General features: G+C 40.3%; 2 protein-coding genes across 2 annotated transcripts; both read left to right on the top strand.

Annotated features, from left to right (window-relative positions):
- Positions 1–14603: 14603 nt before the first annotated feature.
- MBTPS2 (membrane bound transcription factor peptidase, site 2) lies at positions 14604–46800 on the top strand (the record flags this gene model as incomplete). Its single annotated transcript, XM_082486146.1, has 11 exons — positions 14604–14678; positions 19945–20093; positions 22430–22568; positions 26405–26508; positions 28892–29019; positions 32587–32705; positions 33830–34010; positions 37478–37572; positions 39106–39301; positions 45005–45080; positions 46426–46800. The coding sequence occupies 11 exons, from the start codon at positions 14604–14606 to the stop codon at positions 46646–46648; spliced, it is 1485 nt and encodes a 494-aa protein (XP_082342272.1). The 3' UTR covers positions 46649–46800.
- A 32949-nt stretch (positions 46801–79749) lies between these two features.
- SMS (spermine synthase) lies at positions 79750–130284 on the top strand. The gene is made up of 11 exons (XM_082498499.1): positions 79750–79887; positions 98081–98201; positions 107302–107395; positions 108170–108234; positions 110867–111042; positions 112892–113048; positions 113737–113824; positions 114878–114992; positions 115534–115613; positions 126638–126753; positions 129874–130284. The coding sequence occupies exons 1-11, from the start codon at positions 79833–79835 to the stop codon at positions 129914–129916; spliced, it is 1110 nt and encodes a 369-aa protein (XP_082354625.1). The 5' UTR covers positions 79750–79832; the 3' UTR covers positions 129917–130284.
- Positions 130285–133081: the final 2797 nt, after the last annotated feature.

Raw genomic sequence — 133081 nt, 5'->3', positions numbered from 1 at the left:
GTCCTATCACTACACGCCCTTGTAAAAAGTCCCTCTCCAGCTTTCTTGTAGGCCCCCTTCAGACACCAGAAGGCTGTTATAAGGTCTCCCCAGAGTCTTGTCTTCTCCAGGCTGAACAACACCAAGTCCCTCAGGCTGTCTTCACAGGAGAGGTACTCCAACCCTCTGATCATCGTTGTGGCCCTACTCTGGACCTTCTACGACAGGTCCTTGTCCTTCTTATGTTGAGGACTCCAGAGCTGGACACAGTACTCCAGGTAGGGTCTCACAAGAGCAGAGTAGAGGGGTAGAATTGCCTCCTTCAACCTGCTGGCCGCACTTCTTTTGATGCAGCCCAGGATGTGGTTGGCCTTCTGGGCTGCAGGTGCACATTGCCGGCTCATGTTGAGCTTCTCATTCACCAACACCCCCAGGTCCTTCTCCTCAGGGCTGCTCTCAATTTCAAGAGGATTTCCCTTGACTTTAACTTATTTGATCAATCACTCTTTTCATTTCATGTATCTCAAAGAGGAAGATGACCTCCAAGACCACTTCATTAAGACCGTGACTCACTCTCTGCTGCCCTCTTTCCCAAAAGTGTTGTCATCTGGAAGCAGCTGATAAAGCTGATGATTTGCTCTAGCGGCTTGCAGACTTCTTATAGCCACCCCCTTCCCAAGGAGCCATGACAAGATGGACACACAACTAGGCACGCAACAGGCAAATGCATTTGTGTTAGGTCAAGACTGACGGAGGTATGGAGAGGCATCACCTCCTTTCAAGGAGGACCCCTAGGCCTGTTTCCTCAGAGAGGCTGGGCATGGCTGTTGTCAAATATTTTGAGGCATGAGAAGACTATTGTGCTTGAAACATGGCAGAGCTCACAACAGGGCTCACGGACCTGCCTTTTGCCTAGAACGGAGGAGTTTGCTGTTACAGTCTAAGGTCCTGCCGGTGGTTGAGACCACATTAAAGCAAAGTTTGAGTCAGATAAGTGACTTTAGCCCCTTGTGAAGGTTCATATTTACAACAAAAGTACTAGAAGGCAATGGAAGAGGCGACATATTTTTCTAACACAGTCCTGTACATTAATTTATTTCAATTTATATTACAGTAGTTTTATTACAAACCAGCTCTGGAATACACAGTTCTTTCTTCCATGTGTCGTTAAATTAGCAAAGGTTGGCCACTGCTTGCATTTTATAATCCCATCATTTTGCAAATATGCCTAAGAAATACCAGCTCAATACTGTTTCCTTCAACAAATTTTCATAGCAGTGACAAGCAATCTAATAAATAGTCTTAGTGATGTGTAAACAGGAAAAGAATCTACCTCTGTCACACACCTAACACCCATAAACTATCACACTTAAACTGTATTAAATTGTTGGGATAAATGGAGTAAACCCAAATTTTAGCACTAATATCAGAAAATGTAGATCTGAGTAGATTTTAAAGGGAAAATTAGAGACTTTTACCATTATTTTTCAGAGTACCGTTACCTTTGAATAACCACTGGTATTCATACCCCATGACTTGCAGATTCATCGGCTCAATACGTGCAGCAGACGATTTAGTAAGTAAATAAAGAGGCATACGCGCATTTCAGATGATGGATTCAATGCCTGGCAAGTTAGGGCCAGGTACATTGCCACACACTGCATAGAATTATTATTTCTCGTGTACAGAGATCCAAAAGACATAGTTACAATGTATTTATTTGAAGTATGAAAATCCCTAAATAGTTTAAAATCTACTTTTGTCGCATTCCTAGTAGCTTGTCTAATTAACATGCTTCCTGGAACAGTCTATTAGTTTTGAAAACAAAGTTGACGGTTAACAGAAACGTGTATGTATCTTACTTCTTGACTAAGATATTTCACTGCATAATGTCAGAATTGTTTCTATAAGCTGTCACTACTTAATATGCTTTCTTTAATGTTTTGCTTTTTGAGAAACCTCATGAGCACAGATAGAACTTTCCTGAGGCTGCCAAAAGAAAAAGATTTTTTTCTATTATAGTCCAAAATGTTTCAGTGTAGTGAAAACAACACAATACAATTGAAAATGCGAGTCAACAAAACCGCAGTCACAACCTCAGCTCACTTGAAATAAGACTTCTTTAAAGTAAAAAGTTAAAAAATACATTCCTGGAGTTTTGCTTCAAATTACCAAGTAGTAGCTACATACTACCGATCTTTGGCATTGCAAAACTTTGCTTCCCTATCTAAATTTCAGCTCTATAAATTACAGTTTATTACCAGGTAAGAAGAGTGGTCCCGGGATATTAAGTATTTGGTTAATTAATTCCTATCACTACCTTCATTTGAATTGTTTGGTGAAGAATATGAAAACTAAAGTTGCAGTGCAAGATAAACTAATCTCTTCATTCTACACATCTAAGTTATTGATTAAGATTTAAAAATAAGAAACCTGCTATCACACAGATTTATCAGAGGACTAACACAGAGGATCCTGCTAAAAAAGCAACATCATCCATTTTCTAAATCACACAGAGTTTATTTGTACTTTTGGGCTCTTTTCCCTTAGTAAAGATGTGCCTACTCCATGTAACAATGGTTTGGCATATAGGCTTGATGAAAGACAGAGACTTTAGCAACGGTACCCTGTCATATGAGGTTAGACAGAAGTACAAAAATTTAAGATACAGTGGAGCTAGCAATTACCAGGCACCAGAGCCCATTCTTACTCTTGCTTTAAAGTGAAAATAATTTTGAATCCTAGATTGCAGAAAGAACATCAGACCTCAGCTGATTTGTCAAAATAAAAGTTATCTGAGGAAGTATCATCCGATTGCTTCTCCCAGTGTCCCCCGTCTATGTATTTTGTAGTATCAAGAAGAAAACAAGCACTTTCTCTTGAGTTTCTACTTGTACAGTTATGCCAAAAACAATAACATCAGGCTATTTAAATAATGAATGACATAAAATAGCAGGCAAAAATGTTTGCTATTATCTAGTGGACAGGAAATCAACAAACATATCTAAATTAGCTGATTTTGTTTCTGCGACATTTCTGAGCTGCTAAATATTAATTCAGCTCCTGCATGCTCTCTTTCTTTTCCATATAAAAGCATGGTGATTATTATCACAGACTGTTCCATCAAGAAATAATTAGCCTTGTATTAAGAAGATGGTCTCATTAGGGGCTGCCAGTGACCTTGTTCTAAATTTCAGAGTTCCAGCATCTTTTAATAGCGTTGTTAGCATCATCTAAGAATTTGTATTAAGTTCTAAAAACTGCCTTATGAATATAATGCACACAAGTGCTAGAACATCATAGATTTGACCACTGAATTATCCAAAAGCCATATTCTCTGTGGCTTTGTATTCTGTAAAATCTTTACTTACCAAAATGTTTTGAGTAACTGAAATGTGACAATGTACAAGCAACAAATTTGTTTCCACTTTTCTCCTGGGAAATTTTAGCCACTGTACCTGGCAAAACTGATACTAAAAGAAAGAGCAAGGATACCATCAGATTTTGAAGGGAATATGAATTTTAAATGACACGTTGATTTTGTAAACATTCTGTCTGCTATAATGATTCAGCATCATTTGGAAAAGAAACAAAACCCATGACATTGCACCATCAGATTTTGTTCTGGGGAAATAAGTTTGACAAAATAGGAACTGACTGAATCACCACTGAAATTCTGAACAGAAAGACTAATCATTTTCACAAATCAGGATAATCTGAAATTCAAACAGGCATCTATTCTCTTTGTCAATCCCATAACAGACTTCTTTTCATGAAGGCCATCCCAGTCAGTTGATTACATCTGTGGAACACTGTTAGCTCCTGTCTTCAATGGTCAAGTTAAGCCCTCACCTGATATTCAGTAAGGCATTTTGCCGCTGTATACATCTGATGCAAAGATATACAAGAAGTAGGTACTGATATACCAGAGGACTTGGGGACTTGGCACCACACAAAGCTATGTACTTATCTCTTGTAATAAAGCATGAAACAAAATTGCAGCTGTGCAGGTAATCAGCTCACACACAGCTACGATCCTGCTGTGAGAGCAATGTAGTAGACTTGAGTAGAGCAATCATCTGCAGTCTAACAAAGAGAACAAAGACTAATCTCTGATGATTCCTCAGCTAAATGGCACATTAACAGGAATAAAGACATGGTTCAGACATGAAAATTCTGCCTGGTAGAAAGATGGAACCAGACAAGGGATCTCAGGCAATGGGCTGGAGGAAGCAGAATATCAAGGACATTATAGAGAAATGAATGCCTTTAGATAAAAAATGACCAAATTCAAGGACAACAGCACCAACCTGCTGAATCATACATGATTGATCAGTTGCTATCTTTGGTTTTTATCTGCTGAACAGAAAATGAAAGATAAAGATTGATAAACTGTGGGTGTGAAGATTTATAGAGTTTGAATCAATATCAGGACACTTATCTTAGTTCTCATGAGTCATAAGGAAAAAAATCCTTAGCTTCTCATACCTCCAACGCTCTGAAAAATAAGACAATTAAGTATGAATGCTTTCCATGGAGAAGGTATGAACAAATCTACTAGTCATACCTATCTATCAAGTAGACAAACTTGATCTATATCAAACTTTACTTTTATTGAATCAGATCTGCTACAGGAACATTTTTCAATCATCTGTGGTCTCGTGTCATACAGATATTGTACCTGTTCAGAGAGAAATTCCCAAAAGAAATCAGTGTTGGCACAGGAAGACCGGTAAAGTCCTCCAGCTGCTAATTTCTAAATGATGTTTCCCAACACAATATCAAATCTAAAGTGCTAAAAATAGTATAAACAGTTTCTCTTAGGAAATTATACAAAGTGGTTTTCAAAATCTTCACATCTTACTTGACATCCATAGGAAGTAGCGTTGTGGAGTGGCAATATCTTCTTATCCAAGGATAATAACAAACCTGAAAAAAGAAACTATAAACATTAAGCTGCTTCATTCAATCACATCAGGCTGCGCAACACAGGGGTTAGCCCTTTGAAGCAGAGTTCAGTTCTTAAGATCTGGAGCTAAAAGCGGTGCTTGAAAATCATCTGTTTGTCCTGGAAATTACTTTCAAGAACTGCAGGCTGCTCCGCATTTCCTGTGCCCACCAACTATCGGTGAGGTGCTAGGACATAGTCTTTACTCTGACTACAGTATCCAGGAAGATGCTCACAGCTTTATTGCAGCCAACTCTCAAACTGATTATTTAATTTATTAGGAAAAAAGGAGACGTTCTTAGCTCAGGTTCCTAACATAAACTGATCTCTGTAAGGAAAACCCACTGTTTTGTCGTGGGTAGTTCACAGGTCCTCTGACTGACAAGGGGCAGAGGGGATTTGGAGTACTGGGACACCGGTCAAGATTACAGTTTATCAATTAACTGTGTGGAGGGCTATGTGATCACAAAGCAGCTCCTTACAGCCTGGCAAGGCAGAACAAAATAAGTGCCGGTTTAACTGAGTGCTATGCTGTATGATGAAGCAATTCAGGAGCAACTTCAACCATCTGTACAGTGCAGGTTGATGGTTATACTCATCAGTTCACAGAATCACAGAATCACAGAATGGTCAGGGTTGGAAGGGACCTCTGGAGATCATCTAGTCCAAACCCCCTGCCTGAGCAGGGTCACCTACAGCAGGTTGCACAGGACAGGCGTCCAGGTGGGTTTTGAATGTCTCTAGTGTGGGAGACTCCACAACCTCTCTGGGCAGCCTGTGCCAGTGCTATGCCACCCTCAAAGGAAGTTCCTCTTCATGTTAAGATGGAACTTCCCATGTTCAAGTTTGTGCCTGTTACGTCTTGTTCTATCACTGGGCACCACTGAAAAAAAGACTGTTATCATCTACCTGGCACCCTCCCTTTAAGTATTTATAAGTATTGATAAGATCCCCCCTCAGTCTTCTTTTCTCTAGACTAAAAAGACCCAGGTCCCTCAGCCTTTCCTCGTAAGAGAGATGCTCCAATCCCCTAATCATCTTTGTAGCCCTTTGCTGGACCCTCTCCAGCAGCTGTCTTTCTTGAACTGGGGAGCCCAGAACTGGACACAACACTCCAGACACGGCCTCACCAGGGCAGAATAGAGCGGGAGGATGACCTCCCTCGACCTGCTGGCCACACTCTTCTTGATGCACCCCAGGATGCCATTCGCCTTCTTGGCCACCAGGGCACACTGCTGGCTCATGGTCATTCTGTTGTCCACCAGGACTCCCAGGTCCCTTTCCACAGAGCTGCTCTCCAGGAGGTCATCCCCCAACCTGTAGTGATGCATGGGGTTATTCCTCCCCAGGTGCAGTACCCTACACTTGCCCTTGCTGAATTTCATTATGTCCCTCTCTGCCCAACTCTCCAGCCTGTCCAGGTCACGCTGTATTGCGGCACAGCCTTCCGGCATGTCAGCCACTCCTCCCAGTTTTGTGTCATCAGCAGATTTGCTGATGGTACACTCTATCCCTTCATCCAGGTCATTGATGAATATATTGAACAGGACTGGACCCAGTACTGACCTCTGAGGAACACCACTCGTTACTGACCTCCAACTAGACTTTGCACCACTAACCACAACCCTCTGAGCTCTGTCTGTCAGCCAGTTCTTAATCCACCCCACTGTCCATTCATCTAACCCACACTTCCTAAGCTTGCATGTGAGGATGATGTGGGGAACAGTGTCAAAAGCCTTGCTGAAATCAAGGTAGACAACATCCACTGCCCTACCCTCATCCACCCATCCAGTCACGCCATCATAGAATCACAGAATCACAGAATCACAGAATTATCAGAGTTGGAAGGGACCTCTAGAGATCATCTAGTCCAACTCCCCTGCTAAAGCAGGATTGCCTAGAGCACATTACTCAGGACTGCATCCAGGCGGGTCTTGAAAATCTCCAGGGAAGGGGACTCCACAACCTCCCTGGGCAGCCTATCAGATTAGTCAGCCGTGACTTTCCCTTGGTGAATCCATATTGACTACTTCTGATAACCTTATTTTCTTCCAGGTGCTTTGAGATGCCACCCAGAACAAGCTGTTCCATCATCTTTCCAGGGATGGAGGTAAGGCTGACCGGCCTGTAGTTTCCCAGGTCATCCTTCTTGCCCTTTTTGAAGAATGGAGTGACATTGGCTTTCTTCCAGTCCTCAGGCACCTCTTCTATTCTCCAGGACCTATCAAAGATGATAGTTCATCCTGTGCAAGACATTCCTATTATTCAGAACAGCTAAATATCATCTGCACATAGGTGAATATAAGTGCTACAGGCTTTAATAGTCTGCTAAACAATGAACCACAAACTACTTTGTCTTCTCCAAAGTGTTATCTCCCTTCAACTTAAGCAAAGTGCATTTCTTTCCCTAGGGTTCAAGGCTGCCCTACGGGTTTTGGGGTTCAAATTTGATAGGTCTAATGCTATCATGTGCATTTACTTCAGGTTACAGTGAGCATGAAACAATGTCTGTTAGACTGAAACTATTTTATTTTGCATTCTGCAGTAGAGTAGGGGATTGTGTACATGGAGATTCCACAGGTAATTTAAAGCAAAAAAAAAAAAAAAAAAAAAAAAGGCACAATAGCTGTTTGGCATCATTAGCTTCCTTTGTGTGCTCTCCTCCTTCACTTAGTGATCCTTTTTTTCTGCAGTTTAGGTAAACCCATTTTCAAGGACAGACTTTTAAAGTGGTAAAGAGATCCCAGCATAGGACCTAATGTTGAATAAATACTCTACAGTAGATATTCTATGCTTTTTTTCTCACATATAACTTCTAAATGGTTGCAGAGGATGCAAAGCCCAACAGGTGAGCACTCAAGACTCTCAGCTAAAATAAGTAGCTGAAGCCCCAAGCTAATATTCTTACAGAACTGGATTCTAGAATAGTATTCAAGCCACATCTCTCAAAGTTTGCCTTTTCCTTTTTCTTTAGAGTCTGACAAACATTTCTCCTTGGAGTGCAACAGCTTTGGAGGACCTTCTTTTAGGTGTAATTCCAGTTGTGATGTGGCTAACAGAATTACGACATATAGGTAAATGCAGAAAATTGATAGCAATTAAAAAAAACCTATGATTTGTTTTTCTATAGAACAGCACTAGTAATTAACAAATGGTGAAAAAGCATGTATAACTACTCTTCGTAGCAGATTAACCCAGTAAAGGCATGTTTCTGTGAACACTTGTTCTTTTGCTTTACTTACATTGTTCATATGAAGTGACTTAAGAACAAATCTCATTTGTTTTAAGAATCAAAATTCCCCCTTTCCAGCATGTATTTTTGGTAACCAGGTTAAATACAGCAAACAAATCCTGAACCTTACAAAATACTTTGACCTCATTTCTATTTAAATAAAGTAAGACTGTTTCCTACTGTAATTGGAACATAAAAACCTATCACGAAAATTGTGTAACAACCTGCTCTTTTCTTTTCTAGGCGCAGCAAGGATCAAAGTTGTTTGTTTTTTTTCTTTTCTTGTTTGGGTTTCAGTTTAAAAGACCACACATATCACATATCTGCATTTTTGCATAATATTAGTAAGGTAAATGAAAACATATTTGTCCTTCAAATATTTGCAACCAATGATATATATGTCTCTGTAGTGTGCCAGTCTCTGTATCTCACTTCCGTCTCAGATTTCTTCTTTACTCCGATCTTTTTATTCCCTCCAGAAGCAATCTCCTAACCTGCATAAGTGCTTAATGGACCATCTATTTCTTCTTTCATGCATCCTTGAATGAGGTTCAACAAGGCCAAGTGCCGGGTCCTGCACTTGGGTCACAACAACCCCATGCAGCGCTACAGGCTTGGGGAAGAGTGGCTGGAAAGCCGCCTGGTGGAAAAGGACCTGGGGGTGTTGGTCGACAGCTGAATATGAGCCAGCAGTGTGCCCAGGTGGCCAAGGAGACCAATAGCATCCTGGTTTGTATCAGAAATAGTGTGGCCAGCAGGACTAAGTAACTGATCATTCCCCTGTACTTGGTGCTGGTGAGGCTACACCTCAAATACTGCGTTCAGTTTTCGGCCCCTCACTACAAGAAAGACATTAAGGTGCTGGAGCGTGTCCAGAGAAGAGCAACAAAGCTAGTGAAAGGCCCAGAGAACAAGTCCTATGAGGAGTGCCTGAGGAAACTCACCTCTGTGCCCAGAAAGATCATAGAACAGATCCTCCTAGAAGGTATGCTAAAGCACATGGAGGACAGTGAGGTGATTCAAGACAGCCAGCATAGCTTCACCAAGGGCAAGTCCTGCCTGACCAACCTAGTGGCCTTCTGTGGTGTACTGACTACGTCAGTGGACAAGGGAAGAGCTACAGATGTCATCTCTCCAGACTTGTGTAAGGCCTTTGACACGGTCCCCCACAACATCCTTCTCTCTTAATTAGAAAGATTTGGATTTGATGGGTGGACTGTTCGGTGGATGAGGAATTGGCTGGATGGTTGCACCCAGAGGGTAGTAGTCAATAGCTAAATGTCCAGATGGAGATTGGTGACAAGTGGTGTCCCTCAGGGGTCTGTACTGGGACCAGTACTGTTTAATATCATCAATGACATAGATAATGAGATCGGGTGTACCCTCAGCAAGTTTGCAGATGACACCAAGGTGAATGGTGTGGTTTACATGCCTGAGGAATGGGATGCCATTCAGAGGGACCTGGACAAGCTTGAGGTGGGGCCCATGTGAACCTCATGAGGTTCAACGAGGCAAGTGCAAAGTCCTGCACCTGGGCCGGGACAACCCCCAGTTTCAATACAGTCTAGGGGATGAAGGGATTGAGAGCATCCCTGCCAAGAAGGACTTTGGGTTACTGGTGGATGAAAAGTTGGATATGAGTCAGCAATGTGCACTTGCAGCCCAGAAAGTCAACTGTATCCTGTCTGCATCAAAAGAAGCACGGCCAGCAGGTCAAGGGATGTGGTTCTCCCCATCTACTCTGCTCTCGTGAGGCCCTACCTGGAGTAGTGTCCAGTTGTGGAGCTCCCAGCATAAGAAGGACATGGACCTGTTAGAGCGGGTCCAGAGGAGAACCATGAAGATGATCAGAGGTCTGGAGTACCTCTCCTATGAGGACAGGCTGAGAGAGTTGGGCTTGTTCAGCCTGGAGAAGAGAAGGCTCTGGGGAGACCCTATTGTGGCCTTTCAGTACTTAAAGGAAGCTTATAAGAAAGAAGGGGACACACTTCTTAGCAGGGCATGTTGCGATAGAAGAAGAGATAATGGGTTTAAACTAAAAGAAGGCAGATTTAGACAAGATATTAGGAAGACATTTTTTACACTGAGGGTGGTGAAACACTGGCACAGGTTTCCCAGAGAGGTGGTAGATGCCCCGTCCCTGGAAACATTCCAGGTCAGGTTGGACGGAGCTCTGAGCAACCTGATCTAGTTGAAGATGCCCCTGCTCATTGCAGGGAGCTTGGACTAGGTGACTTTTAAAGGTCCCTTCCAGCCCAATTGGAATAGATTCTACGATGGGGTTGTTCATCCTGGAGAAAAGGTGGCTTAGGGGAGACCTTATCGCTCTCCTCAACTACCTGAAAGGAGGTTGTAGCAAGGTGGATGTCGGTCTCTTCTGCCAAGTAGCAAATGACAGGATGAGAAGAAATGGCCTCAAGTTGCACCAGGGGAGGTTTAGAGTGGATACTAGGAAAAATTTCTTCACCAAAAGGGTTGTCAAGCATTGGAACAGGCTGCCCAGGGAAGTGGTTGAGTCACCATCCCTGGAGGTATTTAAAACAGATGTGGTGCTTAGGTACATGGTTTAGTGGTGGAACTGGCAGTGTTAGGTTCATGGTTGGACTTGATGACCTTAAATGTCTTTTCCAACCTAAATGATTCTATGATTCTTGTCTGTACTTGAAATTCTCAGCTAGACTTGGGCACTCATTCTGGAAACATCCATGTACTCCATGAAAGCACCCCTTCATTTCAAATTACGCTGCAACATAAATGTTTGCAGAACCACATTTTATTCCAGCCTCCCTTTCTTCTGTTTAGCTCATCTCAACTCCCAGCCAACAAATACTCCTCAGAACATGTCTAAAAACCTATTAGGTCTCCTCAAGGCTCAAACACTTATCCAACCAAGTCATGTTCTGATTGTATTGCCTTCAAACTGGCAAAATTTACATGTCCATGCTAAAATCCACATCTTAGCTGGTTTTAGGTCTGAGCCTGCAACAAACTGTGAGCATGTACAATTTCCCTGAAGCCCTCCAAACCCTTTTAACATCGGAGCTTCTGAAATTGTTATTAAGACTGGTTTTACTTTTATTTTGCAATGCGTCTTCTATGGTAAGTAATCTAATAAGTCTTCTATGGTAAGTAATCTACTTCAATAATAGATCAAAGTTGAAGAGATTAATTATTAGATATGCTGATAATTAATTTTAAGATAAATATATTTACTATGTCTAGAAACAGATGCCTATAATATTAAGCCACTAACTGAATTTGACAATATCTTAATTAATGTATTATTAACACATTCTGCTTAGTATTTACTTGCCAAATTACATTTAATCAGTACTGTTATGCTTCTGAGATTATTCTTTTTCTGTTTAAAGTTTTTGCATAGACTTAGATCCTCTTGCATGACCACTGATATACATCCTTTTCTAACATTCTTTGATATTTGCCCCTTTGAGGTCCACCCATGCCCTCCCATTACCCTCACCTCAGCTGTGACTGCTAAAACTCTGATAATTACACTGTTTTGTAACAATGTACATATACTGTGCACTAACCTGATTACTGTATGGCATTTTGCTTTAGCTTAGTATGCAGCTATACAGAAAAATAAGCAGTGGTAAAAAGTATATTAATATCTGTATTACCTTCTGAACCATTTTAAAGTGGAAATCTTTAATCTTGAATACCATAGGTTTCAAAATGGAAAATGCAATCTCTCCCTGAAACACTTCACAGTCTGCAACAGTTTCATTCCATGAGAACAAGAATTAGCCTTGCCTTTCTGCCAGGGGCAAAATATCCGCTCCAGTTACGCAAGTAAAAACAGTGGGGCTGCCAGTTCACTCGGAATGTCTATCTTCTGCGTTCTAGAAAATTCTTATTTTTATTTGTTTTCTTGTGATAAACTTTGTAGCAATAAAATACAGACTGTGTATTTTAGTTGCATTCCTTTTTATTTGCTTTGCCAATTTCTATGCCAACTCTATAAAATTCATGTCTGTATTTTATACAGTATACTAAGTGAACACAGAAGAAAAATACAAAAGCTGTTTATCAACTGGATCATTTAAACACACACATTTTACTATGCTTGATTACAGTGAGGCTATGCTACTAGTAAAAGTACTCATGTTCTTAACTATTTGAATATGATTCCCCTCCATTGCTTCCAAAGACCACCACTAGAATTAATTTTGTATATTTAGACTAAATGCATGTTGATCTATGGAACAACTTGGGTTTTCCACCAATAAAGTGTAGAATTAACCATATTTGCATCATTTCTCAATGATTTGCAATTCAACTTGCTAGATATTGTGAAGAACTGCAGAAAAGCCATAGTCAGATCTGATTATTCTGGGACTCTGTTTCTTTTAGAAGCTGGGGACATCTCAAAGTTGTCTATGTCAGTGCACAAACTCAAATTTGATTGCATGCAGGGCTGGACGCATTTTCTGTAATGCTTCTGCTTCTATGTTGGAATGAAATTCTTTCCAAAATTCTCATAAGGCTTTGGTTAACATGAATAGCTCCCACTGAAGGGTAGGGGTTTAAGGACGATGAAAAATCTAAACATGGGGGAAAACCATCCCTGACTTGAGATGAAAGACAGAGAAATCCAGCAAACAGATAACCAGTGGAAGCAGGTATGCATTACCAGTTCTCACTTCCCTCTCTGCCCCCCCTGCAATGGTCAACAATGAGAGATTAGCCAGGGCTGTCTCCCCTTACTTGCTTGTTGATCTAAACACCTCCTGGGGTACAACCCCTTATTCCCATTTCCCCTCAGCAATGCCATGTTATCAGTGAAAAGAAAAGGAGCTGAAAAGAGCCAAGGAGTTCAGACTTGAGATGTTCTTCCTGCTGGTAGTGCAAGGAAAGCTTGCAGCATCCATCTTGGGAAGGACAGGATGAAGCAGCATATATGGAACAAAGAAAGAGCTGAAAAATCTGAAAACGTGACTGAAAAACAGCATTAAAACCACTTACATTCTAGCAAAGGCTGGGCTTGATGCATTTTTTTGGATTCAAAGCACATTCAAATACACTGATGTATTTATTTTAAAACACAACTTCTACAAAACTTTCTGGAAAAGACAGGTTGGTTTTACGAACTCTTCTCCTAACAGCAGTCCCAGCTCTTCCACAGAATAGTCTGTGAACCCACAAACTGACGTATCAGAGCTGAAGGACGAATGGAATAAGCATTTTCAAGAGGGAGATGTCCTTCTGAGTATTTCTCACAAATCAAGGCCAAGGAACAAATGTTCTACAGCACACAGGAAAAGGTGGACTGGCAGCCACAAACTGCAGATGTCTCTCTCACTGCTGCTGACTTGATTCAAACCACAGAGCTCTCCCACTGCTGCTGTCTTGATTCTTGATAAATCTTTTTAAATAACAAGAAAATGGAGGACACGATAGTGCACCTTTTTCACAAGTGGAAGGGAAGGGAGAGGGAGTTCAGTTTGCACAGTTTGCGTAGGCAAATAAATATATTCCTTTAACCTGTGCCAAATCTTGTACTTGTTGGCTTTCAGTGTTCGAGCTCTGAGTGAAAGTTTTTAAACTAGGAAAGGCCCTGAGAAATCGACTCTTAAGATTACTGACCTCGTGGCACATGCCACTTCCAGTACCAGTGAAAAACATGCCCAAGAGTGAGCGAGTCCAAGAGAGGCAAAAAATCAGAGAACTAGTATGATAGTGAATTGGGAGGGAACCACAGCGGCCTGGAGAGCGCTTGCCTGAAAGCCCTTCTTAGAATGAGCCTCATGAAACGATTTTGTTGTCATAAAGTCAACATGAAATTTCTGGATGAATGACACCAGTTAAAGAGAATCCTATTACTCCCTCATCACTGAAGCGCTTCCACGACCCGCTTTAATCCTACCACCGCAAATGAGTTTTACTCTCCAGCAATGCTTTCCCGACCATTTTCAGTGCAGCCTCCCCAGAGGACTCCAACTCTTCCACCCGCAGCGCCACGGGCACCCCCGGGGTCTGACGGGGAGCGGTCCCTCCGCTACCGGGGGGAGGGCTCGCCTGCGACTGCCTCTGCCATTCAAAAAGTGACATAAAAAGACCACGCGTGAACATCATTACCCTTCTTCACGACGTACGGACACATAAATAGCTGACACGAATTTAGCAGCAACAAGAGAAGGCCCAGCCCGGCCCTATCTCCCTATCCACCCCCCCCCCGCGCAGGCGCAGTCCACCCCGGGACACCCGGCCCACTGCGCACGCGCAGCGCGTGACCTGCTAACCACCCCCCCTTCCCCTGCGTCTTATGCTGTGACGTCACTCCGGCACCTGCCCTCGCTGGCCGCCGTGCCCGGAAGCGTCCGACCGGGCAGTATCGCTGATGTAGAAAGGTTCCGGGACAGGTTTAGTTCCGGGGGCTCCTCCGCATGAACCGCAGCCGCCGCCACCGTCTCGACCCCAGCAATGATCCCGATCCCGGTGGTGGTGTGCGTGCTGGGGGGCTGGTGCGCCATCTACCTGGCGGATACGCTGCTCAAGGTGAGGGCTGTGGACGCAGAGCCAAACGGGGAGCCCTTGGCCCCGCTTCACCCTTCGCACCCCGCCGGAATAAGGGCGCCGGCAAGCCCCATCCCCATCCCCCCCCCCGGGCGGGGTCTGCAGTCGCCACCGGCGAGCGGCTTCCTCGCCTCGCCCACCCTCCGAAACACCGGGGCCGGCCGCCAACCCTCTTCTCCTTCCCTCGCAGGCAGACGGGGGTGCCGTTCCCCTGCCCCGAGGCTGCAGGCCCGAGCTGGCGGCGCGCGGCCTTTCCGCAGTTGAAATGTAACGGCCGGCGTTAACGGCCATTCACATCTAACGGTGCGGCCGCTCGCCCCCGCCCCCGGGGTCGGCCGCTGCGGAGTTCGGGGCGGGGGGGTTGTGCCCGGCCCCCGCGTCTCGCTGTCCTCCCCCAGGCTGCCGAGGCCATCCTTCCCCCGAGGGCGAGCCGCCTCGTCCGAAACGCCGGGCCCTTCAGTCCTCCGAGGAGCCGCGGCGGCGGCGGCCGGAGAAGGGGTGTTCTGCTTCCGCCCCATGGCTGGGGTCGACAGCGCCGCCCAGCCGGCTGCAGGGGTTTCGGGTCTGCGTTCAAAGGACCGCAGCCGTGAAACTAGGGAAGCCAGCTTGTAGTCCGCTGTGGCACTTTAATGTGCTTTCTGGAGTTTAAAGTATTATAATCTTTAAAAAAAAAAACAACAAAAAAAAACCCAACCCAAAACCAAAACAACCCAACCTTAATTTATAAGTTTGGTTATAGAATATGTCTTTTAAAATGATGATTTTTCTAACATTTATGTAAAAACATAACTAACACACTTCCTTTTTTTTTTGACTGTCCTTAGTTTTACTGAAAAAAGAGACAAAGCTCTATGCAACTACTTTTTAAAGAAATAAACTTCTTTCTTCAGCGAGTATTCTAAGACTCATCTTCCTCCTCCTGATGGAGAAAGAGGAAGATTTGAAAGGAAAATACATCAACTAGACATCATTCATTGTACCTAGGGATGCACTTGTGCATTGCACAAGTCTCATTAAGTGGTTTTTTTTTTAAAGCTCGAGAGGTATGATTTTTGAGAGATGATTGCTATTTTGCACACATACTTTGAAATTTCACATATGCTAGTTAAATATGAGGAAAAAAAATGAAAAGTTTTATCTGTAATTCTCTTGCTTTTTGATGTTAGAGCCTAGGAGCTGCATCTGTTTCTGCCAAGTGCAGATAGGGCCTGCTGATTTCAAAGTAAAAAATGTTCATTTTGTCGCATAGGAACATAGGAAGAAATATAAGAAATTTTAGGTGATGAGAAAACTTGGAAAAATAAGTGGCTCCCCCTGCTGCTAATCGTTGGAAAGCGAATGTAGCTCAGTAAATGATGAGGGCTAGTAATCGCCAAATATTTATTTCTCTGTACCTAATGACAATAAAAATTACAGTAATTTATCTGAAGATTTCTCAACTTTTATTACATCAAGTCTATATTAGGTATTTGGAAACAAACGTGGCATTATTTTTAAACAAATTAGAATATTAGCCAAATACCAGAAAAACGTGCTCCTGACTGTAGCAAGACACACCAAAAACCACCAAAGGTCAGCCAACTGCCTGATTTTCTTTTGACAGTAACTTTGTGTCTGATGAAAAATCTTAGAGTGTGAAGCAAGAGCTGAATTCAGGCTGAAGTCACCTGTTGTGCCACGATGCCCATTTGTATCTCAGAGACTCTGAAGACCTTAAAATCATTTACTTTTGTAAGTAAGAACAGCCACTCCTTGTTATGACCTCTGGTAGAGCTTAGCAGCAGCACAGGAGGAAAAAAAGAAACCCCACAGTGTTTGGAGCCAACATAGTGCCTGATTTATGTTGAAAAAGAAGGGAGAATGCCTGGAATGCTATAGCAAGCAAGAGAGTCCAGGAGTTAAATTTGAACTTTGATCTTTTTACTAAAAGTTGACAAAGGTTATTAGTCGTCAGGAAGTATGTGGGAGCTGTTAGGTTTTAGTAAACTTACTGGTAGATCTCATCTGTGTACATCTCAATGATGAGTTTCACTGTGAGCACCACAGCCAAAATAGAATTTGGATTAGTTAACCAGTTTTATATTATTAGGAAACTCAGGGTTGCTTCTTTTATTGCTGGTACTGCAAATCTCCCACCACATTCAGAACCTGAGGCTGCTAGCAACCGGAGCAACAGGCAGTCCCTGCTTAGACCTCAAATCACTTAGAATTCAATTACACTGAAAGGACATACAGAGCGTGAGTGAAAAATAATACAGGAGTACTTTTCCATGCGTGATCCTGTTGATATTTTTGGCAAGAGAAGGATGTGTGCTTTAACTTGCAGTTGATGTTTGTTCTGTAAACTTGTTCGATGTGCAATGTCTCTTGCTCAGTTTATTCCCTTACTGGTTTTGTTCAGATTTCAAACATTTTGTTAGGTGGTCTGACTCTTAGAAAGTCTACAATATAGAAGGCATAACTGTGTATATAAATGCATTTTTGCACAAATAAATTCACATATTATAATATTGCTAGACATCTCACAAGATGCATTTGTGTTATCAAACTAAAAATATGCCAAATCAAGATGGGACTTGGAATTTTAAGTCCCTCTTTTTGCTCTTCATTGAACCACTGGCATGAAAGTTTCCATTGAAGCTTGGATCCTACAAAAGGGAATCACGCAGGCAGATCCCTAAATTCCTGTTCCCCAGCATCCTAAATCATCCCATTTCATTCTGCCTGAAGGATCAAGAATGAGCAAAGGGTAGAAGGTTGTCCCTCCTTCTGCTATGAGAAATAAAGGATGCATTGGGCGCATTCAGTCAAGGTTAGCCTTCAGCTTTTAAGGTCAAGGAAGCTGAAATGGTTCAGAGCTCTTGAACAGATTTTGTCAGCAAAGAAGAATGTTAAGGACTCCTGCTTGCTGGCAGATATTTATGGAGCTCCTGGAGTATTTAGCAGACGTTCATTATTTTGAAGGCTTGCATAAATAAAAAAGGTATTGTTTTTGTAGTAAAATTAATATAACAAAGATCACTTAGAACTCAACTTAAAGAAGCAGAGCCAGGGCCTGTGTGAAGGAAGCTTGAAACATAGGATACCAGCATACCTCATATCAGGGTGTGAGGGTGCACCTGGTAATGTGGTGATCCTGCTGGGCTCAGGACAGAAGGAGCAAAAGTTTGCATAGAGCTTTAATATATTTTGCAAATGTAGTTATGTATTGATCATTAATGCCATTTACACAACTTGTGAGGAAAATGCAAAAGCAAAATGAGTTTTGGTACCTTTTTTTTTTCTATATTTGACAAATGTATGGTCAGTAATCCCACATTTCTTGTTAAAAACTTCATATTTATTTATATCTTGCTAGTACAGTGGGGCTGTGATGTGGTTTGAATTAATTTGAAGGGATGAATTTCTGGCTTTTCTAGGGGAAAAGTAGGTTTTGCATGTGAAAGAACACATCTTTAAAGTGCCAAATCAATATATCCAAATAGCTTTATTATAATGATACGTGGTTGGTTTGGGGTTTTTTTGAACTCTGTGAATGAATTGGATGTATTTACTTAATTCTCAAAAGACAATCTCTCATGTCTGAGGTACTTAATATGATCTGTGGTTTTATTCTTAATTATCTAGTAGATTATGTGAGGTCTTCTTCTATGTTCTTTGGCTTATGTATTATTATTTGTAAAAGTGTAGGATCTTTGTGATCTCTACTGTTAAAGTTAGCAAATTCTGTCTTAGCAAATACTGATCTAGTTGTGGATGCTAAACTTAGTGGTGTCATAGGGAGTGACTAGTGTTGATTACATTACAATAGAAATTTCTGTAGGTGCCCTCAGCTGAGCAGAAAAGTAACTGAAATCAGTAGGGCAAAGAAGGAGGAAATGACACAGAAATATATAGGCAGAAAGGATAAATGGTGTAGTAGGTGATAAACGAACAATGGCCTGAATAAATGAGTCTCGTGTCCTAGGAAAATTGTTACTTGAAATAAATTTTTGATATTCAAGTTTTAATTAATTCAAGAAAATGAGAAAAGCTATGAATATAGTTGTGCAAGATGAGATCCTCATCCCCACCACCACAGCAGGACACGAGGAATGCAAGGAACTTGGCAAGTTCTAAATTTGTTTAACAAACCAGAGACGACAGCCAGAAACTTGTGAAGTTCCTCTTGCGGGGTAAGAGGGGAGCCTGTTGTAAACAATGCATTCCCAATGTCTTCAGTAGATGATGCTTCTCATAGGGAAACCCAGGAACAATGCTGCAGGTCAGACAGCTCTGAAGACTTGTCTGGATTATGTCAGAGACACTCCTGCCTTCAGGACTGCCCAAAGTCAGAAGGCTCAAAGCTATGGTGTGCTTTTCCTGAGCCGTGAGTTCCTCTCCACCTCCAAGGAAAGCATTCCCTCAATTGGGTTTCTGATACTAGCTTGTATGAAGAAGGCTGAGTAAAGCCTATTGAGAAGACAAGCACCAGATAATATAAAGTGGCAATTGCAAAGCTGTATCTGTTGGTCTATAATATCAGATAATACTGCAGTTAAGTATTAATCATATAGTTTATAGGTCACATTTCTCATGGAGAGAAATCTTTGGAAGTACTAGGAAGGCATTCTGGCATTATCTTTGAAATGCTGGGAAATTATCATAGTGAAATCACTGTTGCAATACAGGTTGATAATTTTAAATTCCTTCTGGCTTTTTGTCAGCATGATAAAATATTTCAGAGTCTTTTTAGGCATAGTCTCTGTGTTTGAAAAGTAGACCTAATTTTTACCCTTGCTAAAGGTTTTCCACAGTACTGGTCTGTATCTCACCAATATTAGAAACAGTTTTTTCAGCTGAGGCCAAAAGTAGTATTTTTCTTTAAAAATGTTTACTGGAATGTAATTGCACATTGAAAAAATACCATAAACAGTTCAGTCTTTAGCCTTCTAACCAGACAGTTAAAAACTACTGAAAGTGATTTAACACTAGGAAAGATGGTATAAGACCTTGTTTGTCAAATAACACTGGATTCTCGATCTCTCTCACAGTCCTAAAACTGTTGCAATTTACATCAAAGCAGTGGCATAACTTTTTCATATTACATGTCACACCTACCTCTATGTCAAAATATAAATAATGTGCAGGACATTTACCTGAAGTTGTACATCTCTTTCATATAAAGAGATGACGTTTACTGCTTGGTCACATAACGCAAAATCTTCCTAGAAGTTTTTGATTAAACTAATTTTCCATTGTTTTTCAGTCATCAAACTCTTTGAAGGCATCTTATGAAGACTGGCTGCTGACATACGGCTTGAGCATCTCTCCTTTCCACATCCGATGGCAAACAGCTGTCTTCAACCGCCAGTTCTACAACTGGGGGAGATGGAAACCCAGATTTCTGTATTTGTGGTATAAATTCAGGATTTTTTCTCTTCTGTCAAATACAGAGTTAACAACCACATCTGTGCCTTCCAGCCTTAAAAGTGCATTAGATAGATGTAGCTATTTCACTGGGCTAATGATAACACCAAACTAGCATGGTTGCGATAATTGTACTGTGGCAGTATAAGTCTTTCTCCTCTACTAAAAAATACATAGCTGTAATATAGGTTGCATATTGAGATGCTATAAAACTAGAAATCTCTTTTTACCTATGGTTTGAACCATACATAGTTCTTAAGAGTACAGCTATTGTACAGAGTACATGTAATACTGCATACAGAAGTAGGTCTGAAAGCAGCTTCTCATATCCTAGATCTGTCCGTCACCATACAGTGAGCCTCTCCTCAGATCACTAGAGTTTACAAAGTATTCAAAGACAGTTGTGTCCCTGTTCAATCATTGCCCAGACATTCAGCAACTATACATCTCAGAAGCACATTGCTCACCTTCTGTCTTTTATCTGCCAGCACCTTTCCCTGCTAAGATTGCACAGACTGTGGGAATAGTAAATAAACAGGATGGTTTGTATGCGTGCTCCTGGACTGGTTTAGAAAATTACCGCTCAGTTGCTTTCCTAGCATTCACAGAATCACAGAATTTTCAGAGTTGGAAGGGACCTCTAGAGATCATCTAGTCCAACTCCCCTGCCAAAGCAGGATTGCCTCGAGCACATTACTCAGGACTGCATCCAGGCGGGTCTTGAAAATCTCCAGGGAAGGGGACTCCACAACCTCCCTGGTCAGCCTGTGCCAGTGCTCTGTCACCCTCACCATAAAGAAGTTTTTCCGTGTATTTGAACGGAACTTCCTGTGTTCCAACTTGTGCCCATTGCCCCTTGTCCTGTCACTTGGAACCATTGAAAAGAGCCTGGCTCCATCCTCCTTCAACCCACCCTTTAGATACTTGTACGCCATAATAAGGTCTCCCCTCAGCCTTCTCTTCTCCAGGCTAAAGAGTCCCAGCTCTCTCAGCCTTTCCTCATAAGGCAGATGCTCCAAGCCCTTAATCATCTTAGTTGCCCTATGCTGGACTTGCTCCAGCAGTTCCCTGTCCCTCTTGAACTGGGGAGCCCAAAACTGGACACAGTATTCCAGTTGTGGCCTCACCAGTGCAGAGTAGAGGGGGAGAATGACCTCCCTCGACCTGCTGGCCACACTCTTCCCTATGCAGCCCAGGATTCCATTGGCCTTTTTGGCAACAAGGGCACATTGCTGGGCATTCCTTTATATATGCTCTGAAAATATAAAATGAGTAAGGTTTGAATTTCTTTTCATTTCCTGTATTGCAACACTCAGTGAGATAGTAATGAGATCTGCTTCATATTGGCTTCTCTCGTATGTAATGATTTTACTATTTCAATTTGAAATAATTCTATATCAATCGCACTTTTTAATGTGTATAATTTATTACAGTATAATGTTTCCACCAGTCTCTTTAATTAACATTACAAGTACACATTCCTTAAAATAAATATACTAATTCCCAGTGAGCTTCATTAAGGATGGTAAGAGAACAGTGAGAGGAAGAAGGACTGGTAGTGAATTGAAGCGTTTTAGCTAGAAAATAAACTTTATCACATCCTTCAACTATTGAACAGTGTAAAATAATAATAATAATGCTGAATAAAAATTCACCACGAGGTGGACTGACGTAAATTGAAATTATTTTCAACATTGATTTTAATGAAAAATAAATCAGTGAGAAGAACAATGTATTTTAAGTAATTGATTTTAATCTGGTTGTGAAATTGTACCTTTCATTTGTTCTTCTTTAAAAAAGGTTGAGTCTCCTTTACTGTTCATTAGCGCTTGGTATTGTTTGTGAGGAAGATGCAAACTTTATTGAAAAAGCTTGTATAAATAAATATGGATGCTACCCCATCATTTGATCTGTGTCTCTAAATATGTGATGGTGTGGTGCAACATGGTAAATTATGCTTTATTAGTTATGTTTTTATACTCATAGCTAATGGCAAGTTACATGTATTGGGTAACTGAATAAAATTTAGAATGTGTAAGAACAACATAAAAATATTTGAAGATTAATCAGGATGTGGCTTTATTAAGTAAGGGAAATATTGTATGTTATTAGTCAATGTTATTAGTATATGTTATTATTGTAATTAGTTTCCTTTAGCTAATATTTTTGTACTGGATTGTTGATACACGAATGGCAGTAGGATCAGATGAGTTTTGCCCTATGAGTTTGGTGTGCTAAATTGTGCTGAAGCAATTACATATCTGGAGAATATACTCTATCTTCTCGCAGCTATACATTGTTAAACTATTTGCTTCTCTTTGTAGGTTCAGCGTAGGAATGGTGTTTGGTATAGTTGCCATGTTTGTCTCTGTTATTCTTCTTGGAAAGACACTGATGCAAACACTGACACAGATGCTCACGGAGGCACCGAATGCCCCGAATGATCGTATGCTGCAAGTTGTGGTAAGTATTATCTCCTCAGGTCTTTATTTGAGAGTTGTGAACTGATCTTAACTGGCTTTTTGGTGGGGTATGTGATGCTTAAATCCTCCCATACAAGAATAACCTAACTCCTGATATTCATCTATATAAAAATGTGCTGGTTTGTTACCAGCCTTAAAAATGGGGAGTGGAAGAAGTAAAAGAGGGGAAGACAAATGAAGGCAAACATGTGGAAGAGTTTATATTAAAAATGCTCAGGAGGGAGAATTGGCTAGTCATTTTGAAAAGCCTTAAATTATCATGGTACTAGGAATACAAAACAGAGCTAAGAATTTGCCTCCTCTGATCTGTGCAATGTAGAGGCACTGGTGGCCTTAAAGTTTGCAGAGCAAATCCATAGTCCACAAGAAGAGATCAGTGCTATTTCATTTGTTACAAAACATCAGTGGAAAAGGAAAGAAGCATAAAGAGCTTTGTGTGATAGTGGAAGCAAAGATTCATTAGAGAGAAGATGGCATATCTTTTGATTGTTCAAGGACTTACGCCCTGCAGTGTTTAATTGAAAGTTCTGTTCTGGCAGTATCTAGTGAAAGGCCTAATAACAATGTATTTAATTGTTTCATAGATTTCTGATGCTGGACAATATATTGTATGGTTTCAGAAAGGAATGTATTTCACAGAATGGGAGAGATTGCAAATACTGTCGTTTTTATCTACGCGAGGCAGTAATGAAAGAACTGACGTTGCCCTTAAAACAATTTTAACCTCGAAGGATTCCTAGCCACCCTTATTCCCCCAAGAGCGCTATCTGGCCAGAATGTATGGTCATTTTCCAGAAACGCAGAAAGTCCTATGACTGCATGGCTTAGAGCAGGGGTGCCCAACCATTTTACTCCATTTAAGTACTCTGCTAGTCTAGTGAATGGAAGTTGGGAATCGTGTGCTGCCATGATAGGCCTTCCCATCAATGCTAAATTGACAGTATGCAGTCAATTAAAAAATTGTATGAGTGCAGGAAGCACGATCATTAGCATGTGTTGTAAACTCGGTGCCTTTGGGATGGTTTGGGTCTGTTTCACACATGCAGGGTGAATATAGCAAATGCAGTATGTGTTGGCAAAAGCAGGCAACGAGACCTGGAAGAAAACTGCTGGTACTGCCACTGCAGTCACCCGGTCCACAGCCTGCTCCTGAATTACCTCCAGAAGCAGACAGGAGTAGGCAGTCTGTGTGTCCAGTAGTGCACAAGTTGAGCATGAGACAGAAAATTTTTATTTAAGTGCCAACAGAATCTATCCTGATGTCTGTCTGTTACATTCTCCCTCACATGTTCATTTTCTAAGATCATCTTATGGACCTACCCACTTTTGTGACACCAGGGTAAAGTGGCCATTTACAATACATTGCTCCTTTGAGAAAATAACATAGAGGCAGCCAAAGTAAAGATGAGCCTTTGGAATTAATCTGGTGTGAATTGGAATTATGAAAGAAGAAATCTAAGATAATGTTCACAATTTCCAATTGGAATTGATTCCTCGGTGACTGCATACTGGCAATATCGCTGCATTCAAACCAAGGACAGACTGGCACTGAAAAAGGTGTAATGTCATGCGGGGGGGTAACTTTACTTCTCTTAAATTGACTTCTGGTTCTCTTTCTTTCCTACCTCATTCTTTAATTTCTGAATGGTCACAGTTGTATAATTGTGCCTTTAAAGAGTTTCAGTATTCTTTTTGAGGGGAATGTGCTAGCATAAGTTGACATGAAAAAGTGACCCACGTGTGGCAGCAAAAAGGTGAAGAACAAGTCAGGAGAACCTGCTCCTCCTTTAAATTGGTTATTTGTATTTGACTGCCTGAAGGAGAGTGAGTTATTAAAAAAACAAAACAAAACAAAAAAAAAACCAAACTTTTTTTTTTTTTAATTCAACTGTAGCCTGTGGCGTAAATCCGTTTAGCCTTTGGCTATGGAGAGAGGGAGATACAGTTCTGCTTATGTTTTATTGATTGAGATTTTTGTATGCTTCCTCTTTTGTTCAGTCATGCACTTGATGTAAAATACCTGTCTGTAGGTATCTGGGCTGTTTTTCTTTAGCTGCCCCCTTTTGTGTTGGTTGCCTGTTGACAAAAGTGGGAAAGAGGCAGACCGGTTACTAGCAAAGGATCTTCTTTTACTAAAGGCATTTCCAGAAGACCATAAAATATAAGATGACAATGCTTATTAACAAAATACTGCTATTGATTTCAGAATCCTTCATGAGAGTTAGCTTCCCTTGTAGGTGAATCTTAAACTAGCTGCTTTGACGTCAAGTCTGAAAGCATCCAATGCTGTGTTCTAAAGTGCTATAGTCAGGGTGGTATTAAGATGGCAAATCTTGCTATTGCTGTCTGTCCTCCCATGTGCCCAGAGCAGAGGGCCACTGGCAAGGCCAGTTAACTGGTGCATTAGTGCCACCAGCTGATACTGTTACACAAGCAATGGATGCTTAACAAATGAAGAGCAGCTGTCTTCATACAATGAGGTTCCATAGTCATGCCAGTTAAGACAAATATCTTGGTCATGATCACAGCTGGACAGAATTTGTGAAGTGATTCAGTTTAATATTCATGAAAACAGTCTTTTGAAGGATTTATTTTAGCTGAATTGTCTCACCAACCTATTGTAGAGTTCTGCCTGGGTAGGTGAATGCGTATAATCGAAGAATGTGCAGGACTGAATGCAGGTAGCATCAAATGGGATCGGTTCAATAGGATCTGCAGCCTTTTGTGTCCCACAAGGGTAGTTTTTAGAGAGTACTGTGGACAGGCCGGGAATTCTTGCCCATAGCCTCTCTTTTTCTGCCACTGGATTGCAATTCAGTTTGTTTTCACATCAGCTGTTAGTCACAGTACTGGAGTGTGCCCTGCCTCGAGCAGGGAGAGCTGTGGACCAGCCAGAACTGTCCCAGAGCAAGCAGCAGAAGTGGCCTTATCATCCTGCTGCAGCACGACCGCTGAGCAGGGACAACGGGAGCTGAGCAGGAGGGAAGTCCGTCAGGAGGAAAGAAGGGGTGGTTCCTTATTCCCTGGCTCATGACTGCTTCCAGCCCGTCTGGAAGGAGTGACTAGTCCAATGACGGACTGGGGGAGTGGTGGGAATCCACAGCCACAGAGGAATGCGAGGGGCCTGCATATTATGTGTTATATAAATTCAAATAGTATACTCATTTCAAGTGCCTTTTTTTTAAAGGTTAAATTGCCATATGTGGACTGCCAAAACTTGAACAACAGACAAAGTTACCCTTATTTTGACCTTGTAAATTTGGCATAGTCACGTGATTTGGATAGGGAGAGAGAAGAGAGACTGACAGTTCCAATTGTGGGCTTGGTTTTTGAACTTCTAGCGCTTATAGTGTTTTAAGTGCCATACAATTTTTTAAATTTTTTTTTTTTGAGGGGTGGATCTTCTCTATAGCTGCATAACTGGCTGCAGGAAATTGTAAACTAATGCTCACGGTTGCCAAGCCTGTCTCAGTTGAGTGGAAGTCTGTGTACATTTTTATAAACTTCTTGAGCTTAATATAGAGTAGGACACATTTGGTCAGGGCTGTGAGAATAAGTAGGGCAGGGAGAAAGCTTTTTCTCCTGGAGAGCTTTTCAACCTTTAACAGAAGAGTATATATTTAATAGATTTCAAAATACGTTGACCAAATTGGGAGAAGAGGTACAAACTGATAGAGCTGCGGGAGAGTGGGCCCCATTCTGTTGCGGGTCTGAAGAAGCTGAGTGAGAACAGCAAGTTTGGGGGCAAAATGACTTGTCTTTGTACCTCTTGATTTCCTCCTGTGTTTTGTTTTGTTGTCATGCCCACATCCACAGGTGCCTGGTGTAAATTTGCCTGTCAGCCAGCTGACCTATTTCTTCTCTGCAGTCCTCATCAGTGGTGTGATACATGAAGTCGGCCACGGGGTGGCAGCTATTCGGTAAACCGAATTACTTTTCTCTTAGTACGTGCCAACAAAGCCTAATATTCCAGAGCATTTACTTACAGGTGAATGTTGTTAGCACTGCTTCAGTTTATCTAGAGAGTCTGTTTATTCTGTATTTCATAGCTTCCTTCGATTTTAAGTTTGGAAGGGTGTACAATTAAGGATAGAGTTCTAATACAGTGTCTGTTTTACAGATCATGAGAAAGGACTTCTGCTTTGCAAATATACCACACTGCATCGGGTGTAAAATAATACTTCTTTTAAGGGCTCCTGTTTTTCAGACAGCAATTGCATTTCTGCAGCTGTGGCACTTGAAGAGGACCTATGCACTGTTGCACAATGCAACTCTAAAATAGATTTTAAGTTGATTTGTTTAAACATAGTTTGTGAAGTAGCATACAAACAGGCTGAAGGAGTAACTCAGTCAAATGTGATTTGCCACTTATGATCTCAGGGGTGTGTTAATTTTGGTCAAAGATTATATTTTTAATGTCACTTAACTATGATGATTACTTCACAAAAACGTTATTTGACATGGTTAGTCATTACTGTTAAATGACACTCTAGCATAAGAGGCTTAAGTGCTAGTTACTGTGACTGATATACAGGTGTCCTCTGCATTTATCCTGGACATCATCATTATCTAAGTTGTTTCTCTGATTTTCTTGAATGTAGGGAGTCATGACTGCATCTTGACCCATTGCTACCTTTTTCATAATCCCAAAAGTTCTCAATTAAAGGGGTGGTTTTGGACCCTCTGTGTTTCATATTTACTGATTGTCTTTCAGCTTTTTTCCCTAGTATTCACAGGGAATTTTCTGTGGAGGATGAAGCTCTTGCTCTTGCTCATCCCACCACAGGAAGAAGCAACAAACAGAATTTTCTATGTCTTACAGTGTCTTCACACGCTGCTGGCTAACTGTGCAGAAGCCAGGAGTAATTCTAGAGCTCTTTTAAAGCAGAATGAGTAATTTTTATACCTTAGTGGTGTGATATCTTCATTCAAGATCTGGAGCAAAGGCTCTGAATATTCAAGTTGGGGTTATGTTTTTGTCAAAAAATTGATTCCCAGCTGTTTCCAGGGGAAAAAATAGTTTGTCCAATGTATGTTACTGTTACTGCTCCTGTTTTCTGCTTGAATTTTTTTTTTTTTTCTTCCCCTTCGAGCACAGGTTGGGTATGTAGTGCTGTTATGGTGAATCCTCAGGGTTTAGGCTGTACTAAATATTATTCTGGCAAATCTCTTTGACTCCCCGAAATCTAATACACTTTCATAAAACTCAGTTCAAGATAGTATTGGCTGTGGACTACAAGAGCTTAAAATATTTGAGCCTTAGCTTAGTCAAGGCTTGTGCCAAAAAAAGCCTTTTTCTTTTTCTCTCTGTACCTCCTACCCAAGTCATGAAATCATGTATAGGCATTAGACTACCTATTACTAATAGGTAGCATGGGTAAGTCTGATGAGATAATTCCAGGGAATTACTGTATTACTTCATTCTGATTGATTTTGTATAATTCTGTGTCTTCTTTTATTGTATATGCACAATAAATGTGAGTAAATAAAATGCTATGCCCAGTGTACTGTCTCAGTAAAGATAAGGGATTATCTTATCCATGCCTGGTCTGTCACGGAACATGATTGTCTTGGAATAATAATTGGACTGTAATTGTCTCGGAACATGATTGTCATGCCTCTGTAAGTTCCTTACGAAATGTCTAGCTTCATAAAACCTTTACGTAATTATTCGAAAAAAGTGCCATTTAAAAGCAATTGTAAAACATCTGAAAAAAAATATATAGTGTCAGCTACTAATATATTTAAATAGCATTTGTGCTTTTAACCTCTTAACTTGTTTTCATTTTTTTCAGATGACATTTCCCTCATTTTCCTTAGTTTACAATTTACTCTAAATTTCATTTAGGAGAAACAGAAAAATGATAAATTCCAGAAATCTGTAAGTGTTTCTTTAAAAATGAAAGTGATTGCTTCTTCCAGATAATTTTTCATAGATTATTTTGAAACTGCATCCTACAGGCTGCCATTTTTTTACTGATAAGAAAAAATCCCCCAAATGTTAACTTGAAAGTAGGGGTTTTTTTTAAGTTTTTTATGTTACTATTACCAGGAGACAGAAAAGAAGTTGAACTTTTTACCAGGCTCATAAATGCGTGCTGCTTAAAAGTGGCAACTGCTACAGAAAGTATCTGTTAGTTTAATTATCTTTCAATTATTTGTATTATGAAAAGTAAGTTAGTTTTCTAATTATAATTTTAGTTATCCTTGTTGTCAAAAATATATGTGCTATGTGGAATCTCTCAGTTTTTCATTTGTTTGTTTGCAGTAACACCACTTCATTTTTCCTTTCTTCTTTTTAAGAGAACAAGTACGATTTAATGGATTTGGGATTTTTATCTTCATTATCTATCCTGGAGCATTTGTTGACCTCTTCACAACCCACTTGCAACTTATATCTCCAGTCCAGCAATTAAGGATATTTTGTGCAGGTAATAGTTTGTGCTTTTTTATTGGATCTTTGTTTAGCACAGTTACTTACATCATTTGTGAATCCTTGATGGAGGATTGAAGGTTTAAAATGAAGAAGTACAAAAGCGTCTGTTTACCTAAAGGTAATCCTTCTGTTTGGAACCTAAATTGTGTTTTCAGAAAATCATTTGATCATTCCTTCCATTGTGTGCTGTTTTCTGGAGGAGAGACATCAGTTTCTAGGAGTTTTAATGAGTACCAGTTTCTTGTCTTGAAAAATGTTATTATATCCTAGGTCTGATTCAGAATAATTGTGCGTAAGAAATTCCAGTTGCGTGGTTGGGGAAAAAATGCGGCTTCTGACCTTCCTCTCTCATTAGAAAAATCTCTTACACCAGCTCAGGTGCAGAATTTCCTTTGTTGTCTTTTTTTTTTTTTTTTTTTTTTTTGCATATTATATGACCTAAGTAGCAAATCCTTAGAGCACGGAAGCTGGAAAATACTCAGCGAGAGGACTGGTGGTATGCGAACATGACTTGCTGTCACAGGTGAACACCCTTGAGCAATTCACTACCATTTTCTGTACTAGGAGCAATCTATTATGTGATTTTTCAATAGTATTGTGAGTGATTTTCAGTGACATGTGAGTTAGGTTATTGTGCAGGTCACTGTGTTTTGATGTCACCATCAGGAGGAAATAAAGGCTGAAACACAAATGTCCAAAGAGAATCACAGCTTATGGCTCCAAATAACCTCTGAATGTTTTTGATTTGATGTTTTTTGAAGTCTCTGGCTATGGGGAAGTAGAGCTCTGTTGCTGTGGAAAGTTAGACCTGAACCACTTGTATTATTGATTTCTGGAGACAAAGGTGGTTCCCAAACCGCTGAAATAATGATAAAAAAGTTAGCGTCTTGGTTTAGTTCTTGATACTGACAACTTTCTATTGCAGGGGACAGTGGGATAGCAGCCAGCCTGTTGTAATGTTTAAATACTAACATTGTTTCTTGAATATTGTAACTAAAACAATATAAAGAGAGTTTTAGCTGGGCATACAGAAGTCTTTAGCAAAGCATATTTTCAAGCTTTCATAAATCAGGTAAATGATGGTAAATGTTAGGTATGTAAATATATCTACATTCCAAATACCCTAATGAGCCAAAGTCATTCACTGCAATAGGCTAACTTATGAAGCCCTGTTTGTTGCAAGATTGGTTAGCATCAATGGCTTGTTATCAGTTAGGTATAACAAATATATGCATTTTTTTACAGCTAATGACAGGTTCGTTTCAGAACTAGGATGTTTGATAATGATAAAATGTGGTATTCAGTAAACTTGACTCAGTTTTTGTAAATTGTCAGAGCAGTTGAATAAACCTATTCTCAGTGTTCTGAAGATCTGAGTTTAGAGAGACATGCTTTCAGATTTTTGTGTGGCAGCTAAGTAAAAGAGCTAGAGTGGAGAACGACATTGAATATTCCTTTTGTAGTCCACCTATAGTCAGGAGATTAGAATATATTTGTTGTACAGCAGATGGCATCATGAGTTCAAGAATAGTGAATGAGCATTCTTGTAAGACTTGTGATATTTTTAGCATTAATTCCATGCCTGGTAGATGAAAAATGCTTCTGTGCAGCACTTTCTTATAATTAGTTCCAACATTTGTATTATTTTTTGAGACCCTTTTTAATACGTTTTGTCTTGTCTTTAACAGAAAAAGGAATTAAACATTTTTAAAACGCTGTTTTAAGGGTTGTGCAAAGTTTCTCTTTTAAAATATAAACAGTTAAGTATCCAAGGATGAGGCTGTTTTAGCAAAATGAAATTGGTATACTCAGCAGTGTGCCTCTACAGGTTATTCTCATTTTGAGCCTGTTTATTTTTCTATGGATCACCTGGGATGAATTTGGAGCCTTTCTATTTTAGACTTTTCTCCTGTATTCCACACAGCAAACTGTGTAGATTATGTTATTAAGGCCCACATTTTCCTAGCTGTTTCCTTGTCACCCTCTAGCAGTTCCATCACCTCTTTTTTTTATTATTTTAAGGTCGGGTTTTTTTCCAGTTTAGTCTCTCTAGCAGCCATATTGTAACAAAGGAATTTTGTTTCTGTCTTAGTTTTTATTCTTTGTTAAGCTGAAAAAATAATTATTTTTAAGATAGAAAGGTTAAAACAATAAAGTTAAAATACTTAATACCTTTGTTGCACTTGTGTGTATATGTATATATGTCTGTGTGTAAGATAGAGAACTGAATGTAGAAATGTTTCATCGATCTGATTGCCTTTCAGTGAGATATGATTAAAAACTATAGAAAGAGAAATCACTTTAAGAAGCAGGTACTAGTGGAAATGGCAACAAACCCTCAGTTAAAGTACTCGACAAATACCTCTCATTTCTGGAACATTAGAAACATAGAAGACCAGGTGACATGTAAAGATAGCCAGGGGAAATAAAAGTCTGCCATGTGTTACGATTTCTGTGTTATATACACTACAAGAAAGATAAGTTTAATATGTTTTTAAATGTATTTACTTCAGTTCCTGTCCTGTAACTGCACTGTAAGTATAGAATTAAATCAAACCGCTCTTAACAAGATGAAGCACTGTAAGAAAATAAGGAGTCTTCAACATTGAAAAGTTTTCCTGCATTGGTCATACAAAATGTTTGTGCAAGAACACAGATTAAATGAGAAAATTTGTATAGTACTAGATGTTGAAGGAAGGCAAGTGTGTCTTATGATATTGGTTCATTTTTTCCTATGGAGAACAGTATACTATAAAGATTGCAGTTGCAAATATGTTGCCCAAAATAACATGTCAGGAAATGCTGATTGCACAACGTAGTTTCTTGATGTGGTTTTAGGTCCAGATTTTCTTGTAAATGAAGCCTTTTTTGAAATAATTTTCTAAACTTGTTTGGCACATATACATGTAATTATTTTTATTGATACAATGGAGATAACCATGAAAAATACTGAATTGCAAATAAATTTCAAAAATCCTGCTGACTAGGATAAACAGTACTTATTCATGTATAAGCCCATTTATTAAGGTTCTTAAATCTTAAAAAAAAGTTTATTGTGGTAGAAGCTGACATGTAATATATTTCATTCCACTAGTTTTGTAATATTTATGTTTGATGACAAGTCTGTAGATAGAAACTGTTGTTTAACAATTGATTCAGAAGCCCAGTTTTTATTTGGATACTCCGCCCAGTTTTTTCTTCTGGGTACGCTGCCTGCTACATACTTGGAAAAGTAGTGTTACATGATGAAATATCAGTATGCTAGAATAACACATTAAAAATGGACTTACCACTTCCCTGTCTTTTTGGGTAGTGTAATTCTCAGGTGCTCAGAGGCTTCTCTAAAAATCCCCTACAAAGTGACGTCATAGAAACTTAAGTTTTTAAAGTAATGTACGTATTCTGCTTTTGTACCTGTGTTCACAAATTAACTATTCATCCATTGTTACACTAATTATTTCAGGGAACTTAATTAGAAGGTAACCACAGGATCCTGCATTTCAAAAACACCTTTTTGTTATTAGTGTTTATTTAGAAACATGATTTTTTTCCTTCTTTTTAGGAGTGTGGCATAATTTTGTTCTCGGTGTTGCAAGTTTCATTGTTCTGTTTCTGCTGCCAGCCATTCTTTTCCCTTTCTATTATACGGGTGTTGGGGCACTTGTCACTGAGGTTGCAGAGGTAAGAAAAGATCTTTACTGTTTTCATATCACATGCTTTGTAACCTGTGTCTCCTATTATCAATCAAATTTGGTCAGTGCAGCACTCTGCACTTTTTGTCTGCTTAAAGTTTCCTTCTCAGTCTCATGTATTTTAGTATTAGTAAATAGAGGAACATGGCATGAATAATTATAGGCTATTCAGTGTACTATACAACTATTTAGACATTTCAGATGAGTTTGCAGGCTTATTTCAGGGGGGCGGGGGGATTAACTTCTATTCAATATTGGCACCAAGTAAATCTACTGGAAACTGCATTATCGTTCTAGTTATTGCTATCTGGTTTTAATGTTAAAGATTATTTTGAGCCAATTTCCTTGCTTGTTTGGTCAACTGGAAGCAAAGTAGAGATAGACTGCTGAGTTTCTGGAAGGGACTGATATTTTTCTGACTTAATCAAATACAGCACAGTTGTAAAACTGAAAGGAGCTGAAAGGATTCAGTCTTTCTTGGATCTAAAAGTGAACTGATATAACTCAGGAGGAGAGTGACATTTATTATGCTTTATACCTTCAAAAGTATAGGTATACCCTGCCTTGTTGAAAGATTCAGGGTATCAATTTAAACTTCTTGAACTTAAAATGGAAATGTTGTAGGAAAACCCACAACATATTTACTTGTATGAAAATAATTACTCAAATTTGGAGAGGTCCCCTGGAACACTTAAGACTTGCCTCCTCTCCTCTCCTCTCCTCTCCTCTCCTCTCCTCTCCTCTCCTCTCCTCTCCTCTCCTCTCCTCTCCTCTCCTCTCCTCTCCTCTCCTCTCCTCTCCTCTCCTCTCCTCTCCTCTCCTCTCCTCTCCTCTCCTCTCCTCTCCTCTCCTCTCCTCTCCTCTCCTCTCCTCTCCTCTCCTCTCCTCTCCTCTCCTCTCCTCTCCTCTCCTCTCCTCTCCTTTGTAGAGGATGTTGGCTTTGTAATGCTCTATCATAAATTGAAATAATCAGTTCTAGTGGAGCCTGAGATTTTCTGTTTCTCTGGAAATAGTGTCTTAACATAAAGATTTCATGGCCATTCGGCAGAACTGTAAACAAATCCTTTTAGTTTTAACTATAACAACATGACTGACTTCACCTTTGCTTCTCAGGATTCTCCTGCCAATGGACCAAAAGGTCTTTTTGTGGGAGACCTTGTGACTAACCTACAAGACTGTCCAGTCTATGGTGTGGAAGACTGGAATTCCTGTCTGGAAGACATTTCAGAGAAGTCACAGGTTGGTTACTGTATAAGTGCAGCCACCCTACAGCAATTAAGCTTTCCAGCTAGAGGTATGACTTTAAGTGCTCTCTTCATTATTTTCTGTTGTAATTTTATCATGTCTTAAAGACTATTTTGGATTTAGGATTTGTTGGTGAGGACAGATTTCTCATAAGTCGAGTCTGCTATCCTGTCTTAAGCAGTGACCAATATACCATTCATTTTTGTGAAATCTGTAAGTAAGGAAGAGGTAGATAGAAGACAGAAGAATTTCATTGGTCTTCCAATCATCTTATACAAATATCCTGTATGATCTGGATAATGAAATTTGCCTCTTCAGGATATTGGATAGCTTGGTTACTAGCAGTAATACAATTATTTTCTCTATTTTTAGTTCAGTTATATGGATCAACTCAGTGATCTTTTGCAGTTGTAAAATCCACACATTACCTTCCTGCTTTGATCAGCATGACATTACAAATTGCATTGCTTAACCCAATGATGTGCTTTATTATGGCCACTTCTTCTCATGTGCCTCACTGTATGGATTTTATGTTTCATTTGCTCCTTCAACCTCACAGTGTCATTGCTCATAAACTTAGTTTTGTCTGAATTGCACATATTGCTTCTAGAAGTCAGTCTAATTCCTTCTGTTTTCATTTATACATTAGAGTGCTTCTAGCTATAATGAGTTACCACTGAGAAACAAAAAAAATGTGAACTGAACTAAACTAGAACAATAACAAAAATTAAGTAGAACAAAAAAGAACAGTCAAGTTAAATTGGCTGAAGGTCTTGTCACACGCCCTAAAGCTCTCTAGAGTTTGTTTCATGCAAGCATCCATGGAGACTGAATTCCAAAGGTAAGGGGGCTACTGCTGAGCAAAACCTATATGATGCTATTCAGAGCTTTAGAATTGTCACTGCATTTTACTGTCATACTGGAAGTTAACAGGGGGTCGGGCAGCTCAACTACTCCTGTTTTTTGATGCATTATAGTTCTCTTGTGGGACTGAAAAAGCAATTTATTTATTTTTAGTATGTAAGGAAAGTAATCTTACAGCTGGAACTACGATAAATATTTAAACTGGAAATTAGAGGAGTATGGGTAAGATCCTGCTTTTAGAGACCTAACAGTTTGGATTATCCCTCTGAAGAGGAGGGCAACTTTGGCACATGCTTTCAGCTGTGCTGAAACAAATTCTTATATGCTGTAGGTATATATGCTTAGATTCTGCTGTTCAGAATGTGAGTTGCATTTCAGAGTCATGGATAATAAAACTGCATATTCTGCAACTGAACCAGTCCTATTTAGACTTAAATACTAGAGACTTAATACTAGAGACTCAATAGTGCTTCCAAGCTTGGTTGCTGTACTGTGTTAGCAGCCCATTGTCCCACTGCTGCATTCTAATCAGACCAGTCTGTCTGCATTTTCAGAGCCATAAGCCTCCAGGAGTGAGAAATATTCCTCTGAAATTAAATGAACTCTGTTTGGTCTCTAGCAGCTGTCATTTGTCAAAATCTTGACAGTTCACAACTTGACATAAATACAGAATATCAATAAAAATGTATCTAGCAAATGGACCCTATCTACTTGACCATAAAACAAATGGAGAGTAAAAAGTATTTTCAGTGTAGTTTATAAGGAAACTAATTTCATGGTCATTCACTATTCAAAAATATATGTGGTTCCTTAGCCTCAGAGTACTTGAAAAAAGGATTGTACGGTACAGTGCTTGCACCTGTAAGCCCCAGGTATAAAGCTCCATGTTAGTGGACTGCAGGTTATGCAGTAATAAATCAGCAACGAGTATCACAGGCTTGATCTACCTAAGGAAGGTATGGCAGTGTTGCTGTGACACAGATTCTTACAGTGACTATTCTTTTGTGGGTTTTTTTGAAGCTGCTGTTGCAGAGCAAGTTAAGTTTAATTTGTTTGAAGAACATCTGTACAAAGATTCTGTACCAGACTAGTTAAATCACGGTTTAAAACAACATTTATTCACTGCTGCAGCCTTCAAGGATTGGAAAGCTTTCAAAATCTGAATACTTGTAAAGACTTTCACATATTTAAGAGGACATTTTGAGCCTTGGTCATTTCCATAGCCAGCCAGTGAAACCAGTACAGTAGCAGGTATCAAATTTCTATACCAAACCTTAATGCAAGTTGGGGGCAATGGATAAAAGTATTTTGTAACTCGTAATGCTCAGAACATTGCAGTGGTAGATCCCCAGTATCTCAAGGAGATTTATCACAGAATCACAGAATTTTCAGAGTTGGAAGGGACCTCTAGAGATCGTCTAGTCCAACTCCTCTGCCAAAGCAGGATTGCCTAGAGCACATTACTCAGGACTGCATCCAGGCGGGTCTTGAAAATATCCAGAGAAGGGGACTTCACAACCTCCCTGGGCAGCCTGTGCCAGTGCTCTGTCACCCTCACCGTAAAGAAGTTTTTCCGTGTATTTGAACAGAACTTCCTGTGTTCTAACTTGTGCCCATTGCCCCTCGTCCTGTCACTGGGAACCATTGAGAAGAGCCTGGCTCCATCCTCCTTCAACCCACCCTTTAGATACTTGTACGCCATAATAAGGTCTCCCCTCAGCCTTCTCTTCTCCAGGCTAAAGAGTCCCAGCTCTCTCAGCCTTTCCTCATAAGGCAGATGCTCCAAGCCCTTAATCATCTTAGTTGCTCTTCGCTGGACTCTCTCCAGCAGTTCCCTGTCCCTCTTGAACTGGGGAGCCCAAAACTGGACACAGTATTCCAGTTGTGGCCTCACCAGTGCAGAGTAGAGGGGGAGAATGACCTCCCTCGACCTGCTGGCCACACTCTTCCCTATGCAGCCCAGGATTCCATTGGCCTTTTTGGCAACAAGGGCACATTGCTGGGCCATGGATAATTTACTGTCTACCACAACCCCCAGATCCTTCTCCTCAGAACTACTTCCCAGCAGGTCCGCCCCTAAGCTATACTGGTGCCTAGCATTCTTCCTCCCCAGGCGCAGGACCTTGCACTTGCTCTTGTTGAACCTCATCAGGTTCTTCTCTGCCCAGCTCTCCAGCCTGTCCAGTTCACGCTGGATGGCAGCACAGCCCTCTGGGGTGTCAGCCACCCCATCCAGTTCGGTATCATCAGCAAACTTGCTAAGGATACACTCTGTCCCCTCATCCAGGTCATTAATGAATATATTGAACAAGATTGGACCGAGTATTGACCCCTGGGGGACACCACTGGTTACAGGCCTCCAACTAGACTCTATGCCGCTGATCACAACCCTCTGAGTTCTGTCCCGCAGCCAACTTTCAATCCACCTCACTGTCACCTCAGATGAAAAAATCAGTGCATGATGTGACTGAAATCAGATGACATTCACACATACAAGTGGTGAAGCTTAGTTTTAGCTGTGACTGAACCACAGCTAGGCTCTGTGAATTACTATAATTCTTGAAGGCTATAGAATGATTGTTTTAATTTGTCCAGAGACTAATTTCTTCTCAGGAAGTTATTGATTATTTGCTCTATGCCTGTGTTCTTTAGTCTACAGAAGACTGGATGGCACAGTTGAGTGTTGTAGTAACAACAGCCTCACAGACATTTGCTTTTCGTATAGCAATAACTTGGACAGCCACCTGGTAAGTTACTCAAACTGCTAATTCTGTTTGGTAAACCTGAAATTATTTAACTTAAATTAGTAATATATGCCAACATTTATGCAGCATACTCAAGTGCTTAAGAATACCTACAGTTTGTAATAAAGGTGTATGTGTATGTTATTCTCCCCATTTACAGCTTAAAAACCCCAAAATATTAGTTATGATTTTCCCATGATCACCTGATCAATCAGGGAGCCTCTGGAAGAACCAGAAAAGATCAGTACCAACTGTGTAAACTTTTCTTCACATACCAGTTTGTTATTGTTCTGACCTCTAGTGTTAAATACCTAGAGAACTGGAAATGAGTCTGTTCCTCATCTGCTATGTTTACAGTTTCTACAATGGTAAACTTCCCACTCCAGGGTGATTTTGTGGTATTTAAACACTAAGAATTGAGCACAGATCAGCAGTTCATTTGAAAGATGACAGTGGCTGGTAACATCCTGTAGTTCAGCAAGATTTGATAAATCACTGCCCCACTGAGCTTTGACATTCTTAAGCTCATAGCTGCTACTTAGGAACAGAGAAGAAATAAAAACATCCAGAAGCCTGTGACCTTCAAGTGCCCTTAGATTGGCTCTGAGTTTCTGAACAATTATTTTAAATAGTCCTTGCAGTGCTATGCAGCAGTATTTGGAAAGTGTGCCCTCTCCCCCTCATTAGAATAGAAGGAGCTTGTATTGAGTTTAATGGAGAATGTCTTGACACTCGTGTCTATGGGGACTGTAACTATCAGGCTATGAAGAAAGAAAATCTCCTTTTTTTTTTTTTTTGGCTTTTTTCTTCCTTAGGCAAACAGTAGATGAAGAACATTGCTTATGTTTCAGAAAAAAATGAAAATTATCACTGAACTTTTACGAGAGACATGAGGGAGAGAAACAATTTTCTGTTCCTTTCTGCTATACTCTCTTTGGCCAGTGGGGAGCAAGAAAGATCTGGTCTTTCAGACTGCTGAGTGAGTGTTATAGGTAGGACTTGGGACACAGCACTGCATTAAGTCCTGTGTTCATCTTAGAACTAAGTCAGTTCATTTGGTTTCTTAGCTATCACACAACCGGTAGGTTTTTTGGTTTGTTTGCTGAACGTAAGGTTTTGTTCAGCCAAATGAGGTTTTAGATAATGAAGACTAAAGCTTCTTGAACAGGTAAGTCACTAGTATGTTGATGTAGGCACTGTTCATTAGAAATCACTGACTTATGGTTAGATGTCTTGATTTCTGTTGTGCATTTGTGTACCTCTTTAAAAATAGTTAGCTTTTATTTTGGTACATGTGCGCACCCGGTCTTCCACATTCTACCAAAATTGAATGACAGGCTGAATATGTATCAGGTAGAAGTTCTGCAGGATTTGACAAAAAAAAAAAAAACAATAAATCAGATTTCAGCTCTTCATGAGCTGGTAGTATATCAGTGAGGCACTTCCTTTGCTCTAAAAAGGAATATATAGTATCTTCTTTCTGATCTGTTGGAAAATACCTTTAAATTTGATAATAATTTTAAATGCCTTTTGCAGTATGCCTGTCTGCCAGCACGAAAAGTTATTGAGGCCAGCAAAGTTTGTCGAACCAATGTGGACTGCCAGAAGGACTTTGTTCCAAGCTTTTGTGTGACTCCTTCTTTAGAGAACCAAACAAGACTAATCAGGGTAAAACATCCACCCCATGTTGACATGCTGTATGTAGGACACCCCATGCATCTTCAGTACACAGGTTGGTATTATTTATTAAAACAGTTAAACAAAAAAGCTTTCTAATATGGTTTACTTTGCCTGGCTGCTTGAACAAGGTCTTGGAGCTCTTGTCAGTCAACTTGTTTAATGCAGAATCCATTTCTTGTTACAGCCAGTGGAGAGACATGGACTACTCAGGCCTAAAATGAAATGTGCACAGTGCAATGAGTTACGAAGGTAATAGAAACCATATGTGATATTAGACAGTTGGTTTTTTCAGAAAAGTATGAAAGGGCTATTTCTGTAACAGATCTCACTCAGGTTAGTCATGGCAGCCAGGCGCCTGCATTGTCCTAACACATAAACTTCTCAAAATGCTATTGTAAAATCTCTAGGGCATCTTGCTCTAACACGTTGCCTGGAATATTAGCACAACTGTTTAAATCACACCTAATATCCAAGTATCTGTGACAGGTTCCTATGACTGCTGAGCCACAAGTACAGTTACAACATAGGATTTTTCCTGATTTTTTTTTTTTTTGAGTGCCCTAAATTAAATAACATACAACAGATTAGTTCCTTACTTTGAAATGGACTATGGCTCTCCTTTATGCAAGCTTATATGCTTAAGCCAGGTACACCAGTGAAAAATAATTCTGCTCTTGGAGCAAATATGAAAAAAATGAACAAACTCATCTAAATTCCTACTTAGTGGCTTGAGTGGCATGGTGAAAATGAACTTCAGATGGGCTTAAAAAAGTATGAAGTGTAAAACTCCTGTCCCTTCCTGTACGGAACTTGTCTGTTCCTCAGAGATGGATATACTCCATAGGGGGAGATTCTACTTTAGGCATCATGAAGTACTTCCTTAGCAAGGCATTGTACTTGTCTGAATAAGCACTGGAATTAGGTACAAAAGAGCTTTGGAAAGGGTGATGAAATCTGGTAGTGTAATCCATTAGCATTCTTGCATAAATGTATTTTTAGTTAAACTGTCAGTCTTCATCTTTCTGTGCTGGTCATATTTTAGTACTCCGTGGCAAATTATTTATTTCTACTGGTTTACACTATACCCTCATTTAAGCCAAAAATATGATCACTTCACATCTTATTTCTGCCCTCTTGCCATTTAGGAGGAAAAATGTTGTTCACCTGTGTGATACCAATACACAGTTCTATATTTGATGACATCTATTCCAAATGCAGCGACAAATTTTAAGAATAGAGTTTGATAATTATTTTAAGTTCCCTTTCTTGGTCTCTAACAATAGAAACTGTAGGTACTGTAGAACAATTGGTATTGTTCTCTTTTCCAATATGTTGGAGCAATGGAGTTTTAGTCAGTGTTTCCTACTGAATGCTAATTCTGCAAAAAATCGGAAGCCGTCAGTCAGTCAGAAGTTGGAAAAGAATGTTACTGCGTCTAAGGAGGTAGTTTTACTTTAAGAAGTTACTGTGTGAAAATACAATTTACAGGTATATAATTCTAAAGTGATTTACTGTACCCTGGGAGTTGCACATTGAATGTGCTAATTTGAAAGCTAAAAGCTTGACTTTATTACAAACTTTGCTGCAAATGCAAACTATGCTCCTCTTGGAAAAACATCAGAGCTAAAATAGAGGATCCTGGCTTAGGCAGCAGGTAGTCTACTGTACCATTGTAGAGTTCTGTGCGTTCCAATGAAACAACTTCTAAATATTTCTAACTTAACTTTGCACTGTACAATACTGGCTTGGGGCCAACAGGTTTGATTTTTTTTCCAAATGTGACTGATCAGAATGTGTTAACTGTTTGGGGTTTGTTTTTTTTTTTACAGTCCTCTACTGTGTGACTTTTGAAATAGGAATACATTTCAGTGAAATGCCTTATTCTTTACTATGATCTTTCTGCCTGCAGGAAACATTACTTTTAGAGTAGTGCCACATTTAACACACAACCTGATATGGGAGTTGTAGTAGTGTGTACTATAGCTTTATTTTCTCTAGTAATGTCACTAAAGCAAATCTGAAAAACATTCTAAGATTATGCATGTATTATTTTCTACTTAGGCTTGTACTGTTGTCATGATAGTCTTGGTTTATGGAGAAGCAGTAATTATTTCATACTTTTATTTGAAGCTAGCTTCCAGATACAATTTTTTAAAAAATGTCTATCTATATTAGGTGTTCACAAGAAAAAGGCCATACAGCGTACTTCTTTGAAATGTGTCTATTTCCTCAAAGTAAAATATACTAGCAAAAATATCTTCTGTTGATATGGACACTATATATCGCTCTTGTTTTCAGTATAAAAAAAAAACCTTAATGAATCATACTCCTAAATGAACTTACAGTGCTGGAGATTTGGCCAAAACTAAATCAGAAGGAATGATTAGGAATGCATGTTGTTTAGGATGGACACATTGATTAATCCTTTTAATTAGCATTCTCTCTGTAAAGAGTATCTAATGTAATCCAATATAAATTCATACTGTGGGTTTAATTCATGTGCTATTACTCAAGACTTTTAGACTTTTCTTATTGCAGGCCAGTTATGCTCTAGAGACTATCCCTGTGTTGGACAGAGGATAAGTACGGTTGAAATGGAGGGCCCTTTCATTATTGCCAGGGAACTTTGCAGTGTTTCTTTTTTATTTTGTAAGCGTTTTTTTATTCCTTCATGTCATTTCTGGTATGGCAAAATCTTGGCTTCCTTCTCTGGCCCACGTTGGTTGGGAAGAATCTGGTGACTAACATTCACATTTGGAATTCACACTGCTTGAAGGAAGATCATATCCCTGAACGTTACTCTATCTGCATCGCCCATCAGTGATCAAAAACTGTAAGATTTCCTTCATGAAAAGAAGATGGAACTTACCAAAGCCACTTCCTAGCTTCGGGGACTTTTTTGGGCAACAACAGCTATAATCCCAGATTAAGGTCTGTCTGTTTCTGGTTTGTCAGAATTTCCATGCTTGTTTGCCCTTATTGATGAGGATGATCCTTCTTTGCTTTCAACCCATGTTTAAAGAGTTACACATATAGTTCTGTGTGGTCTCCAGAAGAACTATCTTATGCCGTACTGTCTCTTTCCTCCATAACGTACACGCCCTTTCCCCCATGAAGAGGTTTTGAATAGCTTTTTGGTGAACCTAGTCTCCAAATCACTTCTAATTAAAATTGTGTCTATTGTGCATTCTTCTCAATATTTGCCAACACCATCTAGCATTAGCCAACAAAAAAAATGTTAATTCCAGGTCAAAGAATTGTTTAATTAGAGTGGGAAAGCAATGACTGTTTTCTCTCATCCAGCCTCATTGCTGTTCATCTTTTCCCAGCAGTGTCCTTGAAGGCAAGCCTGGACAACATAATTTCTGTAATTCTTTGCTTTTTCCTTGAAGGACAGATTTGCCTGCTGCCATTAGGTTTGATCCATTACAGCCACTAAGTTCATTGCCTGATATTATAGTGTCTAGAGCTCAGTCCAGCAGCTTCCTGAAGAGTTTCTTTGTGTTTTGGAGATTGCTTCAGCAGTAAGGTTTGGAGTTTAGATCCATGTCTAGTGGCTGTCGGGGACAGCGGACAGTTTGTTGTAACAAAGAGGGAAGGAGAATAGTAATCCATTCTGAATGTAGGTGCAACTTCAGGTTCAGGGTGGTGACTTGTTAGTGGCCACTAGGGGTTTGTCAAGGGGCAGTCAAGCTTTGAAATTACACTATATTGAAGTGTGTGTTTTGAAACCTTTGAATATGCTGGCTGCCTCAGCCATTTTGCTATTTTGGCTCATGAACAAGGGGTCTGATCAGATGTTCTGATACCAGCCTTCAGCTTGATGAGTTGTTTGCTCTGGATATCACTTGACTTGGATGCCTCTGACTTTCCAAGCTGGGTGGTATCCAAGACTTCTGTCTGTTGTGTTCTTCACTCAGTAGTCCAACAGACTTACTTATTTTCTCTCAGTTCCCCTAAATCAAAGGTCTGTCTTAAGCTAAGGTAAGAGAGAACATGATTTTCAAGTCGTCTTGGCACAGCTGTGGCAGTTTTGGTATTGGAAAGTTCTCTGCTTGTTGCCACACCAAAACTGTTCCTTCTTTGGGACTCCTTGCTATCAAAATATCTCCACTTCGTCGTGTGCTTGCTGGTTGTACTAATTATCCCTTCTGACTCATCAGGAAGGTGTCTATTAACAGAAGAAAATGTGTTTATGTGACTGAGTGGACCAGTTCTCTGCCTCATGTGCCTTTGGAACTATTTTCCCCTCATTTTTGTTCCAATGTCCTTGAATTGTTTATTGAACCTGAAGAAATCTGATCTCACTCTTAACTAAGATATACTTAGCAGCACTTTTGGTATGTTATATACTAGCGCTGAGGTTTCTGGTGTTCTCTTAGCCTATGGTTTTAAAATTTCTCAAAGGGTGGGTAAATTGTTCCTTTCCCAAAGGGTCTTTGTATTGAGTGGGATTTGAACTCTTGCTTTCACCTCTCTCTGTGGAGATGGTATTTCTTATGGCTGTAGCTTTTTCCCAGGTTTGTAGGGAAAATTCAGGCCATTGCGTCTGGCCTCAACTCGTGTCCAGAGTTGTTCTTCAGGCACAGAGTGACTATTGTTGATACTGTGCAAGCTCATTCTTAAGGTGGTTTTCTAATTCTGCTTTAATTTACCTAAACCTCTTCCTTCTGGGGGTAAGACTCCGCTATGCTATAAATGGCGCTTTCTAGTAGGAAAGGTATCTCTCTTCCAGCTGTCACAGAACTAAGGCTTTCAAACAGTCCCTGAGGCTGGCAGACTGAGACTGCTGTTTATTTTGAAAGACTGCATCAAGACTTTTTATGAGACAACTCAGATGGAGCATCCCTGTACTAACAGTGCACTCTGGGAGGACTCAAGCTACTTCAGTTTTCTTTGAGGAGTCTCTCATAAACATGTGACATGCAGTCAGCTGAAGTTTCATGTACACCTTCAAAGAAGTCACAGTACTAAAGAAGTGTTTCAAGGTCATGTGGTGCTTGACACTGAAATTTTCCAGTCACTATTTATATGAAGGCTGCTGTGTCCCACCTCCCAGGTTTTTAAGTTGCACTAAGTTACATCTTGGGGTCACTTATGGTATCATTTGAAGACAGAAGAAGCAGCTACTTATGTAGTGGCTAACCGGTGTTCAGATGGGTAATGTACCCGTGCACCATCTCCTAGCCTTTGCTTTCTCAGAGTGATTCTAGAACTCTGCTCCCTATCTGCCCCACTCCTATATACCATGAACTCAGCCTCAGGACAGGGGTATCTTCTGCAGGTACTGCAAGAAAAGAATTTTCTAGCCTTGAGAGAAAGTACTCACACATGCGAACCCCCCAGTATGATTGTATACATGTGGACTGCATATGTTGAAAAAGTCTGGTAACTATGATTTCTTTTTATATGTTTTTCTTTGAAAAGGACTTAAATTACACAATGTGGTCTTTATGACTACAGATGTCCAGTTGCCTCTGAAAGTATATATCTTAGATCTACTTTTACTGAAATCATGCTAATTGTATTTTGTGAAGTGACTTTACTATGATAGTGACCATGTTTAAGAAAGATTTAATGGCTGCACTCTTTTAAAAACAAAGGCCAAGCAAAACCATATTTACATTGCTTATTCATCCTTGAAGAAATGTAATTTCAGATCTGATTTTTCTGCAAAATTATAATCTAAAATTCATGATGTTATAATCCTGGAATGACTGTTCATGTGTTGCGTATCTTTATATTTTCATTTCAGTAAGCCTCAGCAGTTTTGTACCACGGCAAAACTTTCTAAGCATCGATCTGCCTGTGATGATAGAGACGTTTTGCAAGTATCCTTTGAAGTATGCTTGTTCTTTTAAGGCAAGAAGGGAAGTGTTTAGAATTTGATGACCCAGCAAAATTTCAGTTGGATATAATTTTAGACAGGGTGCTCTGAAACATTTCTGTAGCATTTTAACATCTTTATCCCATCTCTGCATTGATTATTGTCCATGTGCCAAGCTCAAAATGAAATCTCTCACTTTCTTGTGCTTAGCAGGATATTTTTGTTCGATGCTTTTTTAACTCTTTCTTGAGGGTGAGTCTTAGCAGCTCTGACAAGAAAGTCAAAGTAATCCTGAATTTATGGCAGGACAAATGAGATGTTATTGCTAGCTTTGTTACATCCGAGTTTTATCATTTTCGAGTCATTATGCTGAACTAAATAACAGGGTAGGGTTGGTGGGGTTTTTTTCCTTCAACAGAAAAGAAAACCTATTCAAAAAGCAGGATTATAATTAGGGTAAAACATGCTTATTAATGAACAAGAGTATATATATTCATATACATACATGTTAGTAAGCTTAAATATGGCTAATATAAGAACCCTTAGCCTTAGAAACTGAGATGTTTATGTGTGGCTATAAAACAATTAAACAGTGTAGTTCAGATTTTTCCATAAAACTAGTGTAAAGATGCTACATAAGCTTCCTTTTTCTGGCAACACACCAAGGTTCACATTGACCCAGCTGCTTTCTGAATCATATGTCTTCTTGTCCGGCCATTATAGGATGGAGGTAAGTATTAATGTTAGCAGGACTTTACCAACAATAAAAATTATCTACCCTTCCCTCATTCCCACATGCACGTGCATGTACAGAAATCCACTGAACTTTGCTGGCCAACAGGCAAGTAGGAGGGAGAGGCCAGATTTCCAATTATATTCTAGCCATTTACTTACTCCAGCAAGGGAGTGTTTTGGAAACTATTGCCAGTCATTATTTCATACTTAGGTCATAGGTCTAGAATACCTTCTTACTTCAGGCATGGTGTCAGAGCTATAACCTTGCTCCAAAACTCCCTTGCACAAAGCAAGGGAGGAGGATGGGCAGTATTAAGTGTGGTTTTGCTGTCTCGTGCTTTCATCTGAGTTGTGAAGGGTGCAGGTTGTTTAAGTATCCAAACCTGGTGCCTAAACAAAAAATGAATCTATAACAGCAATTCTCTGAGTTGGTACGTTATGGTGTGAAAATCATTGTACTCATATAATTTCCATGTAACAGAATGGTAGCTAAAATAAAATAACCTTTATATGTTTATGTATGCTAGAAATAATAAAAAAAAATGTTTTGGTTTGGGGGGTTCTTTTTACTTTTTCTTGGATATTATTCATGAACCTTAACTAATATCAACCAGGTACCTAATTTCACTGTCAGGAGCACTGGCAGTTATCAATGCTGTACCCTGCTTTGCTTTGGATGGTCAGTGGATATTAAATTCATTCCTGGAAGCCACTCTGAGCTCCTTGATTGTAGAAAAACAAAGCAGAGAGCTTGTTGGCTTTTTAATTTTGCTTGCTGGTAGTGCACTATTGGCTGCCAATGTTGCACTGGGACTTTGGATGGTGACAGCACGGTAGAACATTGGATCCTCTTCCATCAGTTCTCAAAGTACACAGAACTAATGAATCCATTGCCTTTTAAAACTTGTTCAGTATTGAGATTGAAATAATTCCCTTAAAATGACACTGAAAGAACAATCACTGATGGATGCTGTTTTAATTTAAATCTGTACAACGTTGTGACTGTGGTCATGAGAAAACTAATAGAAAGAAGTAGGAACCTTTTCATATACTCTTTAAGCACTGTACTAATTTTGCATAAATTGCATTGTAAAGTTTCACATGAAAAAGCCTAAGACTTCATTAACTTTGATCTCAAAATAAGGGAATTATTTGGCCTCAAACATTTGTAAAGCGAGAGGAAAAAACCACTTAGGCTTTACTTTATAATTTGAGTAATTATCAGAAAATCATGTGTTGCCTCTGATCATTTCTCAGTCAGCATAGTCTTGAGTGTCGTTTTTTTTTTTTTTTAACCTGGTGTTCTACCAAATTGGACTCTAAGAAGTCCTAAAGTCTGATCTCAAAATGGTGAAAAGCTAAGAAAATTATTACCATATGTTAATGAGGAGAGAGAGGGCATATAGGTTAGTCTCTTTCCTTTCAGCCGGCCAAAATGACTGGAAGCCTGTTGTCCTCAGGATGTATATGAGAAGCGCCAATGTCTGTTAAAAATGAGGCATGTGGGAGGATAATGAAGCCCACATGTCTGTGTTTGTTATACATTCAGTTGTATATTATCATACGCAGCTGAAGATTTTTTAAAGGCAATATTTGTCAGCAATAGCCACTAGATAACTGAAATTTAGTTTCTGAGTGATGAAGTACGCTGTGCACAATTACTCTGAAGTGATAAGTAATGTTTGTGTTGTTTTACTCAGAAAAATAACAACTGTGTTATACCTGTTTACAGTTAAAAGTGAAACCTGTTGTTTTTATGGTGTCTATCTTCTGATGCTATGCATGTAATATGTACAGTAACTCACTGATGGTTTTTTGTCTTTCAAAGGGTTGTTCTCCTTTGCTAGCAGTCATTCTGTTCAAAGATAGCTAACAAAGATGTTTAGCTGAAGCTGGTCTTGGATCAGAATTGTTTAGAAGAAGAATATGGTTGTGGATTGAATTATTTAAACATTTGGCTTTGCTTTCTGAAGTGAATACAGACCATATCCTCCTCCTGAAACAAACAGTGGAAGAGCAGTTTATGTTTTGCTGACTAAAGTATGTCTGGTGTACTTTGAAGCTTTTTAAGTCTGTAATATTTTGTACCCAATGGGATTATATATTGACCGTCATACCCTCCTGTGATATATTGCTTAGTTTATATAAATCAGGTTCATTCAGCTGCTTGCCTCAATATAGGCTGATATTAAAAATAAATTGCTCTAGTTTGCGGACCTAAATATTTGAAATAGGGATATTCTGAAAAATACCCTGCAACTTCTGTCTTGTACAGTGCTCCCCATAGGAGCTGCCGCAGCTCCGAGTTCCTTTACAGAAATGGCGTTTCCATCAGGAAGTGAAGTGGAAGCGAAGCTCATGGATACTGGCCTTGCAGGGAGCACTGAAGCTACCATAGATTCTCTTGGCACTAGAGGTAAAAGCCTGGGTAATTTCAGAAGCAGGGTTGAGCCCAATTCCTTGTGCTACTGCATGGATTCGTAACTATGAAGTTTGCATTTGCCACTGATGTGCTACTGTATTTTTGCACAGTAGCCTTCACGCTTACTTAAGATATATTCTTTTCTTATGATGATGCAAGCAGTAATGAAAGATCATGTTTGTTTATTTGTTGTTGTGTTAGCTTACTTACCTCTCCAGTGCTGTCACAGGCTGGGTGAGCCTCTTGAAGTTCGCCTCTGTGGGGTGGCAGGACCGTGCCTCTCATTTTCAATCATTTCAACTCAGGCATGTCGGCACAGATCCCAGTAAGAGAAACTAAATCCTCCAGTCAATCCAGCTTGAGTTGGTCCCTTTGGGGCCTATTAAAAGTCACATGAAGTGGAAGAAAGGAAAAACAATCAGAAACTGCCAGCGGGCTTCTCTTCCAGAGGTGCCCTGAAAGTCTCACTCATCATCACTCCTGGAAACGTATAGCGGTTTCAGGGTAGCAGTTCTGATGGGCCACTCTGCCATCTCTCCATGGACAGGAGGGACAGGAGGAGCCTGGTTCTTGCACAAAGCCTGGCTCTGAAGCTGTGCTCCAGAAGTCCGCTCACTCACCTAAGTGGCTGCTTACTAATCTGAGCTCTTCCTTTCAGTGGCACTGTGCCACTTTCCTCTGTCTCTGTGTCTTGTCCAATTTACAGTGCACAAAATTAATTTGCACGTAGGAGTTTTAATGCAATTTAGTAAGACAGGATATTTACTTTTCAAAGCGGCTACTATTTATGTATCAGAGTTGCAGTGGTGTCTTATTAGCTAAAACAACAACAAATGCATCTATGGTGATTTCAAAAATATTCTGTGAAAAACATTTCAAGTTGACTACAACTGCTTGGGACAATCTTTTAGCATAGTACCCCTCCTGGAGATGTAGGCAAGAGATTTAAAAAAACCCAAAGTTTCTGATTTAACATACACAAGTTACATGTGCTATAATGAGGATGGCAGGTTGTTCCTGGTTATTTAACGTGCTACCAAAACATAATGTTTTATCAAAGGAAACTAAATCCAGTTTATTTTACTTTACACAATCACTGAAAGCCACAGTTATACTAAGTAGAACTTCAGTCTGTGTTTGACCTCATAATCAAAAAGGGGGTAGAGAAGATATTGGTCATGGTTTTAGCAAAACAGACACACTAGTGCAGTGTAAAGACCCTGGTTATCTTTTATAGGAGAGATAGTACTTAGAAGTGTTTAACAATAATTCATGCGCGCATTTCTTTGTGTGCTGGAATCCTACTGCATAAGGGTCCGATTAAGGTATGCACAGGTGCTTTGAGTCAAGGGGGTATGAATGGTGACCCAGCACATCTTAGATTACCTGTGGACAAAGGTAATCGTTAAGTTGGACCACTCTTTGAAGAAAAAGTTATTCAGTGGATCCATTTTATTCTCCTGTAATGGATTACGTTCTGATAAGCAAGTGCTGTACATACAGTTATTGGGAGGAGTTTTGCTGGGGTTTTGTTTGTTTGTTTGCTTAGCAAGAGAGAACACAGAAGGACACAGAATGTTTTTTGTGTGTTGGGTTTTTACTCTGGACTATTAACGAAGTTTGTTGTATTTCTGTTTTTGTAAAAATTGAAATGGAAGTCTTTCCTTAAAATGAAATCTTTCCACTTCTCATTCTAATTAGCCTCTCAGAATGTAATGTGATAATACAGAATCCATCAATATAATTACAGGGCATATTAACTGGAGTATAAAACAGAACACTTAAAGATTGAATGGATACTACTATTTATGTATATAGTGTGCATTTGAAATCTGTATCAGATGGAAAAAAATAATGTCTAACATTGGGAAGTGTTATACGTAGCTTTTACTTTAAAATTGAAAGAAGAATTCCATAATCAATCGTTATTCTGATTTGGGTTTTATGAGAATTTTTTTTATATCACCATAGCATATTCTGATAATCCATGATATGACATGAAATTGGTTAGCTTCTTAGTATGTAGGAAGTTACACGCTCTTTGCTAACTTAGGAAATTAAAAGCAGCTTGCTTCTGTACAAGCTAAATGAAAGAGACTTCACTAGAACAAGTATAGACAAACTTGCAGATTAGTCAGACCAAACTTATGAGCCACAGTGGAAAATTTGTTAATTCATCCTTTTTATTTAGGATGAAACAAGCAACTGTCTTGGCAGTTATAGTTTTCAGTGATGATGGTTTTGTGTTTGGTATACGTAAATATAGGAAGATAAATACACAGCCACAGTCTGTATTGCTGCTTTTCTAGGGATAACTTACAGCAGTCCTCCACACTCTGCGGTTAAGGCTTTTTTTCCCTTTTCTTTCTCTCTATGAATTCCATAGCTGTCTCTGGATTTTAAAATTGCAGCTATGTTTTTCTCCAATAACTGATCTAACTCTTATTAACAGAAGACAAGTGACGGACGTAATGTAACCGCAGCTGCATGAGTTTTGCTCAGCTGATGTTTAAAATATGTTTCTTGCTCTCTGTGAGGCCTCAGCTACAAGCACGGCAAACACAGATTTTTCAGGGCAACAAGAAGAAGTCAACCTTAGAATCCATCACTCTCGAAATCTATTTGTGCTGTTCTGAGTGATAACTGGGATGAGTGAGACCGTGCAGATTATACTGAAGAAATAATGTTTGCAGGACAGACCTTCCCATGGCAGTCAGGATGTTTCGGCTTTCTTGAAATAAGGATATATTTTTGTTCAGTTTAGAACACCAACAATCCAAGTTTTCTAATAAGTTTCCTATACATTTTACTTGATGGCAAAAGGGGACCTGTGGCAAATATGTTTTTAAATAAATTCTTATGGCTTTTATCTGAAAGATCTTATTTTGTATCTGGATATCATTTATGACAGATGAAGAAGGGTTATAAAGATTTATGTAGACTAGTCTGTAGTTAATTATTTTTAAAAGATGTGAGTTAAACTCTAGAAATAAATAGTTATTTGTAAAATATGCATTCTGTACACCTGCATTCAGAGCAATTCCCACAACCAGTCTTGCCTCAACTTTGTTCTTGTGACCTTTTGAGTAAGGAAGCTGAATCTAACTCAGGTAAGATCCAATATTAGCAGTTATATTATGTCCTTTTTATCCTGAACTTTGTGTAACCTTGTACATAGATCAGTTATTTAATGTGGCTGAGTTATCTGGGATACATATCCTGTATTAATGCAGCATTTGGGAAGCGTTGTACTAGGGACTGTCAGAAAATGACTTTTGTTCCTTGGACTCATCCACTATGATCATGTGAAGAGCAGATGGCAGCGACTAAGGGCAGTGAAGAACCTCAGTTTATGGCAGCTTTATGAAACCTTCACACTGCTGACCCAGCGTGAAAGGACAGGAACAAAGAGCAGGATATGACACTGCAATTCCATTCATTCCATTTACATTGGCATGAAACGTGAAAAGATCTTGTAATTAACATTGCAGAGCATGCAGATATGTTTTCCAGTTCTTCACTGAATCATTCAAACTGGGGTTTGGGTTGTGTTTTGTTTTTTTTTTTTTACACTTTGTCATTCCATGTGCTGAATAAGTGGCACGGGTAGTTGTAACTTATTTAGTAAAATGGACTTGGATATTTCTCACCTCTAGGTCTTGATCTTGAGGGTTGGTTTTTGCAGCATCATAGTGTAATTGACTTTCACTTGATACTAGTTTGAAAGTTTGGAGGCTATTTCCGACCCATCACTAGAGAAATCTAGTTTCTTCCTTCCCGAGTTGTTAATATTTTAAATTCCTCTTTTCCTTACATAACTTTGCTTTTAGATTTCATATACTCAGATGTTTTTATCCGAAGCCGGTCAATGGAATATGTATTGTTTTGAAATTCACTGTGGGTTTTTTTTCCTCTACGTAGCCTTATTTCTCACACTGACTCACAGCTGTGGAATGTTAGATTTCTAGACCCTTTGTTCCCACTATGCATTGTTCATGATCATGGGTTTTTTTAGAAAAAAAAAAAAAAAGCTTCTTTTTTAAAATGTCAGCTAACAAATATATGGAACACTTTGAATAATGTATTGTGCTTTTGTTTTGCTTTTTTTTTCTCCATTTAATCAACCAAACAATAAGTATTGTTTTCTATGTGTGAGAAATGTATCCTGCAAATAAATTCATTGTTTGATTGTTAATGTGCTTAAATCTGTTTTTAAAAATAAGGTAAAAGTGACATAATTCCTTATTTGTGGCAATTACCATATTCTCTCATATATTCTCATACTCCTAATATGTAATTTATATTCTCTCTCTGGGTACCAATGAGGCACCACAAGGTACCACTAGCCTTTTCAGTATCTGACCACCTCTTAAAATTAATAGTAAATATCACTTTACGTTCACTTATTTACCAGCTTATGAGTAGTTTGAGTCATAGTGGAAGTACATCCAGACAGACACCTACATGCTGTTCTGGAGTAAAGCTACCTTGATTTGAATGTGACCAAGGTACATAGTGACTGCCCTATAGGAGCCAATCCCTTTCTCTTGGGTTAGTTCCTGTGTAATTCTCTGATGGAGTTATGGACTTCTGTTAGCTTGGTTTGTAGTGAAATATTCGACGAAGGATGCCATAGTCAAGGTAAGTGAAACCACCTCTCATAGAATAATAGAATGGTTTAGGTTGGAAGGGACCTTGAAGATGATCCAGTTCCACCCCCCCTGCCATGGGCAGGGACACCTCCCACCAGACCAGGTTGCTCAAAGCCCCATCCAACCTGGCCTTAAACACTTCCAGAGATGGGGCATCCACAACTTCTCTGGGCAACTTGTTCCAGTGTCTCACCACCCTCAGAGTAAAGAATTTCTTCCTAATATCGAACCTAAATCCGCCCTCTTTTAGTTTAAAACCGTTACCCCTCATCCTGTCACTACACTCTGTGATAGAGTCCCTCCCCAGCTTTCCTTTAGATGCCCTTTAGGTACTATAAGGTCTCCCCGGAGCCTTCTCTTCTCCAGGCTGCACAACCCCAACCCTCCCGGCCTGTCCTCACCTCTCTCTGGGTGTTAAGGCCATTCCTACGTGAAGAACTTAAGTCAGATCTTTGAATGACATTAAGGTGATGTTATGCAGGTCAGCCCAGAGCCCGGCACGTACCCTGGCTAGTTCTGAACAAGGGTACTTAGGTACCCAGATGCTGTCTGGGGCTGCGTTACCAGCGTGCAAACAAGTTGTTTAGCTTTATTTGAGAGTGAAGTTTACCACTCTGTTTCTTGAGAAGCTCATCTAGCGTTGGCCAGGTTATTTGTACTGAGAACTAAATTGTCCTTTGTTGTTTGTTGGATGAGCTGTTACTTTATACAAGCAGAACTGTTTCAGCAAGCATGGCTTTGTTCCCAGATAAAAGATTACCGTGAGAAACAGGCACAAAGCGCAGATTGGACATGTTGGTAGGATTTCCGAGACAGGTCGCTAGGCAATTTTCTGAAAACTTGCATGAGGAGATGATGCTTTTTTTCTTATCCATGTTAAAGGTAGAGACAGTAGTTTAAGCTTCTAGGAGGGTCCCGAGGTTTTTCAGTTGATTTTGAAAATGTTATCCCTTATTCTGATAATGTATGTTCTCTAGTCTAGAAGAAAATCAGTGATGTCTTCAAATCATCTTGAGGAATGTTGCCTTAATCACTAATATAATTTCAAGATAAGATTTAAAAAGATACACTGTGTCTATGTGTCTTACTGCTGGTAGCTTTATAAAGAAGGCTTAATTTAATTCTTCCTCTGATCATACCAGTCTGAATCACCAAGCAGAAGCATTCCTAAACATCTTTAGTAGATCGGTATGCATTGAAATGACTGATTTAAATATTTTGTAAGATTTTTACGAGCTTTTGATGTGAACTACACAATGAAATACAATTTAAGGTTTGATTCTAATGTTATGATAGTAAGCTGGGAGAATCCACAACTTCCATGAGGAGATCTAACCAGCAGTCACCCAGAACTCTACCAACTTTTTTCCCCCTTTTTTCACCTCAGACAGCTGTGGGTCTGGTGTTTACTTTGATGCTTTTAAGGTTCCAGTGCTGCTAGAATAGCATTGGATGTTCTTACCAATTATGTACCTCATGCTCTATGTTTCTGATTAATTCTACCTCTTTTTAGTTCTTTGCAAATATAGTAGTGGCTGAATGCTATATAACTGCCACTCTGACAGTCTTGAAAACACATGGTCGTACATCCTTTTTCATTTCCCCTGAAAGGAATCTTTCAAATCAAAAAGAAATACTTTTCTCTTTTTTTTTCTTTTTCTTTTTTTTTTTTGTTAAATGTCATCCTTTTTACTTGCTATTGTATTACGAAAGTGTCTGTATCTTTTTCCCTTTCACAGCTCTGTGAAGAGCTCTTTTAAAATATTACCAGATATTTTTTAAAGTGTAAATTCCTCTCAGCCTACTGAATTTGATTCAGTTACTCACACAGGCATCTGGTGTGGTCTGAGATATCCTAAGGTGTTCTTAGGTCGATAACCTGACTTGGAACGATGTTTTGAAACACATCCCCCACTTGTCTCCTTTTGCCTCCTGTTGGTTGAGGTCTTAGAAACCCTAAGACCTATGCATGGGGTTGGCAGATGTGGGTAAGGCCCTATAGGAGATCAAAGACGTTCTGGACCAGCAGCTGGATACTAGGAGTGGTACCTGAGGGCATTTTGTATCACACCAGATGCTTAGATATGGGCAAAAAATCAAGCCAGACTGTCTCCTTTTCTTTCCTTGCATTTCTTTTATTTTTGACTCATGAATTCAAGTAGAATATGAGGCATTTTGAGTGAGTTTTATTTGACATAAAAATACGTCTATGCTTTTCTGTTTGTGCATAATAGTGCTATACAGGCTGATTTATAAAAGTCATGCTAGCAGAATACGTGCATGCATCATCTGCTCTGGACCTTAGGTCTGGAGGCAGCAGAAATTAGTATTGCTGCTTTATCTACGGCAAGAAAAAGGAAGACTTATTTTACAAGGAAAATGCCATCTGTCTCCAGATGTGGAGTGGTGGTAACAGCAGTGCACAGATTTACGGGAAGCGATGAAGAAGCGCCAGGTGGAGACAAGGCTTCACGAGGGGACTATGATCATCTTGGCCAACTGCCACAATTGTGTACTTGACTCTTTTTTTTTCCTTGCAGGAGTAAAGAATTGGTGGGACTTAGTTAGGAATGGGATAAAATCAGGGAAGGGACATGATATAGAGAGGTGGTTTGTTCATTTACAGAATCTTTAAATCAGAAAGAGAGCATGTGTACTTTATGAGTGGAGATATGAGTGCTCTTTAGTAACTCCATGATAAGCATTTTTACTACCTTTTTTTTTTTTTCTTGAAGCATTTATAGAGCTGACCTGCAAATAAAACCAACAAACTTCCATCATGGGTAGAAACATCCCACGTAAGGTCAAAGAGGCAATAAAAGCCTGTCTTTCTAGATAGCAGTTCAGGGCATTTAGACCTCGGAGTTGTGTCCCTCTCCCTGTTTAAGGATCAGGCACGATCTTACTTTCAGTGAGTCTGGATGCAAAGTCAGAACTTTTCGCCCGTTTCCAGATTCCCTCTTCAGCACGAGTTCACCTCACAGATGCAATTATTAAGAAAAATTAATCAATCCATTTTTATAATGTTTTCCCTTTGGCTTTGTTTTCATTCCTGCAGCTATTTGGATAAGCAGCAGAAACTGGGCCAAACCACCTGTATCTCTATCATCGCTACAAAATCAACAAAGCCAGATTATGAACATGCATTATAAACCGCAAATTCCTGGCTACTTACCACTGGTTATACCAACAAACTTTTTCTTTTTTTTTTTTTTTCACTGCAACTGTTTACCGCTCTTTATTAGACGATTGAATTTATTCCCTAGAGGTGTTCTGCGAGGCACTTGCAACGCTCAACGTGCTGCAGTGCTGAAGGAAAAAATGGGCAAACCAGAACTTGTATGCTTTTTACAACTAGACAAAATTCACTGTTTCATTTACTGGACCAGTGCAGATAAGTTGTTAGTCATCTATGAAGGCCCTGGTTATTTTTCCAGCATTTATCTTCGAAGTTACTCCTAGGGAGAGCATTTCAATAGTTAACCTAACTGGCCTCTGCATACCGCTTTAACTGCAATTAAATTTAACTGGACCAGAAGTAAAAATATTACTGAAATATTTGTGAAAACTTTAGCATATTATCAAGCAGTATGTTTTCATAAACGTGAAGAAACCTATTGTTCACTTGAGACTTTACCTAACTGGAAACTGCACTATTTTTTTTAATCTTTATTTTTTATCTTGACATGAAAATACCAAAAGCAATTCTGAAGAAAACATCTCAGCTTTCACTTACAGGCTAACTTAGAGGGGCTCACTTTTAGCATGTGCGAATGATGGTGTAAAAATTAAACTGTATCATTTAACATGATATTAAATGTGATACTAAATGTGATGAATCACTCTGTTCTCATGTACGTGGTTCTCCAGTTTGTTTCCCGTGCTTTATACTAAGTCAAATGCAAGTGCAATGGAGATTATTTGCATGTGCTTTTATAGCTGTACAGTGTACCTGAAGACATTAAAGTTGGAGCCAAACCAGGAGTCCAGGTTTGGTGCATTTAGTTCATCATAGTAACAAGGGAAAAACAATCTAGACAGTGAACGTAGCTGATTGAGGAGTCATGAAACCAAACTTGTCATACTCGGATGTAAAATAGCAAAAAGAAGCCAGAAAATGAATGGTCACGCAGGTTTAAAAAATAATAATGTTTATTCTTAATTACAAACATATAAGTAAATAATTTGGGAAAACGGCCCCTAAATTAAGGCCCTCTTCTAGATCAAAAGGGTGCTTTGAAATGCAAAATAAACCTCTTTTCTTCTGCCATGGGTTTATGTATGCACATAAATGCTAATTTGATAAGCAATTGGTTAACTTCCCCTGACCTGAACTGTCATCAGTTTAGATAAAAATAATGATGTTAGTGGCCTTAAAAAGCTGTGAAACACATAGGCTGTAGCTGCAGTGAAGGAAACTGAAATGGCATTGTCAGATCCATAAATTACAGCTGGCAGTGAAGAAAAGTGGTTCAGCAGCTCCATGTGGGCCTGGGATGTGAGACCACCCAGCGGGACAGGTCGCCCACTGTCCTACACCTTCCCTGCACGACCTGCCACATCTGCTGTGGCCAGACTCAGAGAAGGACCTACAATCCTAAGGAGGGACTTAGGCCAGTGGAGCTCACTACACTACAAATAAGACCTTGCTTACCCTGAGGTCAACGGGCCTCCAGAAATAGCTCAGATTTTCACACAAAATAGCCCTGAAGTCTTCTTCTGCATGTGCCCATACCTGTCACAGCAGAGGAGCTCATGCATGACATTCAGGCTGGGGGTCTGGCAATGGCCAGACTTGGTCTCAGAGTGGAAGTTTTAAATCAAGCAACCCGCAGAATGCAGCAGAGGTTAGTGCTGTCTTTGAAAATGCTGTGTGCACAGGTGGGAGCAGGGTACAGAAGATGGGAAACAGTCTGGACACAATCCAGTGTCTGTTTAGTGAACCATTGTCCAGACTGTATATATAATCACGGACTCATGGAGTTTTCAGAGTTGGAAGGGACCTCTAGAGATCGTCTAGTCCAACTACTCTGCCAAAGCAGGATTGCCTAGAGCACATTACTCAGGACTGCATCCAGGCGGGTCTTGAAAATCTCCAGAGAAGGGGACTCCACAACCTCCCTGGGCAGCCTGTGCCAGTGCTCTGTCACCCTCACCGTAAAGAAGTTTTTCCGTGTATTTGAACGGAACTTCCTATGTTCCAACTTGTGCCCATTGCCCCTCATCCTGTCACTGGGAACCACTGAAAAGAGCCTGGCTCCATCCTCCTTCAACCCACCCTTTAGATACTTGTATGCCATAATAAGGTCTCCCTGAGCAAGACCCAGCTCTCTCAGCCTTTCTTCATAAGGGAGATGCTTCAATCCCTCAATTATCTTAGTTGCCCTACGCTGGACTCTCTCCAGCAGTTCCCTGTCCCTCTTGAACTGGGGAGCCCAGAACTGGACACAACACCCCAGTTGTGGCCTCACCAGTGCAGAGTAGAGGGGGAGAATGACCTCCCTCGACCTACTGGCCACACTCTTCCCTATGCAGCCCAGGATTCCATTGGCCTTTTTGGCAACAAGGGCACATTGCTGGGCCATGGATAATTTACTGTCTACCACAACCCCCAGATCCTTCTCCTCTGAGCTGCTTCCCAGCAGGTCCGCCCCTAACCTATACTGGTGCTTTGCATTCTTCCTCCCCAGGTGCAGGACCTTGCACTTGCTCTTGTTGAACCTCATTAGGTTCTTCTCTGCCCAGCTCTCCAGCCTGTCCAGTCCACGCTGGATGGCAGCACGGCCCTCTGGGGTGTCAGCCACCCCACCCAGCTTGGTATCATCAGCGAACTTGCTGAGGATACACTCTGTCCCTTCATCCAAGTCATTAATGAATATATTGAACAAAATTGGACCGAGTATTGACCCCTGGGGGACACCACTGGTTACAGGCCTCCAACTAGACTCTGGGCCGCTGATCACAACCCTCTGAGTTCTGGCACACAGCCAGCTCTCAATCCACCTCACTGTCACCTCACCTAGCCCATACTTCCTCAGCTTCCTAATGAGGATGTTATGGGAGACAGTGTCAAAGCCTTGCTGAAGTCAGGGTAGATGACATCTACGACTCTCCCCTCATCCAGCCAACCAGTTATAACATCATAGAAGTCTATCAGATTGGTCAAGCATGATTTACCCTTGGTAAATCTGTGTTGACCACTTCCAATAACTTCCTGTTCCTCAACATGTTTGGAGATGACATCCAGAATGAGTCGCTCCATTACCTTCCCAGGGACAGAGGTGAGTTCCAGATCTTGGCCAGGACCTACTTACAATCTCCGGGACAGAGCCAAGATGTTTCCAGGAATGTTTCAAATTGTGTCTTTTGGTTATTGGGGTTTTTCAATCTTTGCTGTATTTGTTTTGGAGCATAAGGAGTTTGGTATTTGGGGCCATTAATATCATGCAGCAGTCAGCCTGGGGATGCTTCCTCTACAGACACATACAAACCATGTCAGAATGAAGTGTTTTCTTGGACAACCAGAAGGATGATTATACCAATTTCATAAGCAATGGGGTTGAAGAAGACTCTGACTCAGATGAAGAAATGCAGATAAGAAAGGGCAGGAATCAATTTTAAGCTTGGGGGAAAAAAACAACTATTATTTTAAAGAATAATAGGGCTTTAATATTTGAATAGCTGTTCTGCTTTTCTACAGTATTTACTGAAATACCTTTTATATGTTTAAAAACCCATAAATCTAACTTTCTTTGCAGCCTAGGAACTGTACAGCTTTGGCCATGGAAGCTTATGAAGAAAGGAGCTTTGCAATGGGCTGTCTCATCTTCAACTGCTCCAAATGTTTAACCTTGATGTATCATTGAGAAGACACTGTGGCAAGCATGTTGCTGATAAAAGCTTGCTTTTCTCCAGCTGTAAGGAAAGTCATCTGTCTTAAAAACAGTTTAAATTATTAGCCAGTCGGGCATCTGAAATGAGAAATTTCTGCTGGTGAATCACAGGCTTTGGAAGACAGTTAGACCTGATACCAGAAAATTGTAGGTTCAAATTAAATGGAGTCCATGAAGTAAGCCCTGAATATGATATTCGTATGAAAACAGAGCCAAATTATGCATGAGTAATAAGACTGTTATCAATATGAAAATATAAAGGAGTCCTTTCTTCTGTTTTATTCACCACAGACATGATCCAGTTACACTGATGTCAGTGGGAAACATCCTGCCCCTATATGGAGTGGAATATTAAGTATTAAAGTAATCGTAGAATAAGGTGATATAGCCTAGAGAACAGGGATGGAACTGGACCTGCCTAGGCAGGAAAACAGTTTCCTTGCCCCAGTTTCTTCAATCTATAGAATGAAGCAAGGGGTTCCCCTTCTTATCGTTAACGCATTTTGCAAACCACCTTACTTGCATAGTGTGAGACATAGGACTATTCTTCTAAGCACATCTTGTAAAAGTTCTTTTGTTCTGAAGTGTAAGGATGTAGCAATCAAATGGAATTTGGCAATTTTTCCCTGCTTTGGACTCTAACAAGCTTTCAAGGCTGCTGGTCGATTGAACATGGTGCTGCTCTGAGGGGAGGAATTCAGGGATTCATCCCCACCTAGCTTGAGTCACTTGCTTTAGGCATTTGGATAGTCATCACTTCCCCTCTCTACAATCAATGAAGAAAGAGATACCACCACAGACAGATAGCCATCTGAGCAGAGATCAAGCTGTGGGGCTGCTTCTCACCCAGCATAGTATAGGCACAGCCTGGGTGTGCAGCTTGGGTGCAGCCTGGGTGCAGCCTGCTCCATAGCCATGTTGAAGAAGGAATACGTTAATAAATAGGACTGCTCAGGGCACCTAGACAGGCAGTATATAGTGTAATGGGATAAAACACTACCCCACAAACCCCATATAATTAACTTGAAACCAGTGAGTGTTACACTGCGTTATTTCATCTTTTTTTCTTTAGTCCATAGCACGTTAATGAATAAAAAGCTATGCATGAATAAATGCTGATTTGTGGCTGATTGCCTTAATCAAAAGGTCTTTATTCATGCACACCACATTCCTCTAAAGAATGTTTTAAAAAAGGTTCTAAATATTGTAAGTGTCATTCCTGATTTTAAAATATTTTAGTCTAGTAACAGAATATCATTTCTTATACGTGCATGTGTCATTAAGATTGCTGAAACACCATGATGAACAATTTGTAATTGCTAGGTATCTGGCGTTATCAATCTCTTCTTATTTTTAAAGTAAAAATTAAAATAAAGTATAAAGTAAAGGAAACAGTACAAGTTTACAATAAAGTTAAAATTACAATATTTTTTTCCCTAGTATCCTCAGGGAGTCTATTTGAAGATTTCTGTATTCATAATAGGATGCTCCCAAGTGGGATTTATCAGAGTGCTGATTGAAGCTGGCATCTCCATAAATATAATGGGAAGAACATCTATTGGTGCTTTTATGAGTGCCTTGTATGCTTGGGTGGGAAGGGTGTAGATACCCTACCATGTCAAGAGGTGAGTTCAATCAGTTGTCATCACCCTCTCAGAAGGAGCTCAGCTATGGTATCCACCTGGCGGAAAGCCATCACGTCCTCTGCACTCACCAGAATGGGTGTGGCAACCCAGGCAGGGGTCCCATGAAAAGATGCAGCCGTCCAGGTCTTGGAAGAAAAGATGGGTTGTAGTTGTAGGTGACTCCCTTCTGAGGGGAACAGAGTGTCCAATATGCCCTCCTCTTAGGGAAGTCTGCTGCCTCCCTGGGCCTGGGTTAAGGACATCACTAGGAAACTCCCTAGCCTGGTGTGGCCCTCAGACTATTACCCATTACTGCTCTTCCACGTGAGTGGAGATGAAGCTGCAACATGTAGTCCAAGGGCAATAAAAAGAGACTTCAGGGCCTTGGGACAGTTGGTAAGGGAATCTGGAGCACAGGGTTTTTTTTCCTTTCTCTTCCCAGTTGCAGGCAGACACACTAGAAGCAACAGACAAGCCCAGTCTGTTAATACGTGGCTCCATGGCTGGTGTCACTGACACAATTTGGGGTTTTTTGATAATTGGATGGCCTACACAGCACCAGGTTTGCTGGTGTCAGATGGAATTCACCTTTCTGAAAGGGGGAAGAGGGTCTTTGCTCACAAGCTAGCAGGGCTCATTGGCAGAGCTTTAAACTAGGCTTCAGAGGGGAGTGGAACAATATCAGGCTTGCCTGTGACAAGCTGTGGAATGACAGGCAATCGTTAGAGGCAGTGTGCTAGAGAGGGTACATGGCCTATTGCTCTGAGACGTGCTGGCTACACAGCAGCACACTTGAAGTCTTACAGAGATGAGCCAACAGCTCCTGCAGTGATAAGAGCCGACAAAGAAACACTGAGGAAATACCTCAAAAGAATTAAGGGGTGTTCGTATAAGAAGGTGACACAGCCAACAGCCCAGCTGAAGTGCCTCTATACCAATGCATGCAACATGGGCAACAAACAGGAGGAGTTGGAAGTCACTGTGCTGCTAGAAAGCTATGACTTAGTTGTCATTACTGCAACTTGGTGGAACGAATCCCATGAGTGAGACTATTGATGGCTACAGGCTGTTCAGAAGGGACAGGCGAGGAAGGAGCAGCAGAGGTGTTGCCCTCTTCATCAATAAATGGATAGAGTGTGAAGAGCTGTCTCTGAAGAATAGGCATAAGCAGGTTGAAAGCCTGTGGGTAAGAATAAGAGACTGAGGCAACAAGGGGGACCCTGTGGTTGATGTCTACTGCAGGCCACCCGATCAAGGGGAGCCTATTGACAAAGCTTCCTTACTGCAGCTACAGGAGGCATCACGTTTGCAGGCTCTTGTCCTGCTGGGGAACTTCAACTACCCTAACATCTGCTCTAAAAGTAGCACGGCCAGCTGTAGGCAATCCAGGAGACTCCTGGAGTGCATTGAGGATAACCTCTTAAGCCAGGTAACAGACAGCCCTACCAGAAGGGATGCGATACTGGACCTGTTGATCACCAAAGCAAGTGAGATAATCAGTGAGGTCAAGATTGGAGGCAGCCTGGGCTGCAGTGATCATGCACTGGTGGAGTTCACAGTCCTGAGGAACATGGGTCAGGTGAAGAGTAAAGTCAGGACCCTGAATTTTAGGAAAGCAAAATTCCAGCTGTTCAAGGAGTTACTCAACAGGACCCCCTGGGAAACTGACCTTAGTGACAAGGGAGCAGAACAGAGCTGGCAGATCTTTAAGGGTGCTTTCCATAGAGCACAAGAGTTCTTGATCCCCAGGTGTAAGAGATCAAGAAAGGAAGGCAAAAGATCGGCATGGCTGAGTCTGGACCTGCTGCTCAAACTAAAGGGAAGGAAATGCACAGGAAGTGGAAGCAGGGACAGGTATCTTGGGAAAAGGACAGGGACACTGCCCAGTTGTGTAGGGATGGGGTCAGGAAGGCCAGGGCATGGCTGGAGCTGAACTTGGCACAGAACCCAAAGAATAATAAAACGGACTTCTACAGGTATGTCAGCCAGAAAAGGAAAGTCAAAGAAAGCTTTTCCCCCGATGACCAAGACTGGCAAACCGGTAACAATGGACAAGGAGAAGGCTGAGGTACTCAACAACTCTTCACTGGCAACCTCTCTTCCCACATCTCCGGAGTGGATGGACCACAAGACAGGGACTGGGGGAGCAAAGTCCGTCGCACTGTAAGAGAAGATCAGGTTCTTGACCACCTGAGGAACCCGAACATACAGAAGTCTATGAGACCTGACGAGGTGCATTCCAGAGTCCCTAGGGAATTGGCTGATGTACTTGCCAAGCCACTCTCCATGATATTTGAAAAGTTATGGCAGTCAGGTGAAGTCCTTGGTAACTGGCAGAAGGGAAACATTGCACCCATTTTTAAAAAAGGTAGAAAGGAGGATTCTGGGAACTACCAACCTGTCAGCCTCACCTCTGTGCCTGGGAAGATCTTGGAACAGACCCTCCTAGAAGGTATGCTAAGGCACATGGAGGACAGCCAGCATGGCTTCACCAAGGGCAAGCGTTGCCTGACCAACCTAGTGACCTGCTATGATGGAATGACTACATCAGTGGACACGGGAAGAGATACGCATGTCATCTCTCTGGACTTCTGTAAGGCCTTTGACACGGTCCCCCACAACATCCTTCTCTCTAAATTGGAGAGATATGGATTTGACGGGTGGACTGCTCAGTAGATGAAGAACTGGTTGAATGGTTGCATCCAGACAGTAGTGGTCAACAGCTCACTGTCCAGATGGAGATTGGTGACAAGTGGTGTCCCTCAGGGGTCTGTACTGGGACCAGTACTGTTTAATATCACTAATGACATAGACAGTGGGATTGAGTGCACCCTCAGCAAGTCTGCAGATGACACCAAGCTGAATGGTGTGGTTTACATGCCTGAGGAATGGGATGCCATCAAGAGCGATCTGGACAGGCTTGAGAGGTGTGGCAGTGTAAACCTCATGAGGCTCAACAAGGCCAAGTGAAGGGTCCTGCACCTGCATCAGGGCAACCTATGGTATCAATACAGTCTGGGGGATGAAGGGATTGAGAGCATCCCTCCCAAGAAGGACTCAGGGTTACTGGTGGATAGAAAGCTGGACATGAGCCAGCAATGTGCACTTTCAGCCCAGAAGGCCAACTGTATCCTGGGCTGTATTCAAAACAGCATGGCCAGCAGGTCAAGGGAGGTGGTTCTCCCCCTCTACTCTGCTCTGGTGAGACCCCACCCAGGGTACTGCGTCCAGCTCTGGAGCTCTCAGCACAGGAAAGACACAGACCTGTTGGAGTGGGTCCAGAGGAGAACCATGAAGATGATCAGAGGTCTGGAGTACCTCTCCTATGAGGACAGGCTGAGAGAGTTGGGGTTGTTCAGCCTGGAGAAGAGAAGACTCTGGGGAGACCTTATTGTGGCCTTTCAGTACTTAAAGGAGGCTTATAAGAAAGAAGGGGAAACACTTCTTAGCAGGGCATGTTGCGAGAGGACAAGGGATAATGGGTTTAAACTAAAAGAAGGTAGATTTAGACAAGATATAAGGAAGACTTTTTTTTATGACGACAGTAGTGAAACACTGGCACAGGTTTCCCAGAGAGGTGGTAGATGCCCAATCCCTGGAAACATTCCAGGTCAGGTTGGACGGGTCTCTGAGCAACTTTATCTAGTTGAAGATGTCCCTGCTCATTGCAGGGGGTTTGGACTAGATGGCCTTTAAAGGTCCCTTCCAACCCAAACTATTCTATGATTCTCTGAAAATGAGTCAGAAAAGTTGACAATAATGCTTAAAAATATTGGTGATGAATATATAGTGGTTTAGAAATAAACCTAGCTAGGATAAGCTTAGAAATAAGCCAAATATATGCTTGAAGACAGGGATTCTCAATTATATGTGTGGCTTCAAATGGCCCCTTTCCACCTTCCACACTGTACATCTCTGCTGTAGTTGTAAATAATTACATTTTTACCTGCAGAATCATTCACTAGCCTTTTCTCTGTATTTCTGCCAAGGTTAAGACTGAAGATTGGAAAGCCATTTAGAAATACACCTTCCCTGTCAGAGCTCATTACCAAGTTCATTACCAGTTTGACACTGAATTCACAACCTGTATTTCTTCTACATCCTGCCTTTCCCAGCACCTCTCCCACCTCCCCATCTTGACTTCACCTTCTCAATAACAAATCCAGAACCACTTGGCAGAGTTATTAGTATCTGCCTGACCTTGTTTTGTCGGTAAAAACATGTTATTTAAATGAAAAAGTGAGATTTTCTCAGCAAGCCATTCCTATGCAAGTCAGGATGAAGGAAAGGAGGAGGAAGGCATCTGTGTGTTTTACTCTTGATTTAGCTGAGGGAGGACTTAATTAGCACATATATTTGTCAACCTTTCTGTTCTTTACATCTCTTTAGAAGAAATGACTGCGCTGATATGATTGAGAAGGACTGTCTATAGAGTTATGGCTCCCTTACATAGTTGTGTTCAGTTTGCCAGATGTGGCATCTATTTGAAAGGCTGCACTTCTGCCCGGGGATTATTAGCAGCTTATATATACCAGGTTATATACTTTCATACAATCTGTTGCTTAATGCTTTATCTCCCTTGAGGAAACTAGAGATGTTAGCGTAAAACCTGGATTCATGTTGAAGGGTAATTTGCTTTGGGAAGAAAGAGATTTTTACAGTGAATAAGTGTTACATGCATCATATAAAGATGTGGTCAAGATGCTGGGAAATGGCTACTGCATCTTGGTACGTTTTTAAGATTCCCATTCTGAAGTATTTACTTTTCCAGTGCAACAGAGCAGAAAATCAAGTCCTTTAAAAAGAGCCAACTGGCACACCAAAACCACTGCTTACTACCCAGTAACATTTATTTGTGTTTATATCTGTGAATGTTCATGATTTATTTCTCACCAAAAGAAAAAAAGAAAAAGGTTGGAAAAACTGAAGACAGTTACCAGTAAGGGCACTGACCATGTTGTTACATACAATCACACTAGTTTCCTGGACAGCTAAAGGAACAGCAGCCCATTTTAGTGCCCTTGAACCAATTTCTACTGGTTGATTGCACACCACAGTGAAGTCTGCAATACAACTGTAATCAAAATCGGCAGCACCTTAATTGTGACACCGAGTAACTACGGCAGATGCTGAGAAAATCTCCACATCTGACCAGGCTTCATTTGGCTTCTAGGAGAAGACAGTCCAAGTCACAGAATATTTCCACCATTAACAAATCAGACTAAGTTTTACAAGCCCTGAAGTAAACTCTCAGCTCAGCCACTGTAAAACAGGAGCAATAACGTTTTGATCTTTTGTTGCTCCCTTTTATTTTCAGTACTTGGATTATAAATTCTCTGGGTAGAAACTCCCTTTTTTGAGTGCAGTGATGTGAGGATGTAACTCAGTTTGGAGAGGGGGGCCTTCAGGTATTGGTGCAAAGATGGTTTGAGAGTAGCGTGCACTGGAAAGACTTCTTCCAGAAAAGACATACTAGCTCTTAAACATGATTTCTGTCATACAGTCGAAACCCAAACAGCAGAATGCATTTTGAAAACAAATTCAGTCAAGAAGTCAGCAATAGTGCAGACAGAGCAAGAAAAAGAGGTTGTAAACAGCAGAGAAATCAGAAACTGATGGAATGAATATTATAGAAAGGACTTGCAGCAGGAGGGGATGCAAATGACTAGTATCAAACAGAATAAAGTATGGCTTAGGAAAAGAAGAGAAAAGGAAAAAGATCTGAGAAAAAACAGTGCTTCATTCAGAACAGGTTGGGCAAGTGACTGTGCAGTTTGAATGGGAAGACAGAGAAAGCTCCACTGATTTCTAAATAACAGATAAAGATGCTGTGATGACTGAAAGATAATAAGGTGAATTAAGTACCAAAGTGCTATAGACAGAAGCGGGGCTGAAGTAGCACTTGGCAAATGAAAAACCAAGCTGACGGAGTCAAAATAATTGGGAGAGCATTAAAGAAGGAAGCCTCCAGTTGGCGAAGATGTTAAGTGATGATCACACAAAAGAAAGAGAAGAGAATGGACTGAGAAGACAGGATGTTCAGAGGGGGAATGGAGAGGTGACTGGGGCTTGAAAATGCATGAGGGATGTAAGCATTAAGGAAAGATCATACAGATAGCCATGCTTCTCCTTCCTTCAGAGGTACCTCATCTTTTTTGTGTTTTCATCTCCCTGTCTTGTTAGTTAGACAGCACTTTTGTGTTTACACCACAGTTGCATTACTTGTTTTTAACGTTTCTTACTTCAAGCAGCTTGCAATATTGACCGTAGGGGAGGCTTAAGGTTTTATAGCAACCTTTTACCTACCCACCACCTCCTATCACGCAACTTCCAGTTCATTCCTGCCATGAATGAACTGCCTTCCTCTCAAGCAACTTCCAGTTCATTCCTGCCATGACTGAAATGCTGGATGATAGCATCTTTGCAAAGCCTACAGAAGCAGCGCAGGGCCAAAAGCAACTTATTGCTTCTCAGTTTGCATTTTCTTGAAGTCAGTTTAATCCCACGTATTTAGTGCTCTAAGCAAGCAATTTCAGAAAATTAAATAGGAATTTCCCTGTGTGTTTATGACATAGCAGTGATGATAGATTTTTGTTTGTAGTTAAATATTTCCCTGCAGTGTTTACTGATTAAACATTCAAGGCACACAAGGAAAGTGATTGCGGGCTTGACTGTAAGCCAGCTGAAGAGAAAAAATTTCATCGATTCAGCTGGGCTTCAGAATTGATAAAACCAGTCCAGAGACTGATTTGCAAGTAAATGTGTGCATTTCACTAATACATTGGAAGTGGGAACTCTTGCTTTTATGGACAGGAACATTGAAAAGACATTTAACTCCTAAACAGTTTATAAATAGAGCTCTGAATAGTTGTGTTCTACAGAAGGATATACTGTAAATGCGTTACTTGGGGTCACTGTTCAGACAGACCGCATATTATGCAGGCAATGAAATATGCTCTGCATGATGTATGTCATATGAATAGGACTAGTCTGCCAATAACATGTCCACTGTCTCTTAAAGTTAGGTTCCATGAATTATTATAAAAGTAGAAGTGCGGCTCACTAACAGAAGGTCCCTTCCACCCTAGACAATCCTAAGACTCTATGATAAATATGCCTAAAGCTAATGCTGTTGACAACATATAATTTGACTAGAAATATTATCTGCAAGCAGAAAACTATGGTGTCTTTCCCATCAAAAAGTACCATTTTAATTTTGAACAAAACGTGCAAATTTTTTTTTCATGTATTTTTAGCTTGATATTATCCATGAATGAGAAAGAAAAACAACAGGAAAATCAAAGTCATTGAAAATAAAGCCAATTTTTTTCCAAGTGGTCAGTAGTCTAAACAGTCCTATATGCGTAGTAATAATAAACTTGCTCTCTTGTTGAGAAATTTAAGAAACTTTTAAGAGTCACTTAGGTTTACCCTGCAATATCATAATCATGTGGTCTCATAACTGGAAGGAGGGATCCAACAGTAGGAATGCTGACAAGAACCTACTTTCAGGGAAGCTGAATACTTAAAGAGTAAGGTGCCTACTAGTATTTCTTCCGACCATCTTGGCTTCCTCCTGCAACTCTATTGCAGCTCCTCCCAGCATGATCCTGCAGAGCTTGTTTCAATACCATTAGAAAGCGCTGCAGCAAATAACATTTCTGCAGATCAGAGTGGTGTGAGGCACTCCAACATCATTACTCGTGTCTGGTTTATGACAGGATAAGCTTTTATCTCTTAGGACCAGGGCTTTTAATCCAACTGAATAGTTTCAACGCAGGACAGCATGTGGGGAAGCAGAGCTGTACACTGCTTCCACCCTCCTACAGTGCTGGAGCCAGCAAAGGCTCCACGGTAAGTCTGGCTGCATGCATCTGCCCATAAGACAAAGGACAATCGGTCTCATTTGCCAGGAAAGCCCTGGGCTCCTTGTGCCAGCGGCTCTCAGTGGCACAGTGTAATGATGTCAGAGCGTAATAAAATCTGTGGAAAAGATTTCGGAAAGAATGGAGTAAGGCAACTGCATAATTTTGTTCCAAAAACTCTTCATGGCATACTGGCTAAAGTTAAGTTGTACGGCTTTGTTTGACATAGTCAAAAGTGGATGTCACATAGAAAATGTATCTTGTCTTTTCCTGAATGATTTTATTGTAATATCTGTTATTCATCATACATTAGTCAAAAAATGAATTAATATGCTTTCACATCAGCTCTCACACACTTCCTAAGCAAACAGTAAAAGTTAAAAGGCTGTCAGTTCAGTATTGTTTATTATTACCTGGGGCTGTGTTAGTTCGAGTATGTGATGAAGAGAAATACAATAGTGTATACTTTAAAACAGGAATCAAGAAGAAAATATAATCCAGAAGTTTCATTTCAGCATTCTCAAATGTCTTTTTTAGTCAATGTCTTTTGGCATTGGCAAGACACCAACTTGAGCTCTTTTGGCACAACGGGACACAGTATTGTAGACTATGATAGATGCAGCCCTTGAAAACAGGGCAAAACAGAAAAAGAAGAAAGCAAGAAGTGAGAACTCAGAACAGAGCAGCTAGTTGCTTGAATTCATCAGAGTACAAACTCAATGCCACCACATCACTGCCTAGATCAAAAGAGAAACCTAACTGTGATTTCTAATACCCTGCAGGTATGACAATACATGCTTTTCTTCTTATAGCCAAACCCCTGCATAGTAACAATTTGAGCAAACCCCTGAAAGCCTAGGAGCCAGACTGAACTAAATTAGCCACCATTTGCTTTAGGTCATAAAGGCAATCTTTCTATCAAGATTTAATTGAAAAATTATAATGTTTCCGCACCAGAAATTCTAAGGACACTATCTATTCATGGACATTTGTAATTTTGCATGCCATGCCAGTAAAGCTGGGATTAGAAATAAAATAGCTACTTGCTCCTTTCAGGATACATACACTCACAAAAGTAAGAGTCTGAATTAATAAACTTTAAAAAAGAAAATGTAACTGCATGTTATTGCAAAAGATATTTGAAGTCCTTAAATTACAGAGCCCTGTATAAATAGCCTTCCTTTATGTAGCCAAGCAATCTTACACATTTGTTTATTGAAGCAACCGGCACCTTCATTGCCTGTGCTTAGACACAACACTCATCGTAACTCCTCATCCTTTGGACAGAGGAAATGAATGGTGTTTTGATTTTCACAGAATCACAGAATTTTCAGAGTTGGAAGGGACCTCCAGAGATCGTCTAGTCCAACTCCCCTGCTAAAGCAGGATTGCCTAGAGCACATTACTCAGGACTGCATCCAGGCGGGTCTTGAAAATCTCCAGAGAAGGGGACTCCACAACCTCCCTGGGCAGCCTGTGCCAGTGCTCTGTCACCTGAACCGTAAAGAAGTTTTTCCGTGTATTTGAACGGAACTTCCTGTGTTCTAACTTGTGCCCATTGCCCCTCGTCCTGTCACTGGGAACCATTGAAAAGAGCCTGGCTCCATCCTCCTTCAACCCACCCTTTAGATACTTGTACGCCATAATAAGGTCTCCCCTCAGCCTTCTCTTCTCCAGGCTAAAGAGAAAGGCTCTCTCAGCCTTTCCTCATAAGGCAGATGCTCCAATCCCTCGATCATCTTAGTTGCCCTTCGCTGGACTCGCTCCAGCAGTTCCCTGTAATGTAAGAAATTCTTTGTATAAGAAATTCCTTTGCTCTGTCTCTTTTTGGAAGTCTGCATTTCTTTCACCATGTTCAGCCTAAAAGTCAAAATAGAAATGGTATTCAAAAGTCCTACCTTTGAAAATTATACTCAGGTGTTACCAGTATAATGTAGCTACCGTTTTTATCGGAAATCCCTTTAAGTATGTGAAATCTTGCCTCTCAAGATTTTCACCTCTCACCTCTTTGAAGAAAACCTTCCAGAATTCTGATGCTGGGAAGAAAAAAAGAAAAGGTTGCGTTTGAACTCTGCATATGGTAAGTATTCCTATCTGATTAATTTTTTGATTTTCCTGTATTCTAGGTTAATATTGCTGGCAGTAGTAGTCATTCCAGAAGTGTTGCAGCCAAACCCTCGAGGCAAACTACTTGTTATTTTTTGAACAACTGCTCAATCATTAACAATAGCTACACATATCATTTTGTATTTATCAGAAGTTCTTCTAGTTCAAAAATAACTATCAGAGTAATGAAGAAAAAATAAAAAAAAATAAAAGAAGAAGAAATTTATTAACCTAATGGTTAAATAACTGGAGAATATAATAAAGACTGTCTGAGGAATTATTCAGATAACATAAGGCAAGTAATAAAGAAGCATTATGGAAAATTTATGTAGAATATCAAATACATTGTTCACAGGAGAAACTTATAGTTAGCTGTTGAATTTATATTTTAAAAAATGTCACAGCTGAAACAGTTTCTGTCCTCATGGGTTTAAAAACTAATAGAGAAAGAAAATACTGTTACCACCACTTTTCAGATAGTTTCTAACTTATCCGGAGTGGAATAATCAGTAGCAGTTTAAGAATTAAAACACTCATCTGACTCTCAACCTACTGCTCTAATTAGAAGACATTTCATTCTTTCAAAGTATCCACTGAGACATTTTAGTAAAGACAGTTTTCTGATAGGTTTTCTGATATCTAAGACAACAGGCTGGTTTAGGCTGAAAATTTTTATGTTAATTCCAAAAGTCACTTTGCTGTAATTAGTGCCAACTATTACTTTATTGAGTTCTGGTGACGTTTTGGTATCAGACTGCAATGCATTAATATTTTATCTTATCAATAAGTTTAGCATTTTTATGTAAGTTTGGGGGGATTAATTACATTTTTGTCTGTTTCTCCAAATTTGATCTATTCATTGTAGCTCTAATTGTGAATGGATTTAGGTGAGCTATAGATCAATCACTTTGGATTATATTCTTGACTCTACCTTTTGATTTAATTACCTTGCATTTAAAAATACAAATTTATAATTAGATGTTGCCCGACAACTTCTTAGAGGAACTCCTTGTGAATAACTACAAAGTCCTTCACAAAGTCTTTCCAGCTTTTTTCTGTGATGCCTTTAATAAACTCAAAAATGGTCTGGCATTCAATAAAACGAGATCATGGCCTGCCGAGTTGTTTGGTATTATCTTACTGTATTGTTTTTTCCCTTGGAAAACTCATCTCTCTTTTCTAAGCACTAAACAACTTTCCTAAGTTGTTTCTTATTTACAATAGAAAATGAATGGAGAATTTCGTGCAAAACTTTCTGCTAAAGAGCAAACTTTTAAAGAGTAATGATTGCTCTAACTCCCCGCACGGCAACTCTTATTCCATGTTGAGAGTATCTCTGAACAGAAGGAAATGAATTTAATCTGTGCAAAGCACTCTATTGACGTGGAATGCCAGAGTGGAATTCACCTGAACCGTTCATAGTCAACAGACAGAAGCAGAGCACAATTTATCTGATCTGTTTTAGACATCTACTGCAGGGTGAAATGAATCACAGCTTAAGAATGGCTCTCTGCTGGTTGCGAAGGCTGTCAAGTCAACCAGATCAAATACAGACTTCTGGATTGTAGACATCTGAAGTTAGATGAGATGAGCTTCATGCACAGGGCTCCTGGGATAGCCTGCTGTGGAACAGCTGTTTTGAACTCATACTTAGGCCTTTTGGACAGGCACCTTTATTTAATCTGGGAATTTGTATTGCATTTGCAACCAGAAGATTCACTCATGACAGGCAAGATGGTAATACTTCTGGTCATAATATAAAAGCTGACCTAGCAAACACAAACTAATACCCCTTATAGAATTATGACAGCATGTGTGTGACTCAATAATAGCTAGTATGATTTATCAGCATGTATTTAAGCATTTTATTCATTCTCCTTGGTTTTATATTTTGAATGCAGTTATGTACAACTCTGCCTTGAAAGTCAATTGACCATGTAACAAACAGAGTATTAATCTAATCTTGTCTGCAGTGCACCAGAAAAAGACTGAAAATCTGTCTCCCTTGAAGTCAGCAGTAAGTCTGTCTTTGACTTTGGTGGCAACAGCATTTCACATAAGAAGCCCCGAGTCCAGTGCATAATACAGATGTGAGAAAAAATTTCACATTATCATTTACCAGTGTTTCTCATAGATTGCACGCTGAGGCATCATCACTCAAAAAGGAATTAGAAAAGATAACTAAAAGGAAAAACTTTATGAGAAACAGTATTGCACAACATGCATATAAATTAAGGTAAAGTATAACTGGTTTCTACTGCAGGTAAAAACATCTTTTCCACTGTCTTTTTTTACACTGTGTCTCTTGGTCATCTGTTTTACTGCCTCCTTGTGCTGCCTGGATGAATTAATAATTCTAATTTTACCATCCATTCTTCTCTGTGCAGGACTTCCCTCCCTCCCTATAAACACTTTGATCAGAAAAACCAGTATTTACTTCATGTTATGTAAGGCAAGGGTTACAAATTATCAAGCCGTGTATATTTTCCATTAATTTACAGTGGTTTAACAGATATAAAAAGAAATCCTCTCTCCTTGACCAGGTTTTTTTTTTTTTTTTTTTTTTTTAAATTGCATTGACTTGATTTCATTTTTACTTTATTTCAACTGTAACTGCTAATCTTGATCAAAAGAAAGTAGAATGCTGTCCACTGGATACGGAGTACTGTGATGAAAAACGCAGAGCACTTACCTGTTCAGTGGGGTTTTTTGATTGCCAGGGGCTAACCTCTTCCTGAAGTCATCTGCATAACATGGGAAATGATGACAAGATGTTGTGACTTGGCTGGATTGGGAAAATGGACTCTGCATTACTAGTTTTGTGACTGTAATTATTAGGAAATAGAAGCCAAAACAGATAAAAAAACCTAACTTATGGTAATAGAAAAATGACTCTGTTCTATCACTGATGGAAACAAGGAGAGGGCTGTCTTGATGTCCCAACCATATCGCCCATAGCCACCCCCACCACTGGTTTTCTGACCTTACAAAGAAACAGGGCATCAGAATCCAGTTTTTTCCGTTATGTTCTTTTTGATTGTGAACCACAGGTCCTGTTCCGTAGCTGGATCTGTAAGTCACCACTTGAGATGGTTAAGATATTCTAACAAGCTGACACAGCTATCAAGCGTAACTTCTATAGCTTAGGTCATAAAGGAAGACTAGTACTAGCAGGCCCCATCAATGTCTGAAGGGGTATAGCTGGACTATGTGACAGGCGTGATAAAGAAGGTGGACAAGCCCTTTGCTTGCTATCCAAGATAATAATCATGTGATGTGGGATTGGGAATCACCTGATGAGATGGCCACAGGATCAGATGATGACTGGGGGATGAAGCGGGAGTGGGGGTCATCTGATAAAAGTTATAAAAAGGTTTCTCAGAGGCTATTTTCAAACACCAAAAGGGACCGCTTATAGGACGTAGCTGTTCTGAGAGATGACACAGATGTTAAAGAAAAGCTTGACCCTAATTTGCTATGTCATGTGATGGGTTCACAAGCAAGGCTGTGGCTAGGGAGGAACAGCAGGGTTCATCTAGCCTTTCCTGGTATTTGGTTTGGGGTTGAGGAAATATTAGTTGGGATTCTGAGGCATTCTGGTGTATGGTCAGACATCTACAGAGGAACATAGAAAGAAACTCTGTCAGGCCTGTGGCATTTTGGCAGTTAGGTAAAAAACTCGGTATGTGCAGGTTAGAGGTACCACCCTGGGCTAAGCTTAGAGAATACTGGTTGGGGAGGCAAAGGTAAGGAGTGGTCTGTCAGTGGTTTCCACGGCTACTTCTCAGTGTTATCAAAATAATTTGCTAGTTTCTCTCAAGCTTGAAACCTGATTAGCCAGTGTGCTAACACAAGTAGGGTGTCCCTGAAGAAGGTGCGTAGGGTGACCAGGATCCTTTTTTTTCTGCTTTTCAGACATGCAGCTGCCACAGGACAGCCAGGAACACCCCTGTACTCCATGATCTCTAATGTCTCTCACTGTTGCTTGTGGTGGCTGTACTTGTTTCAGTTACCTCATTACATAAAGGAGCTTACTGGATTGCTTTTTGCTGTCTTAATCTTCAATGGCAGCAAGGAACTAACCAATGCCTTTTGTTCAGTTCAACCTCTTACATTATCTTTCCATTGCAGAATAGCTGGAAGAAGGTAATAGTGATGTTGTCACCTAAGTACCTTCCATTGTATTTGTTGACACATGCCAGGTGCCTAGCTAAATTATGCCCTTATATACATGTGAGCTGCTTTGTTGGGTTTACAGGGAAAAAAAAAAAGAAAAAGAAGAACACCAATTTGTCATGCAAATCTTTTCCTGGCATTAATTTTGCTACTTAAGGCTGACCATTCCGGACTGGCACTTGAAGCAGGGTGGAGCATCATCTTTTCAATTAAATTTGCTATGGAAAAAAGAAACAGAACAGTTGTCTTACCATGTCCTTTTTTATATGGATGGGCATTTTATGGATTAGTAGTGGACTTCAACTGAAGAGCTGAAAAGGTTAATGAATTATTTCAGAGAACAGTATGAAGTCTTTCTTTCTTAAACTTTGACTTAAAGGACAGTTATTAGCCATAAATGGCTTTCACAGCTGTTCATTAGGTTAGGTGGAGCTGGGAAAGCTGGCAAAACAGCATGAAGAAATTCGAAAAAGGAATGTGAGTAGAAGAGGTTCATCTTGGAAACATTGGTAGAGCTGTAGGAAAACATTCAACAAGAGGAAAAAATCTGCAATATCACCGTGTAGGAGTGAAAGTGGACAGTAGACTACATATGGTCTTACAGAACAACATAATAATGAAGCCCACAGAATTTAAGCCTCCATGTGAAGGATCCCATCACTGAGGAAGGAACTAATAGACTTCTCTTCCGCTTCTTTGGCATGACTACCCTCTGTGTACTACTTAACTAGGTCATGCCTAGGATATTTTTGGGAATCTTCCTGTTAGAAAATCACACTGAAGAGAATTTAAAGAAGAGCAATTAAAGTAATTAAAGAGATGGAGGGATTGATTTATGAGCCAAGATCACAAGAGCTGGAATATTAAAACATGTTTCACAAATGCTGTGGAGTTTGAATGACATCATATTGTTAAGATTAGCACAGGCTATGTGAAAGAGTGTATTCAGTGTGAGATTGTGCATATTTTGAAACCTCTAGCGACTGCAAAAGTGGGTGCAACGGCGAAAAAAAGGTTGAGACACCAGTGTTTGCCGAGTTACGGAAAATTTTGTGCTGAAAAGCAAGGGTAGAGGTCCTACCCTCTACAGATAGATTGGACAGATAAGATAAAATACACAGGCTAATGGGAACAATCTGGCAATGGAAAGCAGTTGGGACAAAGGCCTTACATGGTATGCGATAACCTGCACTAGAGGTGCATTTTAGCCTGCATCACCTCTGTTTTCCGTACTGGTGGGCTGAAATGCCATGTGTTTCAAGTCTCAAGGTTTTTCAAGCAGAGTGTCATAGTATTTTTAAGCACAGGCTCCCAGTTCATGTTCCCTGGCTACCTCTGCCTGAGTTCCTTGCTCTGAAAATATTTCACCTACAGCTGCCACAATCCAAAGTTCACATCAGGAACTGAAGTTAAACCCAACTTTTTCTCACAGACAGCTAAGAAATCCTCTAACAAAAAGATTTTTTCCTCATGTTTATGACCTGTTCAGAAATTCATTACCTTGATGTCCTTCTGAGGCCTACCTAGGGTACGCTAGGATCACTTGACATTAGTAGACTTTTTTTCCTGAATGGCTAAACAAGTTTCTAAAGTGATGACACATTTGAGACATGAGTTCACAAAGGTTGTGTTAGCACTTGTTTGGGAATACCTGTATATCTCATGGCTTTGTCACTCATGAATAATATGGCCCTTTCACAATGCCAATTAAAACCCTGAAATCAAACATACTTATCTAAAATATACACGGACACACAGTTCTCTCCCTGTGCCTGATTCTGTATGTTCAAAGTGCCGTTAAACATAATCAATTTATGCTAAGCAGAGGCATTTATAGAGTACAATTAAATAAGCAGGATAACATGCAAACATGTAGCCCCATGCTGAAGCGACTGCTAGAAGATAGTACCAAAATGGGAAAAGCAAGGGCTGCAAACAACAAAGGGCCAGAGTTTGACGCAAACGCCTGGAAGTAGTTTCATCACCTTCACTGTTTATGCATCATACCGGGTCAGTTTTTTCCCCCAGGCATTTTTTTTAAACACGGCTCTAATCCTTTATTATTTGCTTGTAATGGATAGAAATCATTGTAAATTTTGAGGAATAGGACTGGGGAGATAATACTTCATTTTAGAAAAGTATTATGGGGAAAAAAAGGGGGTCTTGTAAGTTAGTGGTTGTTCTTAGAAAATGATTTGAGGTTAAGAATGTGGTACTGCAATCATGACCAAAGATGAAGGTCACCTCTTTGCAAAAGTGTATATAATAATATAAGACAAATTAATGTTTTCTAGAGGTGAACATCTGTTTAATACAGCTAATAAAACTAGAACTCAATATTCTAATGAATTTACTGCTTTCATTCTTATTTCTACTTTTGTGTCTGAGCACGTTACTGTTTACTAAAACAAATATAATTTATCTCCCCCTTCTTGGACGCTCACAATCAAATATGTAGGCTTGCTGGGGCATTGCTCTGGAGACTTAAAAAAAAAAGATAGCAGACTGTCTCTTTTAAATTAAATTTAGGCACTGCGGAGCCTACATCTTACTAGAAATGATGAAAAAAAATCTCTAACTTTAAAAACAAGCATATTCAGTTGAACAAGGAAACACATTCAAGTAGATTAAAAGATGAGTAAGGATTTTTGTCTTTTTTCTTTTTAAGTTGTGCAAACAAGGACCCTGGAGATTCAAATTATATCATAGGATGTAAGGCTTCTCACAGAACAAGAGAACAATTTCAGGAAGTTTTAGCGAACTCAGATAAGAGTTAATTGCTTAAATAAGTGCTACCATAAATTATAGCAGCTATTATACTCCCTGCTTTTTGAGAGCCCTCTGCTGGATTTCAGCCAGAGTACTGCATTTGAACCCCTGCGATGGGATTTCCTTTGATCCAAATAGACTCCAGTTTGTCTCTTTTGGGCAGAGGTTATTTACCACGGAGGTGAGGCATCAGGTCCAGTCCACGAAAAAAAAAGCAGAACTCTTGGTGAAATGGCAACAAGGATACCCAACCCACTCAAACAGAACTGCGTAATCCCCTGTAACATCCAGGATTGGATCAGATGTTGAATGGGAATCTGCAAAGCCCTACATTTTAGCTAATTAATCATTAAAAAAAAAAAGCCCTCGGCTGTGTCAAATGAACACCAGCTGATGAAAGTGCAGTTCTTACAGAGCTGCAGATGTCTATGCCTCCGTTGATGCGTATCTCCAGTGAACGTTCCTGCTTTGCTCGGGATGCGTGTGTGGCACTGTAATCTTCAAAACAAGGATACTGTACGCTTGCCTTGAAAAAACGTTATTGCAGCTTACAGAAATAATGATGGTAGTACATGAGATTAGACATTAATGACTACTTGTAAACATCTTAATTGTGGAATCACACGAAATCACCGATGCCATGGTTTTGCGCAAATTCGATCCCAATCCTGCAAAGAAATGAAAGGAACCAAGAGCTGTAAAACTTGCAGTAACCAACGAAGTTAAACATCGGTCCTATCGTTAACTACTTCTAGATGGCACGCTTCTGGGTTTGCAACTACACGCTGCTGGTGTCACCTGTGGCTCCAGCACACCAGTTTACAGCTGATTTTAAATAAAAGGCTTTGGATAAACAAAAGGCTTTGGAGATTCTCTGGTGACGGTCCCTCCGCAGCCACGGGAGCCCAGCAGGTGACAAGCAGCCCTGTGGCCCCAGCGCAGAGGCCACCATTGCTGCTGGTCCTTCTTCCGTGGCCACAGCCCTAGGCCACCGTTAACGGATTTCACCCGGGGTGTGTGTGTGTGTGTGTGTGTGTGAACTGAACCTTAACGAAAATCTGGGCTCAACTGGGCACTTTTTTCGGGCGATTAGACCGGCCTCAGCTCCGGGGGGGCTGAGGCGGGAGCTGGCGGCCCGGCACGCGCAGGCACCAGCCGTCGCCGGGCTGAGGCGCCGCAGCCATTGGGGAAGGGGCTCCGCTCCCCGCCCGGCCGCGCTCCCGCCAGCGGCCCACTCAGCCAGACTCCCTCCCCCCCCCGCGGCCAACCGCCCCTCGCGTGGCGCCCGTTCCCCTCGCGGCCGCCGGCCTGGCTCCCGCGTCGCCCTCCCGCCCTGCCGCCATTGCCCTGCCCCGCCCCGCCCCGCCGCCCGGCCCCGGCCCCGCCCCTCCCGGCGCCCGCCCACCCCCGCGGCGCCGCCGCAGCCCCGCGCGCATATAGGCTCCTCCGCCGCGCTCCCCGCGCTGCCGCCGCTGCCGCCTCCTCCAGGCATGGCACAGGGCTGTACCTCACTATGGCGGCAGCAGCAGCGCGGCACAGCACCCTGGACTTCCTGCTCGGCGCCACAGGTAACCGCGGCAGAGCGGAGAGGGAGGGGGGACGCGCGTCCCTTCACACCCCCCTCGCCCCCCCCCCCCCCCCCCCCGCCTTGGCGGTGTGTCGCGCCCCGCCTCCCCTCGCCCCTGCCGCCACCGGGGAAACGGCGCGGCTGCTCCTTCGCCCGCCCGCCAGGCCCCGCGCAGGCGTCCCCCTTCCCGGGCCTCTCTCTGGCGCGCCCTGACCGCCCGTGTGTGTCACCCCCCCGCCTCCGGCATCCGCCTGTGCCGGCGGGCAGGTGCCCCCGCGCTCCCCGGGGCCGCCATGCTCCCGCCTTCCCCCCACACCTCGGCAGCCGGGCGGCCCGCTGCGGCCTCCTGCCCTGAGCCCGCGTCGGGGGCAGCCGGCCTCGGGGCGAAGCGGGGGAGCCGGGCGGCTGCAGGGGCGGGAGGGCCCATGCAGGTGCCCCCGCCCCGGTCGGTCACCGCGGCGGGCTCCGGCCGGCCGCCGGGGCCGGCTTTCCCCGCCGGCGGCAGGAGGAAACGGTCAGGCGGGAGGTGCCGCGCCGCGGGCCCAGAGGGAGGGTGGGCGGGCCTGGCTGTTTGCGAGTGGCCGGGCCGGGGCTCCCGGCGAAGCCCGCCGCGGTTAGCGCAGCCCTTGGCACCGCGCTGCCGGCGGGGACGATGAAGCGGGCTCGCATCTGCCGCAGAGCGCCGTGCGGGTGTAGCGGCAGAGCGTCTTGTCACCCCCGTGTTCCTCTGACCTCGTCGCAGAAGCGCGAAGGGAAGTGATTAGCGGCGAAGCTGGGCTCTGGGTGAGCCACCGGCTGGTTCGGAGCTTTACTGCGTAGTGATCTGTAGGGGGCATGTTCGAGCCAGAAACCGAGGAAACCACCACGTTTCTCAACGGCCAAGATGGGTGAAAAGGTTTGATGGCGGGGAGGGAGCCGCCGCCATGGGCGCCAAAGCCGGCTGGCCGTGTCGGGGGGCGCCGAGCGCGGCCGGCCGCTCGGGCTGGCCTGCCCGCCCCAGGGCCTGCCCTTCCCGGGGGTCTGACCTTCTGCGCCCTACCCCTTCCTTCTCGTGCCCCTTTTTGGAGGGAGGGAGGTGTGAAGGCAGTTCTCCCGTATCTACAGATAAAATCTGTCAACAGTTTGATTTGAGAGAGAGGTTGCTGACCACAGGGGCTTTGCTGTGTGCTGTGCCCTTCCTGACATTGCTGTGATTGCACTTCAGAGAGCTAGGAGCAGAGAGGAGGGGGAAGGTATCAGGGGAGTTGCTGCTAAACAGTGTGCTTTTGGACATTCTACTGTGTTTGATGGTGGAAGTCTTCCAGTTTCTGTTTTACATTGAGATTTTTGTAGTGCAGCTTAGCTACTCTAATGGTGACCTAATGGCAAATGAGATAGTCCTGCCATTTTCCTTGCACCTTCATAGAATCATAATCATAGAATGGTTAGGGTTTGAAGGGACCTTAAAGACCATCTAGTTCCACCCCCCCTGCCATCGGCAGGGACACCTCCCACTAGACCAGGTTGCTCAAAGCCCCATCCAGCCTGGGCTTGAACACTTCCAGGGATGGGGCATCCACAACTTCCCTGGGCAACCTGTTCCAGTGTTTCACCACCCTCACAGGAAAGAAATTCTTCCTAATATGTAATCTAAATCTATTCTCTTCCAATTGTAAACCATTACGCCTTGTGCTTGACTGATCTAGCCTGAGCAGAATCAGAAAGCTAAACCAATCTAAAACCAATTTTTGTGAATATCATTTGGTCCCTGCAATGACCCTCATTGCCTGCACTGTCATGGGTTCAAGGGTTATGTCAGTAACTGGCTTCTGCAGAAGAGTTAAAATTGCCAGCGAGAAGAGTGGGACTAGATTTATTGAAAATAAACTGTAGTTATATAGCTGCTCTAAGATATAAAAACTATACTATTAAATAGTGTGGTAATGATCTTAAGTGCTTTCAGGTAGGTTTTCTATTCCATTTCCTTCTACTTTTGAAGACAATGTTTGGATATTTCTCCAATCAAGATGTATGTGCCTAAATGGGCTTGGGGGGATGGACCAACTGTAGAAGTGTTGCTGTGTTGATCAAAGGAGGGAAGAAGACTTTTTCCCTTCTTATGTTTGTTTCAGCACAATAGATGTCTTTAGTGAGATGTGAAGCACTCTCTTCTATGCATGGCAGCTCTGAAGTTGGCTTCTATTCTTCATGTGGAGTTTTTCCTCTGACCTAGTGCTTATGGCCCAAAGCATAAAGAGTTGACTACAGAGGAAAAAATGGTGAATGTACATTTGTAGTTTGTGTTAAAGGAGTTAAACTTTAATGCTGAATCATGGATTGTCAACTAGTTGAGGTTTTTACTGTAAGTTATGTGGACAAAAAACTTCTGAATGAGCTGGAATACCATGAAATGGCATTTGGTAAAATGAGATGTGTGCTTTTGGACCTTATGATCTTGTGATGTGTTATCTCAGCATCTCAGCTGAAGCTGCTGCATCTTTGTATTGTGGAGACTACAGAATCCATTAACTTCTTGGTAAACGCACACTCCTTATTCCTCAAAACATTAGCCATGTCTTCATTTTTTGACAAATATGTATTTTTTTGGTAGGTATAAATATAGCTGTTAAACTTGCCACCTTGTAGGAAGGCAAGACTTCGGTTTATAAAAGCAAGTTTGCAATGAAACACAAACTATTGAACAATGCATCTTGCAATAATTGTATATGGTTATGGTGTTTATTTCTTTAAGAATCTGTTTATGTATGATAGTTGTTATATGTGGTGGTTGAAGTAATTTGAATATGGTTCTGTGTTCACATGTAACAAATCCTGAAGGGAAGAAAGGCTTCACTGTTATTGTCCAGCATCAAGATTGAACATGACTATACAGGATGGGATAGTGTTTCTGAGATGTTAACATTTTGGTAGGATCTGTTTGTTTCTTCATGTGCTCTGTTGTGTGTGGCTTGTCTTCATCCTCAGTCTTTTGAGGTTTTCAGGGAATAAAGGAGGGACTTTGTCTTTGGATGTCAGTGAAGGGATCTGGAGGACACAGCTCTGCAGTTAGAAGATGGAATCTTGTCATGTGTTAATACTTGTGCAGCTGTTAGCTAGCAACTACTTATGCTGCAGAATGGTGTAGGTTCTGGTGGGTCATTCGCACTGGCTGGCTGATTTGGCATGTGCCAGAACCCTTCAATAGCAGCCCTGGTTTCTTCAGGTGGTCCAGTTCTCTTGGGATATTGGACTGTGGTGTATCTCACATGTTCTTCAGGGTTCAGGTGTGTACTCGGCAAGGATCTTGAGAATAACTGGAATAGTAGGCACTTCTTATTGTTTACCATCATCACTTCTGTAAGGTTGATGGATGTTGGAGGTATTGAGAGATGCCAGCAATGTCAATGAAAACATGGGTGTAAGGGAGTTAGAGGAGAAAACAAGTCCTTGTGTTGGTTTGAGATGGGACACACACACACACACACACACACACACACACACCCCACCCCCCCCCACTATTTTGGGAGCGAAGCCATGTACCTCTACCAAAAGCTGTCAGTTTTCTTAAAACTTTTCAATACATTCTAGAGAAAATGCCCTTTTGTCTGTCTTCATAACTATACCTCCTTTAATTATGCATTGCATCAGCTTTTAAAAATAGTAATAGGCACTTATGTATAAGGATGGCTCAATCTTTGATAGCTGAATAATGCAGCCTGACTTCCTATGATGGTCTCCTCAAGAGCTGATTAAAGCAGCACCTGTAGAGCTCAGTCCTTTGAGCTGTCTTGCTTATCTGTGGCCCCCGAGATAAAAGATGACTTCAGCAGGCAAACAGCGTAGTGTTCCCCATCCTAAAATACAAGAGTGCTTTAACATTTATGAAAATGGACACAGGTTGCTTGCCATTCTTAATTGGTGCATAGAAGGCTTTAGTCATGCCTTTCACTTCTGGGCTAATGACATTTTTGTTAGTCAATCAGAAAAATGAGGAATTTGACACTCCAAGCTATTTAGTGTAAAGACTTTATTATGAAAGTATGTAGATGCTTGGTGCCTTATACACTTACAGAAATGAGTTTAGATTACTGCATGCTGTAAATCTGCTCATACATGGGAGTGTTTCCATCACATGCATGAATGTGTCATATAAGCTTAGTTTTCTTGGTTGTTAAGTATTGAAATAATTAATATTCTTCAAGTTTCTTTAAGGGGTGGAAGATATGTAGACTTGAGATTTGCTTTTTTTATTTGCTTCAGAAAGTTGCTTTGAAAGGGTAAGAACTTGTTGGAAAGCTAGGTTTAGCTGTTTTAAAGTTTACTGTTTGGGATTATTGCTGGGGGGGATTATACAATTCATAGTACAGCTGCACAAACAGTTGTGCTGACAACATTCAGGGCCAGGACACAGATGAATAAGCTGGTGGAGGAGGGCAGTGATTCCCTGAACTGACACAGTTACTGAAATAAATTCATATGAAACTCTTGTGTGAATTATCACACAATGGAAATGCCAGGGCTGTAGTGCAGGTAAGGCAGTCCCTGGGGTTTTTAAGAAAAAGGATAAGTAGGCGTGTGTGTGCACTTTTCTTCAAATTAATGTTTTCATGGAGATAAGAGGGCATGACCTTTTGTGGGCTGAGCCTCCTCTTTAGGCTCGCTGTCAGTGGCTTTGTTCCTGTCTGTAGAGTCTACTGCTCAATTCTGACCCGGGGGGGGGGGGAGGGGGGGGAAACTGTTGAGGAAATCAAGCCTGTTATCAGTAGGAATACATGTAAATAACAAATGCCTAATGGGTTTAGTACTCGGGTCTAAATGTTGCTGCATGTAGACAATATGTTAAGAGATACTGTTTACTAATAAATTGTGTGAAAGAAAAATCTAACTGGAATCATGTAGATTGGATTTGACTTGCAAAAGCTATTTTATACTATGGTTAGTGTTTTGTTGCCTAACTGTATATATTGGAGACAAACTTGATTAGAAAATTTTTCTTTTAGAGTTTTTTTTTTTTTCCAAGGGGAGGCATTTAAGTGCTTTACAAGTTGATTAAAAATACATAAAATCTCAGCTGAAGCATCCATTGCAATTTAAGAAAGTGCCATTAACTCTACTGGCAATCCTATATCTTAGACTTTTGGCCTATTTTTAAACAGACAGGAGTGCTGTCAGGTGAAGCTTTAGTATGCAGTCAAGAGTGTAAAGATTTAAATAACCCTCTTTTTTGTTGTTTACAGCTGTTTAATAATACTGCATGATATACTCCACTGTTTGACATCCTTAAAAGTATACTAACGAACTGGTCATATATATTGTGTTCTGGAAGAATCTTGATTATAAGGTGTTTCTAAGTAACTCTACTAACTGTTGTTTCAGTATTGAAGTCTTTACTTAGGCTATCAAATTATTAAATATTTGAATTGTGTGGAACTAAGCTAATATTTTCATTCTTGTCTTTGTTTTGATTGGAATTTTTATGCTCTTTGTAGAGCAGGACCACAATTTTATATGCTTGGTTTTGGCTGTGCTGATCTAAATTTCTGGAGGGTGTACAGGAGTTGACAAGGCTTTATTCAGTTCTATGTGGCTTTGGAGCCTTGTAGATGAGTTTCCTTACTTCAAGGACTAATCAAAAAAGTACGCTTCTGACAGGACAATTTCCCAGAAACAGGAGAATTAAATGATGAGGAGGGATGCTGTATTGGCTGTTCCTCTCTGCCATCTCTGAAACCTCTACCTGAATTTCTACCTGTGAAAACTTCACAAGTTCAGCTGATCTTATGTGGTGAGATGCATCCTGCTGTAGTAAAAACAATTTGGAATTGGTGCTGGTTTGGTTTAATAAGCAGATAATTAGCAGTTCTAGCTGAGTCATAATTCACCCAGCACTCTGGAAATATCAGAGAAAGCAGGAAGAGGTGACTGGCTTTGAAAACTTGGTGTCTCTTGCAGGGTTTTTCCACAAGTCAGAATCTCGTGTCTGAAGGAGAAATGCTTAAACTAATACTAAATACTTTGCAGTGTCTAAGATTTAATTGATTTTTTTTTTCCATTTTAACCTTTGAGAACTTGGCTGTATATAGTTATTTTTAAATTGGTATTCTCTGTAATGGGTGTTTTTGTTGCCTAATGTACTAGAGATTCTAGGGCTTTGTTTTTCTTGTGAGACAGATTCTGCTTCTGTGACTAGAGGTGGCTGCAGTTAGCAGTAGAAATGCACTAAGTATATTTTGAACATTGCGGAGGGATCTCAGAGCCTTACAGCTCAATTTGTCTGGTTCTGTTGAGTATTGGGTTGTGTGAAGTGCTGAAACGCCTGATTATAGTGATAACATGCAGATGATATGCTTATCTCTTTCTTTACTGTATTGATTTATGGTACGTTATCAAAAATTGCTGACTCCTTGACTATGATCTGTATGTGTAGACCATGTAAATAAAGATTAAACAAGACTTAAATGCCTCTGGAGCTTGCAACTCTGTTATCAACTTCGGCTAAAGGTGTGTTTGCAGCCAGCTTGCAGCTGCAGTTCAGGAATGGGTCTGTTTAAGTTGTGCTCCTTTAGCAGCCTCTGTGAGCAGCGTAGGCTCTTGGCTGGGCTGGTTTGAGCTGAGCCCTGCAGGTCTCCACAGTCTAGTTCTAACAGGCCTGGACCAAGAACTGGCCTGCTGTGTGTGAGAGCACAAACAGGGCTTGTCAGGAGGCATTAATACAGGAATTAATAGCTTTCCATTTTCAGTAGTAAGGACTGCTGTGAACTCATTCCCTATTTTTGTTGATTTCCAGTTTTGAAGATTAAAATTCTTTATGACTGGAACTCTGAAAATATAATTATCTGATTCTCCAGCATCATGTCAAGTACTCTATGGCTGCTTGCTCAGACATGAAGGGACTGTCACCGGTGAAGGTGAACTTTAACAGCATGGGAGATATTTTCCATGAGTCTGGTTTGAGGCTGTGGAACAAATTTTGTGCAGGAAATAGACTGCTTTTGACACATCAGTATTTCCCATTTCGGGTACGCTTCTCTGACCATGCCTTTTTAATAGCAAAATCCTTGGAAGGAGAGAAGTGCATATGACAAGTACTAATCACTTTGCTTAATACATTTCTAGAAGATGGTCAGGTACCAGGTGGTGAAAGTAGCTTGAAGTGTAAGTGAACAGGAGACCCTGTATTATTTGGGTATGCTGAAGTTCTGTTACCAAGTACATTTTCTCTTTTAATGCCTTTTTTTTTTTTTTTTTTTTTTTTTTACAGAAGGGCTATAGATATTTGCAAATGCCTTTGGCTTACCTCTTTGCCTATTGCTCAGCTCTGATAATCTGTTGGGATGAAGTGTTGCAAGAAGTTTAGTAAAATGCTGTCTTTCCATAGCAAAACTAAACTTGACCAAGCAGCAAGTCTGGAAGAGTCTGTTGTGAGACTCAGATCTTTAAAAGGTAAAAGATGCCATTTGTGGCTTATCCAGAACAGTGTGACAAATTTCATGTGTCTGGCTCTAGATGAGCAAATGTTGTTTCTGTATTAAAGAACAGTGAATTTGTATGAAGTGGAAAAACCTGCAAGAATCTTACAGGGTAAAGTAGCAATTAGGGAAAGGGAAAAAAGTTAAAAGCTTTTTTTCTTAACTAAACTTTTGTGTGAGTGCGGCTGTGTGAGTGCCAACCGCTGTTACTTGTGGAGGCCTATAAATGTTTTTTTCTTCCAGAGTTACAGGAGAGTTGCAGGACTTCTGGTGAGCTGTTGTGCACCATTGCAGAAGATCTCCATTTAAAAAGTTGTTGTTAACTGTAACAGGATGTTACACTATAACTAGCTGCAATTAGATGCCAGGTATTAGAAAACTACTTGTAAAGCATGTATTTTATCAAAAATACAGAAAGAAATAATTTGTAAGTGAGTGGGAGAGGCTTTCATAACATTCTTTAACTCTGCATGTGATTACTCTGAAAAGTATAGTGACCTGGCAGTTGCTACTTTTGTCATCTTTCTGAGTTTGTTTTTGAAGGGACAATACTTAGTTTCTCCTTCAGAGTTGTCCTGGCTGTCAGAATTTGGCATGCTTTGTGTCTTAAACTTATTTTTTGTTTTGTGGAATGTCCTTGTAGGACTCACCCTGCCTAACTGGAAAACATTCCTCTACTAGCCAGCTGAAAATGGTCCCTCGAGTGCTTCCAGCAGTAATGGGGGGCTTCAAGGAAACTAAGCTAAGGAAGCTAACGAGGAAAAACCTCTCTCTTGGTCCCTGTGGTGGGTTCTTTTTAAACTTCACTAGTGCATTATGCTGCAGGAGTCCTCAGGAGTGAGGCATCAGATGTTGATGAACAAGCAGGAACGCCATATTCGTGCAGTAAACAAGCCAGGAAAAGTGTGCTTGCAGTACTTGGTTTCCCAAGTCATGTCAGATGATAATCAAATACTTATGCAAATAAAACCAAGGTAGATTCTGGAAGGTGATCCTCTGTCTTCATTCTTTCCTCTTAAGTAGTTTCAAATTCAGGCATGCTGCAAGTATTTTAACCTTGACTTTGCTGGCTCTGCTGTAGTCAGCCACTGTTACAGTGAAAGTCTTATTTTTTCTGTCTCTGGGTATTTTATTAATGATGCTCATAATTGAGCTCTCCTGTAGGCCATTGCGTTTGATTGCTTATCTCTTTGTGCTGGTACAGATTTTCAGAGAGACTTCTGTGGACGATGCATCTTGGCTTCTACAGGTATCTCTGCAGGACTGTGGCATAGTGCAGAGGCCATGTATACCTGCTGTCCTCCTGAACTTGGCTGCTGTTCCTTCTCTAATGAGAGGGTAGAGATTCTAGGTAGCAGAATTTTGGAGACTAGTAAATACATTTATTACTACATATAGTAAAAGTTTAATAACAAAGCTGAGCTGCTTCACTTAAGTGGTCTGTTTTAAGTCTTCTTTGAGTCAGTCTGCAAGACTTTAAAATAATCTGTACACAAGTGTGTGGCTGTGTGTGTAACAGTCTCCCAGATATATTTATGTCCTCAACTGGTAAGTAGGATTTGTCCTTCCTGCATGCTCTTAAAACACATTCAGTAAGACTCTGATCTTCTCCCAGAAGTCAAGAATATGTTAATTGGGAAATCAGTCTGGAGGCCAACAGGAAAAAAAATATATGGCCCCTGGTTATAAAATTTATTAATAAGGTTAGTTGTGAATATGAAACTGCTTAAGTTAGTCTTCAAGTGTGAATGAACTCTAAACTGGTAGTGAATGCTTTCTTCTTGTTCTTTCAATATGTATGTTGCAGTGGTGAGTCATCATTTGTTCTTGAAAAAACTTGCTAGTCTACCTAATTTTGTATGTGCAATGTGCTTGCTTTATTCATGCAAGAAAATGATTTGTTTAGTTAACATGTGTATATGCTTAGTGACTAGCTTTACACTGAAGCATGAGAACATAGTTTTATTTTGATGCTTCACTTTGCAGTTTGGCTCACCTGAAGGGTTGCTATCCTGGTAAGGGGAGGAGGGTAAAACAGGATAATGTCTTGTGCAACTGGTACAATCTGTTTTCTTCATTCTGCCACTTTATTCTGGTCCTTTCTCTGCTGTACCCTCTACCTAGGTTGCATGCCTCTGCTGTCTTCCAAAAGCACTGAACAGCATGGTTATTAACACCGAACCATAAAATAGATGTAGAATGACCAATGCTGTTGGGAATGTGGCATTCACTTAGAAAGAATGACAAAAAAAGTAGTTGTATGCTTGAATCACTTTTACAGTAATGGTGCTCAGCTTCTGCTGCCAGGTTTGATGTGCAGCAGAGGTCATGTTAGAGTAGGAAGAGCTCTTTGATAAAAAGAATTCTTGTCTCTCTGAAAGCATTTGTACCAGAGATCCTACATGATCGGGAATAAAACTGCCCAACCTTGTTAGCGTTCTTTACTTCCTTGTTTAAATGATGTGCTTGACTGAAAAGTCATGGGAGGCTGAGATAAAGAGTGGGAATGCTGTGATATAGTCTAGTAAACCTTATGTTCTGCTCTAACTAATTTAATTAAACTCCATGTTGTAGTGTTTTGTGATTGAATGTGCTGAAATAATCAATTTTTGTAACTGCATTATCTGACCTTGTAGTAGAAGCTCACTATTTAACCTTTTAAAAAAATGTTTTTTGTCTTGAAGACTAGATGGAAATGGAATATTGCCTTTCAAATGCTGCCAATGAAAGCCTTCTGCCACATTACTTCTACTCAAATGTGGAGCCAAACCTGCTGCTCTTGTGTTGAGTTTCAAATGATGAGATACCTTACAAAATTGACCTTATAGTTAAGATCATAGCTGTTGTGTAACACTGTTTCAGATTAGTCTTACTCTGTGTTTACTGGTGGTACTTTGTGATGGTAATATTATTCTGCAATTTGATAATAGATGTTTTTAATATTTTAATAACTAGAATTTTGTGTCCCATTGAAGTGCAAACAGTAAGGTTTAAACCTCACTGATGTTGGAATATATTTTTGAGGCTGAGATTACAGAAAACTTCAGGAACTTCAGATTCACCAAGCAACATGGGGTATTCAATACAAAAAATCACTTCTAGTTTTAGCTGTACAGTAAATTAAACTTTTAGTTGTCCTAATCCAAGAAATTGAATAGAGGAAAGGTGAAGGAGTAACTTCTTTAATGTATTGTTTCCATTATGAGAAGTGGATGGAGCTGGTAGACCTATAGTTGCTGAAAACTTAGGGAAAAACTGTACATAAAACCTTAAAGAAGATTAGGGAATCTTACCTTGCTTTTGTGGAAGAACTGAAAAAGAAAAATCTCTATCAGAGCTCTAAGGAAGTGAGAAAAGGTGATTTTATGTTTCTGAGACTGCATCTCTGGTAATGATGATTTTGTTTTTATATGCACATGCATTTTGCACTGCTTGCAGAAGTTGAAGCACAGCCATTCCTGTTCACTCTCCATACAGTTGCTTTTGGCTAAATTCTTGCTTAGCGTTTTAAGTAATGACTTGCTGGTTGTGTACCTGGAACTTGAATTTTTATTGTCTTATAAGAAGGGCTAGGGAAGAAGTGGCTGTGTAGCTTTGTTCTCTTTACATTAAACTTGGATATTTGGACGAAGATTTAAGGTATTTCTTAATCCATAAAGGTGATAATGATACATGACTGCATGAGCTACCTTAGAAGATGCACTTGTGTGCTAATGCCATCTTAAAGCCCCTATATACTTTGTGTTAATTTGGTCACTGTTACTACTAAAGTTACAATAGTGTTTTTGAAAGTACAAGAAAAAAAATCCAGCTTTTCAAAGGTGATCTTAGGGTTATCTTTCCCCTTGCAATCCTTTGTCTGAAGCTGTGCTTCCAGAGATGTCATTCTGGTGAGTGGCAGAGGGAAGATAAGTCAACTGTGGGAGATTCCTGCATGTGGGGAAGATGAGGGAAGAAGGTAGGTGTAGATTGTGGAAGGTGTGTGGTACTCTTTGCCCAGAACCAGGTTCCTTGTTCTTTATAGATGTGTGACCCTGCAATGATTCTCTCAGTGCATCTGGGCGAAGAATCTGGGACTGAAAGATAATCGATACTACTCCTATCTTCAAAATAGCAAGAAGGAAGATTCAGGGAACTACATGCCAGTCAACTTTATCTTGATATCTGGGAAAGTGATGGAGTAAATTTTGGAAACTATTTCCAAACCTGTTGAGGACTAAAAATGTTTGGATGTAGCTGACATGAATTTACAAAGGGGAGATTGTGCCTGATCCACATGATAGCATTCTGTGGTCAAAAGACTGGCTTGGTGGAAGAGGGAGGAGTAATGGTCGCTCTTTATCTAGTCTTTCAACACTGTTTCCAGTAACATCTTTGTGGACAATGTGGTGAAGTACAAGTTAGAGAAATTGACAGTGAGGTGGATTGAAAACTGAACTGCTGGACACAAGAGCTTGTAATCTGCAACAAAAAGTCCACCTGGAGGCCAGTCAGTGGTAGTGTACTCAAGGAGGGGTAGGTAATGGGGCCAATGCACTTTCTCTTCATTAATGACATAAGCATTGGGACAGAGCACATCCTCAGCAAGCTTGCAGAAGACACAAAACTGGGAGGGGTGATTGATGCACTGTAGGCACTCCTGGTCTACAGGAGCCCAATGAAGTTCAACCAAAGAGAGTGCCAAGTCTTGTACCTGGGAAAAATGACCCCATACACAACAATAGGCTAGGGACAGCTTTGCTTTCAGCTTGGGGATCTTTCCCTTAAATTCAGCCCTAGAGAGGCATATCTGGAGTGCTGGGTCCAGTGCTGGGCTCCTCAGTACAAGAGAGTTGGTGCTACTGGAGTAGGCCTGGTGTAGAGCCATTAACATGATTAAGGGACTGGAGCATCTGTCATACAATGAGAGGCTAGATTAGCTGGGACTGCTCAGCCTGGAGAAGAGAAGGCTCAGGGGGATCTCACCCATATAGAATCACAGTATCATTTAGATTGGAAAAGACCCTTAAGATAGAGTCCAACTGTTAACCTAACAATACCAAGTCCACCACTAAACCACGTCCATGTCAAATCATATATGTATATATGAAATACCCAGTCAGTGGGAGTAGAGAAGATGGAGCTGGTCTTTTCTCAGTGGTGCCCTCTGTGAAAGGACAAGAGGCAGTGGGCACAAGTTGGAACTAATGAAACTTGATCTGAACATAAGAAAACACTTTTTCATTGCGTGGGTGGTTGAACATGGGAACAGGTTACCCACAGAGGCAGTGGAGTCTCAGTCTGTGGAGAGAGTGAAAACCTGAAGAGGTTGATTCTCACAGGTGCAAATTGATTGAAAGGAACAATGTTAATATAGATTTCTGCTTCATGCTGTGTTTTGCTTTCACAAAGCTAGCAAGGACAAAACAAAGGGTTCTTGTGTGTGTTGGAGGGGTTCTGGCAGGAGACTTCTAAACTTAGCACCTGGGAGGTGTGGGTGTCTATGAAGCCAGTTGTTTTTCATTTGTGTCTGTTAACATGTCAGACAAAAGCTAACTTCTTTGTCCTGGGGACTGATGAAAGCAGGGGCTTCAGGGTGTGCTTGGAGGGGGTCCTTTCGTTCTTGTGAGGCATGGGTTTATTTTGTAGTAGTTGAAGGAAAAGGACCAGTTTAAGAAACTATTGTCATTCTGAGCTCTTAGTTAAGCCAGTGATATTTCTATGGAAATGTCTCTGGATAGTCTGTTGCAAACACTAGCCAGGAAAATGCTTTCAACCAGAACAAAAGGAGTACAATTTTTCTTAAGTTTTCAAGTTTTAAGAAAAAGATTTAGTTGTTAACTCCTGCATGGCAATGATAACCAGTTATCTGCAAATTATGTACTGCTCTATACTGTCATGTCTGGGGAAGAGGAAGAGCTAGTAGGATGAGGCTGTTGGCTTTCCATAAACTCTGGTAACTTTTGTCTATTTTAAAATTATTTTATTTCTCCTTTTGTTTTAATGCCTAAAAAATACAGGACATGCAAAATGCAGGCACTGGAGCCTGAAGTTTTTCCTCGGTTCCGGATTTTAAAATTTATGAACATTTTGCTCACTAAGCATTTCGGCAGCACACCCCTAATTCTGGAGTTTTTTCATGATTAAGATAGAGATACAATATTGACACTGGAGAAATGCTTCAGATATGCTGTGAATGAGAGGAACCCTTCTACACCTACAAGCCTGGTTACTATGTTCCTAGTACGTGGTGGTGGAGGGAGGCACTGTGAGTGGCTGACTTGACTGTGGTGGGCTTGGTACCAGAGCAGTCAGGTGTGCTGCTGCAGGTTGAAGGCCCATTTTCCTGCTGCGCTCCTCTGGAACTGACCCTAAGACTTTACCTGGCTAGAAGTTAATCTCTTTTCTCAGGTGTGTTCCCTTCATCACTTGTACCTGACACCCTCCCACTTTGTCTCTGTATATTTCCCTTTCATGTCAGGTTTTTTAGGAATTGGAGTTGACAGGTAGAGTGCCTATGTGTGAGAATTTGACTTGCACAACACAATGACTTAATATATTGAAATGATTAATTTATACAGCTCTGAACTGAAACAATATGCCAGTCATTCAGGTTGCTGTTTATTATTAGCATATACTGCATTTTGGCTCCTAATGTACACTAACTCTTAATGTATTCCTAATGAAGCAATTAACTTGTGTGGGGTTTTTTCTTCACCTTTCTCTATCGAAAGTGTAGCTACTGGGGGGGGGGAATATATCAGAGATGCAGAAGCGTATATGAGTGCTTTGATGTGTCCTATTGTTTTGGTTATGTTACATTCTTGCTTGCTAGAGGAAATGATTCAAAATCAGGGTAAGAAATATTCACCCCATTTCCAACTTCAGATTTTTTTCAAGTGACAGCTAATCTGTTCTCATAGCTGACTAAGATTTTGTCAATCCTCTGGTATGAGGAGGTCTTAAACCTGAATATTTTTAGAGATAGTCTGACTCAGTAGCAGAGCTCAGTGTTGGAGTATCTGGGCAAAACTAGCCAGTGTTATGCATGAGGCCAGACTGGATGCTTACAGTAACTGGACTTTGAGCTGTGCTTATGTTCACAGATCACTGTCAAATAATGGCTTATTCCCTGCTAAAGTTTCAGAGGAACATCTGCAACTGCTGCAAATCATCTCTCCAAGTGTGCTGGGTTTCCAAAACTGTCTGGCTTAACTGGGCATTAACTCTCTTGAAAAAAATATGTATCTTATACACAGTGTTTTTGTTTCTATTCTTTAGAGTTGAAACTCTTAATTCCTTCTGACAAATAATTATCAAATACTTATAACAGTATTTCATGCTTGGAAACCAGAGTTTGTTTCCTTTGTTCCTGAATAGCAAAAAAAAAAAAAATAATTAGTGACTACTTGAATTAACATTTTGATATAGATTCAAAGGTGTTCATACTGTTTTAAATCACCATTGTCCTTTTTGCTTACCAATGCTTGAATAGCATATCTGAGCTCGGAGTGAGGTGGTGGCAAGTGGATTTGGGGAAGAGATCCTGAGACTGCTGAAACTTCCTGATGCCTTCAAGCAACCACTGATGCCTCAAACATTTTTAAATAGTGGTCTCCAACTTTGGAGAATTAATTAGCCCTCCAAAGCAAATTTTGTGTGGTGTAACCAAAAGGAGACCTGATGAAAGACCGTGGTGGTGTTCTAATAGGAAGAACTCAATCAAGCTTGTTTCTGGCTGCTTAGCAAAGAATCACAGAATTTTCAGAGTTGGAAGGGACCTCTAGAGATCATCTAGTCCAACTCCCCTGCTAAAGCAGGATTGCCTAGAGCACATTACTCAGGACTGCATCCAGGCGGGTCTTGAAAATCTCCAGAGAAGGGGACTCCACAACCTCCCTGGGCAGCCTGTGCCAGTGCTCTGTCACCCTCACCGTAAAGAAGTGTTTCCGTGTATTTGAACGGAACTTCCTATGTTCCAACTTGTGCCCATTGCCCCTTGTCCTGTCACTTGGAACCACTGAAAAGAGCCTGGCTCCATCCTCCTTCAGCCCACCCTTTAGATACTTGTATGCCATAATAAGGTCTCCCCTCAGCCTTCTCTTCTCCAGGCTAAAGAGTCCCAGCTCTCTTAGCCTTTCAAAGAAATCTACTGCTGAATGATGAGCCGCTTGTGAGGGATTAGTATGTTCATGGAGCAGAAAAAAATCAGTGATGATTTGTCCTGCAGTCTCTGCCAAGATGCACCTAGCAGGAATCTGTGAAGCTGTTGAAAGCAGATATGCTAAATGTGGTATGAGCACTTCAGTTCTTCCAGAGTCTGTTCTCCATCTTACTACTTCAGTATCTTGCAGGAGCTGCAGAGGTGAAGTGGTCTGGGGGTTAGTTGCATGCTACTTCAGTTTGGGTTTCATGCTGATTTGCTGGCCTGGAAAGGTATGCTGTGCAATATTAAACCAAGTTCTTGTTTAGTGTTGTTGTGGTGGTGACATAAGAAATAAGTAAGGGAAGGAAATAAGCATGGATTTTGTAAAAGATGAGGGATAACGTGAAGGAGTGGGGCAAGGAAGCAAATGCCAAGCGAAAAGGGGGGGACCACATGTCTGAAGTGACAAAAATCCTTAAACTGTACAGGCTATGGAGAAGCTGCTTTTATCCTCCTCAGAAAAGAGAGTTGATGAATGCCAGAAGCTGTGAGTTTAAAGTGAGCGCAGTGCAAAGTTCCCTTCCCAGTGCAAATCTGCAGAGACTGGAACCAGTTTAAGAACTGTGGCTCTAAGGCCCTGTTTCTTTTATGCTTTTGTCCAAAAACATATTGTCTTGATTGTTGGCCCACTTATTACTACTGTAATGATTGTTACTGGGCAGATAAACTGTGTACTCTGAGCCTCAATTATTGCCTGTGCCATGGTGGTACCTGACTGATGCTGGATAGGAAGTAAAAAAACTTCCTGGTACAAATGATGCAGATTTTGACAGGAGGGTAGGGAAGGGAAAAAGCTTCATAGTGGTAGTGGACTGTGTGGGTTGTTTCATTAATGAGGGTAAGTCATCAATGGTGCTACTGACTGAGAGAGCCAGCAGTCAAATAATTTACTGTTGTCCAGCAGCACTTATTTTTTATTTCTCCATTATTTGCAACATGAGGAGTTAATGAGTATGATGTAGAAGGTGAAAAATAAATATTTTATCTCAGAACTTGCATTCAAGATCAGATAGTATGAGTGGTAAGAAGCAGGGCTTTTCCACTTTTAATTAATATCCTTGGCAAGATATTGGGGATTTGGCTTACTCTTGACTTTGTGTAGAAGAAAGCTTAAAGCAAATGCTTTATCTGTTATTTCAGTCTGTCTGGTTAAAACACAGAGGGATGATAAAGTCCAGGCTTTATAGATTTCAAGTAATAAGTCTTTCAGTGTAGTCTACTGTGGAGTTGCGTAGAGATGATAGATGAGCCACTTGGTATACTTGGTATAGATTTTTTGTTTGTTTGTTTGAAGCTTGTACAAATTGGTAACATCCTGGAAACTATTGCTGATTGTCTGTTGGCTACACTTACTGGTTTCCAAGGTATATGCATTTGGGGGCAGGGAGTAAAACAAAATTACCTTAGGAATAACTGTTTAATAGATCAAGGCAGGGGAACAATCTGTCAGTGCTGAAGCATGTGGTTATAAACTGTGCCTCTATAATGTGGCTGTGCCAGGTCATTTCTCTGATAGACTCTAAATCCTGCTTACATTATTGACATATTGCATGACTGTTTTGTGCTTGTGAAGCAAAATCTGATACTTGCCTCACTGGGACAGCCTGTAGACTAATAGTGTAGGTCTCTCACTGACACATTTACTGGTATGACAGTCTTTCTGGTTTTGTTCCTGTTCTGGTAGCTGCAGCTTTACCAGCATCCTTTACTAACTTCTCTCATCAATCCCAAATCAACAGACAAAACTTGGAACTTGGTTTTGGGACACTTATTTGAATGGTGCATCTAAAATTGTTGTAATGAAGATAACTTAAAAACCTCACAAAACTAATGTGTACAGCAAACTTGAGGCTTCTGAAATCAGCACATTCTGACTGAAGAAATACCTCTATGGACAAATCATCAGCTTGCTTTCAAAGATAACTACCAGAGTAACTTCTTTAGTTACTTCAAATTGAATTTTTGTGTTCTTCTGAGTGAGAGATCTTTTCCATAGCATCATGAAGACTTCAGCTGGGGGCTTGCTCTGTCCTGGATGTTAGAAAAAGGATGTTTCTATAGGGCAGAGTGGATAGGGTAGTTTGCCCTGTGTGTTTTTCAATGCTTTTGAAAGAATGCTGAGCCATAAGACAGGGAAACTACTAAGTTTCTTGTCAGTGCTGTGGTTTCTTTGGTTTCTTTTGGGGGGTTTGTATATTTAAGCGTTATAAAAAAAATAATTACATGAGTAAGGACTTGGCTGGATTGTGATACAGTAGGTGACCAATAGTAGCCATAATGAAAGTACTCTTATTACATCCATGAACATTTTGCTCAGGGATAAAGGCTGATTTAAAAGAAAATTGTTTGGATCCTCATGCACTGAGGACTATCTCTGGGGATGGAGGGGGAGGGGAGAAGGTACATGGAAGTTCTTGTTTGGATGGAACTCAAAGAAAAAGCACTCCAAGGTGTCAGCAAAAACTGTTCGGCTTTAAAAAAAAAAAAACCAACCAAAAAAAAACCCAAACTGATTTGAGTGGAAAATCCTTACTGATTATGTTTTTCTCTTAATCTCACAGCTGATTGCAATGCCGTTCTTAAAGCTCTACAGCCCATTTTTCAGGAGCAGGGAATGACAGAAACAGTTCATAACTGGGAAGACCATGGTTATTTAGCAACCTACATAAAAAAAAATGGCAGGTGAGTGGATTTTCTTTTCCTTCCTATAGATTATGTCCCTTCTGTCCTCCCTTACAAATATTTATTTCTCCCTGTATTGGATCTCCTTCTGGGGTGCAGTCAGGGCAAACTGTTCTTTTACCAGCCTTGTGTATGAAATGACTAAAATAAAGCAGAATACTGTTGATAATCTTGTCTGTCATCTTGCAATGTCATCTTGCAGTCTGGATATCAGAACAGTTGAATTGGTTGGTCTGGGCTCTATTGATGCAGTAACATTGTACATGTTCTTTGTCTCGGGGCCAGTCCTTCCAGGTGCAGGATAGTTCAAGTCAAAATGTATTTGTAATTCTTACGACAATTGACTATGTCTAAATATGTTCAAGTCTAACCTTAGCATGTGAATGATGAAAACTTTCTGTCCTGTTGAATGTGCTTTTAAACATTTTACTATACACTTCAACTTCTCAAGCAACTACTGAAGTAACTAACAACACGATAACAGGTTGGTATCATTAGTGGTACTCGCGTAAGCAGAACCTACTGGGATAAACTGGTAAGCAAAACCACATTTGCTTTATTTCTTGAAGCTGCTTTACAGTGTCAGGGTTAGTTAATTACTGTATACATTTATTTGGCGTATTTATTATCAACTACTTCACTTTTGTCCGGTTATTCAGTTGTTTGTTCTTGACATTCATCATGGCAGTTGCTGCTTTTGTTCTTCTGGAAATCTCTAGTTTGGTGTTCTTCAGGATTGGAGTTAAGCTAAATGAGGTTTAATTTGTTGGCTCTCTTCTCCTGGGTGTCCTCTTAAACAGCTCAACTCAGTTAGCCACACTCTTAACATATGAGGATTACCTAAGGATTTTTAAGTTTTGTCGGTTCCCGTTCTCTCTCATTATAGAGAGGGAGAACTGATTAATGTAGTAGGAAAATCAGATCCTAGGCAAATGTGTTGCCTGTTGCAATTTGTGTCTATTTACCATGTGTATGTACTGAACATATTTGTATGTACAGCTGTTTTCTACATACATTTTACAGCTCTACATATTTTATTCTATAACTAGCTTTTCACTATGCTGCTAAATACAACTTAATACAACTTAAGCTTTTGCACCAGGGTATAGTTCACAGTATTCCTACTGCTGTGGGAAGATGAAGATGGGGAGGTGGGCCTCGTGGCCTTCCTGCAAGTAAAGAAGGGAGGGGTCTGTGACGTTGGGTCTTGGTTCTAGATACCTCTTGCTTACTGCTTACTGTGCTAAGTAAAAGAGCTGGGGAGCAAGGGCAATCACTCAGACATACTGCTGCAGACTGCCAGCTTGCTTCCTGGATTATTTCTTTAGAGCTACACCAGCAATTTTTCAGCTGGCGGTGTCCTGGGTTGGCTTGTTCCAGAGACCTGTTCCAAAAGGCAGTGTCAGTGAGGCTGCACAGTTTGGGCTGCCTCTGCTGTGACACGTTTGTATCAAGTAGCCTTACTTTTCTTACAGCCTTCCTGCCATGCTTCAGGGCATGCAATGCACATGGTCACCTCGATGTAAAATATTTTACTGGTGACTGCAGGAGAGCCCACATGTCACTTCAGATGCTTTGATATCACAGTTGGTGGGTTGAGGGAGAAACCTCACAGTCTTGGGGCCATAGGAATACCATGTGGGCCACAGGGAGAGCTGGGGCTGAATGGGGTAAGCATGGATGTGGCCTACCTGTTCTTAGGGGAGTTCAGCTCCTTGAGCCCTCCAGGCTGCGTGCAACCTGTTTAGTAAAGTATTGGTTCTCATCTGTTTAATAGCCTCATATGCTAGACATCTCTTAAACTAGTGCTGTTCGTCTTTTCAACTCACAGTGAGAAATAGGATAGAGAATACTGAGTTTCAGGAAAAAATGTGGACTTAAAGACGCTCTAAATACTGAGGTGCCCACATAAGACATGAATGGGCTTTCTAATACTGCAGCACCGTTTTTGCCTTTCCTGATTTGCATATGCTGATTGACTTGCTTTCTCACTCTCCCTTTGACATGTTTTTTGTAGCAGTCGGATGTAGAAGACTCCCCTTCTCCCTGTAAATATGCAGGTGCGGCAACCTTGCCTTTCCTTGTCCTCCCATGTGTACTGTGCTTCATTGTATCACTAATCCAACCGTGAATGGGCTCCTCAGCAGAAATGTGGTTAGCTGTCAAAATTTTTAGTTGGGCTTAGCTTTAATATCAAATTACTGTTGTCAGCTTAATATTAAATTGTGTACAGGTGTTGTCAGTTCAAAATTATGTTTGCTAAGACTCTTAACCTTTATGAAATAAGTTCTCAAAGTTCTGACATAAAACACATCTGGAAATAGTTGAGCTTCTAAGAGCAGCTATTCAGGAGAGCATCCTAAGCATAATAAGGAATTGCAGTTTGTGATGCTGCCTCAAAACTGAAGAATGAAGAACAAGAGTGCATGGAAGAGCTGAATACTAAGAGGAGATCCTTCACTTTGCAAGCGGCTATTTTTTTTCTGGTGCAGTGCTAAATGTCAATTAATAAAGAACGGTTATTCCTTTCTCTTGGTATGTCATTGCTGTCTGAACTGCAGAGCATACTGGATTTATTTCCCCTGGAAATTACTCACTTTGCTAGTGAACTTACTGCCTGTGGTGGTGTGAGTTAAAGTACTATCCTGTGCTTAGCCAGCTCCATTAAAAAAATGCTGAATTGGGGAACGGTAGCATGTGCAGAACTTTCTGAGTGTTAGGACCTCAGCAGTTATGTTTTCTTGAGTTTTCAGATCACTTGCAGAGACTGCATGTAGCTTTTTGAAGACAGCCTTAAAGAGCATACTTTTATTAATGTCAGTTGATGACATTTCAGTCAACTGAACTAAGTAACAGTGTGAGCCCTTAAAAATCAATACAGTGGGTAGTTTAAAAGAAAATATAAACTAGAAACAGACATTTCATGAGTAGTAAGAATGAACTGGTGAACACGGAGGATTTGATACTAACTAAATAGGCCTTATTTTAATACTAGCAATTTTATGTCTGCATTATATTTTAGGTCTCTAATATACTTTTTTTATTAGCATAAAAATCTTAATCTGACACAACTAGGGAGAAATTAGATAGGGCATGCATACTTTTCTTCTTCCTTCCTTCCCTGCCAAACAATATAGTTTGGGAAAAACAGTAGGTCCTAGTAAAAAGCAGGAAAAAAAATTGTGATGGGGGGTAGGTACGTCATGAGCAGATGACTGGGTGTTAATGTGCACAGAAGTTCCCCAGGATGAAAATGCATGAGTTGGTGCTGTATGTGAGCGGGGGTTTTGTGAGTATGCACGTATGAACACATATTTTAGTCAGCCAAAGGTGACTGAGCCATTGCAAGACAAAAGATGCTCAGCTGATGTAACAAGCTGGCTACTACTATCAGGAAAAGATGTTTGAGATGAGATAGTAATATGTTGCTAAACAGTGTCTACAATCCAAAGTCTGCTGAGATAACAACTGCCCCCACCCCTCCGTAGCCGGCAGGGTGTCCCGTGTTACAGACTGTTGAATTGTGGGCACAGCTATTGACAAAACCGTCTCTGACAAAGACACCGTGTGAACAGCCCCGCGGAGGGCTGTGGTTGTTAAACGAATTGGAGCTGATTTGGGGATTAAGCCGTGCTTTCCTGTTGTCATTACCAATGCAACAGATCCCCCTTCTCCTTTGTCTGAAGTTAAGCAAGCAAAAGTCACGTGTGGCAACTCTACCTGGTCCATTTACTTTGTGATTGACTCTGACAAAGGACCTAATTGAGGGAAGTTCAGCTGAAAACATTTACTAATGGGGTTGTCAACACAAGGCTGTAGAGCCGGGCAGGAAATGGCTCACTTGAGCCACTCGAGTCCCTGTCTGTAATGGTGGGGGTGGATACACTTCTCTGCTTTGCCAGCTGCCTTGCCCAAACGCTGAGTGGGGGAACAGTGCAGGAGAGGAGCTCTGTCTCTGAGTTTTGGGGCCTCAGCAGTCTCATTTTCCAGAGCTGTGTGTTTTCGGATCGCTCCCAGTATGTTTTCACCTTAAGCAGCATGCTTTTATTAAAGTGTTTTTATTCTAGCTTAGATTGGACAGTTAAATATGTTAGGAATGTGAAATCTTTATCTCATTTAATGTACAGAGTCATAGCGTCCAGTGTAACTTAACAGATTAAAAAAATTTTAAATAAATCTAAGGAGAAAATCATTAAAGCTAATACCTGGAAATTGTTGAGCATCTTCTCAACTAATATTGTATTTTGATAGCATCACTGCTTGTGTACAGCTACCAGGGTTTTTTCTTGACCTTTGTGCATCCATGCTCCTTCTTTTGTCATGTTCCAGCTCAAAGTTCTTTAAAAACCCACAAAAGCTGAAATTTAGAGTCACTGTTTCTACAGTAGAAGACTGTCTTCTGGAAAAGCTTTGACCTCTTCTATGCACACATCTGGTTTTAGCTCTGTTCTGTGTCTGAATTCTTGTTTTAAGAAATGTAATCCTACTGGTATTTGACTTCACTGTTCACAACAGTGCAAGATTTACCCAGTTGAAGTTGGTTTATATGTCACTGAGATGATGATGATGAGTATGTTAATACCATGAAGGGAGGGGTGAGTGTTTTTACTTTTTTCTTTTCTATGTGTTGTGGTTTAACCCCAGCCAGCAGCTAGGACCGTGCAGCCTCTTGGTCTCCCAACCCCACAAGGGTGGGGAGAAGAGGAGGGTAAAGGTGAAGAGGGGTTTGTAGGTATCCGTCTGTTTGCCCAGTTTTATTCCCTGGGCATGGTAGTGGAGGCAATCTTTTCTCAGATACATTGCAAGTTTCTTACTCCTCAGTACAAGTAACTAATGTGGGATACACATTAGAATGTGGTGATGTCCCTGCTTCTGGTTCTTTTTAAATAAACAGAATGCTCATCCAAAACATTTGTTTCAGTTACTTTTTTATTGTTCAATAGGGATTTATTTCTTAACATCTGATGTTCCCTGTTGCTCAGGTGGCAAGAAGCATCACTCGACAAGATGCAACACTCAATAGAATTGTCTCTGTAGCTGATACTTGTTTGCATGCAAGTATAAAAAAGCTTGAGTACTGCCCTAGAAGACATGGCACTTATGCAGGTGCAGCAACAAATGGGGCTTTGTTACAGTGGGGGCCACTTTTCATGTGCGGATTTTGTTGCTTAATGGAAAGGAGAGGTTTGCTCCTTACTCAACCTTTTTCCCACTGCTTTTATGAAAGTGCATGCAAGCACACACCAAAGGTGTGGCAGGTGTTTTATTTTGAAAACAGGAATTAAATTTTTCAGTAAGACAAGGTGCAGGAGAGGAGACTTCTGAAGAAAACGTCATTTTTCACATTTTTTCCCCCTCATTTGGATTGTAAAGTAATCTTTGCTCTATTTTCATAAATAGAAAATGGAACCTGTATTATCATGGTTCTTAAAGCCCTCCCCCAAATATTATAAGAGCTGCTGTTGAAAACCTGCCTTCACGTGCATTCTGCCAAGCAGACAAGTCTAAAGTAACAAAAGCCAGCATAGCCTTTGCTCTCTACTGATTGAAGCTAGTAAGTCCTTTGTGGGTAAAACCTGGGCTTGCTGCTGTTGCCTTAATGCTACTAGTCTCGTCACCTTTCTGAGTGTATACTTGTACTGTTTCCCATGTGTTTAACTCTTTGCAGGCATTTTAGCTATTTTGGGTGTTACTTTGATTAAGTCACTCAGTTGGAAATTATAAGCAGCCTGGATCTGTATCAGCTTCTTCAAGAATTTTGAATTTCATTCAAGGTTTTATACCATAAATTAACTGAGATTGTCAGCCAGACATTCAGGACTTGTATTTTTGCTCCCGCTGTACTGCACCAGCCTGGTGCCTGCCTTTCATCTCTCTCCCTCCCACAGGTGTTAGGACCCTGCTATTCTAGTAGTGGTAACAATTTGATGAAATGAATGATGGTTCTGCTGTGTTACTGTCTCTGTATTCTAATGCTTTCGTATCATTTATGATACGTGTGAAGTTATGTGGTCGTGCTTCTCAGAGCAACCCTCCTCTCTGCCTCTCCTTGCCTCTCCTTGCCTCTCACTCAGAAAAAAGACCTCAAAGCAAAGGCAGTAACATCACGTAGTAAGGAAATAATTCATGTAGTCACAGGGGAGGTGAAGACAATGTAAGCTGTCAAATCTTATGACAGCTATGTGATCCTTGTAGGAAAGGAATTTAAAGGCTAACTCAAGTCATGGGACAACCAATCTGTTGCTTATTTGTGTAAATAGCAACCCCTGCAATATGGGAATAAACTGATAAGACGTTTTCTAACAGTGCAAATATTTCTGGCACTGTGCCAGATTACAGAGAGCTTAACAGCAGTGCTGTCTCACGAACTGCAAATATTCATTTCTGTCTGTAGTGCTGCAACTGTGAGGGCCTGGAGTAGGTCTATTAACTTTGGTAAAAATGTCCCTTTTCACTGTGAATGGCAGTGTCCAAAACCTGCTGGAGTGAACAGTGCTTCCATATAGCGAGCTCTGCTCTTTTGTCTTTCTCTCCTTTAAAAAAGAAAAAAAAGATATCCTGGAGTCTTGCTGTTTGTTCTTACACTTATTCCTGACTATTTTTTTCCTCTTGTGTTAGGCATATTACAAAAGAAACCCTTGCTGACATGAAAATCATATAAACAGAATCCTGGTGGGCTTTTCTCCAGATCTGTCATTTGCAGTAGCTGTTCACCCTATGCTGAGTACCAAGAGACTCTAGGAGAAGCACACAACTAGTTTGAATCCTTTTGGTTCAAAGTCACAGAAAGATGTGTTTAAAAACTCTGAAGCCCTGTAGGGGGGAAGTGTATGTGTCCTGCCCTCTCTTTTTTTAATTGTTTAATGGTCCTACTTGTGTCTTAGTGGTACTGATGGGAACATCAGCTCAAGCTGTACGATGTTGTGGTCACTATGTGAAGTATGAAGTGGCCCACGTATCAAAAGTAGTGACTTGTGGCAGTCACCAGTGAGAGGGGTGCAACATGCAAGTAAAATGTTTACCTGCTGAAGTTCATAATGGCTTCCTTTGCTTTGGTTTTGGCAGGATGACAGTAGAATGAGTTTGCTGCTCTTCCCCAAACACTTCTTTATATAGTTTGTATGAGAGAAATAAAAAGCTGCCATAGAAATGTCTTGAATACTGAAAACATGCCTGTTGTTCTAATTAGCTCGTAAACCTGGTCTCTTAAGTGGTAGCATTCTATCTGGTAGTTAAAAAGATAGAAAAGAAAAAGCATCTTTGTTTACTCCTTGACTATTTTCTGTTCATTCTTTCATCAGGGTAAAATAGTGTGTTTTACTTTATTCATTCCGCCCTGCACCAGGAAATTACTTCTGTATGTATTAAGGCTATTCTGTAGTTTCATTTAATGGCCATTGGGAGTACAGCCGTTTTCTGGTCCTTAATCAAAAACACTTGTCGGGAGGACACCTAGTGGACAATCGCCGAGATGTAGGGAGTGTGAAAATTGTGACGATCTGCAGGTACTTGTGGGGGGGGACGGGGGACGGGGACAACACTGTGGGCATGTGCGTATTGTATAGAAACGTCTTTCCTCCTGAAGACAAGACTTGTGGGTAAAGGCTTCAAGAAAGCCCAAGACTTCCCAGGCTCTTCTTTTGAAGAGAAGTGGGTGACACTGATTTCTGTCAACTGTAAACACATCACAGCTATAGATCACTGCTGTCTGACACCAGCAAGAGTGCTTTTATTCTTTAATCGCTTCAGTCGGTTTCATCATTTGATCATTTTACAGTTACCAAAAATGCTAATCTTCAGATAACACTACAGAATATTCAGGATTTTTTCTCTGACTGCAGCTAAGGGTGTTTGCTGGCCAAAGGTCCCACCACCACGGGAGAGGTAGTGTTTGTGTTGAGGCTGACAAAGGATTGAGAAAGTATTGAGGAAAGGAGCTCTGGAAGGGACAAAAAAGTGGGAGTGGTGGGGAGATGGGAGGTCACCTAAACTTTTTTGTCTCAACAGCAGTTTGTGTTTTGCCCTTGAGGCTGAGTGGGGTGATAAGAGCAGACAAGCAAAGAAAGGGGCATTCAGAGAACTGTATACAGCTTTACCTGGGGTTTCTCTGTGTTCTACTAATTAATTTCCATCCATGAATACCCTTCTTTTTTTTCCTCTGCTGTTCCCCCTCTCATCCCTTCCTCTGCCCTCTTTAACTGTATCCTTCCCTTCTTTTACATAATCCCCTTGTAGTCTTGTTTCTTTTTGTCTTCTCCCCTCCCCAGTATGAAAAGGGTATTGCCTCTGCTACTGTGTTTTTATTTTCTTGTGTCCTTCCCACTAGGCCTTGTCTTTTGTTTTGTTTGTTGCAAGTTCTTGAAAGTCCTCTATTTGTCCACCCAACACCTAGCATGGTGAAGCCTTGCTCTTTTGTCTTTAAATGCTCCTGTAATAAATACGATATACAGTAGGAGTTTTGTGTATCTTGCGTCTGTATTCATCAATGAGAGTTTGCTGCCATAGTTCTTTGCCATTCAAAGCTGTGGTTTGCTCCAGGACACTCAGTGTTTTTCACTTACAAGTTTTTATTCAGCTTTGAATGTGAACACTGTCTCTGTGAGTAGTTGCTATAAAGTTTAAAAAAAGAAACAACAACAACAAAAATCAAAACCCAAACCCCAAAACAAACCGAGAAGGGAGATATAGGGGAAGGAAAGTGTCCAGTTGTTTTTTTGAGGCTTGATTTCAATTAAAAAACCAAAACCAAACAATACCAACACAACACATCTGTTGAGGCAGGTCTTATACTGCCTGCTAGTCTCAGCTCTAAATATTTTCCCTTCATACCATAGTTGTTCTGGTTTAAACACCCTGCTTCACTGCCTTGTTGCCTGCTGATTTTTAGTTACGGTAGTTAAATGGCACTCTCTTGCAACTTCCTGTTTGCTGAGTAGTGACTTGCAGAGGAAGACCAGAGCTGTCACTGCCAACAGTTACAGACATCTGGAAAAAGAAACATGCATTCTGAATTTAACATAACTCGTTTCAGACTTTCTTTCCTCATTCACTCTGATTTTTTTGATAATAAAATCATCATTGCTGTCTCTTTATTTTGTAGTTTTGCCAATTTGAGAATTCACCCTCATGGATTAGTGTTGGTGGATCTGCAGAGCTACAATGATCATATGAAAGGAAGAGAGGAAGTTGATCAGGTACGAATGATGCTTATCAAACTGTGTGGGGAGCTCCTTCTTTTCTTCAGGTCTGTCAAAGTATGTCTTGGTAAAAGATTTTTAAATATCAAAGCTTGTTCAAACCTGAATGCTTACAGATGAGGAGTAGTAACACCTATTGTAATTGCACGCATGATTGTACACACACTTTCTCTTTTGCATGTCCTGGGCCTCATGCTTCATGCTCTTCGCTGTAAAAATTGCAAAGACATAGGCATGTATGCTTTGGGACGACAATAGCAGCCTTGGTTAGGGCTCAGGTCACTTCAGGTACCTGGGGCAGCGAGGGAGAAGTGATGCTCAACCTGCAACCTGATGTACTAGTGTATGGCTTTCTTCCTTCTGGAATCTGAGAGATGGGAAACCTCTATACTCAAATTTCTTCCTCACAGAGAAAAACAATTTCATCTTCCCTGATATGAAAGCTCCAGAAATTGGATATGGCAGGGGAATAGGCCACTGCTTTGGGAATGAAACCTTACAGGGTTCTCGTGTTCCCTCTTTGGCTGTGCCTGAAAGGTTTGGCTATGTTATGCTGGAGGACAGCTAAATGCAGTGATGACAGCTGCTACAATATGCACATTTTTGCTAGTAATGAGGCTAAGGTGACCAGCTAGTTATTTGTAGGCTTCTAATGTTACATTTCAAAGCCTTTCAGTGCAGGTGCTACTTTTTATTGCCTTCCAAATAGCCTAATTTTTTACATTAAGTGATCACCTTTAAATTCTGCCTCTTTTGTTTGCTTTTTTTCAGCTTCTAAACAAAGTGGAAGAAAGAATGAAAGAATTGTTTCATGGTAATATAAAAAGGGTGAAACGGTAAGTTCTTACATCTGCTTCTGTAAGTGGCTTGTTGGCATAGTTGCTAAAGATGATAAATTATGCTTTCCTGTAACGTAATGAATAGCCTGGAGTATGAATTTATGCATGTGTGTTTTCCCCCCAATATTTTAAAATTGGTTTATTGCAGAATTGAAGATACTGTCAGGTTTGTCATTTTGTTAAGCTTGATCTTCAGTATTTTTACTTTGGCCAAGGGTTATTTCTTTAATTTCCCGCAATGGTTGCATGAAATGGTGGGAGAAAATGCAACCAAGAAGCAAGAGTGGAGGGCTGTCGAAGGGCTGAGGAGCCAGGGGTGGCAGGGAAATAGGCCAGGGCGTGAACCATGCCCTCTGGGCCACATCCCACCGCTTGTGGATAAAGCAAGCAGGGCTGGTCACGGTGACCAGGGTCAGCCCCAGCCCTGTGACTGCCAGGCTGGGCTGTGGTACTGAGGCAGCTCTGAGACCATGCTGGGTGTCAAGGATCGGCGAAAGACTTGGGCAGGCGTGGGCAGAGCTGCAGCATATCTTGGTCAGGGACCAGAGGCAAGGGCTGGAGCCGAAATGAAGCTCAAGCCCATGGGGAGGCTCTGCCCCCTCAAGGTTTCCTGCAGGTCTTTCTTTCACAGCTCTGCCCCTTCTGTGCCTCGTGGCGCTGGCCTTGGGCATGTGTGGCAACAAAGCCAGGGAACCTGTGTGCTTGGGGTCCTGCCAAGAAGATAGAAATGTTTCGTAGCAAATTTTTTAATATATAACTGATAACTGAAGGAGGGAGGCTTTGCAAGCCTTCTGTCATTTTGGTTTACTTAAATACAAGGTTATCTGTTAAACCATAGGGGTGCTAATTGTGGTTTGTTGCCTGCTGCTGAAACAGCATGCATGCTGAAGTTCCCCAGGGATCTGGAAAGACAGCTCATGTCTTACTGGTGGCTGTCTGGCAGTAACTGTTATCTTGAAGCCAGCAGCCACTTACTGCAGGCATGCACTTGCTAGAAGGTGCAGTGGGTCCTGTAGAGAACATAGCCAGAAGTGGAAATGGTTTAAGAAAAGTAAAAAGCAGCGTGAAATCAACAAGATTCAGTAAAGCCAAGGAGCAAACTACAAAGTGGGGAAACAGCTAAGCAGTAGAATAGCAGAAAGTAGTCTGAAGGCTATACAAGACCACAAGTAAAGTGGTAGTGATTTGAAAAGTGACATTATACCTTGAATATTATTTTTTGCATTTAACAGTTGTATGTAAAACACAGAGAGGTATTTATCTTGCTTTACTTTGTCCTGGTAAAGCCTCACCTGGTGCACAGTGTGCAAATGCAGATAATCTTGTGTATGTGTACATGGGGGAGAAGCTCTCTCTTTGAGGATATTTTAATACTGAAATATGATATTGGGAGTTTGTGGAATCCTGATGGTAGGAACTTGTTAAAAATGGGTCAGGAAAAAGTCTGCCTGAAGTGATCGAGATTAATTTGGTTACCTTAGTATAGGAAGATGAATGTCCTAGACCAGTGGATCTGGCATGGATCTTGTCACACACGCCTCAATTTTTATTAGTTTTTTTTTTGTTTTTTTTTTTTTTCAATTTGCTTTGCATCCTTCTGGTGTTAGCTTCACACATGCAGCTCCACTAGAATTAATGCTGCTGAAAAAGTTGTTCCTGCCTTTTTTTTTTCTTGAGATAGTGGAGACTGTTCCTCTCACCATGTGCTGCCATCTTGCGGCCCACTGAGGTTACAAAGTATTTCTGAAATGTTTATTGAGCATCACTAGTGCATTCAGAAGTTTGTCTACGTCTGGTCTTCTGTTACGCCCTCCTGTGGAAAAAAACACCTTAACTCTCTGAAGTGCGAGTGGGGAAATCTGATGAACTCTGTGCCTACACATTTTGCTTAAAATGGAAAGCAATAATTTTGATCATTCACTGCCATTTCGAATATAGTTTGTCTTTACAGGTGAAATACTGATTTGAACCAAGATACTTCTATATGGAATTAAAAAAAAACAAAACAACAAACCCAGAACAATCTGTGCAGATGCTTGAACCAGTTTTTAACATTAATGCAAACTGTCAGCTGCTATCAAGGACTGTGCTTATACACTGCAGGATGACCTGGCTCAGTTTGAAACACTGTAATAGTTCACTTTTTGTGTTTGTGCATGTACTTAAAATGTCTTGCAGTACAACTTCAGAAGGATGAGATCCACTAATCTCAAAGAAATGGCATTCTTAGCTAAGCTGAAGGTGGGAAGAGGTTTAGTCATGGGGGTTTTTTTGTCTTTTTGTACTGTATGCATTTCTAGTCACGAGCCGATTCTTCTGCAGAGGCTGGTATGTTACGCAAATCCCCTCTCTTAGTGTAGAGATAGATTCACACACATATTGTAGAAGTTGTCATAAAGAACCATTTATATTTCATCTGTGCCTTAGCAAGTTATGTATTTTTTTAACATATGTCTGATAGGTTTCTTATATCCGTTGAGTGTTAAATCTTCCAAGTTTTCTTAGATCCCTCTTGTAAATATTATGTGTATATTGTGGTGAATCCACAGGATGTTTAGAGGGATTTTTTTTTTTTTAATAAACATTCTCAAATGCTTTGTAATCTTTTTTTGTTACTATTTCTTTGTAGATTGCCAGCCATTTTGAGAGGGGGTGTCATTGATAGATACTGGCCCACAGCAGATGGGCGCCTGGTGGAGTACGACATAGATGAAGTTGTTTATGATGAAGATTCACCTTTTCAGAATATTAAAATTCTGCATTCAAAACAGTTTGGGAATATTCTTATCCTCAGTGGGGATGTTAGTAAGTATCAACTCATTTGAGGATCTTCTGCATGAAATTGTAGGAAATGTCGTTTTCTATTTTGCTATGGCACAGTTGTAATAGATTACTAATGGTCATGGTTTGGATGCAGGAAACTACATATATGCATGTACACATATATCTGTTTCTGTATATAAACTATTTTAATCAGAAAGTCTGGTCAGTGTAAAATCTAGAGTACAAAAAAAAAAGAAAAAGATTTCTTCTTTTCCCAAAGTTGTCGTCTTTGCTGTGGAAGGTGGCACAGGAGAATAGAAGTCAGTCTTCTCTAGCAGAGCTTATTCTACTCCTTTCTTTTGTATGAGCTTTTACCTGTTTGTTGCAAGTACAACCTCTTGAGGGCTTCTCTTTGACAGTAGAACACACTACTTTGTCGATCTTCAAAACACAGGGGAATTCTAAAGAAACAAGAAGTAGGAGCTGTTGTGTGTGTCAAGGGGGGATAATCCTGCTGCTCCCTTGATTCTCTAAGGGAATTACCTGCTTGGTGAGATACAGAACAGCTGTGTCTTAACCCATGTAGCTGCTTTGTTGGTGAACATCTTTTGACTCTGTCGTCATCAAAATGCTCGGTTGAACTCTTGAGTGACCCAACCTTTATGGGAGGGTCTTTATGTGTGGTACTTCGTGCCTGCTAATTTTTGGTTTTTTGAAAGTGAACTTGGGAGAAGATGGGATACTGTTCTTTTAAGCTGCATAAGAATGCTGTTTGATAGAAAATCTAGGCATCAAGGAGTATGCTTTGTAAAATCTCTCAGTACTTAATGTTGAAAAGTACTGACTGAGGTAAATGAGGGATGTTGCTCTCTAGGGATAGAATAGCTAATTTCATTCTAATGGCAAAGTAATTAAGAAATTTGACTATAGCTTTTTGAAATCACCAGAAATACCTCTAACTATTCAATTAGCTTTCTGCAACTGTCAGGGCGACTTTTGTGCAGATGGCAGCTGAAAAGTGTTATTGAATTCATTAGCAAGGTATTTTCTAATTCAGTTAGAATTGTATTTGAAATCACTAAATTAGGTATTCCATACCTCTAGCCAGAAATTTTCATCAGATGGAGTTTTGTTGAACGTTGTCACAATGTGCCTCATCAAAAGGGAAGTATGCCATTACTTTTTCACCTTCCATGGGATTTTAAAATACCTATTTGTGTCATTTTGTTATCGTGCACTTAAAAGTGAAGTGCTGATTGCCAGGCAGAATGATAGGATATGGCATGATGTGCTGCTGCACAAAGCTTTGTCCTCGTAGCTCAGATCTGTTATTAGAGCTTAGGAATGTTACTGCCTGCTTTGAAGCTGATGGTGAAGAAGTCAGCAGAAGGCGTGAATCAAGGCCCTTCAGCAGTTAGGTGTTAATGGTGATACTTGTGCTTCTGTGTAGGGATCCACTGGGGTGTATCTAGGTTGCTCTTTTTAGCTGGGGTCCAAAATATGCTTTCAAAAAACTCCTCGTTTGTCTCTTGCAGCACTAATCTGAGGTGAAAACCCACTCAAGTATCAAGTGTGGACATCAAGTCCTAAGTACTGACTGTTTTGCTTCACAACTTTGCTTCTCTTGGCATGCAGTACTTGCTAATGCTGAGGTAGCCATTGCTGTGTTTGCGTTGAGAACTAGAGAAATCCTGTGTGGGATTCTGAGGAATGGTAAAAGCTTTGGTCAATCACCAGCCTCCTGTTACCTGGACTGTGTCTGAGAGCTGGGTTGTTTCTGTAAATGCTCTTGCTTTGGTCTGTATTATATCATCTGTGTGTTAATACCAGTTAGTGAGAAAAATTAAAGATGTAATGCTTTTCCCCAACTCTTTCTCTTCCTTCCATTCAGATCTGGCAGAGAGTGACTTGGCATATACTCAAGCCATAATGGGCAGTGGAAAGGAAGACTACACTGGGAAAGAAGTGCTAATCCTAGGAGGTGGTGATGGAGGTATACTATATGAGATAGTCAAACTGAAGCCAAAGATGGTTACTATGGTAGAGATATCCTTTGACAAATGACTGATCATTCGTCTTAACATTTTTCAGCCTGCATTTTCTGCTGATGTCTTAGCATTAAGCACCATTAACTATCAGGTTCTGATTTGCATGAGGAGATAGGGTCTAAAATGAAATTTCTTTTTGTCAGTTTAGAGAGACCCAGTGACTACATATTTGTGCATAATTATGTAGCCCATGCTTTCAAATTCCCAATCTATATTATTACTCTTGAGTAGCCATTTACATAGAACTGGAAAGGAACACTTCTGTCATCAGACTGCTATCTTCTCTGATAACAGAAGATGGCTCTGAAAAGTCTACGGTTTGGGACGAATTCTGCCTTCTTGGGTTCTTCTGTTTTTCTAAAGAAAATAATCCCTAGAAGCAGAAAAGTTTAATCTGTCAGGACTTGGTGAATTGTGTTGGTGGTAGAATGACCAACTCTTGCCCTGTCTTAAAAATACTGATACAAATCAAGTTTTCAGCATTCTTTAGTTCAAATAGTTTGTATGTAAGCCACTGTTAGCCATATGAAATGTTGATCATCCTAGGATTTGGGATCCCCTTGCTAGAAACTAAAAATAAACTATTCCTTTGTGAATGTCACCTTATGGAGAATTTCTTTCTGAAGAAATAGAAACTGTTACCTGTACTATTTCTGGAATGTAGAATGCCTTAACCAGCTTCAAACATTGACCAAATGGTGATCGATGGGTGTAAAAAATACATGCGTAAAACATGTGGAGATGTCTTAGACAATCTGAAAGGAGAGTGCTATCAGGTAATTCTTTGTTTTTCTTTCATTAGAAGTAATATTTCAAATATAGTTATACCTAGCTTGGAAGACTGCGATGGCAATGTTTTGGGGAAAGGTCTTCTGATTTTTCTTAACTTTGGGAAGGATTTTTCCTTTTTTATGACACTTCGAATTTTTAATAGCTGGCAGTTGGATTTGTGTTGGAAGTATACATTAGTGTAAAAATATTTTAACTCTCCGTATTCATACTCTTTTAAAAGCAATTACATAGAGCTTTTAAGGAATGTGAAATAGGAGAATGTTTATTGTCATAGCTTACAAATAAAGAGAAAATAGCAGCAAGGATGCAATGTTAAACATAATTCCTTAAATTGATGAAAAGATAAAAGAAACATGTATTTAAGTTAGTTGTCCTGTATTGTTAAGAATATCTGAATTTGTAATACACATTTTATTTAAATTTTTTTTTTAATTTGCAGCCAAAATCTCTTACCATTACATAGCTACTATATTAAAAATAAAAATAAAAAAATAAAAAATAACCATGCATCCCTGCAGTTAAGGTCTTTATGTGCTGCATTTGACAGAGCTTACAAACTATCCTAGTTGTAATCTTACATCTTCACTGGAAGCTTTTCTTTTTCCACTACTCCTCCTTAAGGCTCTCAGATACTAGTTTACAGGTGTGAGCTAAAAAAAGCATGCAAAAAATTAACACATAAGTCACATGCTACTTTGCATGAGTCAGTGGCCCATCATACAAATATCTCATTTTACTTATATGTTGGGGGACTGGTAACTTGTTACCATTTGATCAGTAGAACAGTGGTCACCCAGCAATCAATGACAGAGCTAGGAAATTCAGTCCCGTGGTGCCTACATTGTCATTGTCATAATTCCTACAACTGTTTCTCCTTCTTATGTGATGTAAGAAGTTGAAAATGGAGCCTAAAATTAAACACAGATTTAATTTTGTACTTCCCCCTCCTCTGAATTCCTGTGAATTCGCATTTGTTCCTTTTACCTGGTCAGTTTTAGGGTATTTTGAGGACTAGCTACAGTATTTCATTCTTATAGGTCCTAATTGAAGACTGTATTCCCGTACTGAAGAGGTATGCCAAAGAAGGAAGGATGTTTGATTATGTAATTAATGATCTGACAGCTGTTCCAATCTCCACATCTCCAGAAGAAGGTTAATTTTCTAATTTATTTTCCTAAACTTGTGAGGATTTTCCACATTTCTGCCCTTCCGCTGCAAAATAATTGGCAGTTTACAACATAAATACGGTGATTCTTGCCTTTTTAATAGGAAATCTGAGAGGCAAATAATGATAGTAACACATCTGTTCTTCTTGATTGTTAGAAAAAATTAGCAAGTGCCTTTTGTGCTTTTATTCCAGAATAACATGAACTCATGTAATTCTTGAGAAAGTATTTGGGGAGTTCACACTCCAGGAAATTTTTCCTCACTCTATAATTTCTTGGAAACATCTGGAAAATTACTGTGAAGAAAAACAGAGATACTTCTGCCATCATTACCATTGTGTATGGGTTGTTTGGATTTCTTTACTGGTTTTATTTGTGGTGTTGTTGTTTTGTTGTTTGGTTTTTTTTTTTTTTTTAAAGGTATAGGATAGCTACTTTTTAAATAGTAGATATGTTTCAAGTCAATATGTAATAGTGAACAAGCCAGTAATGTGCTGTTGTGTTTTTAAATCATACTCTATATGTAGATTCCACATGGGAATTTCTGCGGTTGATTCTTGACCTCTCAATGAAAGTCCTGAAACACGACGGAAAATACTTCACACAGGTAGGATACCTGGATGTAAAAAAATATTGCTGTATATGTATTGCAATCTGCATTTTTCAGGTAAAAAAGAAAAGAAGGGGACAAAACCAAACCAACTAACTAAAAATCTACTAGAATCCTGGAATACCAGGTTGGAAGGCACCTCAAGGATCATCTGGGCCAACTTTTCTTGGCAAAAGCACAGTCTGGACAAGATGGCCCAGCACCCTGTCCAGCTGAATCTTAAAAGTGCCCAATGTTGGGGAATCTGTCACTTCCCTGGGGTGATTATTCCAATGGTCAGTTGTTCTCATTGTGAAAAATTTTCCTCCTGTGTTCATTCCGAGTCTCCCCAGGAGTAACTTGTACGCATTACCCCTCATATTTTCTATGTGACTTGTAAAAAGGGAGTCTCCATCTACTTTGTATCCACCTTTTAAATAGTGGAACGTGGTGATAAGGTCTCCCTAAGCCTTCTTTTCTCAAGGCTTACTAGTGAGCTGTTTTTCTCCTTTTAACAACTCCTTAGGGATTTTTGCTTGAAATTTGGACTTTGCTAACTGACTGACTTGTCTTTTTTCATTATTTCAGTTGAATTTGTAGTGCTTGTATCTTTGAATTTAAAAGCATAATTTCAAGAATCTGCTAGGCATACTACAGAATGTTTTAGCTGCAAGCAGTTCTTGGAAAAGCAAGTGTACTTTATGAACAGATACATGTTTTTTAAGCTAATGTCTCTAATTGTAGAGTATCAGACATGAACATTTGTCATCCATAAAGGTCTAAGAATTTGACATAGGTGCAGTAGGATGAGAAAAATACTCGTTTGGGAGTAAATACTCTCTTTTTGCTTGCTATCCACTCCTAATGCAAGTCACTGGTTTGGCTTCTGCAAAATGGGTTTTGAACATTTGAATATGTTTGTTACAACACTTGGCATTTTGTGAAGTATTTTATATAGTCATAAATAAGATTTTGTCCTTGTGTATGAAGTTTTTAATGCAACTGTATTTAAAAAGAAATAATTTAAGATGTTGTAGACTTGCTGCAGTATAGCTACCTCATGGATAATGTAATTGTGGTGTAGCTTTCATCTGAAGATACTTTCTGTATGTAATCTCGAATTCAGAATGCCACAAAGCTGCATGCAAATGTATAAAAATGTGACAAGACCCAGCAGATGGTTGAATGAAGTACAAGTCTCTGAAGTTGTATTTCTTTTGTCGTGCCCATACCTTAACTAGTCTTCTGATGTGTGGAGCATCTAAGTACAGCATTTTGAAATAATCTTGTTAAGATGTGAAATAATCTAGCTAAAATTATGCATTTGAACTCTGTTGCTGTCAGTTTCTGAGTTGTGCTGAGTTTCTGAGGTGTGTAAAGGAACTGGTTTACTGTAAAATTGGATAGGTTTATAAAGAAATGCAAAACTCAGAATGAGATTTTTAGCAACTTTTATGTGCTGCTTTATTTTAAAATGCTGTGGTTGTATGGCAAGATAAATTATCTTGTGGTTGAAATGTAAAATATGACTAATAGGGTTGTATCACACTAAACTTTAATGGCTTTTCTGTTCTGTTTAATAGTGGGAATATTTATGAAATTTTGAATTGAAAGAACACTACATCTTTTGGACAGAGCAAGCATTTGTGTTGCAGTTGTCATAGTTGTAACATACACAGTGAGACTGGCTGACTTCATTAGAATATGTGTAAATGTATGTGGACAGGTATCTGTCAGACTTTGCAGAAGGACTCTGGAAAGAAGGTTGTGCTGAAAGATGGAGCGAGGAATGGCTGCGCTGCAGCCAGGGTACAGGGGAGTTGTTTTGTGTCAGCTGAAAACCAGTAGAGGTTGAGACTAGTGCAGTCGTGCTGCCTGGTGGGAGGAGATAACTCAGCTCTCCAGCATCTCTGCTTGCGCAGGAAGAAAGGAGAGCAGTGCGGAACCAGCCCTGGTGGGTTTAAGCCATTGTGCAATATCAGTTTCACAGTCCCAAAGCAACAAGGTGGCACATGGCAGGATGGGAAAGAAACAATATTAAAATTGAAGTGGCTTGAGTTTGAACCTGTGGCTAACTGGTAGCCAGTGAAAGGGCTGGAACGGTGTACTCTGGCAACTTAGTATGCCTGAGGGCGTTAAAGGAAAATTAATATTGGGGTGAACAGTTATCAGAGCTTTTCATATATCTGCTGATATGCTACCCAGCCCATTTGATGGTCCTTGTAGCCTCTTCCCATTTAGGCCTGATTTAAAAACAAAACCAAACAGAAAATCCTCCAGAAAACTCAGTAATCTGATCATAGGAAAAACAGACTTTTAGGGGTGCTTTAAATAAAATCATCTGTCTATAACTTTTTTTAAATTAGGTTTTGAATTAAACTAATTGAAGCTGGATATCCAAAGGATTGGGTTAGACTATGGACAGAAGTTAAAACGTGACAACTACTGACTTTGGTAGCTGAACTTAGTCACACACTGGGGTCTCGTAAATGGTTTTGAATGCTCTGATCTGTTAGCTGTTAAATGCAATTTCTTTTTATCTCTGTGTATTAACGTTGGAAATTTAAGTTACTTCTGTTCCAACTGTCTACCTCAGGATGCTTATCTTAGGTAGCAGGCTATACTTTACTTGCTGAGGGAATCACTTGCCTTTTAAGGCAGCTGTGTTAAAATCCAGGATTCTGTGTGTCCCCCTTCCCTCCAGGCTTTCTTGAAGTGTGTTTTGGTTTTCTGAAACATAAAATACATTAAATATCAAGAAAAGCGACTGGGGGAATGTCCACCTATTTGTTAGAGCCTGACCTTTGCTATGATGAGGAAATCTCTCATAGGAAAGATGCTGCAAAGGAGTCATTGTCCTGTTGGCTACTGGCCAGTGGCTGTAGTTGCTTCTTCTGCCTTGGCATTATGTTCTACTAACATTCAAAACTTCTGTCCTCTGTAGTTTGTAGCCTGTCCTCTGATAGTTCTGCTTGCACAGGTTACCTTGTGGGTCTTGTTAAAATGTCATTTATTTCAATGCTGAAGACATGCTTTACCCAAAAGTGAAATTCTGTTCACAGAATGCCAGCTTTTCACATACTGTATTGCTGCCTGGTTCTCTAAACGTCACTGCTGGGAAAAGTAAATGGAAATGCTCATCACCTCTTCATTGAGCTCTGCACAAGTTTTGGAAAATGTTTTCTTCAGCTCATAAATTGATTTTGAGATGTTTTATAGTAGACAGCATACTGCACCTTTCTGTTATTACTAGGAGCAAACCGCTACAGGTATTGTTCAGGACTGCTGTCAGCAGGGCGGTCTAGAGCTGTCTAGCTGCAGCGCTCCGCAGTCTAGAAGCGTTGGCTGGAAAACAGTCTTTAAAATAGTTAGGAGTGTTCTGGAAATAAAAGTAATTGTTAGTAGGTTGATGACATGGAAGCAACAAAAATAATAATGGCAGGCCGTGCAGTGCTAAAAGAAAATAGTCATGCACCTTAGGCTGCAGCATAGCCTCTTCTGCTCCCAATCAGGATACTTTCCCGTAGAGTTCTGTTTACTGTTTGCAGCCTGATTGAGAATTAAGTGGGACTTTCACTGTGACACTCAGATATAGCTCTGAACTTTCATTGTTTTTTCCTATCTCTTAGTTGTTAATGTTTAATAATTTCATGTGCATTAACTAGGAAAAAAGCTCTTAATAGCCTACTGGTTACAAAATCGTATTTTTGATTAATTGACTTAAAATCTGAGTTCATCAAAGCTTCAGTGCACAGAAAGATTCTTTACATAATTGCATTGTGCAGATGGTGTGATGCCTTCTCTTTGTCATCTGCAGGAGATGACAAAATGGATGGTGCCATTGGCTGTGAGTCTTGTCTGGGGCTGCACAGTTGATGGGTTTCCTAAAGAATATTGGCAGGCCAATTTGATTTTGATTAGATCTTGCAGGCCTTAATGCAGATAGTGTACTTTTAGGTTGGTATGTGCATTACCAGCAAAAGAAAAATTCTGAGAAAATGCGCTGATGTATATAGCTTCCTTTGATTGATAGCCTTTATTTCAATGAAGACGAAATTGCATAAAGAATGGGGCATGCACCCGGACCCAAGAGCTGAGAAGTGCTCCTAGACCACCAATTTGCAGTTGCCTTTTCAGTGTTTGTACACGTTTCCTCAATTTTTTTCAAAACCAAAACTCTTCCTGGGAATGCTTAGTAAAAGCAACTAATCCTGATGTAGGCAGAAGTGCACTGATGTCAAGTGGAGAGCAAAAAGTTAAGTTTCACTGACTGAGCTGTTAACACATTATTATGCAGTCTCATTATCTTGTGGGGTGATTTCTGTTTGCAGCTTACCTCACGAACATAAATCAGACATGTTTTTGTACAGCTAAAATAGTATTTGTGTTTGTCAGTAGTCTTTTTCTCCCCCGACACTCATGCTTGTAGTACGTACTACAGCATTTACAGATCAGAAATTACTTTGAGTTCTGGTAATAATAATAATTCTTACTCAAGCGGGACACGCCATGCATGGCTTTCTTTCCTAGTCCTGTGTGCCTGACTTCACTTGAGATCTTGCCAGAAGCAGCCAAACAATGAGAAATTCTCATGCAAAGCCAGCTAAAAATCCTGAGGGCCATTCTGGTAATTTCAGGAGCGTGTCAGCTCTGAGCTCTGAAAGCAACAGTTATATAACATAACAAGAAGTTCTATGCTATGGAGAAGATTAAGAGGAGACTCAGATACTGTATATAGGAGAAGTAAGATTTAAAAATGGAGGCATGGGGGGTTTTGGCTAGATGTTTCTGAGCAAGCCATGATTAGTGTTTTCATAGGTTTGGTAACCAACTATAAAATACAAGAGTGTATTATGCACGCTGATAGAAATTAGATAAAAGCTACTTTTTTCTAGATAAGTATAATTTATCTAGGTAAGCTTATCATTTGAGGTTATCAAAAGAATTATTTTTTGGCATGCTACTAACACACCTGGTTGTTTTTTCAGGATGCCATGGTGATCCTCAAAGCAGTCTCCGAATACTAATGCAGAATATTCTTTCACCACTAGGTGGAGACTGATAACTAATATTGCCTAGCAGTTTATTAACATTTATAGAGAGATTCTGGCTGTGAAAGGCTTTTCAGACTATTTATTCATATTCCTAGGGGATGCAAGAACATATGTGGCCAATTTTAGGATGAGGGAGGGACTTTTTGCGTGTTTCAGCTCTGGAAAGATAGGAAGGGCGGTTTATGGAGCTCATTCTCTGTTGCTGTAAGTCTATGCTTAAGTATATTGGGTGGAAAAACATGTCCATACTTGCTCTACACATCCATAAATAGTAATCACAATGAGAACAAAAACTTTCTTGAACAAGTAGCAGCCTTGCTTTTCATGTCCTTACATTTTTAGCTGCATCATCCATATTGAGAGTCTTGCAGCCTATATAGGACGGGGACAAAGAGAGGTGAGCTTCAGGGCCTTCAGCCTGCAGAACTTGCAGCCCTGTCTGTATGGTTAAGACTTGAGGCGTGTTTGCGAAAACTTATTGTTGAAGATAATCCCACTACTCTGATGCTTAAGGGTCATATGGCTTGCTATATTTCTGTTCTTTCTCCTTCTGAAGCTGGAGCTTTGAAGTGTTTAGTGATGTAATATGGGTCCGGGTCTGTGAGGTGCTCAGTGTTGCATTCTCCAAGGGGAGCCAGTTACAGGTACAGGTTCCCAGCCATCACAGGGGGGAGAAGTGGGAGTCAGTGAGGATATAAAATTTGGCATATTCCAAGGTCCATTTTCATCTATAATGGACCTTCCCAGTGACTTGTTTCTGAACACATTGGGTGTTTTTATGCTATTGGACCTTCTAAAAGCCAGTATGATTTTTAGATTGCCCAAGTGATTTCTTTTCAACTTCAGTGGAGTATGTGTACTAGTGTGATATTTGTTGGTTTTTCTTTCTGAACCGTCACCATCCTGGGCATTCCATGTAGCACATGAGGATTGTCCCAACAGTTGTGAAACTACACTCTGCAAGATGCAGAGACTGATCGTAAGGTTGTCTCTGTGTGTCAGTGGATTATGTGTTGCTATGAAAATGCCTTTTTCTGTGCTAAGTTTTTTGCTCTGCTGATCTAATCCTTTGAGGTTGAGCAAGCTATCATTTTCAGCCTGTTTATGAAGTGGAACCTTTAAAAATACCTCTGAACAGGAATTTGCTCCTTCCTAGTCTGGGTCATCCAACCCAGGCGGGATTGAAACACACCACTCGGGGTTTGCGTTCCAGTAAACAGTGCTAACCACCGGCGCAGGGGATCAGACGTCTGCCACATGCACAGGCGGCCCCTTCACCAAGCTGTCACTTCCTGGCTGCTCTCTTAATGCAGCATGGCCCTGCCCTCTAAATGTCCGGACCACCATGATGTTGCTCCATAGTTACACTCCTTTTTTTGGCTGCTGTGTGGGTTTTCTAATTAGCGCTTCCAAAGAGGGAGCAGGTTTCTCCTTGACTGCAATGTGAAAGGAGGCTGGAAGAATGGGTGCGTGTCTCTGTGTGAGCCTGTGTGATTTCTTGGCAGTTTGGGAGTCTTTAAGGAACAGACTTTTCATTTCCTTGTGTTACTGAGAGTTCAGTTTTAAATCAATTGATCATTTAGCCAGTGGAGATACCTTCAGTCAGGTTTGCCTCCAGTATCTCATTAAAAGCTATCCCTGTCACCCAAAACTCAAACCTAGCTTTGATGCTAAGTCTTTCATGTATCTCCTTGCTTCTTCGTCACTCTGAAGTGAGGAAGGAAAAAAACCTTGGCTGAATTCAACTCCTGCACTTGCCATTACAAAATAAAAATTAAACTTCTGTAGCATACTGTCACAGACAAGGATGTCCTGTAGCAGTGACGTGGAGGGTAAGAGGTGCCAGAATGACATGTGTAAGAAATGGGCAAGTATGGAAGGAGACTTCCATCTGCTTTCAAGTCACTTGGTTACTTTCAAAGGTTGGAGAAGGCATAGGAGCCTAAATTCAGCCTGTAATCAGTTGATGGGTACATCCCCTTTATAGGTGGGTAAAGTTAACTGGATCTTACAGGGTTAATTTAAACATTCTTTTTTACTACTTATTTGAAGGAATGTTTTTTATTGTCTGCCCAAAACTGTATTCATTATTTAAATTGTTGAGCATTGTGCTGTAGAAAGCTGGAAATGAAACCCATGGTACTACAAGAATGTACGCCTTATGAAAGCTCAGAACTGGTGTTGGGAGACAGGCATGAGCCGTCAAAGTGTGTGCAAGCGCTGAGCAGACTCAAAATGCAAAGGCTGTGAAACAGTTCAGGGATCGTCAGTCTTAAACAAGCTCTTATACACACAGGTTGGTTAATCTCAAAGTTGAAAACTACCTCAGATACTTTCGTGTCAGAAAGATACTTGTTAAGGAGAAAAATTTTTTCATCATTCCCCCATTTCTTATCTGTCAAATTGTTTGTCGTCGAAAAAGATTAAGGGGGAGAGTGGGCAGAGGAGTTTGGTAGGTTTTTGTATATGTTGAAATTGAGTGAACGGTGTGGGAGAAAAAAGAAAGTCTGATTTTGCTGCTTTCCTTTTGAAAAAGTATAATTGGTGAGTCATCAGCTCTAAACCTTATTAAATACTGCTCAATATCAGTTATTATTTGAGTATATGGTGGCTGTCCAGAACAAAAAATGTATTGCTCTACATAACTATTTTCATTAGGCAGGCAAGTTAAAACGAACACAGGTTAGTAGACTGGGCTTGGTTCCCCATGTCATATTTTAGTGATATGAGAGAATCTAAATGTGATTGACATTGTTATTAACACTGTAGTCTTAAGATGGTCACTTCTTACAGAAAGGTGTTAATAATAGTGATTTTTCAATAACTTTTCTCTTTATTGAAATAAGTTCATCTAGGTTTTTTAGACTGGTTTGTTTTTGTTTTTTTTTTTTGTTTGTTTGTTTTTTTTTTCCAATGCTTAGCTTTTTGTTGAGTAAAGCCAAATAATTGCAGAAAAATTGTAACTGTCTAGAACTATAAAAACCTATGTTGTGTCTCCCGGGGAGGTTACTAGAACAGCCAGGTGGGATATCTGAACCTTTAGGTAAGATCTTGATTTGGTGACTCGGGAGCTGTGGGTTTGAAAAATTTGTTGCTTATTGGCATGTTTCATTGTTCCTGTAATTTGTTTTCCACACTGTCTGCAGTGATTCATCTGTTGTTGGAGAAGGAAGAAAGGATCAAATACTGAAGTGACAAGCTGGGAAACTGTAGATACTTTTATCTCATTGTATATCCTATTAAACTTCCTCCATAATAGTGGTATGCTCCATAAATTACCTAGCAGAGTTTTCTATTTATGACTCAAATTACACACACAGGTTGTTTTTTAGTTTTCTTTTGCGTTCAGTCTGATGTTGAAAAAAAAATTATATGTTTGGTAAAGGGCGGCTAAACCAAATAACTGCTACAGTTCCCTGGATAATAACAGGTTACTAAACAAGTACTACAGTAGTCAGTTGATTGCTGTGCTTTGTGCAGTTGTGCACAGTTAGTGTTCATCTCATACCTTTTAGCAAACCTCTTCTGTTCTCTGATACCCGAACCCAAGTATGATAGAGGACACCATCTTCCTTTACCAAATAACCATGTATGTGTTTTTTTGTGGAATGGGATCAAAATGATAATCAAACACATGTTTTATGCAAGTTCTTTTGGAAGAGTACTTTCAGGAATATGATTTTTTTAGAAGATGCTGTGTATAGGATTTTTTAAGTTGAGGTTTTCTTTTCCACTCGTGAAATCTTGAGCATGATGCAAAAATTTCAGAGGAGGGACAGTAGGATGAAGTCTCTTCACTTCCTCTGGAAATATAAATGTTTTAAATACATCATGAAAAAAATCCTACTGATAAGAAGTAGAAAAAATAGTTTAAATGCCAAAGTCAGAATATGCATTATACACTTTGTTTCTAGTTGTCCTCTGATGTTGTTACATGGAAAAAACAATGTAGACTGAGCTGTTTAGACATACTGATTTCAGATAAGATCTCTGATTGTTTCGGCCTCTGCCAGTTGTACATGTACATTGTTTTTAAGAACACAGGTAGTATTTGTTGGTCAAACTCACCTTAGCTCCTTGCTTTGTGAAAATCAACTTTCAGTTGCATCTGTGTGCATTTAAATATTTTAAGGCCACTTTTAAAAATCTGGGAGCACCAAGAAGTAGAAGTTAAACAGTAAAATGCAGCTTTCTTAAAGACCATGTGCTTGGAGTTAAAAGCTTCACAATGTGTTAGCAGAGCAGTGCACACGTGTGAAACAGGTAGTGCAGATATTTTGGAGGTGTTGAATAAGTCTTTTGTTCCTGGGGTCCTATAGAACTTGACCTCCGTTTCAAGTTAGAGGTCTTAAAATATTGAATAAGCTGTCACTGTAAGAGAGCTATAGTTTTTAATTAGGACTAGCTCTTTTTTCTTAGTTGAACCATCTGTATACTTTCAGTCAGATGAGAGTTACACATGTTATCTAAGGGCAGGAAGGCGCAAGCTACCTCATTCAGTAACTGAAAAAAAACCCCAAAATTATGTGTGTGTGTACAAGCACAAACATTTCCAGAAGTCATTCAGAGCAGAGGAAAGATACTGTCATTCCATAGGTGTAGTCTATTGCTTTAGGCTTTCTTGTTCACATCTTTCTTGCAAAGTTCAAGACTTTTGAAGATCAAAAGTGGTAGTCTGCTCAAAAGTGCTTACGCTGGAAGGCTTTTGGCCTGTCCAGTCATTAACAGGAGAGTCATCCAGAAACCAAGAAGCTGACTGTATTTAGTAAATGACTGTTTCTTCCCTTATTTTTTTTTGATTTAACGAGACCCTTTTCTGCCTAATGCATATCCTCGTATCATCTAGACTAATGTTCTTGTGATCTGAGGTAAATAGAAAACTTGTGCCTTGGGTCTCTTGCCATCATTTTGTGGGACTTTGGCTCATATGCTAGGTTACTAGGAACTGTGTATTCATTAATGTGAAAGTTCCCTTTTTTGTTGTCTTGTTTTGTCTTCTGTGGTAAACATTGTTTGTTGTTCCTCTACTAGAAGTGGTAAAATGTGTGGGAAAGCTGAGGATTTTTATGTTGAAAGTAACTCTGGAGAGATGCTAGTTAATGCTTCTGTTTCTACTGATTACAAATCAGAAAAAAAGTAGGCTTTGTGCTGGGCCAAGGTAAAATGCATTTATACTATAAGCTATTAAACCCAACCGTTAGGGAAGGATGGGGACGCACATCTGAAGAAGTCTCGTCCTGCCCCACATATGAACAGATGTGCGCATGCTGCGTGGCCAGGGTAGATTCATCGTCATCATTGTATAACTTGCTGTTCGTGTGTAGTGTCGCAGCATGTTTGGTCATCATATTTGGGACTTATAGGTTGAGCTGAAGGTTCCTCATGAGAGTGGTGGAGATAGAAGACCACAAAGCAATTCATCTGGCTGTCATGTCCCCCTCGACCAGAATCACAGAATGTCTTGTCTCTGTGCTGTGCCACAGCAACAGTGTATTTATATTTGGTGGGTCTGTATTTGGTGTGTTGTACCTGGGAAACAAAAGCTGAGTAATTTGTAAACAATGCATTTTTAACATTGTGAGACCTAGGCAATGTTATATAACGGAGAAAATCTGGATGTTGTAATACTGTTTACTAATATATTTAAGCAATCATAAGGAACATGGTTGTTGAGTAGACGTTACAGGTAAACAACACATGGTGGTCCCATTTTAACCAGAAGCCCTAATGTAATGGTTGTTTCTGCTAATGAGAAGATAGATAATCCCCCATACTTACCCTTTCTTGAAAAGATACAAATTGGTGTTTGCTGTAGGCAGAATGAAGACAAGCTGTTCAGTGTTTGCCCTGTAAATATTAAATATTTAGAACAGCATGTATCTGGTTCTGAAGTATGTGGGCGCCTTGCATTAATGTCAAAATGTATATATTCATCTGCAATTTTGCTTATTTTCTTGATTGTAACTGGGACTTCTCTCTTTTTTTCAGGGAAACTGTATCAATCTTACCGATGCCTTGACTCTGTATGAAGAACAGCTTAGCAGGCTTTATTGTCCTGTGGAGTTTTCAAAAGAAACTGTGTGTGTTCCCTCCTACATGGAATTGTATCCTTAAAGACTGAAAAAGAGTGGAGAGTGTGTATTAATAAATCAAGCAGGCCTAGATGGCTTGGAGGTAATGAACTCAAGTGCAAGAAGGCAGTTCTAATTTAAACGCTATTAATGTTTTTTCATAGTAAATGAACCACTGCAGTTTTATTTTGAGGATAATTGCAGGAATTATTTTTCAAAGGTGCCATAAATTTGCAGTTGGTGAAATGATCAGCACCTTTCAAGATCAAGCTATGTTTTTGTTAATGTTTTTGAGAGTTTCCAAGTGTATTGTTTATGGGGTGTAGGATAAACTATGAGGGTAATGCTGCCTGGGAGTCCTGGCAAGGCTGTATTTTCTTTTTTTTTTTTTTTTTTTTCTTTCACAATAAAACCCAAACTAACTTCCTACAGATTAGCATGATGCAGATCTTTAAATATTCTCTGGTAGATTTATTCTTGAACATACAGCTCAAACTGGATTTTTAATGGGGGAAAAAAATGGCAATCCTTACTAGTTAATGTTCCTGGAAAAAATATTCCAAGTGGAGCAGTATACACATTTCTCAGCAACATCCCATTCCTAAAATAATCCTTCAGAATTTCTTCATTTTTTGGGTGGCGGGCAAGTTATACAAGGAGCTAGAAGTTTTGGCTTCAAGCCGTTAGCTCTAGAGGGGCATTCTGATCTGCTATACGGTGGTTCTGCTGGCTGCATTTGCCTTGAGTGATTACCACTTTTGTGTGATCTCCCAGAAAAAGTTTCTGCAGGGTAATGCCTGCTGTGGCTCTCCCTCTCTTGACAGGAGAGATCTTTCATAACACGTTAAGCATGTGGAACTCTGCTACCATCTTTCTCTTCAGTGTGTTCCTTTTGCCTCCCTTCTGTCTCTGGTCTTGATACTGTTTAATGCTGCAGCCTGCTGTGCTGGACTCCATACTGACTGTAACGAGCTCCTCCTGTTTTTCATTATTGTCAGCTCTCCAGTGAAACTCAGATTCAATCTTAACATTTTCAAGACAAAAAAGAGTGAAAGAGGATATGGAGATATTTGCCCTTGTAGCTTACCATTTCAGAGAAACTGGTTAAGTTATTTTTGCCTTTACAACTACCGGGCCTTCGTGCAACATGTATGTGATTTGAAGTATGCATCCTCAGAAAGTCTTCTGAATACTTATTGCATTGTTTATTTGGAAGTGTGCAAAATGTTTCTAAAACAATTGAGTAGGAAATGCTACTTAATTCCTTTAAAAAATGCATTTAAATATTTTTAGTAAGCTAGCAGATACGAAATATTTTATTGATAAATGTATTAAAACTGGTCATTAAATAGATATAACAACACTTGAAAATGAACAGTTCTTAGAGAAACTGGGCAGGCTTTATTAGTTTGCTTTTTCTGAATAGATTAACCATGATATAATGGTATAGGTACAGGAATCTTAAAGGAGAAGTCATCTAGATGATTCCAGATTAGCCCAAAGTAAGTAATTTGGCCTTGGACTTCTGATAGCCCTTTACCTGCATTTCAGGTACAGGTTATCACCTGTCTTGAAACTTGAAGATTTCCAAGTAGGAGTATGTATCTGAATGGGAGGTTACACCTAAATGCTGTTTCACAGATGACTGAGAGATTTGATAGTTTACAATAGAATTGTGACAAGTAATCAAAAAATTAGGGTTTTATGTCTTTCTGAAGAATGTGATGCATTTGTGACATTCATTTAAGTGCGTGAAATCTCTTGAGCCATTGAACAAATCTTTTTACTTAGGCAAATGTTCGTTTTCATAATCTGACCATGCACGTACCTGCGTGGGTACCTGAATGCGGCCAAAGCACTGAGCTGGCTTATCACTTTTTGTAGTTACTTGTTTTGCCTACTTCAGGAATTGTTATCGTATGTAATTGTTACCTGAAACTCTGGTGTTTAGCAGTGTTGCTGTGGGGGTCATCTGAAATTCAAGTAGCTGTTGACCTAAAAGCCAACTCTCTATTGTAAGGAAAGCATATGTGTCACTGAGGTCTCCACCAGGACCTTATGGTGAACATGGAGGCTCCCATCTGGAGCATGTGTGACCTTGCTGTGTAATCAGAAGACCACATGTCTTTATGTGGTTTTACCAAGTTATAAATCCCAGAAATCTATGCCTTACTCTGCAGCTGTTGCTGTAGCTCTAAAAAAGGTGATGTTCATGTCTCATGACTCCTAATGTTCCTGTCTCCAGAAGCAGGTGAAATTACATAGCTCTGACCTCCCTCATGTGCCCAGCATGGCAAGAAAGCTCTTGAGAATCAGCTGTTTGTCCTGCCAGGAGTAGCCCAGAGGACTGGGGTTTAAGCATAACTTCTGGGTGACTGTGCTGAAGCTGGATCCATCTCCCCTCAGAGGAGCAGCACAAAGAGCACTGGTACAGCTGCCAGTTGCTTTGTATTTGCTTCTAGCTCAGTCTGGGCAACATAAAGGTCTGCTCTCTGAAAAATGATTGGGTACCTAAGGCAAACACCGCAGAAGCTTTTTACGGAAAAGCCTAGGCAAAATTTAGATGCATCTGTTAAGTGAGCGTTCAACAGAACCCCTGATGAGGCATTTAAGAGGCAGTAGACATTTAAATCTTTGCCCAGTAAGATACCTGGACACCTAGTGTTCAGCTGCTGAACATCTCAGTATTAATTTTGTGTCTGACTGTGTCTGCATTAAGGATTCACAAATTAGGTAGCTGGATGTTTCTTTTCTAGTGAAGCTTGCTACCTTACAGTTGAGAAGATGAGCAAGAGGGATCCCAACTTGGTGAACTCCTGATCGAAGTTTTGATCACTGTTCCCAAAGTACTTCTCTAGTTTGTTCAGGGGTTGCAATGCAAAAAAACGCACCGCCTGAAAATCTGCAGCAGGAGTTAAAAAACGTGGAGTTGCAAAGGGTTTCAGTTTCAGTGGAAATGGGATGCTGTTTTGAACTGCTGAGCCAAAAAGAGGATTTGGGGAGATTCCACTGTGGAGATTTTTACCTACCCCATCTTTGAGTTACCAGAAGTTTTCAGAACTGAAATATAAGTGTAAAGAACTACTTCCATTTTACCTGTGTACTGCAAACTTTGCATTTTTTTTTTTTCCCTTAACTGCTTATTTTCTCCAGATGGGTATTCTACACTATTTGGAAGAAACAAACTGACATCTGAACATCAAGATTATTTGAGATTATCCTAAATGTACATGCTGCATGGAGCATATAGGCCTGCTACGTGCTGCATATTGGCATCTTGAACCTTTAAATTATATGCTGTAGATGATCCTGAAACTTAGTCATGCTATTGATTGTGAATTCTTTAAATGTTTTTATTATTATTTTAATTTAAAAGCAAATGGAAAATGTATATTTTGATGAGCTAGGGTGTTATTTTTGAAAGTCAACTTAAAGATGAATTAGCAGCAAAACTATATAGCTGCTGAATGCACTGAACCTTTAGAATGTGATCCTTTTTATTTTTTTGTAGAACTTCACAAGCTGATTGATTAAAAAAGACATCTTTAGCATTTCATCCCTGAAGGGTTGTCCATGGAGTTTGTTTTGGGTTTGGTTTTGGGTTTGGTTTTTTTTTGGTTTTCCACCAGATTTTTTAATCTATGGTGCTTTTTAAGGATGGAGGGATTTTTGTTTGATTTTTTTAAATGAACACCACAGTGCTTCCATATAGAGAAGGGCATAACTAAGAGAAAAAAAAAAAAGGAAAGAAATCTTCTAAAAGGATACTCCAAATCCTTCATTGCAAAGGGAAGAAAGCGAGTCTTAAGTTTTGATTATTTACTCTAGTTTCATTCATCATTGCTGTAATCTCTTCTGCAGTAGAAGAATCTTTGACCTTTCACCTCATGGAATTCTTTAGCTGCTGCCGCATTGATCATTTGGATTTTGCTATGGATTTAACAGTAGGTTGTAGAGGTACTTTGAACTCTATCAGCATGAAAATTAAAGCTGGTTTTCCATCCCACTGCAGTGCAAAAAATTGAGTGTAACGAGGTTCTTGTGGGCATACAGTCCTCAACCTTACGGGAAGCACTAGGTTCTTGAAGAAGGAAAGGTCGCTTTACAGGGCAAAGAAATGTTGAGTGTGGTCTAGATTCATGTGCATCAGTATTGAATGCTTTGAGCAAGTATGTATACTTCAGTAGGGTAAGTCCTGGTCGTATTACCCTAGATTGACCTTGTTGTGTGGGGCTCTTGCTGAATTAGATCCACTTGCAGTGTAAAAGTCAGTGGAACCTAGGTTGCATTGAAGTTCTGTTCTGAAAGATAAAGCATTTTTCTCTTAACTGTTTCTCATGTTGCCTGAAAAGTTATATTTTTGTATTAACATGCTATGTACTGACTAAAACTTTGCTTTCAGTGTTTAAAAGATCCCACTGCTTGAAAAAGAGGTAGGAAGGCTATAACCATTCTGTGCATTTATGTACATTTCCAAGATAGAATAAAAAGTGCACTATTTCCCTAAACAGTCAAATCCTGAACCATAATGATGTTTTTTTTCTTCAACACCTAGTATCAACATTTTCTTAGTTTCATTGGAAGGAGATGATTCCCCCCTCCCACCAAGATGCTGTCAATGAAAACAAAATGAACAAACAAAAAAAGCACTCCTGAGATCTGTATCCTTAAATTGGACATAAAAAAGAATTTTACTGCATCCCACACATATAAACCGCTCATGAAATCTGAGCGGCCTATGTAGAACTCCAGAGTGATACTGGAAAACTTGCAAAAATTTGCTCTTCGTTTGATGTATAATTGTTTTTGTATTGTACAGTTGTGCTTTAAAAATGCTTTCAGTTTGGATAGCCAATAGAAGTATTCTTCAGTCATTGTTTTAAATTATTGCAGTTGATGTTAATTCTTTAATATATGTAGCACACGGTTCTTCCACGGCCTTACAGCTTCTGCATCCCTAAATACTCTCAAAGAGCAGAGCCTCCCTCTAAACAGGAGAGAAGAGAGTGTTGCATTTCCCTGAGTATTTTAGCTTTGTTATATACATCCCAGAAAATACCTTGATATTATTGCCTATGACCTCGTAGTGACCCTTCATTTATGATACAGGACTGCAATCAGTATATTGTGTAGGTGCAAGTGAAGGCAGATGTCCTATAAACATTTACATGTATCTTTAACTTTGCAAGCATGACCATTCCCTTGATTCCTAGCGTGATTACTCATGTAGGTGAAATTAAGCACTCAGGCATTCACTGGGATGGGGCGTACAGCACATGTGTTCCCGAGTGAGACTGATAGATGTGGAAATCGGTCACAACAGGTGGGGGTGGTTGTTTTTTAGCGAAGAAACTTGTGAACTGGAAGGTGGGGTAATATGCTTGCTGGCTTGCTGTACCAAGGCTAGCACTTTTCTTTAGCATCGCTGCACAAGGCTGCCTGGGCACAGAGATGTTTGGGTGTGCAGAGATGGTCTGTAATCGGTTCCTGGAATGACCAGGGGCCTCAATTAAATATTGATGGGTGAGAGGCAGCAGTGCTTGCAAGTCTTTCCTTTTCAACTGATACAGTACAAGGAGAGTTGGAGGAATTTTTTTTTCTTTAAACTTTTTTAATGTAGTTTTTTTTTTGTGATAGAGGCAGTATAAAGCAATTCAGCAAACACTGAATGTTATCTTTTTATTTTTTTAAGTTGCTGAATTGATTCTGAGCAAATATATACACAGTCTGTCTATTTATTTGTTGCCGTAGTGTAGATTTTTTAAAAGGAAAGCAAGTCTGTGTTAGAATTTTCAAATGCAAACTGCTATAGATGATCAATTTTCAATGTTTAAGGCCAGTTGGGAAATCGCTGATTGCTGCACTATATATGCAGACAGTTCCCAAGATACGGTTAACATTAGGGTTTTCTTAATTATTCTTTGCACTAAATGCTGCGTCAACCTAGAAATGTGGTTTAAGTATTTAAAAACTTGATTGATAGTAATTTGTGCAAAGAGAAAACTGCTGGCGTTGTATCTACTGCATCGGTGCAGTGCACGTGTGAAAATAAAGGTACACAATTATTACTTGTGTGTTTGAATTGTTAAATACATTGTGCATTCAGTGTTAAAATGACAGAATTGATGGGTATGATGCTTACCATTGTACCTCTTTTTTCTTTTCCTTGTCACCTAACAAACATAAAGGTACTTAATGGTCCTTTTATTGAGTATCTTTTCCATCTCTCTCAGATTAATACATTCAATTATTTTCCATATAATATATATTCAGATAAGATACTTGGTAGTATGGAACAGCACACTGATGTTTGCAATGGGGAGGATTACTTGAGGCTTCAGTGATCTTTGCCTAGAAAGAG

The sequence above is a fragment of the Vanellus vanellus genome (genome assembly GCF_965231255.1).
Source record: "Vanellus vanellus genome assembly, chromosome: 1".
Lineage (NCBI taxonomy): Eukaryota > Metazoa > Chordata > Aves > Charadriiformes > Charadriidae > Vanellus > Vanellus vanellus.
This window is presented reverse-complemented; position numbering and strand designations above follow the sequence as displayed.

Coding starts and splice junctions, on each gene's coding strand:
- SMS (XM_082498499.1), top strand. CDS start 79,833: ATGGCGGCAGCAGCAGCGCGGCACAGCACCCTGGACTTCCTGCTCGGC. Junction 107,396..108,169: donor GAAGAGAGGAAGTTGATCAG/GTACGAATGATG, acceptor GCTTTTTTTCAG/CTTCTAAACAAAGTGGAAGA. Junction 111,043..112,891: donor TATCCTCAGTGGGGATGTTA/GTAAGTATCAAC, acceptor CCTTCCATTCAG/ATCTGGCAGAGAGTGACTTG.